Below are 142,063 nucleotides of genomic sequence, written 5' to 3'. Positions count from 1 at the left end.
CCTAGGCCACGTTGAAGCTCCTTGGGCCATATTAGAGGCCTTGTGCTTGCAGAGCAACACTGGGACTGGGAAGTAAAATATTTGTGTGAACTTATCCTGAGTCTACTATGGTTCAATTAAAAATAATTTAAAACTCCTAAGCCAATGGAAAGGTATAGAAGACTAAGCTGGGTGAAAGAAGTTCTAGACACAGATGTTTAAGCATGGTAGGCAGGGGTGTTAAGAGCTGTTCAAGGTGGCAAAGGGGTCAATGCTATAGATGGCATGAACCATATCTTAATGGAATTGTGCTTTGGTATGTTGCTATTGGCTTTTTTTAAGGCAAAGGGAGATGAAGAGAGGAGACAGAGGGGTAGGGAAGCTAACTACAGGGAATGACTGAGGAATATCTAAGAATAGTCTTACTTCCTTTAGTTTAGGTGAGGTTTCCATTTCTTTCACCCATCAATAACCCATTACTATTTGTCCAGCACAAGTAACATCCTATATTCTCACTCAGGCCCAGGAAAAAAAAAAAAAAACAGAAATAACCCTTGGGCCTCGGTGGGAGTTCTTTTTTGGAGGAGGGCGAGGTGAGGTAAAGTAATCCTTCCTTAGGAACTGAGCACAGGGGAGATCTGCCAGTAAGCCCAGATGGATGCACAGGAGTTCTTCAGGACAAAGCCCGGAGGTTGTCTTCTTTAGGTCAATTCTTTCTTAGCTTTCCATCCTCCAGGTTTTGTCCAAAGATCTCTGCTGCTAGCCCTTGCAGCAAGGTTTATTTTGAATGGGTTCCAGTGGTGAGGTCACCCTCATGGAAGGTTTCCATATATGACATGCCTCTGCTGCTGTGCCCAAGAGCATTCCTAAGGCCCTTTCACTGATGCCGTCCAAGAATAAGGTCTTGGCTTGATTCTCACATTGAAGGGGCAGTGGAGCTTTGGTTTCTGAAAATAGTAGGCATTGTCCTTTCTGTCCAATATAAAGATGATTCATGTTCTCTGTAGAATATTTGGAAAGCTCAAAAAAGTATAGAGGGAAAAAAAGAGAGCAATCATGCCATAATTCTATCACTTACAGAAAACTACTATTAATATTTTGGTGTATTTCTTTCCCATAGTTTTAATGAATGCATATATCTATACATATTTTAGGAAGGCAGTATCGCACCGTGGTTGAGTGTGGGTTGGGAAGTCTGACACCACTCATTTGCAGTTCTGTGGCCTTTGGCAACTCCAAAAAAGAACCCCCACAGTGGCCCACGGGTTATTTCTGTTCTTCTTCCTAGGCCTGAGTGAGAATATAGGATGTTACTTGTGTTGGACAAATAGTAATGGGTTATTACTGGGTGAAAGAAGTGAAAACATCACCTAGACTAAAGAAAGTAAGACTATTCTTAGATATTTCTCATTCATTCCCTGTAGTTAGCTTCTCTACCCCTCTGTCTCCTCTCTTCACCTCACTTTGCCTTGAAAAAAGCCACTGGCATCATACCAACACCAAATTCCATCAAGATACGGTCCATGCCATCTACAGCATTGTCTTACCTCCTTGAACAATAAAGTTTGCTAATTCTTAACTTATTCTTCCACCAGTATGCTATTATTTTAAGTTTATAATAAGAATTACCTGGTAATAAAATTTCCCCCAACACTCTTCATCTTTCAATTTTGAAAAATGGTTATTTCACTTATTCCAGATTAATTTTTTTTTTTTTAATTTTTAAAATCATTTATTTATTTTTTTATTTTGGTTGCCCTAGATCTTAGTTGCAGCAGCCAGGCTCCTTAGTTGCGGCTCACAGACTCCTTAGTTGTGGCTTGTTGGCTCCTTAGTTGTGGCATGCAAACTCTTAGTTGCAGCATGCACATAGGATCTAGTTCCCTGACCAGGGATCAATCCCACATCCCTTGCATTGGAAGGTGGATTCTTAACCACTGTGCCACCAGGGAAGTCCCAGTTCCAGTTTAATTTTAGAATATTTTCAAGTTAAAAAATAAAGTTTTTGTAGACTTGCATTTAAATCTATGGTTTAATTAAAGAATTAACATCTTTAAAGCATTAAATCTTCCCTTCATGGAATATAGAATATCTGTCTTTCCATTTATTTTCTTCATGTCCCTCTGTACAGCTTAGTTTTATGTAAGTCCTGAACATTTTCTGCTAATTTTGTTCCAAGGTATTTCATAGTTTTGGTTGCTAGGGTGAATGAGAATTTTTTTTTTCCCAATCACAACTGGCTATTGCCTGTACTAGAAAGCTACAAAGAAGTTTTATATATATATATATCTTTTAGTGGACAATTTTGCTGCTCTTATTAGGCTTAACCATTTTTAATGATTGATTATCCTTAGGTTTTTTTTTTTAGGTACTTAGGGCTCTCACTGCCGCGGCCTCTCCCGTTGCAGAGCACAGCCTCCGGACGTGCAGGCTCAGCGGCCATGGCTCACGGGTCCAGCCGCTCCGCGGCATGTGGGATCTTCCCGGACCGGGGCACGAACCCGTGTCACCCCTGCATCGGCAAGCGGACTCTCAACCACTGCGCCACCAGGGAAGCCCTATCCTTAGGTTTTTAGGTAGATACTTAGTTTGCAGCTAAAAACTGTGTCTCTTTTCCAGTAGTATACTCTTTATTCTGCTTCAGTACATTGGCTAGATTATCCTTTCAGAACACTGTTAGATAACAGTAGTTAGAAAGGGTTTGTCTTGTCCCTAACATTATTTCTTTATTAAGAATGATGCTGGGTGTTGTTTCAGAAGATATATTTTATCATGTTAACAAAGCTTCTTTCTTTCCTAATTTATTAGGGGAGTTTGAAAAATAAAGAATAAATGTTGATTCTCATGTCAAATACTTTATTATTATCTATGAAAGAGTCTTGGGTCTTTATTTTCTTTTGACCTTCTTCTGTGAGGTATTATATTAGTAGACTTCTTTTGTGGGGACAACGTTACCTTCTCAACAAACTCATCAAATACATCATGGGCTCTAGGGTTGGGCAGACCTGGGCTGCCATCCTAGCCCATCACTTACTAGCTGGGGGGTCACGTACAAGTTCTAAATGGGGATGCACAACAAATGCTGGCAGTTATGATACATTATTCCTTCACTAGATTGATGAATTTATTAATGCTTTTATTTAGGAAATTTGCATCTGTATTGTTGAGGTTGATGTGAAATATATGCGTACATGATTTATTAGGTTGTGTTCACAAAAATGAAATATGCTTTTATATTCCTATGCTCTGCAGCAGTTAAAAACAGCAAGAGATATTTATATACCCACGTTCACAGAAGCACTGTTCACATTAGCTAAGAAGTAGAGGCAACCCAAGTGTCAACTGACAGATGAGTGGATAAACAAAATGTGGTATATACATACAATGGAATATTATTCAGCCTTAAAAAGGAAGGAAAATTTGACACATGCTACAACATGGATGAGCCTTGAGGACATTATGCTGAGTAAAATAAGCCAGTCACAAGAAGACAAATACTGTATGATTCCACTTATATAAGGTATCTAAAGAAGGCAAATTCATTGAGACAGAAAACAGAAGGGTGGTTGCCAGGGGCTCGGGGGAGGGGAAAAAGGAAAGTTGTGGTTTAATGGGTACAGAGTTCCAGCTTTGCAAGATGAAAAAGTTCTGGAGATCTGTTTCTTAACAATTTCATTGATATGCAAATTCATTAGCTTAGTTATAATAGGACTTTCTTAAAATGTGCATTCGTTGTATCCCTTTGTTCACTTCTAATTTTGTATATATTTTTCTTTTTCCTCTTTGTCTACTTTATTTTTTCAAAGAATAACATTGTGAATTTATCTACCAAGATTCCTATTTATAAATTCAGCAATATCTGCTATAATACTCCTTTCCTTCCTCCTGCCTTTCTTAGCATATTTTGTTATTCTTTTTCCTAACTTGAGTCAAATGCTTATTTCATACCTTTTGATTCTTTCTTATTAAATATTAAAGCATTTAAGGTTCTAAATTTCCTTCTCTGTATAATTTGTAGAAAGTTCAGAAGTTTCAATTTGTGATACTGCATTATCACTCATCTCTAAATAAAGACAAATGGCTACATATGTAGTTTTTATTTTCTCATATGCTTTTCTTCTTTTACCTTCTAAGAGGTAACCTTCTATAATCATAAAAGGTTAAACAAATTAACTTTAATTTACTTAACTAAAATAAATTAAATTTGTTAATTTTTAAATTAAAATTTAAATCTTTAAAATTATTATTCAAACTGTGTGCATATTTATTGCTCTGTTCCTTAAAAAACCAAAGCTGTCCCACTTATTAGCTGGTGACTTTGGATAAGTCTGTGCATTTATTCCTATCTTATGGTCAGGCACTGTTCTGGGAGCTGAGAATACAAGAGTGAACAGGACAAAAGTTGCTGTTTTCACAGAGTATTCTCTCTCTCTCTCTCTCTCTCTCTCTCTCTCTCTCTCTATATATATATATATATATATACACATATATATATATATATATATGCTAGAAATAAACAGGATGATTTTAGCTAATGACAGTATGCAGACAGTAAAGAAGATGTGGTAGAGTGATGGGGTGGAGATGGTTTTTTTGGTTTTGGTTTTAGATAGTTTTTTTTTTTTTTAATTTGGCTGCATCAGGTCTTAGTTGTGGCATGTGGGATCTTCACTGAGGCATGTGGGATCTTCTGTTGTGGCGCGCAGGCTTCTCTCTAGTTGCGGTCCGTGGGCTCCAGACCGCGTGGGCTGAGTAGTTACGGTGCACGGGCTTAGCTGCCCTGCGGCATGTGGGATATTAGTTCCCTGACCAGGGATTGAACCCGCGTCTCCTGCATTGGAAGGTGGATTCTTAACCACTGGACTACCAGGGAAGTCCCGGGGTGGAGGTGTTTTAGATGGGGTTGTCAGGGAAGACCTCTGCTAACTGCTAGATCCCATGGACTCATCTTGGTCCTTAGCCCAGAAAACCTCTCCTGAGCCATTTGGTACCACTCACCTCCCCCTTTTTTAAACTTCTGCTTTCCTTGGTTTCTGTGACGAGATAGTAGTGACTTTGTCACCACTGTCTCTTGGTTTCCTCCTACGTCTCTGACCTCCGCCTTTCAGACTTTAGTCCAGGCACATCTTCCCCCGCCCACCCTGTTGGGCAGCACAGTCATCTGTCCTGGCAGCTGGAAGAAGAGCTCAAATGCTGGCTCCCTCTTCTGAGAGCTCTTGCTTGTATTCAGACCTTTGGCACAAGGTGACACTGGGGTGGCGGCACAGGTTCAGGATACAACGTCTGAGTCAAGGCAGTAAGATGGCTTCCCAAAGGCCGAGGTTAGGGCACAAGTCCACCTGGCTTTCTAACACGTGGCTCAACACCACGGACATTATTTCAAGGGAGGGCTCAGCAAAAGCAAGTAAGGAAGTCCTGTGCTGACTGAAAGGCACTCAACACTGCTAGAAAGCAAACATGGTCCTATCCTTACACGACATGAGGTTACATGACAGTTCAGTGACCTGACTCACATAAAACAATAAGAAAACACTGCAAAACAGCAAAAAAACACACATACCAAATTGTGGGAAACAGGCCACAAGTGCCACTGGAGCTCAAAGAAGGAAGCCCTGAGTGAATTTATCAGTTCAAGAAGACACTGACGGTAGAACTTGAACCAAGCCCTCAGGGAAGCAGGTTTAATCACCAAAGGACACAGAAGTCCATGGTTATTCAGTGCAACGGGGCTGGATTCTGGATCCAACAGGCACAGTGAATGATGCTGGGCTTATCCTGTAAGAGTAAGGCCCACTTCTAACCCCAAGTAGGCAAAGGTTAACAAAAAATTCAACCCTGGACTAAAGAATAAAGACTTCTGTGAAGAGGATCAAAGTTCTCTTCCTATTCTTTCACCTCAAGAAATAGTTGGAACAACAAAAGTGGGAGGTTCAAACAAGAGTGGGATGGAACCAAGGGTTAAAAGATACGGTGCAATCTCTTTTGGTCCTGGCTCTGCTCTGGGTCTTAGGGGAAATGAGTAGAAATTTGGAATGTTTCTTCTGATTCTTGAGGTTCTCAGTTTTCCAGTTCAGAACATCGGGGCAGACCAGAAAAGATATTTGGAGCTGAGGCTCTGTTAGTGATAAAGAATGTGAATCTATCCGAGGAGTCCTCTAGCTGGAAGTTGGAGGAGGTAGAGGTCTCGCAGGTGGAAGTAATGGCACCTCAACTCTAACACTTGCAGAGATACAAATAACAAGTAGCTTAAATCTTTATATTGAATAGCATCTTTACAACTCTCATAGTTGCACATGGAGTTCATTCTATCCTCATTCGAGGTAGGTATATTAGACTGATCCCACTTCACAGAATTTTAAAGAAGTTTGGGAAGTTCAGTGACTTCCTGGTGAATGAGCCTCGAAGCAAAGTCTTCAATGTTCAGTCTGGCACTTCCTCTCAAGAGGATAATGTTCCGGTGTTCCAAACAGGCCTTCTCAGCGCCTCAAGCAAAGCTCCTCACAAAAAGAAATGAGCCTTGCCTCTGAAGTTCCACTCTGGGCTCACACACTTGAAAGATCCTTGAACAAACTGGTCTCCAAACCCAGGTGGGGTTAATATACTGAGATATAGTGGGGAGGGGCTGGGAGGCACAATACAAACTGGACTGTTTTCTAGGGAACAACATCTGGTCTGATCCGAAAACTGTTCTCAAAATCCACTTGAAGCAGACCAAAGTCACAGGATTCACTGGGCCCTCATGTCATTGAGGCTTTGCTCCTAGCGGTCTCCAGTCCTGTCAACCCCCACATGAAAAGCTCCTTCCACTGGGATAACTGAAACCCAGAGGTGACCAAAGTCAAAGGGGATAGGCATTATGATTTTAAACTCTGGGGTGCCAAATGGAAGTGGAAACCCTTGCTTCTCAAACAACAAGTATCCACCATGACACTAGGGAATGATTCCCCCCACTAGTGAATGCTTCCCACCATGCCTTTTAAGGTGTCTGGCACCCAAGAGAGCATTATAAAGCTTAAGTGGTTTTTTTCTTCCTCTTTGGTGGTATTCAATTAGGAGTACGTGGAAGTAATCAGCTGAAAAAACCCAGGCCTGCCCTGACCCCCAGCAGAGTCTTCACCAGCGTCTCTGCACCTGGCCCATGGCATTTTGGAGGGTCTGTGCCTCTGAGGCCAGCTGGGATGCAATCAGATACTGCTTCTCTCTCCCCACTCAGTCCAGACCAGTAAGTATCACACTTGTGTGCTTGGGAGAGTGGAAAGGCTTTCAGGAGCCCAGAAGTCAGTCTCTTTACCGAGTAGTTGTTACCCTTTCAATACAAGCTTCTTTCCTCAGGTTTTGTGGTCTGACTTCCTTTTATTCACAATATTCCTTTCCTCCTTTCCCTACAGTTCTGGCTCCTTTTCTCTCACTGCCCTACCCAGTCTCCCTGCTTCCTTGTGAGCTGGCTTGATAGCATGTCTCTTCCACAGATGTAGGGTGAAGTGAGACACTAAAGCTGGCCTGTGCAAAGTACCACTTTCGTGGCTAGACTGTAGCAGGTCTGAAGAGGACAACTGCAGACTGATTTCCCGCACCCATCCATTTATTGAGATTTCTTCTGCACAGGTGTGGAGGCAAGAAAATGTGGCGATCTGGTAAACAGTAAATGATCAATGTGGTTGCAATCTATGATACAGTTCACTTTGGTTCAACAAACATTTGCTGAATGTCTATGATGTGCAGAGACTGATGAATCAGTTCAAAACTTCCCAGTTTAAATGACTAATACAGTGGTTTTCAACCCTGGCTGCACTTGAGAATCCTAGCAGCTTAAAAGACAAAAACAGAAACAAACGCGGCCTGGGGTCCCTCTCCAGAGATTTGGATTTCACTGGTTGGGGGGTGATGGAGTGTGAGTATCAGTATTTTTTAAAAAGCTCCCCAGGTGGGGGCTTCCCTGGTGGCGCAGTGGTTGAGAGTCCGCCTGCCGATGCAGGGGACACGGGTTCGTGCCCCGGTCCAGGAAGATCCCATATGCCGCGGAGTGGCTGGGCCCGTGAGCCATGGCCGCTGAGCCTGCGCGTCCAGAGCCTGCGCGTCCGGAGCCTGCGTTGCTCCGCAACGGGAGAGGCCACAACAGTGAGAGGCCTGCGTACCGCAAAAAAAAAAAAAAAAAAAAAAAAAAAAAAAAGCTCCCCAGGTGTTTGAATGTGTAGTCAGGGGTAAGAGCTTTATGTGGCCATATGTAGAAAGTCTGGAATAAGGGCTAAATTTAGATTTTAAGCAGTGGAAAGCTATTGTAGGTTTTTGAGCAAGTGAGGAAACAGGAGGATGGCTGTAATGTGGGAAACTTCTCCTGACTGTACTGGGCAGAAAAGACTGGAGTCAAGAAACACTAAAAACAAAGAGACCTGGTAAAGAGTCTACTGCAATAGTTCAAGTAAGGGGTAATAAGATCCTAAACTAAGCAGTAGCCTTGAGAATGGAAAGAAGGGGTAAATTTCCTGGAAAGTGCAGGGCCAGGCAATTGTAGGACTGTTAAGGGCAAAGGGAGCAGTCCAGGCTGCCTCTGGGGCTATGGCAGGAAAGGAGGACAGTGACCAGAGAGGTTCTCTTTCCCTTGCCCAGACCCACCTACCTCCACATTCCCACCTACTCTGAGACTGCAGAAGAAAGAACTTCTAGTATCTTTGGAGTTAAGAACTTATGAGAAGAACAAGAATATAGACACTTGGCTTTCAGGGGAAAAGTTCAAGGGCTGCTAACCTAAGCAATAAAGACTGAATATATTCGGGACACAAAATTTTAAGATGAAGCAAAACTTCATATATTTGCAAATTTTCTTTACCACAGAATTTTGATACAAAAAGAAATCATTCTCCTATCCAAGGCATTTACTCTCCTGCCCTGACCAGAGAGGACACAAACAATACCATTAATTTCTGGGCCACCTTATAACACTAGGCTCAGCTCATAGAAAAAATACAGAATCAACTGCAGCTTCAAACATCTTCCTAGATGCTGCCTAAGTCAGAAAGGAAGAGCCAACACAATAAAACTAGTAGGGTGGGGTGGCATGGGAATATAAGCATTTATTTGGAGTGTAACCTGGTACTCCAAACAAAGGCTCTATTATCCTCAGCTGAAAGCTTTTAGGGCGTAAGGAGGAAGTGAATGGGATGACCGACTTGAGATAGCACCAAAAGAACAGAGATGACTTCACAGTCCTGGAAGATGGCAAAAGGCAGAGAGAAAAGACTGAACAATTAAAAGTGAACTGGGACATACCTTCGATGCTGGTACATCTCAAATTCCATTTTCCCCTCACCCTTCCCCAAATAACCAGACCATTTAGTTAACCTCTCTAGACAATGCTTGATCCAACAGATCATTCTAGAGCACAAAAAAATATATAGTTGTTATTTTATTGTAGAAGAAAAAATATTCCTAAGTATTTGTTAAATAACAATAACTCCTGACAAAATCATTCTTCAGGGTTCTTGGGCCTCACCATCTGGTCAAACACAGCAAGCTCTCCCTCAGCTTTATGATAAGCTTCATTAATATTGCCATAAACCACAGAAAAACCCAAAGATTTTCTAAATGGCTTCCAAATTTCTGCATAGATGCCCTTAATTAGTCCAAAGGTAAACAATAAACAAGTTGGCAGAGAAATTAGAAGGAGCTCTGAGAGGGGGAAAAAATGTTAACAACTGGTGAGTCTAGAACAAAGGGTATATAGGTGTTCATTACAACATTTTTTCGACAATTTTTTAGTTACAGGCAGACTGAAAAGTTGCTTTAGCACGATCATGCTATTTTCCAGATGTGCCTAAAAAACATATTCAATTATTTCTTTTCAAACCAGAAACAGAAAATCAGTTCTCCCCAAGGTGATACGTTCTATTCTGTTTAAAAAAGCTTCCAGAGCTTTCTGGAAAGTTTAAATTAAGGGGCTACCAGTACACTGATATGGTTTTATAGTTCTTGGGAAGTGTCTGAGTCAAACTCTCATCGAAGGTCTGTGATGGTCACTGCTCTGTCCACAACAGTCACGTGGCTGCAGCTCTGCAACAGGGAAAAAGAAAGAAAGGGAAAGTCCTGGAAAATTCTGGAAAGTCATCTTTAAAACTCCTTACTTGTTGAAGTCATGGAAGATATCTTTTACTTAACTTCCTGTGTGTTTTCTTATCTTTGAAAAGCAAGTTTAAAAGCTATTTACAATAAGCAGTTCACTGCCTAACTTCTTATATCTTTTGTATATTGTCATGATATATAAATATGTATGTTTTAAAAAACCCCAAACAAACAAAACTCCTATTTACAATGCTTATTCTGGCTAGTGGTTCCCAGGCTGGCAGCCAGACTGCTACTTAAATGGCTGTTATGGTACGGGGTCTGGGAATTATTACTTCCACCAACCCAGAATCAATAGGCTGTAGCCTGAATCAATGTGGGCCCATATACCTTCATTTATTTTTCAAATGTATGTATATTCTAGAGTCATTCATTAAATATACATTTATTTTAAATAACTGCTGGATTCATTGCAGTTTTTTGGGTTATTATGTCAACCAGATAATAAAGTACACCTACTCTCACATGGGGAATACTCCCTCTTGGCATGCATAAGGGTTCATCCTAACTGAAAGCCTAGGCATTTCTGGGGGATCGTACAGCCTCTGTTTCAACATCCTGGTACCTAGACATTTATTACAGTCCAAGGCAGGCTAACCTATTTGTGAACAAGTCTGTCAGAAAGTTCTTTCTCATACTCAGCTGAAAACTGTCATCCCACAGGGTCTTAAAGTTTTAGTTCTGGGAGTCACACCCAATACCTTTTTATACAACAATTCTTCTAACGTTTACAGTCAGTTCTCAGATGCTCCCTGGGGTTCTCTCCTAAACATCCCCAGTTTCTTTTATGTGACAAGGGTCTGACTCCCTTTTCCATATTGGTCACTTTTCAGGGAACCCAAAAGAAATAATAACACTCCACGGCCCGCACGGAGTGAAGCAATACTATCACGTTAGATGTGAGGGGGAAAACTGAAACATACTTCTCAGCAACTGGAACTTTTTACTCACGGAATACCACCTGGGGAAAAAAACTTTCTAATAAGGTCACAAAAATCCCTGTTATCTAAAATCAAATGAAAAGCAAAATTCCACAATTAAAGATACTTAAGTGCCTTTTTCTTTTGAATTCAAATCTCTTATTGAAGTGCAGGCTTAGCAACTGATGATGATGAAGGAAAAAACCTGACATTTAATAAGCAAGCTACTGCACTTGGTACTTTCTGTGCGTCACTTCATTTAATCCTGTCAATAACCCTATTCAAGTATGTATTATTATTATTATCATCTTCATTTACAGATGAGAAAGCCGAGGCCCAGGAAGGTTAAGTAACTTGATCAAAGACACACAGTCCTTAAGTAGCAGAGCTAAGACTCAAACTCCTTCCTATCCCACACCGCTTCCCATGTATGTTTTTATTAGGAAGATTTGGAAAAATAAGTGACAAGGCTGATCTTCTATGTGTGTCACAAAGGACAATGTGCCTCAGCAGCTCTTACTGTCCTCCCTGGTTAAAGCACAGCTCCGATTTCTTCTACATAGATACATACACAGAAGAGAGGCGGATCCTTGCTGTGTGGATGAAATCCTTTCTGGCGACAGGAAGAAATCTCCTCTAGTCCGTGGTCAGTTAGTCTAAAGAATCCAGTTCTGAAATAAGAAAAAGCAGGTCTAGAATCAAGCAAAGGTGTCCCCTCAATCACACACACACACACACACACAGTGCAGTGAAGAGCTCACTTTGAGACAGCCTCAAAAGTATGCTGGCTCATAGGTCTCTTCTCTGGTGAATGAATCAGAGAATGACTCATCACCGCCACCACGCTACATTTACTGGGAGAATTCATAGTAAATAACAGGATTTAGAATGAAAAAGAAGTTAACTTTTGGAGATAATCTGTTGGATTTTGAAATTTTCTAATCTGATATCAATCTCTTGAAATTCCTACTGCTTCAAGTCAAACACTTCAAACTTTTTATGTCCTTTTCTTATAAAAGCATCTAGGTTGTTGCTTGGATACTTTTGTAAACAAGTTAGAGTAGGTTTATCAGGATATAGGACTTAAAAGGAAGCCTTTTTAAAAAGCCAATCCATACCACAATCTATATATTTTATAGAGGACAAGGTCTTAAGAATGGAGAACGTTTCCTCTGAGGTTATCTCCTTGCAAAACCCTGAACCACACTCTATGTACTTACTCCTGGAACTTGGGGGAACAAACAATGGCTATCGACTCTGGCAACATCATCTGGTAGGAGCAGTGAGTGTGTAGGTCTACACTGGAGAGGAAGGCGGTCTGCGTGGGATGAGTCTGAGAAGAGAAGAGAAGGCAGGGACCCCTTCAGCGAGAATACACAGTCAAGCCTGGCCCATGAAGGAAGGTAGAGCCAAGTAATTCTCAATAACTTGCCACGATCTCCTTACGTACAAAGCCATTAGCAGCCATGAGGAATATGCCTGAAGTTCATAATAAGTAATAAACCTCCTTCCCAGCACTGTAAATGAGTATAGTGTAACATGAGTATGTGAAGAGACTCAATTTCTAATTGACCATCAAGACTTATCTGGCTACTCACAGCTCTCTCAACACAATGGCATCTCCCATACTGGATCAGACAGTACCTGCTGCCCAATACAACAACCTAGTAGAAGTCAAGGACTTAACAAAGCACAGTTAGATGAATGATTCTTCTTCCTGATGGAGGGGTTAAAAGGTCAAGCATGAGCCTGGGGCTCTATAGGCAAAAGTAGCAAAAGCTGTCCTGTGGTTAAAGCGTATCTTTCAAGGTTATGAGAGGCAGAGGGTTACTGGGATTTCAGAAGGGTAGTTAAATCACACAAAGGACCCTGTCTTATTTGAGAAAAAGACCAAGATATTGAATTTTGAGGGTAATCAGTTAAAGCACCATCTAAATTACATTCAGTTTATCTCATCTGTTTTCAGTTACTTAATGGTTTTTTGGCCACGCCTCGTGGCTTGTGGCATCTTAGTTCCCCAACCAGGTATTGAACCTAGGCCACAGCAGTGAAAGCACTGAGTCCTAACCACTGGAATCCCACAGTTATTTAATGTTTCATTGATCACACTCTTTGTACACAAATGGACCATATAATGACTTACGTTCATCTCAGAGGGGGTGTGAGATAACAAGGATGGAAAAAGAAAGAGCCAATATGACTCAAAAAGACCACCAATCTTTACTGACAGAAAAGCACAGAAAATAAATATGTGCCCTTGACCAGTGTTTTCAACCCTGTTGTGCAAAAATGAAGCTTCTGAGGAACTTGTCAAAAGCACAGGCTCCTGCACCCCACCCTGGAAATATCCATCCTGAGAAGGAAATTTTTTTCTTTAAAGCTCACTAAATGATTCTTATTAAATGATTCTTATGTGCAGCCTCATCTGAGAAGCACAACTGCATAGAATGCTGTGACCTGCTCATTGTGGAAGAGGTCTGCAATACAGGAACATGTTAGCTGAGTGCTGACAGTAAATCTACACACAGGTCTGCATGGGGAAGGAAAGAACTTTCATGACCACAAGGGAGAAACAGTTTCTACCTAATAAGAATATGATCCTATAGACTGTTAGGGACAAACGGCCTGTGCCAACACCCTACACCCCATGGTTACAACCTGAAATTTTAACTGAGAACAAAAAAGACCTACACAAGCTGATGAAGGTCTCCTATCTAAAGTTGGGTTAGCTAGAAAGATGATATACAGATACATAGCAGGGGATCAATAAATAATTGTTAAACTAAACCCAAAAAATCTTGTTTGAGCCTCTGCTCCCCACTAACTACTGCACCTTCTCTCCTTCCCTTTACAGACAAGTTTCTTGAAAAAACAGTTATGCTCACTGTGTCCACCATGCTGGTGACAGAGGCAGGCATTTTTAGGAAGAGAAAACGATACACCAAAGGAGCAGAAATAAGTGAGGAGAGTGAATGCTCAGGGCAGCCTGGGTGCCTGAATGAGTAGGGCAGCCACAGGAGAGCAATGCCAGGTAAGACAAGGTGAAGGAGTGCCTTGAATACTGAGTTGGGGGTTACACAATAGTTGGTGATAAACATGACCATACAAAGTTTTTGACCAGGGAACCTGATTTATAGCTGGCAAGGTACAGAAGGAAGAACTGACCTTTTGCCTTCTCCTCTTGCCAATTTTAAGATCTGAGCAAACGTTATGGTCTGCTTTTGTTTGCTTTCAATCCCAAGTTAGGAAGGAATGCTACAGAAATATCATGGGGAAAAAAAGCTGGAATACTATCAATTTAGGCTCTAAATTTCTTCCTAGCTGGGCCCCCACTGATATTAAAAATCCTTTTACTCATTTGTGGCTAAGATCTACCTGAAGTCTAAACAGAAATTATTCCAAACTTTCCCCATCTTCTCCAGTTTTTAAACTTACCTGTCTCCTCCTGCTGGGCAGTGGATCTAGTTGTTGATAGCAAGATCACCTAAAATGAGTTCCCTCAACCCCTCCAATTATAACCTCAAAAATCTCTCGGTATCTTTCTTTCTTCCTTCAATTCTGTCTCAGAGGAGTGAGTGTTTTCTCCCCCATATGAAGATGACTCCCTTTTTGTACTTCTGATTTAATACTTTCCTATCTTCCATTACCTTGTCTCTCCTGACCTCTGACATCTGCTGCACAGGCTCCACTATACTCCACCAGCTCACTGGGTTTAAAAACATGTTCAGGGGCTTGACTGGTGGCGCAGTGGTTAAGAATCCGCCTGCTAATGCAGGCGACACGGGTTTGAGCCCTGGTCCAGGAAGATCCCACATGCCGCGGAGCAACTAAGCCCGCCTGTGTGCCACAACTACTGAGCCTGCGCACCTAGAGCCCGTGCTCTGCAACAAGAGAAGCCAGTGCAATAGGACCATGCACTGCAACGAAGAGTAGCCCCCGCTCGCTGCAACTAGAGAAAGCCTGCGCTCAGCAACGAAGACCCAACGCAGCCAAAAATAAATAAATAAATATTTAAAAAAAAATGTTCAGACAACTATACATAAGAATGCAGATGAACCTTAAAAACTGAGTGAAAGGGCTTCCCTGGTGGTGCAGTGGTTGAGAGTCCGCCTGCCGATGCAGGGGACACGGGTTCGTGCCCCGGTCTGGGAAGACCCCACATGCCGCGGAGCGGCTGGGCCCGTGAGCCATGGCCGCTGAGCCTGCGCGTCCAGAGCCTGTACTCCGCAACGGGAGAGGCCACAACAGTGAGAGGTTCGCGTACCGCAAAAAAAAAAAAAAAAAAAAAAAAAAAAAAAAAAAATATTGAGCAAAAGAAGCCAAGTACAAAAAAATACATATTATATAATTCTATTTACATAAAGTTCAAAACCAGGCAAAACTAAACTATTGAGTTTAGGGATACACACTTAGGTGGTAAAGCTATAAAGAAAAGCAAAGAATTTCCAGAAATGTCAAGTGAGGGACTATCTATACCAGAGAGGAAGGGTAACTGGGCAGGATATGGAGGTGGGAGTGTGCTTCTGGCAACACTCTATTTCTTGACCTAGGTAATGTGTGCGCACATGTTTGTTTAATGATTCATTAAAGTGCACATTTATTTTACGTACTTTCTTATACACATTTCAAATATAAAGGTTTAAAAACAAACCAAAATAAAAACAGAACACATTTTCACACTAAACCATAAATCAAGCAAACTCTCTCAACCTGGCTATTCCTTAAGCCACCATTCCATCTCTTTCCTTTCCTTTAGTCAGTACTAAGCTCTTCAAAAAATCAGTATATATTTCACTATCACCACAACCTCAATACCCATTACTTCTTAAACCTTTTTAATCTGCATAAAACCCACTAAATTGAGGTCATCAATGACCTCATCAAATCCAAAGGGCTCATACAAGTCTTCATCTCTCTGCAGCATGTGACATAGTTAACATCCTGAAGCTTCTTCTTAAGATGTTCCTCCTCCTTTGGCATCTGTGCCTTAACACCCCCCTCACCTTTCTCTGACATCTCCTCGCTTCATGACTGACTACTCCCTACGCTCCCCTAAGTGGCCTGTCCTTCAAGCTGCCAGTGAATCTCTTCCTGTTCTCCACCCTCCTCCAGTTCCAAGGCTTCTAAGGTCAGCTGTATGCAGAGGTCTCCCGGTTCTCTTTCCCACCTAGACCGTGTTCCCAAGTTCCAACTGCCTGATAATTACCTCCACCAATATAATGTCAAATCTTTACTACAGAAGACACCATTTGCCCCACTTCCAAGTAAGTTCTCCTGCTGGAGCCTCTGTTTCTGCTTATGAGATGATTAATCATTGCCACCCCCATGAGTCAGGCCTGAAATCTCTAAGTCATCACTTACTCATCATCCTCTCTTACTCATTCCCCACATCCTCTGAAATCCTACATTTATCTCTTCCTTCCCAAATGCACTGCCATCACCGTAGCTCTCATCATTATTAGATTTTTATCATCACATTAACCTCTTAAATGATCTCCCTGCTTCAACCTCCTCACTAAAAAGCAGAACTATCCTGCCTGTCCACCCAAAACCCTCCAGAACACTGCTCCTAAAGTATCATGTGAAAGCTTACCTACAACTGTTTCCTGATATGAACCATAAGCCCCAGAAAACTGGACCACTCAATGCTGCAGGATCACAGTCTGCCTATTCCAGTATTGTCCCCTCCATATGGAACTCTCCCTTGGCTCACCTTGTCAAAATTCTAGAAAATCACCCCAGGTGTGATCCTTCCCTCCTCTGAATTCCACAGGGCTGTTTGCACCTCTTGAGGCACCTGGCACATTCTGCCTCACATGAAGAGTTATGACTTGTCTATATGTCAGTCTCCTTTATGAGACTAAAATCATATCTTACTCAAACTTGTATCCCCTGGCGGATAAGGTACAAGTTTTCTACTCCTCGTACGATAATGGGGGACACACAATAAAAGGCAAATATTTATGAAACGACAGAGGCACACTGACTGCCTCACAGGTCAGTATTTCCCAAATTCTAATATACAAGTGTGTGCAATCTTCCCAAATCCAGAAATGAGCTGCCTTGTTTTTATGTAACCCTGTCTCACAATATGGAAAACAGCTTGGTCTATGAGAATGAGGGGTTGAAAAGGAATAGAAAGAAAAATTAAGAAGTAATCTTTAGGGATGGAATTATGTTTTACCTGAATATTACCAGAAGACTGTTAATACATGCAGATACTTGAAAATCTCCTATATTCGTGGCCCTTGTGATTTATGTAAAAGTATAGGCTGCTTTAAGAAAGACCAGATGGAGGCATCTGAATTAATTTCCTTGGCTCATTTAAAATATTTTGATTTATATACCTTTCAGGAACATCATTTGTACGAAGTAAGGCATAGTCTCTACCGTCAAGGTCCACATATACTCTAGGCTAGCATCCTATCACTGTTCATGCTCACAGGGGAATTGGGACTATAGGGAAACAAGTTCATTTCCATTAAAAAATTTTAAGTTAAAAAGCCCTAAGTAATGCCCGGAAATCAATACTGTGGTGCAAGCAGTTACGTATGCTAGGGAAGTCAAGTCTGCATCCAACAGAGGGAAATACAACCATCTAAATAGTCTGGATACAATTCACTCTGCTCCAAGAAAAAAATAAGCAGTGTGTTTATAATATCATGTGAGAAGAGGAGACGAACCCCTGGAGAGCTCGGAATTGCTTACGTGAATCCAGCCCAGGGTGATGAGACCCTGCTGATCCTGTATGAGGAAAAGCTCTTCTTCGTTCTCGGTGTTGCAATAATCAGACCCAGCACTTTGCTTGGGGATGAGGACATGGGTAATGGTAAATTCATTCCTCATCTGTCAAATGAGAAAACAGCTCATCACAATTCCCTGGCACTTAGGCAACCCCACTCTGTCACAGCAGTGGAAAGTTAAACATCTGTACAAGCGAAGGCCCTTCCCCCCAGCACGAGTCTCCTAAGTGAGGTGAGTTCCTTATGTCAGTCATGTTCACAACCCTGACTGCCCAAGTACATTGCCTGGGGCCCTCTGCAAAGCCACAGATGCCCACAGCCCTGTGGGAATTCCCTGCTGCAGCCGAACAGGTCTACTCGTGATTCTTAAGAAGCTCTGGGTACCATTTCTCTTCCTTTGTTCATGTCCAGAGTAGTTTCCTTTTACTATTTCTCTAAGCCCTTCCCATCCTTTAAAGCTCAGTTTAAGTCTATTCCACCTTATGTGTTTATTTATTCGGCAGTTAGTAATGGGTTCTTTAAGCACCTCCATTTAATGATCCTTCTTTCCTCATCATTCCTAGTGCTTTTATTGTACATACTAGTCAGCATACTATCTGTCTTTTGGTGTATATCTCCCATCTCTCCAAAGTGCCTGGGTACTTTTTGCGGACACATGCTCCGTGCCTTACATATTTCATATTCCCAGGTCCTGCCATAAAGTCAGTGTTCAAAAGCTAATATACAGGATCTTCCTACCAGGTTTAGAATTAGGTATTTCTTACCACTGGCATTAAAATAATCAGTTCAGTTCAAGGGACTCTCAAAATCAATCAAATACAGGGTCACTAAAATCAAGGTGACATTGCATTACGCTGCCCATGGCTCTTTGGCAGAAGGATTGGCACAAAGAGTAACTGACCCTGGATATCTTCTCTGAGAGTCACAGGAGGCCAAGAGGGAAGAAACAGTCTCAGCTCAGGAAAGCATTTGTCTTTTACCAGTTTTCCACAGAGAATTCCACATGTCTCTACTCCCCGGGCAGTGTTGGCACTGGCCAACTGGAGAAACCGTGGGCAGAGCTTCCCAGGCACCACCACGTGGCGCAGTCCATCGATTGTAGGAGCTGTAATGGAGAAGGAAGAAACGTCTGAGATCATGGGGCACAGCCTCCCCAAGCAGACCTCAGAGTTGGCAGCCCTAGGAGAGCAATGCTAAATCACTGGGGTCCCGCAACTGTAGGTAGCACATGGGGATCTCATCCTTATGGTGGAAGAAAAAGGGCTGTAAAGTCTCTTCTCCTACCTCTTGCTACAGCCATTGGGAGTATGTTATTTCAAGAAAAGAAAAGAGGTTTTAATCATTCAAGTTAACACAAAGGTAAACTGCTGCTTAAAAGAAGTTTCTGAGCTATTCAGGAATAATAGTGAGAGACAATCCTGCCTAGTACATGGGGAGAAACCCTGAAGGCCAGGCTTCAAGAGTCCAGCACCCCTTGCCCACTCTTACCTTGTCCTTTTTTTTTTTTTTTTTTTTTTTTTTTTTTTGCGGTATGCGGGCCTCTCACTGCTGTGGCCTCTCCCGTTGTGGAGCACAGGCTCCGGACGCACAGGCTCAGCGGCCATGGCTCACGGGCCCAGCCGCTCCGCGGCATGTGGGATCTTCCCGGACTGGGGCACGAACCCGTGTCCCCTGCATCGGTAGGCCGACTCTCAACCACTGCGCCACCAGGGAAGCCCTTACCTTGTCCTTTTAAGTGGATCTTCTGCGAAGCTGAACTCCTTACATGACTACTTGAAAGACAATTCCTAACAAAAAGATCTATTCTAATAATCAAGGCATACTCATCATTTTGCCGCTATTGTTATTTTCTCAGATAGCCGTACGTTGGTGAGAGGAGGAAAGACTCAACAGTTTTTTATCGCTAGACTGAATTATCACTGACTACATACAATACCTACCTTGACTAAACTCCTTACCAATTAGGAACATTTGCAGGGCAAGCACAATTCAGTAGCTCTTTTTTATTATTTAAAGGTCAGTGGTTGAATTGTAAAGTGGTACTATAAATCTCAAATTTCCTTTACAGAAGGTCAACAGTGGTCTCTAGTTCACTGAACATTTCAAATCTCTGTATAACCCTTAAAAGCTGAGGGTCTGACTTTCAAGGATGTTATTAGCTCTTCAGAAAATCGACCTGGCCCAGGTAAACTGTATGTCTTAAGCAAAGTCCACTTTATAATATAGCTGTGATAGAACACAGTATGGTAATACTAATCAAATGGATTTCTGTGACCAGAGCCTAATGAGTGGTATCATGGAGGTAGTTGTAGCTGAATCTCCTGGAATGACACCCTGTTTGGTTGCAGCTGAGATAGAAGAGTACGGAAGCAAATGAATTCACTACCTTCTGAGTTGCTCAATGCTCCAGGTTTCAAGGATCTATCCACTACAGGTGGCTTGGCAGGCCTTACAGTTGTATTACAGTCCGAAGGCTGTGTGTATATAACAGGTGCCGTGGGGAACACATCTAGGGAGGGCTTCTCTAAGTCAGGTACCAGTGGGCCGTCCAGGCCAGGGTCCACCTTCCCAAACTCCTGTACAATTTTCAGTCGTTCTTTTTCTAGTTCCTGGTTCCGGATCATCTCCTCAAAGGCATGGAACTGTTCCTGCTCCAACTGTTGCTGCTTCTGTTGTGCCACCCTCTGTCTTTCCTTTTCCAGCTCTTGCTGGATGGCTACATTTTGGGCCAATTCTTCCTCTTCCTTCTTCTACAAAGAATGAATACGAGTTAGGGTAACACTTTATACTTAAGTGACTTCACATCTTAGAAGGACAAGGCTTTTCAGCAGGGAGATTGCCCCAAATGTACTTCTGCTCTAGCGCGAGTTCCCAACACAGAATTCATGCTTCCCTTAGTACCTCTATACCCATGGAACAGCTGCCGCTCCTGTCTATCTAACTACCATACACCTATTCTTCAAAAACAGTTAAAGTCCTGATCCTGTTGGTACCCTTTCCCAATGACTTTAACTAATGCATTTTCTTCTTTACCAAAAATCTCAAGGCAACTTACTGTCTGCACCTCATAATCTGTATCATACAATTTTAGCCTCTGGTGTGCCATGTATACATTCTGTATCCCAAGTAAGGCTGTGAAGCAGAACCAAATCTAAACTTACAACTGCCATGTTGGGGGTCTCTATTGAATTCTGACCCTGAATGAAGCCTCTGAAATTTTTCTGGTGACTGGTCCAATATAGAGTGACATTTTAAACTACTAAGAAACATCAAGGAATAATCTCCTTCATGAAGGTTTTCACTCACTGGGTACCTTAGAAATACATAGCTGTTCACCTCTCTGCTGATTTTCAACATCAGAGTCCAGAACAGAATTCAGTAGAGTGTACAAAAGAATGTGGAAGTGCTTGCAGTGTGTGTTCTCACCTGACACAGACCAATGACACTGTCTCAGAGCTTCTCATGTGTTTTAACTGACTCTTCCTAACAAGAATCATTTGAAAATAGCTTGGAAAAAAACCCCAATTATTATAAACAGGTATACCTATGTTGGATATAATCAAATGTGTATCAAATATCCCAAATTCTCTGATCTAAAAACCTTATACTTTAGTTCGATTTTCATTGTTCTTAGGTTCTAGCTCTAGACATAGCAGACAAGCAATAGATATTCTGTCCCTCAAGTCATCCTCTTAGATAAACAGGCTAAATCTGTATTAGAATCCTCAGCCTAAACACCTTTTTTGAGTTTCTGGTCTTTGCCAATAAAGTAAAATATCACATTAAAATCACAAGATCTGCTGAAATATCTATTAGAATCCTAGGTCACAGCCTAAGAAACCAAAGTAATTTCCTTTTTTTTTTGCTATTACATACTCACTTTTTCTTCATTATAGTCTATATATTCTTTGGTATATCGTTTTAACAGTTCTGCTTTCAGCTCTTCTGCTTTGGGAAATGCAATCTCCTTTAATTTCTGAGACACAAAATCAAAAACTGGGAGTTAGAACAATTGCCAGCTAATTAAGTAGAGAAGTAAAAAGACCGAAGTCAAGTTGGCAATGGCAACAATGTTTCTCAAAACATTTAAATAATAATTTAAATTTAAATAATTTAACTTAAAATACACCCTACCGTACCAGACACTTTGTAACTGATCTAGTGGAATGGCCTCATCTCCTATTTGCAGGATATGCTGCTCAGATGCAGGTACTGCTACTTACATTTTGGAGTTAGTTTGTGCTTCTCTGAAGCTTTTAGATGGGCAACAGTTAAAGTGAATACCCACCTTTACTGTGTCTTTCTTTTCAGGAATGACAGCCGATTTGTAATCTCGATGCTTTGGTAGTTTCTCAATAAAGAGCCTAAGGGAACAGATCAGATTGACTGTGATGCAGAGAAGATGTCCAAATGTCCAAAAGACTCTGAAGCAATGCAACTCCCTTACCCTGCAGAGACTACCTGATGGGTTTCCAGGCATGCAGGGATAACAGGAACACCCTGACAGGCCATGCCCCCCACTCATCTCTAGCCCTGTAAGGAGCAGCAGAGTGTTTCCCTCTTCCCCCAAATCAGATGTGCAGCAGCACCAGACGCCTACAACAAAAATGATGGGGAGGAAAAAGCCTATCCTGCACCCCAAAATACACCTCCAAAGAGGTTCTCTTCTTGTTGTGACAGTAACAGGCTTCCAAAGGAAAAGGCCTCTCACAAATCATTCTTCAGAGATCAGTTTGGCAGCCAAGGACAGGAGGCTAAGAGAAAACCCACATTCTATTACTACTTCTAACTCTGTGTGACCTTTAATGCTGGCTTTTCTTCTTTGGGATTCATGTTCCGTCAGAGAAGAATATTCCTTGCACCAGATTAAGCACTGAGATGCTTAAGACAGTTCATGTGTTATATGTGTGTAATATGTGCACGTTACATGTGTAACGTGTATTATGATCACTGATGAAAAGTGCTTAGAGAAACATTAAGTGCTAGATTTCCTCTTTCAGTTCTTGTCCTTGGCTGTAAAGCTCAGTGGGAAAAATAAACTGAATCAATTCATAGACCTCTAACATTTATGATGTCTACTTGGGGACGGTGAAAATAAATAGAAGTTCAGTAACTTGTCATAGCCAAAACGGAGGGTTCAGAATTCAATGCCAGCAGGCCAGTTCCAGAGTCTACTCTTTCAACCACTATATAGTACTGCCTCCTCATGGCTCCTGGAATGTCCAGAACTGTTGGAGGGGTTCTGAACAAAGATGTCTTTCAACAGAATTAGGTTGTAATAAACACAAGCTGAGACCCAAAACAAATAAACTGAGGGTAGCTTGCCCACAGCCACAAAACACTGTTATGTAGTTGGGATTAACTGACTCTTTTTCACTTTCTGCCCATGGGTAGGAGGAAACAAAAGAGGAAGACTCAGTAAAGGGAAAAGAAGATCCTCACCAAAACACACCCTCTATAGATGAGCCATCCTCCTTCTGTTCTAATTAGGCACATGAAAATTTCATTTCAATCCAATTTCACAAGACCCCTCAGGCAGGGATGAATTCCAAAATCAAAACAATTCTAAAAATTGTCCTTTGGGTTCATGAAAAATGAATTAAAAGTTTCCTTGAAGTCTATACTTAAAACAAGCACAGATTCACTTTTCAACCATAAAGTCCTGAAGAGGATATTAGGATAAATAAGGCATAGATCTTGTGCTCAAGAGACCTATTATTCAGTAACTCGAAAGACCAAGGTACACGTTCACTACCTTCAGCAGGCTAAGTGTGCTTTGTATTGAAGCCTCAATCAGTCAAGAAAGTAACATGTCATATAAACACCACACTTTATTTTTATTTATGCTCTCAGCCTGAAGAACTGTGAAGTCCCTGAGGCCAGAAATTTCTGTTTCATGCTTCTTTGTATGTTCCTCTAAAGCCAGCACAGTGCCTTGTATAAAGAGGCACTGAAAAAATATCTGATGAATAAAATTGTCTTAAAACCTTTGGATGAGCTGAGTGAAAAAACAAAGTGCAAAAAAGTATATATAACATGCTACCTTACATGTAAGAAAGGGGAAAATTATATATAGGCACACCTCAGAGATATTGAGGGTTTGGTTCCAGACTACTGCAATAAAGCAAATGTTGCAATAAAATGAACCACATAAGTTTTCTCATTTCTCAGTACATAAAAAAGTTATGTTTACACTACAGTGTACTCTATTAAGTGTACAATAGCATTAGGTCTAAAAACATATACACTTTAATTTAAAATACTTTATTGCTAAAAAATGCTAAGAATCATCTGACAATGCAGGGTTGCCACAAACATTCAATTTGTAAAAAATACAGTATCTGTAAAGTGCAATAAAACAAGGTATGCCTGTGTGCATGTATATATATTCATTTATTTTGTTTATAAGTATATAAAGTAACACAGGAAGTATATACAGAAACTAGCAAAAATAGAGGACAGGGGAAATAGAGTAGATGAGACAAGAGTGGGAGTGAAAATTTTCACTATATACCTTTCATTTTATTATTTTGATTTTGAACCATGTAATGAAAACTAACTTATAAGATAAAACTCCCAGACCTGAACATGAATACCTTTCTCTTGTTTCAGTAACTGTAGTCAATTTTCTGAATAGGGACATATGGGCAGAAGCAACTCCTGAAAACAGAATGGGCAGCATAACCCACTGCCCACACTGGAGGCAACAGAGCTTGGTGGTTAGGAGGGCAGGCTCTGGAGCCACCCTGCTTCGGTTCAAATCCTGGCTTTAAGCACTTACTAGCTGTGTGATCTCCAGCACTATCCCTCAGTTTCTCTCTATATATAAATTATATATACAGAGACAAACTAGTACTACCTGATAGGGCTGCTATGACATTAAAATAGATTTTTAAAAATAAATAAAATGCTGAGCACAGTGCCTAGCACATAGCCAACATCTGCTATATGTTTATATGATTGTTTTTACTAATAAATAAAAACGTGAGCAAGAAGAAGAGATGAAGATATTAACACCAGGGTTAGAAATTTTCTAGGCAGAGAATAGCTGTGGCCCAGATGTATACTGTTCTCTGGGTTATATCTGGTTGCAGCCTACAGACAGGAAATGTACCCAAGCAAACAAAGATGCGTTGGCGAAACACAAGCAAAACAACCTAATGGAACAATAGAAAAAAAGAGGTACACAGAAAAGTAAATAAAAAGGCAAATAATTATATAAAATGATACTCAACTTTACTTACATATGAAAGAAATTCAAATTAAGATGAGATATCATTTTCATCTATCAGATTGGCAAAGGCTTAAAAGTTGATTACAATCAATGTAGGCAAGGGCATAGAGAAATGGGTATCCTTACACACTCTTAGCAGGACTGTAATTTGATAATACCTTTTTCCTTAGGAGAGGAAGGGGAGTGGGAGACAAGTATTCAAAGTTTAAAATGTGTATATCCTAGGGCTTCCCTGGTGGCGCAGTGGTTGAGAGTCCGCCTGCTGACGCGGGGGACGCGGGTTTGTGCCCCGGTCCAGGAGGATCCCACGTGCTGCGGAGCCTGCGCGTCTGGGGCCTGTGCTCCACAGCGGGAGGGGCCGCAGCAGTGAGAGGCCCGCGTACCGCAAAAAAAAAAAAAAAAAAAAAGTGTATATCCTTTAAACTCACAACTCCACATCTATGAATTTATCCTATAATAATACAAAAATATATGTATAAGACTGTTAAATACAGCATTGTTCATAAAAGTAGGGCAACCCGAAAACCTAAATGACCATCAGTAGGGGATTATTTAATAAATTATGGTGTACCCAAATGTGGAAAAACAACATAACCATTCACTCTTTCCTTCAACAAATATTTACTGAGAATCTACTGTGGGGTCAGGAATTATTATAAAGGCTGGCAACTTGGCAGTGAATGTCACAGTCACAAATTCCTCCCCACCAGAGAGTGTACATTACAGTGGGGGAACAGACAATAGACAAAATAAAAAGTATTATAGATAATCAGTGCTAGGAAAAAGTCACTAATAGGGAAGGGGAATAGAAGTGACAGGGAAGGGATTGAGCTTTTAGATAGGGCAGCTAAGGAAGGCATCACTGAGAAGGTAGCAGTTAAGTAAGGACTGGAAGAGTAAGCCATGACGATATCTGGGATAAGTCTGTTCCAGGCAGAAGAAACAGCCCTAAGGCAGAATGAGATGCTGGATCAATGTGTCCTGATGCGGAAAGATATGACTGTTAAGAAAGCAAACTGTAGAAAATAATATATTGTATGATCTCATTCAGGCTTTAAGAAAAAAGGATAAAGACACGAGCCCATGTGTTTGCATGGGCATACTTTCTTAACAAACACATAAACACACAAGAAACATAACAGTGATTACCTCTGGCGGATGGGAATTTTCTTTTCACTTTAATATTTCCCTTGCTGTATGGTTTGAAAAAAATTTGTTTGAATTAGGAACAAATATTACTTTTGTGTAAAAATAATTTTAAAAGTCAAGCAGAAATTCTATAACATGGATGTATTAAGGGCTCTAATTTCTTCCCATCTTAAAAGTTAGTCAGCAAAGTGAGCATGGGCACAAATGAAAACCCTCTTCAGCCCATAAGCCCCAGTCCTGGTGGTAAACATTTTCAACACAGGTGACAGGACATTTTCAGAAAGCAGGTCTGTGTTGTAGGGGGCTCACACAGCAGACAGGAATATCCTAAGTCCTGTGTAACTCTCTTCTATGCAGCCTAGTCGATGACCATAAAAAGCTGCGAAAGAATCCACCGCCTGGATTACTGTCTGTGCTCACCATGAAAATATGCACTGATTTAATATGTTGAAGATCCTTCTTCTATACTGGGGTCTGCAAAAGGCAAAGCATGCCTACAGTAGGGGAAACCTCTGAGGGGGGAAATGTGCTTGAGATAATTAAGATGCCTGAACTGCTCAAGGGAAAAGAACAAACATGCCTTTAAAATCCTGAGTTAAAGTATGCAAAAGGTCTAGAACAATGACTCAATAGTGGGGGAGAGGCAGAAGAGTGGTGAAGTAGAGGCCTACCCTCTTCCCTCCTCTCTCCTCAGTGTAATAACTGCCAAAGTGAGCCGTTGTTAACTGACAGGAATATACCAAGTAAACTGCGGTAGAAAAACTGACCAAGAATACTGAGCTAGAAGTTTTTTTGCAACTCCTAGGGCTTGTCAGTTCACAGAATCAGAGTTAGGGCCTTGAAGATATCTGCAGGAAAAATGAAGGTAGCTACATTTATTGATCCAGGTCTAGCCAATCCAACAAAGTCCCAAATTAAACCCCAAATCTAACAAGTTAAGTAATACATTCTACCCTCCTCTCACTCAACTCTCCTCTAGGCCTAGTTCATCATGTTGAATGGTCCTATAAGCAGAACACCACATACAGGAACAGACTCCCCGTATCGGTCTTGTTGTTAACACTGATATTCATATCACTCAAAGTAACACCAAATCACAGAAAAAAAACAACTTCTTAAGCATCCGTGTACCATTAATCCTACTCCCTCTTGCCTATATAAGAGTTTATTTCTACACTGAAACTCTCTTTTCTGTACCGTTAGCCTCTCCTTCTCCACAGTATCCTTTCCATCAGCAAAAAGTATGCTCTAGAATCTCCGATCTTAAAACACACACACACGCACACACACACATACACGCACACACGCACATTCATGTACTCCTTGTCCCCTTCAATTACTTCCTCAGTTTTCCACTTTACTTCCTGTCCAACTTCTCCAAAGAGCTGTCTATGCCAGGGCTTGGCAAACTACGGCTAGCGGGTCAAATCTAGCTCGCCATCTGTTTTTATAAATGAAGTTTCATTGGAACACAGCGTCACCCATTCATTTGTGTATTATCAATGGCTTGCTTTCACACTACAAAGCAGAGGTTGCAACAGCGATCAAATTGCCTGCAAAGCCAAAAATATTTACTGGTGTTGGGTGCAGCCACTTTGCCCTAGGAACTCTGGTCTGAAGTGCTGGGGTCAAGACCTCTGCATGGGACACCCTGTGAGCAAATGAAACTAGATTAAGCACGAAGGAAAAGAAAACGAAGTATCGCTGACTGAAAAGCTACTGACAGGGAGGACCTTCAAGATGGCAGATCACCTTCCTCCCGACAAGTACATCAAAAATACATCTACCTGTGGAACAACTCCTACAGAACACCTACTGAATGCTGGCAGAAGACCTCAGACTTCCCAAAAGGCAAAACTCCCCACGTACCTGGGTAGGGCAAAAGAAAAAAGAAAAAACAGAGACAAAAGAAGAGGGATGGGACCTACACCAGTGGGAGGGAGCCGTGAAGGAGGAAAGGTTTCCCCACACTAGGAAGCCCCTTCGCGGGCGGAGACTGCGGGTGGCGGAGGGGGTTAGCTTCGGAGCCGCGGAGGAGAGCGCAGCCACGGGGTGCGGAGGGCAAAGCGGAGAGATTCCCGCACAGAGGATCGGTGCCGACCAGCACTCACCAGCCCGAGAGGCTTGTCTGCTCAGGAAGCCGGGGTGGGCGGGGGCGGGGAGCTGAGGCTCGGGCTTCAGGCTTCAGGCTTCGGAGGTCGGATCCCAGGGAGAGGACTGGGGTTGGCGGCGTGAACACAGCCTGAAGGGGTTAGTGCGCCACAGCTAGCTGGGAGGGGGTCTGGGAAAGAGTCTGGAACTAAGAGGCAAGAGACCATTGTTTCGGGGTGTGCGAAGAGAGGGGATTCAGAGCACCGCCTAAACGAGCTCCAGAGATGGGCGCGAGCCGCCGCTATCAGCGCGGACCCCAGAGACGGGCATGAGACGCTAAGGCTGCTGCTGCAGCCACCAAGAAGCCTGTGTGCAAGCTCAGGTCACTATCCACACCTCCCCTCCCTGGAGCTTCTGCAGCCCGCCACTGCCAGGGTCCCGTGATCCAGTGACAACTTCCCCGGGAGAACGCACGCCAGCCTCTGCCACCATAGGCTCGCCCTGCATTCCGTACCCCTCCATCCCCCTAGCCTGAGTGAGCCAGAGCCCCCTAATCAACCGCTCCTTTAACCCCTTCCTGTCTGGGTGAAGAACAGACACCCTCTGGCGACCTACACGCACAGGCGGGGCCAAATCCAAAGCTGAACCCCGGGAGCTGTGTGAACAAAGAGAAAGGGAAATTTCTCCATGTAGCCTCAGGAGCAGCAGATTAAATCTCCACAATCAACTTGATGTACCCTGCATCTGTGGAATACCTGAATAGACAACAAATCATCCTAAAACTGACGTCGTGGACTTTGGGAGCAACTGTAGACTTTGGGGTTTGCTGTATGGAACAGACTAGTTTCTGATTTTTATGTTTATCTTAGTACAGTTTTTAACGCTTGTTATCATTGGTGAATTTGTTTATTGGTTTGGTTGCTCTCTTTTTTTATTACTTATTATAATTTTTTTACTTTAATAATATTTTTTTAAATTATTTTTTATTTTAATAACTTTTTAAAATTTAATTTAATTTTATTTTTCTCCCTTTTCTTCTGAGCCATGTGGCTGACAGGGTCTTGGTGCTCCAGCCGGGTGTCAGACCTGAGCCTCTGAGATGGGAGGGCTGAGTTCAGGACATTGGACTACCAGAGACCTCCCCACCCCATGTAATATCAATCAGCAAGAGTTCTCCCAGAGATCTCCATCTCAACGCTAAGACTCAGCTCCACTCAATGACCAGCAAGCTCCAGTTCTGGACACCCCATGCCAAACAACTAGCAAGACAGGAACACAACCCCACACATTAGCAGAGAGGCTGCCTAAAATCATAATAAGGCCACAGACACCCCAAAACACACCACCAGACGCAGTCCTGCCCACCAGAAAGACAAGATCCAGCCCTATCCACCAGAACACGGGCACCAGTCCCCACCACCAGGAAGCCTACACAACCCACTGAACTAACCTTACCCACTGGGGGCAGACACCAAGAACAGTGGGAACTACAAACCTGCAGCCTGCGAAAAGGAGACCCCAAACACAGTATGTTAGGCAAAATGAAAAGACAGAGAAACACACAGCAGATGAAGAAGCAAGGCAAAAAACCCACCAGACCAAACAAATGAAGAGGAAATAGGCAGTCTACCTGAAAAAGAATTCAAAGTAATGATAGTAAAGATGATCCAAAATCTTGGAAATAGAATGGAGAAAATACAAGAAATGTTTAACAAGGACCTAGAAGAACTAAAGGGCAAACAATGATGAACAACACAATAAATGAAATTTAAAATTCTCTAGAAGGAATCAATAGCAGAATAACTGAGACAGAAGAACAGATAAGTGACCTGGAAGATAAAATAGTGGAAATAACTACCACAGAGCAGAATAGAGAAAAAAGAATGAAAAGACATGAGGACAGTCTCAGAGACCTCTGGGACAACGTTAAACACACCAACATTTGAATTATAGGGGTCCCAGAAGAAGAAGAGAAAAAGAAAGGGACTGAGAAAATATTTGAAGAGATTATACTTGAAAACTTCCCTAATATGGGAAAGGAAATAGTCAATCAAGTCCAGGAAGCACAGAGAGTCCCATTCAGGATAAATCCAAGGAGAAACATGCCAAGACACATATTAATCAAACTATCAAAAATTAAATAACAAGAAAAAATATTAAAAGCAGCAAGGGAAAAGCAACAAATAACATACGAGGAAATCCCTATAAGGTTAACAGCTGATCTTTCAGCAGAATCTCTGCAAGCCAGAAGGGAGTGGCAGGACATATTTAAAGTGATGAAAGGGAAAAACTTACAACCAAGATTACTGCACCCAGCAAGGATCTCATTCAGATTCGAAGGAGAAATTAAAACCTTTACAGACAAGCAAAAGTTAAGAGAATTCAGCACTACCAAACCAGCTTTACAACAAATGCTAAAGGAACTTCTCTAGGCAGGAAACACAAGAGAAGGAAAAGACCTACGATAACAAACTCAAAACAATTAATAAAATGGTAACAGGAACATACATATCAATAACTACCTTAAATGTAAATGGACTAACTTCTCCAACCAAAGGCCAGGTAATGTTAACAAAGATCCTGGGAGTCTCTGCTTCTGACAGGATCACTGTATTCCCATGTAGGGAGCACCAGAAGCCTGGGAGCCACCAGGGCCTGCACTGCTCAGTGCACCTCTCAGGGCAGCAATGCCAGGCTCCCACCTCACTGCTCCATTCAGCTGCAAGTCTCCCCACTGGGTCCCATCATGCCTTTTTAAAAAGATTCTGTATAATGAGTGGAGAGCAGAGAGGTATATTTAGTGGCCTCACTCAGCACTCCAGAATCATCAATATGGAGCCTCTGGATCTCTCCCAGATGCCAGCTCCCCCCAACACCTGCACTCGTTCTTCTGTTGCAGTTAGAATTAGGGTCAGGATGGGGGGTGTTAGGAGGGAGAGCATTCTGACAGAGTGTGAGTAAGGTCCCATAGTGAGATGCAATATGTATAGGACTGAAGGAAGGCCCAAGTGGCTAGAGCACAGAAAGCAAAGAGGTGAGTGCACAAGCTGAGGCTAAAGAGCCTGGTAGGAGCTACTCTATAGAGGACCCTATGCACCAGAAAAAAAGGGGTTCACATTCTTAACCTAAAATCAGTAGGAAGACTTGCAAAGATTTTTCAGCTGAGTGTTGACATGATTGCATTTGAAAAAGACCTCTGGATACTTGGTGAAGATAAGATTGCAGGGTTTTTCAACCTCAGCACTATTGACACTTTGCGATGGGTAATTCTTTGTTGTGGGGGGCTGTCCTATACATTATAGGATGTTTAGCAGTATCCTTGGCATCTCCACGCTAGACGTATCCACACATGGAGTTCAGACAACCGAAGTCTCCAGACATTGCCAAATGTCCCCAAGGGGCAAAATCAACCCTCATTGAGAATCACTGAATTAAGGAAGAGCAAGAGAGAATGATGGAGACAACTGCTGGTTTCACCGTAGCCCAGGTAGCAATTATGGTAGCTTAGAATTGAGGAGGTGGAAAAGGAAGGAAGTGAACTGATTAGGGTTAGGATTAGGGATTAGGGAGATATTTAGGAAGTAAAGTCAATGATATAGGTTGCTTGGTTGAAATGGAAGGAGAAAGTGAGAAGAATTAAGGAGAATGAGTGATTCTGGCCTAAGCATACAGGGAGGTGCTTAGTACCATGAGCTAAGATTCCAGGTAGATCCTAGATTTTGAGCCAATGTAAAAGTGGAACAAGACTTTTGGAAGTAGTGGGATATGTGAGTATAATTGTATGTGTAGGAGGAACATAAATCATTAGAGACCAAAGGGCAAATTGTAGTATTCAATTACATTGGTAGACCCCAGTGAACCATGCCTCCTGGCATTCATGACCCTGAGTAGTCCCTCCTCTTGAATCTAGGCTGGCTCTGTGACCTTTAACTAATGGAATATGGCAAGAAAAACATTCTGAGACTTCTGAGCCCAGGTATTAAGAAGGCCTGGTAGCTCCCACATTTGTGCCCTAGGGTGCCCATTTAAGAAGTTAGTGGCCATTTAAGAGGTCTAAGTACACTGAGACCACCATGCTGTGAGAGGCCCAACCTTGCTATTTGGAGAGGCCATGTGGAAGATAAGTGAAGCCCCTTGCCAGTGGTCCCAGCTAAGCTTCCAGTTTACAGCACCAATTTGCCAACCATATTTATGAGGCCACCTTGGAAGTGCATCCTTCAGCTCCAGTCAAGCCATCTATGTGAGCCGATGTGCTGGCCCCATCAAGCCCTGACCAAATTTCAGAATTATGAGCAAATAAGTTGTTGTTTTAGGTCGGTAACTTTGAGATGCTTTGTTACACAGCAACAGATAACTGAAAGAGCCTCTCTAAGGTTCACTTTTGCCTACTGTAAATTAGAAATAATAATAATACCTACCTCAGATTTATTGTAAGGGTAAGTTAAATAATGCCTTGAACTAGAAGTACTCAAATATTGTTATCTTTATGCTTGCAGGCACCAAAAAAAGTGCTTAATAGTTGATAATTTTATTGCACAATATTGATTAATACTGCTAATATTAACAGAGCAATTGTCACCTTCTCTGGCTGCCCTATATTGAACAGAACCTCTCAGTCACTCTGCTCCCTTCTTTGCTTCATAGCACTTAATACCACTTGAAAAATGTATTTTTATTATCTGTCTTCAACACTAGAATAAAAGCTCCATGAGAGTTAAGACTTCATTTCGTTCATTGTAATATCCCAAGTGACCTGTCACATATATGGTCAATAAATATTTGTTGAATGAGTAAAAAAAAAAAAAAAATCTCCAACCAAAAGACATAGACTGGCTAAATGGACACAAAAGCAAGACCCGTATATATGCTGTCTACAAGAGACCCACTTCAGACCTAGGGACACATACAGACTGAAAGTGAGGAAAAAGATATTCCATGCAAATGGTAATCAAAAGAAAGCTGGAGTAGCAATTCTCATATCAGAAAAAATAGACTTTAAAATAAAGACTATTACAAGAGACAAAGAAGAACACTACATAATGATCAAGGGATCAATCCAAAGAGAAGATATAACAATTGTAAGTATTTATGAACCCAACATAGGAGCACCTCAGAACGTAAGGCAAAGGCTAACAGCCATAAAAGGGGAAAATCGACAGTAACACAATAATAGTAGGGGACTTTAACACCTCACTTTTACCAATAGACAGATCATCCAAAATGAAAATAAATAAGGAAACACAAGCTGTAAACGATATATCAAACAAGATGGACTTAATTGATATTTATAGGACATTCCATCCAAAAACAATAGAATACACTTTCTTCTCAAGTGCTAATGGAACATTCTCCAGGATACATCATATACTGGGTTACAAATCAAGCCTTGGTAAATTTAAGAAAATCGAAACCATATCAGGTATCTCTTCTGACCACAATGCTATGAGACTAGATATCAATTACAGGAAAACACTGTAAAAAATACAAACATATGGAGGGTAAACAATACACTACTAAAAACCAAGAGATCACTGAATAAATCAAAGAGGAAATCAAAAAATACCTAGAAACAAATGACAATGAAAACACAATGACCCAAAACCTGTGGTATGCAGCAAAAGCAGTTCTGAGAGGGAAGTTTATAGCAATACAATCCTACCTCAAGAAACAAGAAAAACCTCAAATAAACAACCGAACCTTACACCTAAAGCAATTAGAGAAAGAAGAAAAAAAGAAACCCGAAGTTAGCAGAAGGAAAGAAATCATAAAGATCAGATCAGAAATAAATAAAAAAGAAATGAAGGAAACAATAGCAAAGATCAATAAAACTAAAAGCTGGTTCTTTGAGAAGATAAACAAAATTGATAAACCATTAGCAAGACTCATCAAGAAAAAAAGGGAAAAAGACTCAAATCAATAGAATTAGAAATGAAAAAGGAGAAGTAACAACTGACACTGCAGAAATACAAAGGATCATGAGAGATTACCAGAAGCAACTATATACCAATAAAATATATACCAATAAAATGGACAACCTGGAAGAAATGGACAAATTCTAAGAAATGCACAACCTTCCGAGACTGAACCAGGAAGAAATAGAAAATATAAACAGACCAATCACACACACTGAAATGGAAACTGTGATTAAAAATCTTCCAACAATCAAAAGCCCAGGACCAGATGGTTTCACAGGTGAATTCTATCAAACATTTAGAGAAGAGCTAACACCTATCCTTCCCAAACTCTTCCAAAATATAAAACAGGGAGGAACACTCCCAAATTCATTCTACGAGGCCACCATTACCAAGATACCAAAACCAGACAAAGACGTCACAAAAAAAGAAAACTACAGGCCGATATCACTGATGAACATAAATGCAAAAATCCTCAACAGAATACTAGCAAACAGAATCCAACAGCACAGTAAAAGGATCATACACCATGATCAAGTGGGATTTACCCCAGGATGCAAGGATTCTTCAATATATGCGAATCAATCAATGTGATACACCACATTAACAAACCGAAGGAGAAAAACCATATGATCATCTCAATAGATGCAGAAAAAACTTCTGACAAAATTCAACACCCATTCATGATAAAAACTCTCCAGAAAGTAGGCATAGAGGGAACGTACCTCAACATAATAAAGGCCATATGTGACAAACCCACAGCCAACATCGTTCTCAATTGTGAAAAAACTGAAAGCATTTCCACTAAGATCAGGAACAAGACCAGGTTGCCCCCTCTCACCACTATTATTCAACATACTTTTGGAAGTTTTAGCGACAGCAATCAGAGAAGAAAAAGAAATAAAAGGAATCCAAATAGGAAAAGAAGAAGTAAAACTGTCACTGTTGGCAGATGACATACTATGCATAGACAATCCTAAAGACGCTACCAGAAAACTACTAGAGCTAATCAATGAATTTAGTAAAGTAGCAGGATACAGAATTAATGTACAGAAATCTCTTGCATTCCTATACACTAGTGATGAAACATATGAAAGAGAAATTAAGGAAACACTCCCATTTACCATTGCAACAAAAAGAATAAAATGTCTAGGAATAAACCTACGAAGGAGACAAAAGACCTGTATGCAGAAAACTATAAGACGCTGATGAAAGAAATTAAAGATGATACAAACAGATGGAGAGATATACCATGTTCTTGGATTGGAAGAATCAACATTGTGAAAATGACTATACTACCCAAAGCAATCTACAGATTCAAAGGAATCCCTATCAAACTACCACTGGCATTTTTCACAGAACTAGAACAAAAAATTTCACAATTTGTATGGAAACACAAAAGACCCCGAAGAGCCAAAGCAATCTTGAGAAAGAAAAACGGAGCTGGAGGAATCGGCTCCCTGACTTCAGACTATACTCCAAAGCTACAGTAATCAAGACAGTATGGTACCGGCACAAAAGCAGAAATATAGATCAATGGAACAGGATAGAAAGCCCAGAGATAAACCCATGCACATATGGTCACCTTATTTTTGATAAAGGAGGCAAGAATATACAATGGAGAAAAGACAGTGTCTTCAATAAGTGGTGCTGGGAAAACTGGACAGCTACATGTAAAAGAATGAAATTAGAACACTCCCTAACACCATACACAAAATGGATTAAAGAACTAAATGTAAGGCCAGACACTATCAAACTCTTAGAGGAAAACACATGCAGAACACTCTATGACCTAAATCACAGCAAGATCCTTTCTGACCCACCTCCTAGAGAAATGGAAATAGAAACAAAAATAAACAAATGGGACCTAATGAAGCTTAAAAGCTTTTGCACAGCAAAGGAAACCATAAACAAGACAAAAAGACAACCCTCAGAATGGGAGAAAATATTTGCAAACAAAACAACTGACAAAGGATTAATCTCAAACATATACAAGCAGCTCATGCAGCTCAATATCAAAAAAACAAACAACCCAATCCAAAAATGGGCAGAAGATCTAAATAGACATTTGTCCAAAGAAGATATACAGATTGCCAGCAAACACATTAAAGGATGCTCAACATCACTAATCATTAGACAACTGCAAATCAAAACTACAGTGAGGTATCACCTCACACCAGGCAGAATGGCCATCATCAAAAAATCTACAAACAATAAATGCCGGAGAGGGTGTGGAGAAAAGGGAACCCTTTTGCACTGTTGGTGGGAATGCAAATTGATACAGCCACTATGGAGAACAGTATGGAGGTTCCTTAAAAATCTACAAATAGAATTACCATATGACCCAGCGATCCCACTACTGGGCATATACCCTGAGAAAACCATAATTCAAAAAGAGTCATGTACCACAATGTTCACTGCAGCTCTATTTACAATAGCCAGGACAAGGAAGCAATCTAAGTGTCCATCATCGGATGAATGGATAAAGAAGATGTGGCACATATATACAATGGAATATTACTCAGCCATAAAAAGAAACGAAACTGAGTTATTTGTAGTGAGGTGGATGGACCGAGAGTCTGTCATACAGAGTGAAGTAAGTCAGAAAGAGAAAAACAAATACCGTATGCTAACACATATATATGGAATCTAAAAAAAAAAAAAAATGGTTCTGAAGAAATAGGGGCAGGACACAAATAAAAAAGCTTGAAGTATTTTTTTATTGATAAACATTTTTATTCTAATATTATAGTAATAATTCAAGTGCAGTTCTCTTTGAAAAGTCAACTCTGTTAAAACAAAACTTGTTAAATATCTTTCATCAAGCATAGGCATATTCTTTTCAATCCCTCACAGCAGTCAGACCTATGTAGCAGAGGTAAGATTTTTTTTTAAAGCCTACTACATTTTGTTATTGCTTAAAAAATCTGAATCAGTTGTCAAGGTCTCAGAAGCAGTGATTAATTGACTTTTGAAAGCTCTACCAGATACTCTGACATAAAATCATGAATCCAGACATCTGTGTCTGGCAGCGATGTGTCCACTAAATAGACCACTACTTTCTGGTCCCAAGGGTTAGTCTCTACGTAGACGTAAAGAATGGACTTGAGGACACGGGGAGGCGGAAGGGTAAGCTGGGACAAAGTGAGAGAGTGGCATGGACATATATACACTACCAAACGTAAAACAGATAGCTAGTGGGAAGCAGTTGGAGATCAGCTCGGTGTTTTGTGACCACCTAGAGGGGTGGGATAAGGAGAATGGGAGGGAGATGCAAGAGGGAGGGGATATGGGGATATATGTATATGTATAGCTGATTCACCTTGTTATACAGCAGAAACTAACACAATATTGTAAAGCAATTATACTCCAATAAAGATGATAAAAAAATTACTATCTGGCCCTTTTACAGAAAAAGTTCTCTGATCTCTGGACTATACTCACAGTCTCTACTCTCTTACTGTCCATTCACCTTTCAACCCACTCCAGTCTTTAATCCTTCCAGTGAAATTGCTTACCAAGATTACTGATCACATCATGACATCAAACCCAAATCTTGCCCATCTGACACAGCTGGCCACTGTCCTGCAAATACTGACCTCTTCTGGCTCCCATGACAAAGTGATGGATTTCCTAGATTTCCTCCTACCTCTCAAACCTTCCTTCGAGGAAAGGTTTCTTGATACTTTAATACGCCATGGATCCTTCTGGCATCTAATGAAGCCTACGGACCCTTCTCAGAATAATTTTTTAAAGATATAATATAAATTATGAAACATTACAAAAAGCCCAATTCTACTGTAATGCAGTTTTCAAAATATTAAAAAGTTGTGATATGTGCTTACTTATTAATGCATTGTTAATACATTAAAAAACAGGATGTAGTTGTGGGTTTAATAACTCTGTACTGTAATTCTGAAGTAGTGATAAGTATAAATGTTATTTTGAGATACCAGCAACAATCATAATTTAATATGAAAATATCTTGATTTCTACTGGTGACAAAACTACAAATATTAATAATACTGTGGTTTGACGCCTATATTCAAAATTAAAGGAAATGCTAAATTTCAGTTAGAGGTTAGTAAAAACAAGAAAAGTTTCTCCCGACCAAGTTCATGGACCCTGAATTTTATCAATGAATCCCTGTGGACCCCAGATTAAGAACCACTGCACTACAAGGTCTCAGCAGTTTTCATGGCTTCAGAACCAACTATATGTTGAGTACTCCTGGGCTTGTATCTCCAACCCAGACCTCTCCTCTGAGTTCAGACTGCTACATCCAACCTCCTACTGGACATCTCTACTTGGATATCTCACAGATAACTTAAACTTTACACCTTAACATGTCAAAAAACCAGGCCTGAACTCTTGAATCTTCCCATTACCCAACCCCTTTTCAACACCACTCTCCCCGTCTCAATAAATGGACCAGCAAATCCTAAGTTACTCAAGGCAGAAACTGAGGTCAATCTTGATACCATCTTCTTTCCCAAATTATCAGTAAGTTCCATGGACTCTATCTCCAGAATACCAAATCCATCTGCTCCTTTCCAGTCCACCATGTTCCTTCAACCTACCAGCCTCTCTCTTGACACTCCCTCCACCAGTTACCACATAGCAGCCAAAATTTAATTTTTAAAATATAAGTAAGATTAGGTCACAACCTCACTTAAAACTTTTCAATGGCTTTCTATTGCTCTCAAGATAAAATGTAAACTCCTCACTGGCCTCTAAGATCCTGAGTGATTTGGCCCCGCCTGCCTCTCCAACTTCATCTGCGGTCATTCTCCCTCTTCACTTGCTACACTCCAAACACAATGATCTTTCAATCCTCAGAACACACTAAGGTCTTTCCTACCTGAGAGCTTCTGAATACACAGCTGTATCTGTTTTAAATGCTCTGTTTTATGCTTTTGGAATGACCAACTCTATGGCATCCTTCAAGTCTCAGTTTAAATCTTACCTGCTCAGATAGATGTTACTCTATTTAATTAAATAACCTTGGTTATTCCCTGTCCCAGCACTCTCTGTTGCTTCCACAGCATTTTCCGCATTTTGTGAACTGTATATTTATTTGCTTACCTGTATACTGTCTTCTCCCATAAGTAGAATAAGGGCAGGGGCCAGTTTACTTACTACGTATTCAGGACCTACTGCAGTGTCAAGTAGACAGTAGGTATATGTAATATATATTTCTTGAATGAATATGGTCCTCACCCTCAAAGCACTTTCTATGTGGGACAACAAGACCCAGAGGGCCCTTCAGAAAATACCTGGTAGAGTGATTCCATGATTCTACTGAACTTTCTCAACTACGATTTCCCGAAAGAATTGTGTCCCTCATTCTGAGAGAACTACCTACAAGAATACTGGAAATATACAAGAATACTAATTCTACCAGCAGCAGAGTATATGAAGAGTGGGACAATAGCAAGAAACTTCTCAGGAAAATAAATTTTGTGCCCATTGTGCCTAGGAATGAAAAACCATAAAAGCAAAGAGAGGCAGAAATATAATTATAATTCTACGAAACTTTATCAACATTGAGGCCACATAACAGGACATTATGGTATGGATGGATGCAAGATCTCTGAGGAAACAGACACTATCTCTAAACTTAACAAGAAAACAATAGCAGTCCCTTTTCTCCATTCTAAAATTACAATATGAATTCTAGGCAATCCACTCTTACACCTACTCTTCTTTAGAGTACTGGTTCTCAACTGGGTCAGTTTTGCCTCTTAAAAAGCATTAGTTTATGTCTGGAGACATTTTGGGTTGTCACAACTAGGGGGTAAAGGGTTCTACTGGCAATCTGGCGAGCAGAGAGACCAAAGATGCTGCTAAACACACTACAATGCACAGAACACTCCCCACAACAAAGAATTATTCAACCCCGAATGTCATTAACACCAAAGTTGACAGACTCTTTAGAGTAGCATGTGATCAAAAACTTAATATCATATAATTGACAGGCATACATCATCTCTGGAAGAACATATAAGAAACCAATAAGGGGCTTCCCTGGTGGCACAGTGGTTGAGAGTCCGCCTGCCGATGCAGAGAACACGGGTTCGTGCTCCCGTCCAGGAAGATCCCACATGCCGCTGAGCGGCTGGGCCTGTGAGCCATGGCCGCTGAGCCTGCGCGTCCAGAGCCTGTGCTCCGCAACTGGAGAGGCCACAACAGTGAGAGGCCCGCGTGCCACAAAAGAAAAAAAAAAGAAACTAATAAGAGTGATTGTCTCTGGGGAGGGGAGCTAAAGGTTTGGGGGAAAAGAGGAGTGGTAGGGAGATTTAGTTTTTAAATATACACCCTTTTGTGCCTTCTGAATTCTGTACTACACATACATGTTACCTATTCAAAAACAATAAAAAATAACCAAAAATTAGTGTGGCTCAAGACTATGATCTCAAAAGACTACCTTCAATTTATTAAACATTACCAAAAAGAAAACAAAAAGAACAGGACCTATGTTGTAGAATGAATCCTGAACTAAGAGTTAAGAAAATCCAGGTTTTGTCACTCCAAACTGTGGAACAAAGCCTACCACTAAACCTGGAGGGTGTTTCCTCATACGCAGAATTGGAGGATGATGTGCCTCACTCAATGTACACAGAACTGTGAAGATCAAGTGAAATAATGCAGGTGAAATACTTTACAAACTATTTAAGAGCCATACAAATACACTGTAATTATTATTATTTTAAGATCCTGGTATCGTGAAAGAACAAAACTAGAAATTATAAATGAGACCCTTTAACATTATTCCCTTCCTAAATTAGACATCTTTTCCAATATCACTGGGGCTTTAGCAATTGTTCCTGTTAACTGAACTGAAATCTTCAATTTCTGCTGCAAGAGGCTAAGCAACTCAAGGGAAAGGTCTTATGATGAGCTATACAAACTGTAGGTGATCACTATTTATCTGATGATTTTTATGCTTATGATAAAGGTTAAGAAAAAAACTTTTTCCTGAGTCATTCAATTTGCTACAAAATAAGCAGAGGTGAGGAATTTTGGCTCTGTTAAACCTCAACAATAATTCTCTGACTGGCTGTCTTAATAGAGAGAGGACAGCGAAAAACATTCATCAATACAAAACATGTATAGTTTAAACACCAACTCTCTTGTCTAACAGCTGGGCCATGTGGGCACAAGCCAAAGAGCTAGGTCTCTTACTCATGAAATTACTGACTCATGAAAACAACACTTTCAGCACTCATGTCTTTGAATGTCAAGGACAGCCAATATGTAGGAGCTGCTAGCAAAAATGATTAATGATAATGATGCTGTAAAGTTCTCTAGTTTTAGCAATTCTGAGCTGAAATAAATGAGCACAAGGACAGAATGAGTGAGGCATCAGTCACCGGAAAAGAAAAAGGAAACTGGAGGCGTCTTACGTGATATACTTGTTATAGAGGATGAATGCATGTTCAATGTTGCCTTCCTCAGAGTAAATAGATGCCATTCGGATAATCTCCATTCCAGAGCGGAAGTACCGACGGGGTGGAATGTCTTCGTTTATCTCCACTGCGCTACCCATCTGCGAGAGAGCCCTCACCCGGTCTTCGGGTGGGAGGCTCACATCTCCACGGTCAGACATCAGGACCAAGAAGTTCTGAAACAGAAAAAAAAAAAAAAAGATGGCATCAACGCCAAGGCCCCCATCAGCCGAGCACAGCCTAGTACACTGTGTTTTTCCCACAAACCTCTACCTTACAAAGAAATTAAAAGAAACATACCACATGCTGTAGCTCATATCAAATAAGGTCTCTTTCCCATAAGAAGCCTGAGACCCTCAAGGAAGCCCACATCACAAGGATGAAAGGATTGGCAGACTCAAAAACCCATAATCCCTGCACCATAATTAGGTGGCACAAAGAGTATAACTATAATGAGCCACTAGCGTTTCAATTCTCTCTTAATGCTAATCATTCCATGTCATTAGGTAGCCCTGCCCTTGGCATCATAAAAAGAGGGACAGTATCTTATATTTTTTCCATTATCTCTCCTCCCAGCTACCCACTTCCATCCACCCCAGTACCTGGCAGAGTATACTCAGTGAACTTTCATGATGATAACTGACTTCAAGCTGATCATTTAACCTGAGGGTAACTGACCTGAGCACACGGTTAGTTAGAGGAAATGGTGTGGGAATGAATGTTCATAATCCCAACTCTGCTCATGAAACCACTATTCCAGTCAACCTACAACATCATTCACCATTTCAGGGCAAGGAATTTAGACCTAGAAAACAATTTATTCAAATCTATCTTCAAAGACTAAGTACTCTCTGAATAACAAAAGGACACAAAGGTAACTTGAAATGCAAAAAACAAACCAACAAAAAACCCTGGAAGTTTTCCCTCCTTGGGTCTCAGATTGCAGTCATTCTATAATCTTTCTTGATATTGTTGCTGTTAGAATCAGACTCCAACTTCCAATCAGATACCACTCTACGATCATTTCCAAAAAGATTCTGGTAATTGGATACATACTGAATTACAGCACATCCTAACCAGCATGCTGTAGGATATACAAGCTATAGCAGATTTTGGAATTCAAGGCTCTGTCAACTGGCCTCATTTTGTCCTTTTAATCTTAAACCTTACTCATTCCCAACAGAGATCTTTTGCTTCAGTCGGGATTCTTATCTGCCCAGAAATCCTAACATTTCAGTTTCATTTGTCTATCCACTGCTTTTGTTTTCTATTCCAACCTGTCCCTCAGAGATGGTCTTCTCCGGGCCAATTCTATCTCCAAGTCACACTTCCTCCACCAACCTTCTTCTCAAACACCCTAATAGTACAAAAGTTGTGGGGACTACCAGGGATGTAGAGGCATTCCATCTCCTGTGGGAGCTTTTTTAGGGGCTCAGAAAGCTACTAGCAAATCTAAAACCTCCCCAAGTTGTCTAATTACTAAACTCAGGGCCAAGCCCATCAAAGCTAACTGAAGCAGAGCAAGCTTGTTGCTCTTCAGTCCCTCTTGGTAGAGTATCTTTTGGTAGAGAATGGAACCCCCTCCCGAGGCCAGGAAGTGGTGCCCAGAGCTACAAGGCTGAGCAACACTCCAGGGAGGAGATGCAGTATCCGTAAATAAGGGGGAAAGTGGCGTAAAGAACCGAGGGGGAAAGATGAGGAGGAGGCGAAAGGAAGTAGCAGGAACGAGCGAAGGGGGCATATACAGTGGAGAGGGACCTCCTGACAACTGCGTGACGCCCCCTTCTCGAAGGCACTCAAGCCCAAGTTGTCAACACCCGGCGAAATCAGCAAAGGTTTTCGGGTCTTTCGCGTGCGGTAGGAGGGGACGCGCTGGGCCCGGCTGGGGACCAGAGCCGTCAGGGGCCTCGCGCGCGGCAGGCCGGGCAGGGGTCGCGCGGAGGAGAAGGCTGCAGGCCCCACACTCACGGTGGCCGCTCCCCGCCAGAGTCCGACCACGCTCAGCAGCCCGGCCCCACCATACTCCCGGAACCCTTCCCCACCTGTCCCCGCGGACGACACTCGGCGCTTCCGGAAACGTCACATCCGGCGCCCACCCCGCCCCCTCCCTCTGGTCTATCGGTTAATTCTCAAGAACTTAGGGCAAGGGGCGGCGACTGGTGGGCGGGGCTAGAGCTGCCACCTGCGGAAAAACGCACCAATGAGGAGAGAGCGGGTCGGCGGCCACTTTGGTAAAACAAAACCAACGGGGAAGAAAGGGGAAACAAATAGTTAAAGGACCCAATGACCAAGCTAACTTTTATTTTTAGGTTAGCGCGGACACAGTAAACGTCTGCGCTAACCTAAAATGTCTGCACTAACCACCGATGCATTCCACCATGTGAAACGCTACACAAGTTGTAATACAACATCCCTTAGAAAAGCTTAGAAAGTATGGAATCAGATAAAATCTATTACATAAATCATACATTTATTGGAATTAGACTGGCAACTTTCATGCTTACCCCATGCCTTCATGTCCTTCACATTTGTGAGGTATGTTAAATGATTATGTCAGTCCTAAAAAGCTACCTTGTCCCAGTTCTCTGGAGAAAACTGTATGAGGTTTATCAGAATTGATTGGGTGTTGAACACTATCCCACCAGTCTATCAATGCCCTATATATACTACTAAGTCGTTGGAAAACCAGGAGATGAGCTGTGTTTTTACTTTTATTTTTATTGCTAAATACATATCCTCCGGTCTTCTCTATGTGGAAATTTACTTTCTCTAAATTTCCATTCCCTTATTTTTTTTAGAAATTACTCAAGTCTCAGCTCTTGATTTCACCTTAATTTTGTTCATTGCCACATTCAGAAACTCAATGTCCAGTTCTGTTTTAAATCTTTGTGGCCAGAGAGGTAGGTCACATTAGACTCATTGGCTGTTAGGGTCCATCCTTGTTAGTGGCAAGGTTTCCAGAGGAAGAGTATTTGGGGAGCAAGCATTCTAGTGGTTTCCACTAGTAGGATCTAAAAGTAAATTTCATTTTGTAGACTTTAGCACACCACTTTAGCCCCTCACGTTCTTTTTTGAATACTGGTTAAATCATTAATTTTTTTTTAGCATATGTTACAACAAAATTTTACCCGTAAATTTTTTTTTTTTTTTTTGCGGTACGCGGGCCTCTCACTGTTGTGGCCCCTCCCGCTGCGGAGCACAGGCTCCGGACGCGCAGGCTCAGCGGCCATGGCTCACGGGCCCAGCCGCTCCGCGGCATGTGGGATCTTCCCGGACCGGGGCACGAACCCGTGTCCCCTGCATCGGCAGGCGGACTCTCAACCACTGCGCCACCAGGGAAGCCCTACCCGTAAATTTGAAAAGCATATCTTCTACAACTATTTCCTTTTCAAACTGAAAGCCTTTCAAAGCTTCATTAAGAAAAGACTTCATCAGCTTGTTACTAGAAATTTCTCTCTATGTTTTCATGGATTAACTGATTCTGTTCATGGGGTTACCATCACATAAGAAGCAGGTGCACATTTGTTTTAGTTTAGCAATATTAGTTCTTGGTCTTCATAATATTCATTAAATGTTTTAATATTTAAAGCTGTTTCAATTTCTAGTCTGAATTTTGTTAAATATTACCTTTGAATTTGTCCCTGCTCCAATGTATAGTATTCAGCTTTATAAATTTTAAAAAATATTAGTAGACTAAAGAACAAAGTTTAATATTTAAGATTGTTTAGAAATATATCAATATACATTTGTTCTTGACCACAATATAATATCAATGAATTTGCTTGCTTTTGACCACTGCAAAATTGTCAAGTACTTTTCTATTTATCTACACATACTATTTCATAAATGGGTGTGCTTAACAAGTACTAAATGCTTTAAAACTGAAATAGAAACCTGTTTGCTTTGGAGTCTGATTGTATTACCCAGTAATTGAATTGCTTTGTCCTACTGCTGTCCAGAAGAATACCCACAATTTCTTTAAACTCTAAAAACAGTTGCTATAATAAAAAAGATCTTCTGCCTCATTGTCTTACTAACTTAAAATTTTGAATCTTATGAAAGAACTACTATTTTGATTTTGAGTAGGATTTTCCTGCCAGATAGCCCCTCTATCACACCCACATAAATCCAACATTCAAAGAGGGACTGCTGATCTGAAAACCTGGCTAAACTTACCAGGGTTTCTAAATCAGGGAATAGAAAGCTCCTTCTGAAAATTTCAGTTTGTTTATGGTACTTTCTACACAAAATTGTTGGCCTGAGGTATTAGACAACTGTTTTTTGCCTAGCAAAGGGCATAACACTAACTTTTTAATGTCACAATGCCAATAAAATTGTATTGAAAATGAGTGTTTAATCTCTAAGGGTCACTGTGAAAAGCCATGGGGACAAAAATATATGTATGACACATGTGTATATTATGAATGCATGGAAATTATGTTCCTTTTCAGTTGGAGTTGGAATTACCTCATGAAGAAGTTGTTCCTTGAGAAGGCTACAGTAAAACTAGTAACATAGAGGTGAATCTGAGGTTTGGGGCTCCACCTGTAGTTTGTTTTGAAGAATAGTATCTCCTGTCACCAAGAAAAATGTCTAGTTGGGAAAATGAGGTTTTGTTTTGTTTTTTAAAGATATATCATGCAAGCACAATGTTTATTTATTTATTTATTTATTGGCTGCCCTGGTTCTTCGTTGTGGCGCGCAGGCTTCTCTAGTTGTGATGCATCGGCTCCAGAGCATGTGGGCTCAGTAGTTGAGGCACGGGTTTAGTTGCCCCGCAGCATGTGGGATCTTAGTTCCCCGACCAGGGTTCGAACCTGTGTCCCCTGCATCGGAAGGCAGATTCTTTTTTGTTTTTATTTGGAAGGCGGATTCTTAACCAGTGGACCACCAGGGAAGTCCCAGGAAAATGAGTTTTTAATGTATGCTTGTAAAGGTTTTAAATGTGTGTGTATTATTACAATTAATGCTTAAATTTGTGCATAAGCAGTCAATTTTATTTTAGACGTATTTTCTTCCTTTGTTACCTGCTAGCTAGCTATGAGTTATACGATTTATTCCTAATAGCTGAGAGCCTTTTGTTTTAGGTAAGAGTGCCATTCTCAAGGTTGAAAATTTCAACAAGAGTTAAATGAGAAAACAAACTTTAGGACTATTTGAGTTGTACAGTTTGGGTTGAGGGATTTTATCATTTTATATTTGGTTTACATATTTATTTACAAAAATATTGCCATATGACCAACCACTATAAGTTTGATTGCAAGATAAAGAATTGCATACTGCTGTATTTATACTCCTTGAAAAACATTCATTTATTCAGTCAACAACTATTTATTGAGTACCTACTTTGTGCCAGACACTGTTCAAGGCATTGGGCATATATTAGCCAACAAAGCAGACAAAAAGAAACACAACCCTGCCCTCAAGGATCTTATATTCTAGTGATGGGTGAGGGAATGATGGATTACAAGCAATTATGTGATAAATAAGTAATTACATAGTATATTAGAAGATTCTAAATACCATGGGAGAAGTGGGCTCTGTAAAGGGAATCAGATTGAAGGAAAGGAGAAGTGCAGGGGGACAGTTGTAATTTCAGATAGTGCAGTCAGATAAACCCTCATTGGAAAGATTTGAGTAAAGACTTGGAGGTAACAGCAGGCAGGGAACAGCAAGTACCAAGGCCCTGAGCCAGGAGCTCTCTGATGTACTTAAGGACCAGCAAGGGCTGAGCGTGATGGGAGTGGAATGAGTGACAGGGAACATAGCAATGGATCATGTACATCAGGGCTCAGCAAACTACTTGTCTTTGCAAATGAAGTTTTATTGGAACACAGCCATGCCCATTCATTTACATATTTTCTATGGCTGCTTTCATGCTACCACTGCAGAGTTGAATAGCTGAGACAAAAACAATCTGGCTCACAGAGACTAACATTTTTACTGTCTGGCTGTTTATTTGTTGACCCCCGATGTATGTAGGGCCACATAGGCCATTGCAGGGACCTTGGCTTTGACACTGAGAAAAATGAGAAGCCGTGGGAGGGTTCAAGCAGAAGAAGGACAGGATCTGACTAATGTTTTGAAAGGATCATTACAGTGGCTGTGTTGACAAATTTTAGGCAGGCAAGGGTGGGAATAGGAAAGCCAGTCAGGACTGTGGTTCACAAGGTACACTGGGGCGCCCCCCAGGACACCACATAAATTCACCAGCCTATAGCAGGGTATTTAAAATTTTTGAAGGATTCACAGCAATATTTGACATCTGTTAGATACCATGTGAGCTTCTAGCTGGTAGGTAGTTCACAGTTTCAACATTAGGTTGTGCTATACTACTTTCAATGCTGTCATATGATTGTGAACCTGGGATTTTTGGCAGTAGTTGTAACAAAAGTCAAGTACTAATTGAAGATCAGTGTGGAGCAGGAAATGAGTCTGGCAGCATCCAATTTAAGTCTAAGGTTTGAGATGTTGTACAGTGCCCAACAGTCCCCCACATTCCATTAGCAAATAATTGTGGTTATTTCAGAGTGAAATAAAAATATTTTCCTTTTAATTGACATGTATTATTTTTCAAACGTCTACCTAGTTGTTGGAGCATTGTATTATTGTGCAAATGGAGCATTTTTCCTGTGGCTGCTCTAACAAATCACCACAGCTGGTGGCTTTAAAAAGCAGAAATTTATTTTTTCACAGTTCTGGAGGCCGGAAGTCTGAAATCAATACCACTGGGACAAAACTAAGGTGTCAGTAGGATTTACACTCCCTTCAGAGTCTCTTGAGGGAGTTTTCATTCCTTGCTTCTGCCAGCCTCTGGTGGTTGCTGGCATTGCTTGGCTGGTGGCTGCAACACTCCAGTCTTTGCTTCCATGGTCACTTTGCCTTTCCCTCTTCTGTCTCTATCAAATCTCTTTCTGCCTCCGTTTTGTAAGACGCATAAGATTACATTTAGGGCTCACCCTGATAATCCAGGATAACCTCCCCATCTCAAGATCCTTAATTTGATCACATATGCAAAGATCCTTCTTCTAAATAAGGTAGTAATATTTATAGGTTTGAGGAATTAGGATCTGATCTCTTTGTGTGGTCGTTATCCAGCCTACTGCAAACATAAATGCTTATTAATTATTGGCACCCAACTAGTTAATAAATGGTACTGTTAAGTATTGCTTTGAGCCTAGAGGTAAGACACCAAAAGCTCTGTAAATCTAGAAAGTTTGGGAAGCTTCTGAGTTAGGAGGCTCTCCTAGTAATCTGGGCAGGAAATGATGGGGGCTTGGACTAACGTGGAAATGGAGGAAAGTGGTTAGAAGTGCACAAGTTCTAGATACAATTCAAAGGTAAGGCAGACAGAGTTTGCTGATGCATGGTTGGCAGGGAAGAAGAGGAGTCAAGTGATTTTGAAGGTTTCTGGCCTGAGCAACCGAAAAAATGATATTACCATGAACTGAGATGAAGAAAACTGGGCATGGACCAGGTCTTTTGCTGGGGAGGAGGGCAGATTGGAAATTCCACTTTGTACATGCTTAGGAAAGTCAATAAAAGAGAAGGAAAAGAGGGAAGGAAAAGATACACATTCCTGACCAGGACCTGCCTTCAGACTCTCCCACTGCCCACAGGCTTACTTCACCTCTCATGGTGGCCAAATGTCCCCCAACCCATGAGCCCTTTAGGTTGTTGTGTTTTAACTTCCTACTCAAAACATGGACTGAGCAAATACACACATGAGACATCAGACAGAGGAGACTTAGAAAGCCTCTTCTGACCCAGAGTCCTAACGAGGGAAGTGTAAATGGGGCTCTGCTTCGGGAAACTGAAAATTACAGGACCCCACATTTCAAGTAATTATGGCAAATGATGGAGCAGAATTTCAGAAAGATGGAGGCAGTTGCACAGCTTTTGAATCTCACCAAACCCTCTCATGGAACTAGATCAACCAAAACCAAGTGCCCATGGGTAACACTTATCGAGAAACTAGAAACCCCAAAACAAGAGGGTGTGTCAGACCACCACCAACAGAGACCTGCCTGGTCCCAGCATCTGTACCAAAGGAAGTGTCAGACAGGAGCAAGCATCTGATGGACATGAAGACAGGAGTCCTTCAAAATGCCAGCAGGTATTCATTGGAAAGCACTGTGGGCCAATATGAGAACAGCAGCTGACTGGGAGAGATTTTACCAAACTCTAACGTGAGTAAGGACAAGGGGCCCAGAATAGTCTAAAGGGATGGAGCAGTCTAGCCCTTCTACATCTTCAAACTGAGCAGCCAGAGCTCCTTTCCAGGATGTGACCCACACAAAAGAGAAACTTCTGGGAGGAAAAACAGGCAAAAAGGGAAATGTCTTGGTAAAATTCAGGGAGGGCAGCAGAGCCAGGAAACCTCCGAAAGTAAGCCACTGTGTTTTTGAATACTACATTAAAAAAAACAGACAAACAGAAATTCTGTGAAGTTAGAAAAGCGATTCTCAATCACACCTCCTTTTTATTTTTTTAATATATATATTTTTTAATTAATTTATTTATTTGGTTGTGCTGGGTCTTAGTTGCAGCAGGCAGGCTCCTTAGTTGCAGCTCCTGAGTTGTAGCATGCGAACTCTTAGTTGCGGCATTCATGTGAGATCTAGGCCCCTGACCAGGGATCGAACCCGGGACCCCCTGCATTGGGAGCTTGGAGTCTTATCCACTGCACCACTAAGGTACTCCCTTTTTCTTTTTTCTTCCTTCCTTCCTTCCTTCCTTCCTTTCTTTAAAGCTCCAAGTCATTTAAAATACATGACTTCTTACTAAAAATCTCCAGTTCATATAACCAAGGGGTTTATAGCTTCTCCTTTAAGTTACATTCCTGGGACTTCCCTGGTGGTCCAGAGGTTAAGATTTGGTGCTTCCAATGCAGCAGACATGGGTTGAATCCCTAGTTGGGGAGCTGAGATCCCACATGCTGCGCAGCCAAAGAAATTTTTTTTTAAAAGTTATATTCCTGTATTATTGAATTTAGTGGTTTAGATGATTTCAATTTATTTACCAGGAACAAACAAAACATAATGTAAAAACAGTTTTCAGGAAATTATTTCCATCATTCTTTTCTTCCCTTTCTCCTGCAGACTGGTGTTTTATCCTTACAAGTTCTCCGTCATTCCATAAGAGAGCTGCTCTTCTTCTGGTTTCATAAGAGATGGTCAACCATGTTAAAATACCCAGTTTACCTAAATTTCTAGAGTACACTTCAGGGAGCGAATGATGGGGTGGGATGTTGGGGCAGAGTGAGAGATACAGATTCTGGCGAGACTGAGAGTCATTCACAAAAATTACTGGGCTGTGGTGAAGGGAGAACAAAAATAAATCAGTTTCCTGCTGGTGGACAGGAAGCCAAAATGAAGAAGAATGGTGCGTAGCCGGGCAGTGTAATTAGGCCCATAAGTGCTGTGTCTTCTGATAGTAATTATGAACAGAAACCAACTAATAATTACGAATAACATGTAGGTGACCAATCCTTGAGAGCTGAGGCAGAGAGAAGGAAAGATGGCATTATACCTTGTCTCTGGTTCATTGAGTTTCCCAGGCTGGTTTGTGACCAATCCTGGGTGAAATCATAACTAAATCATTTTTGCTAAGGTGATCAGCTTTTGTGGGGTCCTTTCTCTGCACTCTGTCCAATGATAAAGCCCACTGGTTTATGCCTCCTGGAAAAGAGTTACTTCAAAACAGTATAAGTGAAGCATTGATGAAACAGCTATGAGGAACACGTTTCCACATGGCCTCGCACCTCCTTTTCAAAGTGTTTTAAAACTTTTTTCATCCAAAAATCAATAAAAGAAAAGGATTGGGATCAAATCCCGTACAGAGGTAGTGTAAGAAAAAAGAGAATAAGGAGCAGAATAGCATCTCTTCAGACAATAAAATCAAGTTGGAAAAGACAGGTCCACAAAACAGATCAAAACTGTAACCTATTATTTCAAAGTGGGCTAAAAGATGTTAGGAAAAACAGTGGAAAAGATGAAAGAACATGGATCGAGGAGGGAATGGGAAGTTATTGTTTAACGGCTCTAGAGTCTCTGTTTGGGATGGTGAAAAAGTTCTGGAAATGGTAAATGCTGATAAATGCCACCTATGGGTGTTTGGTTTTAGTTGATCTTCTTCCATGAAAGGGTTTGGAGAGATTCAGAAACTATGCTGCTGCCTCCATCTTTCTGAGGTCCTGCTCAATCTTTAGACATAATTATTTTGAATTTGGATAGTGGTGATGGTCACACAGCATTGTGAGTGTATTTAATGTCACTGAATTGTATACTTGAAAATGGTTGAAATACTAAATTTTCTTTTATGTATATTTTACCATAATAAAAAAAACCATGAAAGAACAGCATAAATCAGAATTAGGTAAGATGATAGAACTCAGGACAGAATTCAAAATAAAAGAAAAAAATTTCAGAAATGAAGACTAAATTTAAAATAATACAAGAGTGGGGACTTCCTGGTTGTCCAGTGGTTAAGAATCCACCTTCCAATGCAGGGGATGCAGGGTCAATCCCTGGTTGGAGAACTGAGATCCCACATGTTGCAGGGCAACTAAGCCCGCATGCCACAACCACTGAGCCCACGTGCTCTGGAGCCCACGCGCCACAACTAGAGAGCCCCCGAGCCACAAGGAAGAGCCCACGTGCTGCAATATCCGACACCACCAAAAATTAATTAATTAATTAATTAAATAATACGAGTGAATGAACATAATGGATAATGCCTTAAGAGAAAAAACGAAGAAAAGGAAAAAATTTTTTTAATCAAAAAGAAGATAAAAAGAATTTTAGAGAAATGGCAAACATAAAAGATAGGCAAAAAAGAGTCAGGACAGCTCTGAAAAGAGTAATATAAATACGTATAAGAATCTATTGTGGGGCTTCCCTGGTGGTGCAGTGGTTGAGAGTCCGCCTGCCAATGCAGGAGACACTGGTTCGTGCCCCGGTCCGGGAGGATCCCACGTGCCGTGGAGCGGCTGGGCCCATGAGCCATGGCCGCTGGCCCGCGTACCACAAAAAAAAAAAAAAAAAAAAAAGAATCTATTGTACCATAAAAGTGACATTTCAAATCAGTGGGACAGATTAGTCAATAAATTGTGATACATACATGTTGACGTATAAATAGTTCTCTGGAAGGATCCACAGCACGGCAAAAGCAGATGTCTCTGAGGAGGGAAATGTGTGGCTGGGGCATGTGGGGAAAAGGGTGACTTTTCAATGAATACCCTTGTGTACCTTTTCTAATGTTCTGTCATGTGAATTTATTACCTCTGAAGTTCTCCTGAGTTCAAACCCCAGTTCCCCCAGTTGCTAGCTCTTAATCTTGGGCAAACTCTTCACACTCTCCAAGCCTCTTTATCTGTGAAATAAGGTCAGTAACTTAGCCTGGTGCTGCCTGGCAGAGAATAAACTGTCAATAAGTGGAGATTATTAGTGTAAAAAAACCAAATGCCCATCAATGGATGAATGGATTTTTAAATGTGGTGTATATGTGAAATATTATACATTCATAAAAAGGAATGAAGTACTGACACATGCTACGACATGGACAAACTTGAAAATATTATGCTAAGTGAAAGAAGCCACACACAGTGGTCCCATTTGTATTATGTCAGGAAATGTCCAGAAAAGGCAAAACCATAGCGACAGAAAGGAAATTAATGGTTGCAGGGACTGAAGGAGGAGGGGATGAAGAGGGCCTGCTGATGGTTACAGGGGCTTCTTTGTGGGGTGATGAAAACGTGATGGGTTAGATGATGGTGATGGTTGCATAGGCTTATGAATGTACGAAATGATGCTGAATTTGCAGTTTCAGAAGGTGAATGTTATGGCATGTGAATGACATCTCAAAAAATTAATGTTGAAAATGAAAATTGCCAGTATTCCCATGGTCACTATCCACTATCCACTGTCTACATCTCTCCCTTCTCCCCACTGCATTCCTTTGGACGCCCACCACTGCCGCTCTCTCCCATCCTCACTCCCTCGACCTGCCCCACGAGTCCTCCCAGGGAGCCCGTGAACCGCTGGGCGCCTGCGTCCTGTGGCTGTTGGAGTGGTTGCCCAGTGTGCGTGCCCCCACCGCTCTCACCCGTGAGAGTGGATGCTTCCGTCGGATTTTATCGTGCGTTTCAGTTGATGATGTTTACAGAAGGCAGCACGTGCCCTGGTCAACGGAAGAAGCCCCGCAAGGTAATATTTAGGCCCGTCCAGAAGTTTGATCTCGTCGACCAGTAACCTCAGGATGCTGTGCTCTGAAAGCCAGGTTGGCCGCCTGTGGGCACTTGCAGATACTGAGGACTTCGGAGGCATTTGGGCCTGCAATTGAGGCCTTGTACCTCCACATGCGACGTGACCTCAGCCCTTTGCTGCACCTCTCTAAGTGAAGTGGCACAGGAATACTGGCCTTGCCTGTCGTTGCCAGGATTAACTGAAGAGTGCATTAGCTGCGCTGGAGCTTAGGTGTTGAGTACATGGTGATTTACATACCACGCCCTATTCGTGGGCCTCCTGATGCAGCAGTTCCCTTGGCTCTGCCCCTGTCGTCAGCTGCCCCTAGGATAACTCTGAGCCCTAGCCACCTCTCTGGTAGACTTTCCTATCTCCTCATTATAATCACACCTGAATAAGGCAACTCAAACCTTTCAGAGATGTGTCCTGAACCTCCTGTTTTCTTAAATACCTATCTGGTGGTTGTGAGACTTAAGGCCAACCTCTCCAAGAGAGTTTTTCTATTTCTCCTAGTAAACCTAGACTCACCTTCTGTCATCTTCAACTCTACTCAAATTTTGTTCTTTCAACCCTGACCTCTGACCCTGCTTTTTACTTCTTCCATTTCATCCTCACTCCTGCTTCCTTTCATAAATCCATAAATCTCTTCTGGCCTTCCTAGCCCTGGGCCAAGTTCCTTCCTCTTTCCTCAGTTTTTACCCCTTTCCTCCCCTTTCCTTCATTCTCCCATCCAACTTTCAGTCCTTCCTTTCTCATGCAGACTTTGATTCCAACCCCATCAAAAACAAACAAACAAACCAAAAAGCTAAAACACGCCACAGTTAGCAGCACCTCAAGATTCAAAAGCTTTATTACTCATCTATTAATTCTATTACATGTATTTATTCAGTTTTATTGTTTTAAAATATATTGAAATAAATAGAGAAATTTATACCTATCTTATCTGTATATGGAAGAGCAGCTGGTCCCCGAGGCAGCACCAACACTGCTAGCAGCTCTTACTTTACATACCCGTAGTAGTCAGCAATTTCCATTTCTTTTTCCCTCTCAATGAAAAATTGCAGTTTCCCCAAAGAGGTGTATTTGGCAGCATTGTAACGTTCTTGTTGAGCCCGTCTCTTCATGGCCTCCCGCGCTGGCCTCTGCTCGTGTTCGATGGGCTTTGACATTACTGGCTTGGGAACATTGGGTTCCCTCCATGGAACTGGTTGCTTGCTGAAGTCTTGGAGTAGAAATGGGGTTTGGAGCTTGGGTGGGGACTGGCGCTTAGTCACAGCAGGGGGAACAGGCTCCCGCTGGAGAGAAGTGCAAGATGAAGTTTTGTAGGGTGCAGGCCTAGCAGCAGCAGACTGAGGGACACTAGGCTGGGTATGGTCGGTCCAACGCGGTTGGGTTGGTTAGTCATAGTTGGCTGAGATGGTTTGGCAGGACCCGGCAAAGAGGCAGGAGCTGGCTGGGATGAACTCACTACAGCAGGTTGAGCTGAGTTAGTAGAAGCAAGCTGGGCACGGTCAGCCACAGCAGGCCAATGAGAGGACAGAGACTGTGGCCTCCCAGGAGCAGGTCGAGCTTGAGGCTTGTCCCAAGCAGAAAACGGCAGAGGTATCAACTTGACCTTCCCAGGAGGCGGCACCTCATACTGGGATGGAGATGGACACTCTTTTTCAGCTCTGCTGTCTGGTTTCTGGGCTTCGACTTGAGTTTTCTCAGGACTCTTACCCTCACATGGGGTATGCCACCATGGCTGGATAGCTGGGGGTGCCTGGGGGTGTTTAGGGTTGCTTGAATCTCCCAAGACCCGACAGGAAGAGAGCCCAGTTTTCTTATCATTCTCCTCCCCCAGTGCATGAAAAACCTTCACAGACTCCAGCATGCGCATGCCTAGGGAGGTTCGAGGCTTTTTAAAGCTCTCTTGGATAAGCCCAGTTTGCTGCTTCTTTCGCTTCGTCTGGGGAATTGTTGGCCTCTCTTCTGCCTTGACTTTGTTCCCTGACTGCTTATTCTCTTCAGCCTTCTTCCTTCCTCTGGTCCTTGTGGTCCTTTCCTGCCCATGGCTCTTCGTTTTGCTGATCTTTCTGGATGCAGCTTTCTGAGGTTTGCCTTTGGAATGCTTGGCCGTGTTCACAGGAGCCCTGTCACTGACTGCAGCATGGCATAGAAGCACTTCTCCCCGTAACAGGCACTCTGGATTGTTTGGCTGGATTTTGGCCTTGGGAGCACCACTGATAGGCTCAGAGGCTTTATGTTTGTTCTTCCCGGGTTGAGCAGAGGGAACCTTTATGACACTTGGCTTTTCCTGCACCTGATTCACCTCAATGGCTCTGGTGTCTTTGGCTTTGATCACGTTGGGACCTTTGGATTGATCAAGATCTTTCAAAGAATAAAAGAGCTGGGGAAGGCGAATATCCTCCGCCAGTGTAGTAACGTCTGCAAAACCACTGCTAGATTCCATCCCATTTTCAAATGTCCCTACGTCCTCAAGACTCAGGCTGTTCTTTCCCTGATCAGCATTTTCAGAACCGGGCTGCTCCTCTTGGCTGAGGGGATACACCAGTGCAGGCCAGGAGCTGGTGAATATCAGGGATTTCTAAAGGGAGTAGTGGAGGCTCTTGGTTTTCTCTTGGGATCTGGTAGGCATCCAGAGGCTTTGAAAACTTGGTTTTAATATCCTCCAAGTGCTCACTCTCTATTTGTCCCTGGCTTGGAGCTGGAGGCAGGGCCAGGAGACTACTGGCACTCTGGACTGGAGCTGTCCCTGAAATGTCCCCAAGTTCAGGTGGTGGGTTACTCTCAAGTATCTGAATATTTCTGCTCCTGCAGGACTTGGGGAGTTCTTGAGTTTGTGTCACACGAGATGTCTGGCTTGGAGGATGCAATCCCAGGGAATTTTTCATCACCAGGGAAGTCTCCATCCCTACAAAGGAATCAAGGTAGAAGTCAGTCCCTGGTAAGTGAGATGATCCCCCTAAACACCAACACAGCAATCATGTACCTTTCAAGGTACATGATTGCTGTGTTGGTGTTTAGGGGCAAGATGGGCAAGGCATTTCTAGTAACTCTTCTTAAGGATCATGGACAGTGCCCTATGCTAAGAGATAAGGGGTGACTGTTGTAATTCTTACTGGTGATCATTTCATGTCACTGATTCTTGGCTTTCTTTGTATTTCATAAGATTGTTATAAATCAATTAAAAATGAGTCTTATTTTTAAAAAATGAAATGTTTTACAAAGCTTAGCATTCTCATATAGAGTCCTTTCAATGCTCCCCACTTTCCTGAGAGGCTAAGAACACTTCACACCATGAACTAGGAGAGGGAGTAGACCCTTCCTGATGAAATATATAAACAAAGACAGAGTCTTAGCCTGCTTGCTCTGGACAGGATCCCGGACCACAAGGTCTTAAATCCTGGTATAAATTAAGGAAGTGAGGACAGTTAAACTGTCACTATCATAACAAGAGTTCTGAAACATCTTCCAAAGAGACTCTAGCAGTAGATCAGGGAAGAGAGTGAGACAGTGTGGTAGTACAGGGGGAATGATTGGCTACAGCAATGAAAAATGTGGTACCTATTAGTATGCTCTCAGGGTTCTTGTACATGTAGCATAGGTGACCTTTACAGTGTCCCTCCCACCTTCCCCCATGCATTACATGTTCTTTTCTTTTGGTTTGTTTAATTTATTTTTATCTACTTATTGTTTGAATTTATTTATTTTATGTATTTATTTTTTTGGCTGCACTGGGTCTTCATTGCCGTGCACGGGCTTTCTCTAGTTGTGGCTAGCGGGGGCTACTCTTGGTTGCGGTGTGTGGGTTTCTCATTGTGGTGGCTTCTCTTGCTGTGGAGCACGGGCTCTAGGCATGTGGGCTTCAGTAGTTGTGGCTCATGGGCTCTAGAATACAGGCTCAGTAGTTGTGGCACATGGGCTTAGTTGCTCCACGGCCTGTGGGATCTTCCCAGACCAGGGCTCAAACCCGTGTCCCCTGCATTGGCCGGTGGATTCTTAACCACTGCACCACCAGGGAAGCCCTAGGTGTTCTTATATGAGTCTAAAACCAGAGAGCCCTGAGCGAAGGTAGTGGTCATTAAAGGCTCAGGATCTAAATTCTACCTGTCTGTACACCACTTCACAGCCGTAGATTTGACCCCATTTTTGAATGCTGACCTCATTGTTCAACTTTCTTGCTGTTTGTACTCACCTTGAAAACTTGTTTCTGTGATGGCTTGAGCAGACACAGGGTAGTAGATTCCAGAGGTGGAAGCTGGTGGTTGGATATTTGTGGGCTGAATCTCCTTTAGTACCGTTACCATTTCTGGTTGCACAGAGGCCCTACTTCCTGTGTATGACACAGAGCCATAGGATTGCAGGCAGGAGCCAAGTTCTCCATACAATAAAGACCCCAATGTGCCTTGGTTATAGTAGCATACCTGGCTTCCTTCCTGGTAGGGAAGTGACAGGCTGTGTCCTGATCTGGAATTTGAGATGGTGTTCCCTGAGCAAGCCTGGCAGAAAGTGATGGATATAGAGGGACCATGTTATTGGTGTCTGCAGTTTTATCATACTGGGCTGCCAAAAACATGGAGGAAGCAGCTGTGTGCTGGTCAGTGACTGCCAGAGTCAAGTCTATGAGTGAAGGAGAATTCTTTTCAGTGCTTCCTGTGATGTCCCAGTCAAGAACACCCGGATAGGAAGCAGCTGAAGTGGAGGTCTGGCTCTGGTCAGTAACTCCAGATAACACAGTTGTGCTAGACTGTTGGTGAACGTAGGCGCTACCCATGAGTGTCTGGACAGAGGTACCAGTAGCTGATGCCGAACTGACGGCAGGAGCAGAGACTCTGGAGAAGTTGCAGACACTTCCTGTTAGGGAAGGTGCATTGCCCACCCCAGGAAGAGAGTGCTGCAGAGAATTCAGAGTTCCAAGCAGAGATGGATTTTGGAAATTTTCTGTAAGAACAGGAGGGTAATGAAAAAATCAGGGAGATTGATACATTCTCACTGTGTTTGAGGAACAGCATTATCTTAAGGTTCTTGCTATCCGGACACCTGTAATGTCAGTACTTACTGAGAAACCAAAAATCAGACCGTTATGATGGTTGCAAGGACTGAGCAGTTTTACACTCTTCTGTATTAGCTGCCTGTGCTCCCATCTTGGACACAGATGGGCAGAAGACCCAAGTGGTATGATTCAGACATTGCTCTCTAGGCTGGAAGCAACCTTCTCCCTGCCCTATCTTTCCCTTCAGCCTGCACTAGTATGGACTTCTATGCTGTTTCCTAGACTGGAAGCATTTTAGAACTAGGAGGTCTTAGAGAACTTCTATTTTCACAGTCTCATTTCATGAGGAAGGAAACCGAGGCTCAGAGAGGCCGGGTTGACTTGTTCAAGTTCTCTCATTATGTTAGTATCCTTACCAGGTTTCAGAACCTAAGTATCCGGACTTGCTTGCCAGGACACTACTCTGAGCATGATACTGCCAGAAAGCGGGAGAAATAGAATTTATAGGCATTTTTTTTTGTCCGTTAGAAAACAGTACGGCTATTAGCATTGTAATCTTCAGTGTCTTACTTTGCTTGTGCAGTTCCCATGCTATTACCTAGAGTTCACATATAGCTCAGTCCAACTGGTAAATTTAAAGAGTTATTTTCACACTTCTCAAGCCTGGTTTCTCATCCCACCTCAAAATGATTACCCGAAAGTGAATTTCTTAAGTTCTTTTGGAAAGAAAAACGTTATCTGATTACTCATCTGTAAAGTGGTTATAACAGCACCACCAATAATAATAGCAGTAATAATTAATACATGAATAAGCTGATATATAGCGTATGATTTATATGGAGGAAGATACAATAAGTTCTAGAAAGACAAAGAAAAATCATGAAAAACATATTACATAACGTAAAAGAAGTACATAGTTATGAAAACTGGGGTATGTGGCAAGTGTCAAAGCAAAATGAGTTTACTAACAAATGACATTCTGTACCATACATGCAATATTATGAAAGTGAATTTTGCCCACTGTATTTTAGTGAATACTATTAACCAAAAAACATGATAGAAGGTGATTTTGAATGAATTCCTAGCCAGTACATACATACAGGGAAGATATATCAGTAAAAATGCATAACAAGCAACAAAATTCAATCAGTGTGAATGTATACGTAGCCACAACATATGCAGACAAGTATTTCAATGAAAACTGGTACAAAGCAGACAGCAAAATAATAAGTGTAAAAGAATGTCATTATTGTGCCCATTCATATTTTTACCCAGGAAGTAACAGGTATTCAGCCTGGTAGAAATATATATTTCAAAGAATAGAAATATATAATAAGCAGAAAGGAAGCTTAAAAAGTATCAAGGGCTTCCCTGGTGGCGCAGTGGTTGAGAGTCCGCCTGCCGATGCAGGGGACGCGGGTTCGTGCCCCGGTCTGGGAAGATCCCACATGCCGCGGAGCGGCTGGGCCCGTGAGCCATGGCCGCTGAGCCTGCGCGTCCGGAGCCTGTGCTCCGCAATGGGAGAGGCCACAGCAGTGAGAAGCCCGCGTACTGCAAAAAAAAAAAAAAAAAAAAAAAAAAAGTATCAAGAAGGTTTTTGTATTTATTCTAGAACTTAGATTATAATCATCTTCAACATCCAAGAAGATGACATCCCAAAACCTAAAAAAGCCATCATCACTAGAATCCAATTAAAAAAGATTTTCAAATGTAAGAACATCAAAAGGACTCCACAATATTGTTCTAGATAAATGTGGAATTTTTTTTTTTTCTTGCCGCGCCACATGGCCCTGGCAGTGAAAGCACCAAGTCTGAACCACTGGACCACCAGCGAATTCCCTCAATGTGGAATTAGAGATGTGGGGCTTGAATTTTTCTTGTTCTTCTTAGGTAGCTAAGATCTAAAAACGAACGATGGCTGTTGATCAATGTGCTCTCTGTGTTAGGAAGGAAAGAACTGTAAAGATGAAAAGCAACCTTGCCTTAGAACCTACATATCACACAAAGGAAATAGTCCTTCTGATTCAATTTAGAAGATATCATTTAAAATTTTTAATTGGTAAAATGTCTACATAGTTTAAAAATTAGAAAGAATCAAACATTGAAAAGCAGACCCCTAGATAACCACTTTGGTTTCTTGTATATAGGAAGCATCATTTCCAGGACATATTTCTAAAATGTTTATATTCAAAACTGGCAAGTGCCAACTCTATTCAGAGAGGCAATAAAAGAAAAACACTGAGTATGACATTTCTGGTAAGCTGCCTTTCCTGGTGATACCCTGTTCTGTCCTTACTTTCCTCTTAGTCTGTTAAAATAAGGATTTGCTACAATCAACTTTGTTTTGCCCTGCTCTGAGCAGAATTCACTCTATGCTCTTTCTGCTTTAATTTAAAATCTTTGGTTCCCATCAACATTCCATTGCAAACTACGTTTTTCTTGAGAGCTCCTCTATGCTTTCCCTCTTCATTCTTATTTTTTTTCCTATCTCTTTTTTCCTGTTGGCCTGTGCTGATGAAAACAATCCTAAACTTCCTTACGTTTGACTCTGCCTCCCTATAGCCCAGTACTCTCCATCCTCTCTCCCTATTTTCTCTTTTCAACTAGTCGAAATATTAGTGGAGGGAGACCATTAGAGATGAAACATCTTGCTATATATCGCTAGTTTTCTATGTCACCTGTCTCTTCTATGTTTCTGTTGAAACACTCTTGAGAAGGCTCTGATTTCATTTTCTACATGGGTACCCTTTAAGGCTCAATATTGGAAAAAAAGGGATCAGAGTGATCAACCAATGTAGTGTCCTAACCTAACAGATAAGGAAAAAATCAGGCTTTGCGAGACAGTCAATGATTTGTCCAAAGTCACACAGATAGTAAATGCCAAAGTCAAAACTGAAATTAGGTCTCCAGACTTCTAGTTCAATACTTTCCCTCATTATTCCATGCTATTTTGAATCTACTAGTAAATTTAGGGGCAAAATAAATCTAACGAAAAACTTTAAAAAGTTTCTTTTCTTACCTGACATGGTCCTAGAAGAAAAGGAAACATCAACTGCAGATACAAGGGATGAGGAGACAACACCAGAGGATGTCTGAGTGGCTGCAGCTGAACGGCGCATGTGTCCAGTACAAAGGTCACTGGTTACTGGTCACTGGTCACTGGTCACCGGTCACTTGTGATGATCCAAATTTATTTACAGACAAGTCCACGGAAACCCTTAGACTCTACCAAGTGGTAGTAGGCTTGGTAGGAGAATGATGTCACAAGGCAGGCAGTTTCAAGGTATGAGATAGCCAATAGGGAAGTCCGATCCCCAACAGGAAGGTGGGGATGGGTGGAGAGAGTGTAGCAGAGCTAAAACAACACCTAAATTTCTGAGCTCTGGGGAGGAAATCCTAGAAGACAGATTTACCTCCCCCAGGCTCTTACATTAGGGAAATCGTTGCAACACTTCTTACAGACGTTCATTAATATAATTTACTAACAGTTACCTATATCCTGCAGAGTATTATATTTTATGTATCATATACTTAGAGCTATATACATCTATATCTTATTTAATTAATATCCTTAGGAAGGCAAGAGCCATCTAGTTGAACTATTACCGTTGTTCTGAAATCATATCTAATTAGTGAACTTATAGCAGCTTTTAAGGAGAAAAAGTAGGGATTAAGAAGTTCTTCTTGTAACTTGGTTAAAGAGTAGGGTGAAGTTTGTTGCGTGTACCTTGTGGAGAATGTTGTGGTCCAAGGCTCTTCTCTTTTAGTTTCATCTCCTTGACTCCTACCTTCCTTGAGCTGGGCTAGGCTGGGCCAGGTTGGACTTGTGACTTACATTTCTCTTCTGCTTTCTTTTTTTTTTTTTCCATTATGGGCATTGTTTCTAGGACAAGCCTTGATCTTGCATTCTTACCCTCATGGATATTACTTTCTGTCAACCTCCAGCAGCAGGAGTCTTCTTTTCAGTGCTTGATGCTTCTCAAAATAGACTCTGCCCATTGGGAGCAAATACCAAAGAGCTAGAGACAGCTGTTTGCAAAGCTTTCCTCTTCCAGCCTTTGGTTGCAATTCTTTTGCCCATAATTTGCTGCCCCTAGTTCCTTGGGCCACACAGGTATCCTGCCATCCAACTACTTTATATGTGAGAGACATTCTGAATACGGTCCCTTTTTCTTTGCACAGAAGTATATACAGTGTGGCAGTTACTGTAATCTCCTCCCCCTTGCAAACAGCCACTCTAGAATCTTGGACCTCTAGGATTCTCTGTCTTGCATGCTTGGGTGCAAGGCCAAGCAAAATGAAGAGGAGAATAATTAGAGAAGGAAGAGGACATTCGTGGAGAACTGGGAGCAGATAAGGTGAAAGGGCACAGGAGAAAAGAGATTCATGTAGATTTTTTGGTTTCTGTGGGAAACAAGTTGCCACACTTTGGCCTCATTTTGTATTACCAGAACAGACAGTCACAGATAGCTCGATAGTGCAGCAACAGCCATGAATTCTGTACACTAAAGGGAACAGTCTTACATATATTTCTCATTTTGTTTTCTCTCATAGTACCTTATTAATAGCATTCACTGGTATGTTTGTAGAACACAGATTTTTTTATAATGCTCTGGTTTTGTTCTCATGGTTATTTCCTTGTCATATTTTTAAGCACTCCAACATTGTAAGACATACTGCATGTTTTTCTCTTGACGATTGTTTATCTTGAAGCATCATGAACGAACTTGACCTGTTGGATTTTGTGGAGAAACTTTAAAAAGCGTCTGTGAAAAAGGCATTACGGTGAGTCGCATTATTCACCCAAGCGTAAGGAGCAGATATCTGCCATCAGCCCAACTTGGCCTGGGTTGGTGCTTTTCTCCCCAACCACTCTTGTGACTGTGATAATGTGAGTCAGGGCTGAGTTGCTAATGATTTATATGTGAGGTAAGCTGGTTTGAGGGAGGAAATCTATGGATCTAGTCATTTTCCTTGGTGGTAAGCTTTCAGGGAGGGGTGCAAAGATTGATCTTTCCGGGGACTTTTCTGGTACTAGGAAGATATCCCATAGATGGGACCTCCAAAGACACACATGTAATTTTTAGGCCTGTTTTTCCTATTATGAGATATGAGTTTTTTCATTGATGGGGTTGATGCTTATCTGAGAAGAAATGGTGAAAGGTGTTGTAGTATAGAGATGTGGCTTAAGCTTTTAAGTGTTTTTCAAGGTTTTTCCCCTAAGCTTCCTACTTCAGATGGCCTACTCACATGATACTAGTATGTGATGTGAGGCTACCAACTTACTAAATACCTGCAAGCCAGATCAGTGTCTCTTTTCTCTATATTTCCATGGAAATCAAGGGACCCATAGCTACTGCAGGTTAGGGTGGGTGGTGTGAGATTGGGGGAAGTGTGGTAAGATACATTTTGGTATCAGTAAAATGTTTACATATTAAAATATTCAGTTCCAACATTCAATTCTATTTAGGCAAACCCTTAGTTAGGCTTTTCCTGGTTCTGAACCTATGTAACTTATTTTCTCTCCCTAGTTCCAGCCGTTTAACTTTAGCATGCAGGTTGAACATCATCTTAACCTCCAAAGAATCTTACATGTAGGAGGAAGAAACTAAAGAGCTCTATTTCAACACTTAGCAACATGAGGCCCTACTCTGACCTAAACCTTTATTCTTACAGTTATTGTCTTGTCCCGTATACCCACTTCCTGCATTTTGAACCCATCAGGTTAACTGAGACGTGTCTTGGTGTAACATCCCCAGTTCATCTATCCCTGAAGCTCTCCTTAATTCTTCCCATTGTCACATTGTGGTTTAATTAAATACTGGAATCCCTCAAACCCTTGCATGGTACCTGAGGCCCTATGGGATACTGGTAGATTTTGTTAGTGTCAAATATTTAGCTCCCTGATTCCCCAAATATCCCTTGCTCCTATATTTTCCATCCCAGCATACTACATACTCACTAAGGCATTGTTTTATTTCATGTTCGACCCACTCCCATCCAGAGGCCTACTCTTTGCTAGTTTTATACTTTCTGGAAACCCTGTTATGGCCAGGTCTGGATTTTTTTGTGTTCCCACGTAAAGCCTGTATCTTTTAGCAAGCTGGAACTATAGGACCAACATAGATTTTCTAGTTTCTGATAGATTTATGTCACAATTTGTACATTGTCATGTCTATAGATATTTGTATCATTTGTACTTTTTGGCCATTACATGCCTATTGGATATTTTTCATAAATTGCAAAAGAATATTTTATGATTTAGCACCAAATTGAATGTGCCTAATTGTAAGTTTGTAAACTATGTTGTGCTAACTTGTATCTTTTTTTATCCAAATAGTAATTTACTACTCTTGTCCCATTTGTAATTGTGTGGAAATTTTCAAAATTGTAAATAAATGCTTGTGGATTGAAACCTGGTTAGACTATAACTGTCCCAGATATGTTAAAGCTAGTGGTCTTTTTACTCATTCATTCATTCATTCATTCAATAATTCTGAACTTCCTGACTCAGTTAACCCAGCTCAAATTGTTGTGAAGATTACTAACAGTGTATGTAAATTACTTTCAGAAATTAGAAAATAAAACTAACAAAAAACACTTGTTATTATAAATAACAATGGAATTTAGTATGCTATTATACCCTCAGACCTATTGTAGAACATGCTGTTCTTTGCCGTTCCACTTGTGGCAGGATTCATAGGTTTTCTAACAGGTACAGATCCCTATGCCTGATAATGTGAGGAAATGTTATTCCTGAGCTCCACTCTTATCTCTCTCAGGCATTTTTTGGTATTGTCTAAAATGTAAATCCATACTGTCAACCTCCAGCATGATACCAGGCACATAATAGAAACCCAATAAATGTTTCACTGTGAGTGGAGTATAAGTTGATAGAATTTTTTTTTGTCACCAGTGAGTAACATTTTATTGTAATTATTTCTGAAGTGGGAAGAGAATTTTAAACATTGGAAAACCCTTTCGTAACTGTTATCCCAGTTGGTCCACCCTGATAGAATATTTTTGCAAGGTTGATTAGGCAGATTAGATTTATTGAAAATTTTTCAATTTTTTAAGTTTGCATCTCTTTCATTCCAGAAATTCTATGTCTAGAAATTTATATATAGCTATATACATGTATAAAGATGTTCACATTGCAGCCTACCTGTAACAGAGGACAAAAACAAAAAACAAAACCCCAGACTGAAAACAACTAAAAGTCCATCAATATTGGACTGGTCATATAAATTATGTAATGTTATGCAGCTATTAAAGAGAATAGAATGGATGTATGCCAAAACTGACCAGGAAAATCACTATCCAAGACAGATTGTAGACTATGTGTAGTATGCTGCTCTTATATAAAATAGAGGATATCCGTTACGTACAAATACAGACAAGATACAAAAAGTGTGAATGTAAGCACTTAAATATCTGAAACAACCACACAAGAAACTGGGAGAGTTGGACAGCTTTCCATGTCCCCAATTAGTGGAATTCGGAAGGGTTCACACAAGAACTAATGGACCTCTGCTACCACCCTCCGGCTAATGAGGGAATTGCAGCCATCAGAGTCCTCTTTACTAATCAAGCGCCTCAGTCGGCCGGCGTGATGACGTCATCTCGACGAGCGGTGGCGCATGCGCAGTAGAAAGAGGTCCGCGAGCTGCGTGAGCTAACGCCTCGGTGACTGTGGTTCGTGGACTTGTGCTGGCACTGGGGCGGCCGGGTTGGCGACTTTGGCACTCTTGGCGTTGGGTGGGCGGCATATTGGGGGTCACATGAGCCAGTGGCATCATGCCCGCGGGCGCTGGGGTCAGAGTCGCGGATATTCTGGACGTTCGTCGGCCAAGAAGAAGGGCGGAAACCACATCCCGGAAAGGTAATACGCCTTGGCCGCTGGGCGTTGCCGGTGGAGCTCAGAGCCCCTGGGCCTGGCCTTCGTTTCTTGTGCTGTCGCCTGTCACAGTGGCCCCCGCGCGCTGGCCCGTCCGCGCTGTGCTAGGGGGTACTGGTCGTCTCGCGGCTTAGTTCACAGTAGCTGAAAGGGACAGTGTGTGATGTTCTGATTTCTCCCCATCGTTTTAAAAGGGAGGCTCTGGTCATTGCTCCTCGGGTAAAATGCCGAGGGACTGCTTTTCAAGATGGGACTGTCAGTGTTGGGGACACTCCTTAATTACCAAAATGGAATCCCCTTCAATTCCTCAAGCGGTGTTGTTTTGGCACAGAGAAAATGTGGGTAATCGGAACTGGACCTAAGTTTGAGTGAAAAAACGCACCGGTACCGCCGAATTTTCCGTTGAAACAGTTGATTTGTTTTGTCTCTTGGAATTATAAAGGGCGTACTGTTGCTTCCTAACCGGTGTTACTTGAGTGATCTACCTCTGTACGTTCAAATGATTAATTTTGAGACTTTGCTCATTTGTGCAGTAAACTCTTTAATTCCCTAAGACCTTCCTTTCCTCCATCTCATACCCCATTAAGCCCGCTTCAGTTTATCTCCTGCATTTCTTCTGAATCTGTCAACTCTTCCTCAGCATCCTAATACTGAACTTGCCTGTCTGTTGCAGTGAGGTCCTAACTAGTGTCCATATATCTTGTTTCCTTCCAATCCATTCTTCATACAAGAAACCTTAAAAGCAAGTTGGAACATTGCTCATAAACATCGCTCAAAAACATTGTTTTGAGAATAGAAAACAAACCGTTGGCCTTTAAGACTCTGCGTGGTCTAGAATCCTCTCTGCTTCTCTGGCCCCATCTTGTGCTACTTTTGCCCTCACTTTCAATGCTTCAGATACACTGAATTAACCTTAGTTCTAACTCATCTTACAAAAGTCAGTTCAGATATTATTTTTCACTGTGATTCCTAGCATTAAGGAATTTTATTATCAGGTTTTGTATGAGGACTAAAAATAAACTGTGAAGTGAAAAAATTGAGTTTAAACTGTTTCAGTCAACACTCATGTATTAATGATACCTTAGTATCCAACATCGGGCTAGGTTTTATTAGTGATACAGAAGTTCTGGTCATCTCTGGTTTTAGATATCCCTTATTTATTGAGACCTTTGCATTGTTTTGTTACCTTTTATCTGTTTTCAAGATGGGGAAACAGGAACAAGGGAAGTATAGGTTATTACTAGGTGGGGTTAAATAAGTGGAGCAGCAAAATGCAAAGCAGAAAGAAGAGGGACCTACCCTAGAGGGATATGATTTCCATTTTCAAGGCGCATTCATCCTATGCAGGGAGACAGCCTAACATAAAATTTGCCTAACAAAAAATATATTAACAGGTGGAAAGACTATCTCCCAGTTGGACAGCGGATGCCTGGGACTCGTTTCATTGCTTTCAAAGTTCCTTTAAAAAAGGTAAGCAAAAGTTAATACCGTATTCTTCCAGAAATCTGAATTCACCATATAGATCCCTAGCTCTCAACCCCGTCGTACTCCATTTTCCCTATTTTTTAGCAAATACTTTTTAATACCTCCTTTACCATCCAGAATGGAATTCGTAGATAAATACAACCTACTTTTGTACTTAATTAAAAAAAACAGTGTAATGCCCTAACTATAAATAAAGAATAAAGTAATTTCTAAGAAAGTAATAGGTATCTCAGTATGTAAATGTTTGGGGATGACTATACTAGAAATAAAGAAATAGTTACTTGTACCATGAATGCAATAAACTATGGACTTTGATTGATAACGATGTGTCAGTGTTGCTTCATGAATTCTAACGAATGAAGCACACTGGTATGGCATGTTGATAATGGGGAAGGCTGTGTGGGGTGAAGGAGAGAGGGTATAAGTGGGAACTGTGTACATTTTGCTCAGCTTTGCTGTGAATCTCAAACTGCTCTAAAACTAGTCTACTAATTAAGAAAAAAAGTGTGTGTTGCTGACACTTGAATAACCAAAGAGATCAATGGCACAGGGTACATGTATAAGCCAAATACATGAAAGAATATTTAGCAGTGAAAGCCATCCTTCCTATATGTAGATATTCCAGAAGTATTTATTTCTGTGTCTGTTTTCAGGCACTCTGCTTGGAGCTGGCAATACAGTGGTAGGCAACATTGATGTGGTCCCTGCCTTCTGGGAGTTTAGAGTCAGGTTAGGAGACCAACATGAAATAAACAAACATAGAAATAACTATATAGAAGTGAGCTTATTTTCTTCCATCTAATCTCTCTGGAAGAAAGGATTGTAATATCGCTTGTAAATTGCAGAGGAGGAAACTTTACTTTGAATCTCATATGTTAGCGTCACAGGGTTTGAATAAATGGATAGTATAGTAGAGGATTTTAAACATATGTTCTTCCTTATTTTATTCTTTCTGACAGAGTTTTGAAAAGAATCTTGCTCCAGAAGAATGTTTTTCCCCCTTGGATCTTTTTAACAAAATCCAAGAACAGAATGAAGAACTTGGGCTGATAATTGACTTAACATATACTCGCCGCTATTATAAGCCAGAGGTAAATGGAAGCCGTAATTGAAAATGACCTTCTTTCTGATACTGTAATAATTCATAGTAGTTCAGTAGTTATCATCTTATGCTAAGGTGAATCCTGGCCTTCTCTCGTGGGTTCAAAAAGGGAAGCTAATGGTTTCCTTAAATACACATTTGTAATTGCTGTTTCAAAATGAGATTAAAGATATGAATTGAACTATAGTATTTGGCAGTAGGCTCTAGATATGCTTAAGAAATTCTATAAGCTTCCATGTTCTATATTTTGAAAATGAAGTAAACTTTTAGTAAGAATAGTAGTAGCCTAAAAGGAAAGAAAGGTATGTCCATTATGTCTTTAGCACTTATTTTAAGCAGTTGCCTGAGCGTGTTTAAGCATCACTGTAAAAGACAATTGTTCTCTAAGTTTTATGCTTCCTTTTCCTAATGCCTTCTGATATAGTACAGAAACCCATGTATTCTCTTGGCCCATGTAGGACATTCCAGTGCAAAAGAATTCTCCTTCTTCTGACCTGTTCCATGGCCTTGGGAGACAGTAACACCTAATGTCTTTTAATATTTGTAGAGCAGTTTGCCATTTAGAAAGTTCTTTCATATCCATTGACTTAGTTAATCTCCACAGCAATCCTTTGCTCTTGAAGTGGAAGTAGTACTGATATCTCCTACTGAGTGCTTACCCTGCACTAAGCTCAGAGGATAGACAACTACAATTACTAATTTTACAGACGATGAAACTGACTCTCAGAAAAGGAAGAATTGAAATTTCAGCTCTGTTATTCCTTTTTTTTTTATTGTGGTAAAATATAGAGAAATCATATTTATTTTAACCATTTATAAATATGCAGTTCAGTGGCATTAAGTACAGTCACAGTGTTGTGTAACCATCACCGCTGTCTATAACCAAAACTTTTTCATCATCCTCAACAAAAACTCTGTAACCATCAAACAGTAACAACCCCATTTTCCCTCCCACCAACCCTTGGTAACCTCTATTCTATTTTCTGTCTCTGTGAATTGGCCTATTCTAGGTACCTCGTGTAAGTGGAATCTGCAGTATTTGTCCTTCTGTGTCTGGCTTATTGCCCTAAACATCGTGTTTTCAAGGTTCATCCATGTTATAGCACGTAACGAAATGCCATTTCTTTTTTGGCTTAGAAAATCCCATTGTGTGTGTATAGACCATAGTTTGTTATTCAACGGTTGATTGACACTTGGTTGTTTTCCACCTTGTAGGTATTGTGAATCACGCTGCTGTGATCATTGTTGTACAGATATTTGTTCAAATCCCTGCTTTCAGTTCTGTTAGATGTGCAGCGTAGGTAGTAGCAGAGTTGTTGGATCGTACGGTAGCTCTGTGCTTAACCTTTGAGAAAGTGCCAAACTGTTTTCTACAGTGTCATCTTGTTTTTAAACAATGATCACAGATTTTAAGCATGTACAAAAGTATAAAAATACTGTGAGTGTTCCTTGTATACCCATGAACTCATCCAGCTTTCTTATTTACCGACTGATGGCTGTCATGTTTTATCTATACCCCCACCTGTTTCACCCCATTCCATATTATCTTGAAGCAGCTCCGAGACAACATGTAATTACACCTATACAGTTGTGGTATGTATATTTAAAATATAGGGCTTCTATTCCTTAATATGTTTTTTTTTTGTTGTTGTTGTTTTTTTGCGGTACATGGGCCTCTCACAGCTGCGGCCCCTCCCGCCGTGGAGCACAGGCTCCGGACGCACAGGCCCAGCGGCCTCGGCCCAGGGGCCCAGCCGCTCCGAGGCATGCGGGATCCTCCCGGGCTGGGGCACGAACTTGCGTTCCCTGCATCGGCAGGCAGACTCCCGACCACTGCACCACCAGTGAAGCCCCTTAATATCATTTTTTAATATTTAATACCCAGTGAGTGCTCAAATTTGCAGTTGTCTCCTAAATGTCATAAAAAATTGTTTTTAAGAATTTTGAATTAGATGCAAATAAGGTCCACACTTTGCCGTGGATTGTTAGGTCTCTGAAGTCTTGTTTAATCTATAGGTTCTCCCTCCATGTCTCTCTCACTTTTCTTTTCCTCCTTGAATTTTATTTTTAAAGAAACCAGGTCATTTGTCCCATCTAGATTTTGATGATTACATTCCATGTGTTGTTAACATATTCTTCAGTCCTTTAATTTCCTGTAATTTAGTAGTTGATCAGAATGAAGCTTAAATGTTTTGTTTTGGCAAGACAGTTTCATAGGTGATGATGTGTTCTTCCATGGAGACATATAATTGTCTCTTTCTGTGATATTAGCAATCACTGATGATTCATATCTACATCCATTAATTCAGTTGAGGCTTCAAAAAATGGTGAATTCTGTTGTTCTTTCTTTCACTTATTAGCTGGGTATATTTGTACGAGGAGAAGATTCCCCTCATCAACTGTTTGGTTGCTCAGTTGTAGAGGCATGATTCTCTTCTTTTATTTAACAGTTTTCAAAATAATGAGTTGATTCACAAATATCCTCCAGTGTTGACCAGTTTTGTAAAATTTTATTTCTTCCTATCACCGTGGACTCCGTTACAGTTATTATTCTAACTGAGGCCCTATCTTTGGCCAGTTGGAGCTTCTCGGTGACTCCTGAGTCCTTTTGACATGACATCAGTTGTTTCTAGACTTTTTCAGTGGTCAGAGCTAGGAAAAATATGTATGTTTGTTTTTAATATTTTTAAAATATGTCATAGGTTCCTACTGCTACTTTCCATGTAAATTCAGAACTAGAGAATTTTCACTTATCCTTTTCTGTCTTCTATTGATAGTCTACTTTCTCCCACCTCAAGAATACCAGGTCTCAACAATGCCTGAAATTGCCTCTGTTTCCTAATTGGAATCCAAGTTCTTCTGACTCTATTCTACGACTCTCCTTAAATCACAGCCGCTTTATGGCCCTTGAAATGTAAGATAGAACGTAAATGTAGGTAGAACTGTTTATATCATTTTGAGTTACATGTGCATTCACTCACATCGATTTGCTTTTCCTTTTGCATGCCTGGTAACTGTCCGTTCTGCAGTTTTAATGAAAATCAAGTGATAATTACTGGTTAAAGCAGCTTTGGAAAAAATGGCTCTCATCAGAATGACTGACATACAAAGTTTAATGTACTCTCCTGGTTTACATTCTGCCTTCTCTAATTAATTTTTTATTCTTTCCCTACAAAGGAAATAATACATATTTTCATGGTTTTGCCTTATAGGACTTACCAGAAACTATTCCTCATTTAAAAATTTGTACAATTGGACATCAGGTGCCAGATGATGACACTATTTTTAAATTCCAGTGTGCTGTTAAAGGGTTTTTGAAGGAAAATAAAGACAATGGTGAGTTTTTTTCTTTTTTCCTTTACCTGTAATTTGGTATGCATTGTGAGTGGGGTTGGGGATTTTTAACATTTTTAATAGTTCTGACATTAGGCCTGTTGTGTTTGGTAACATTAAGGTGGAAATGTCAGATGGTGCTAATAGAGTACGGTGTTTTTCCTGTTTATGGTCACAAACAATTTAGTTTAGTTTGGAAAGTGATTTTTGTGAGAAATATCAACTGAACTAGCTTACTTATCTCTTTTTTAAAAATTTGAATGGAAAATACATAAAAACATAAAAATGTTCTTTTGTCCTATTTATTGGTTGAGAGGTGGAAGAAAAGGTTTAGACTCTCAGGTTCTTAGCGTACATAAAAGAGAAAACAAAAAGCAAAGGTTCGGAGTGAGACATCCCTAGAAGCAAAACAAAACAGAGTGGACCAGAAGAGTGGCTTCCTCATCACATATGTGTTTAAGATATTTTTGCTGCTTTTACACTTTGGGTGCAAGTGAGGAAGAACACTACCACCTCTTACTCTTATCTTCAGGCAGGAAGAACTTAAAAGGCTGGTGTTTTCTTGTTTCCACTTTAAGATCTACTCTGTTGATAGTAGGTCTTAATAGCGTGTGAATTTTAAGGATCCACTTGCCTTTTTCTAGCATCTAACTATCAGAAGGAACATGGTGTTTGCCATGTTTTAAGGCTGAGGAATCTTTTGTCTTTGGAACGCCACTGACGCCCATGTGAAAGTGTTCATTTTGTCCTCTTTCTAAATTGAGCCTGAGGAGTGTGCACTTTATTAAATAAATGTAACAGACAGTAAATATTCCGTGTATATATAAAATGATGCACGTATATACATAAAACAGGGAGTAGGGGAGAGGGAATAGAGATGGAGGTGGGAAGATAGGGGATGGGAGGCGAGAGAGAGAGAGAGGGAGAGACTGGAATTTCAAGATAAATTTTCATTCTGTAACCTGGTTGCTTAATGCAGGTACTAGCTCTTAAATATCTTAAGCCCTATTCACAGATCTTCCGTGTACTTTAGCTTTAAAACTTGAGAGGCTTGGCCTGTCCTGTGATAACCAGGGTGTCTAGAAGGAGGCAGATTATCTGATTTGTTTAAACTGTAGTCACAGAAATGTTACCTCTTAAGATGTTAGGGCGCAGCTGCCGGCCTACTCACTTCCTCCAGGATCCTTTGTGTGTGTTCTGTCTGTTCCGCGTGGGCTAGAAGATCCTTACAAGTGCATGAGAACACGTTTGTAAACCTTGATTGTTCACATGTTATACCAAGTGTAGTCCATTGCATATGCTGACTCCTCTGTGGGTCTTCTGCATGCAGTGGGCTAACTTCACCATGCTGTCTGCCATTGCAGTCTCAGGACCTTAGTTATGATCCATTGGTGACTTCCTCTGCTGTAAGGCCCTCCCACAGATGCCAGGCTCACTGATAATGAGGAGGAGGCTATACTATGCACTCCCTAGAATTGGTAGAGACTCAGAAAATAAATTGTTTCAGTAAACACCGAGAGCCTTATAGGTTTGTTGTTAGGGCACGGGGATACAGAGGTGAGTAGAAGTCTTTGTTCAGTAGCAACTTACAGTTATCTAGGAAGAGAAACATGTAGTGACTGTAAGTGGGTTAATTATGATAAAAGAATCAAGTGCAGCAGGAATATAGAGGAGAAATTGAGGAAGGCCTGACTGAGGAGACAGCGTTTGAGCTGGGCTTGGGGGAAGAGGATTTTGAGTGCTTGGGGAAGAAGATTTTGCCAGAATGAGGAAAGGATAGCCCAGGTATTGGGAACAGGTACAAGAGGCACAGGGCTTGAACTTGTGCTCTGGAGGGCCAGCCACTGGTGTGACTAGAGGGTAGTGTGAAAGGGCAAAGAAGTCATACATTCATTTTCAGCAAATACTTGTATAACACCTTCTAAGTTGAAGGAACTGTTCTAGGAAGTAGGAAGAGAACAAAGTTCTTGCCCTTACGTACTTTCCATTGTAGTGGGGGAGAGAGATGAATAAATAAGTCAATATGTGGAGTGTCAAGCGGTGGTAAATGCTTTGGAGAATAACAAAAGAAGATGAAGAGGTGAGGGAATGTGGTAGGTGATCAGGGAAGTCCCCTCTATTAAGATGTCGATGGAACAGAGCCTTGAAGTGAGAAACAAGCCATTGGATATCTGGGAGAGTGGAGATGGGGTGGGAGGGTGTGTTCTGGGAGAGTGGAGATGGGGTGGGAGGGTGTGTTCTGAAGCAGAAGGAATAGTAGGTGCAAAGTCCCTGAGGCACGACTGTGCTTGGCATGTTTGAGGAATAGTAAGGAAGCCAGTGTGGCTGGACAGGGGAAAGTGAGTGCGGGCAGGGCAGTAGAGAATGAGATCAGGGGAGGCTGTCAGGGCAAAGGAGGGAGGTGGATGATGTAGGTCCTTGTAAGTCATAGTTTGAACTTATAATTCAGTTGGAGAGACAGACTGATAATTGTTTATAAAGAGTTCTCAATGCTGTGCTAACAACCTGGGCTGTATTCTGTGCTAAGTGAAGATGTTCAAGCAACAGAGCAATCCAGCCAAGTTTATATTTTAGAAAGATAACATCTTCCATGTGGAGGATCAGTTGAAATAAAAGAGATTGGTAGAATTGTAGGGCGGTAGTAATCCAGGCAGGAGATGACAAATGCCAGACACCACCTAGTCACAGACATACCTTTTGCAGAGATCAGCTCCGTGTTGTTGTTTTTTATTTACTTTCTCTTATAATTTTTTTTAAGTGCTGGACCACGAAACACTGTGGCATAGTTGGAAAAATCTGAGACTCGATTCTAGTCTTTTTTCTGTTTGCCTGCTGTGCAGCTTGGGCTTACGTCTCAAGCCTTACTTTTTCATTGTGAAATAAGAACGGTGCTACTTAACCAAGGTCTCCACAGGCACATAGACCCGTGGTGTGTGAGGAGCAGTGAATGAGAGAAGGAATGAAAGTGCTTTGGGACCCCAAGAGCCCTTCAGAAACCGTTTGTACTTTTTAATATTGAGCATTAAAAGTGAAGGCATTCCATTTGTTTCACTCAAAAACAAATTCTCTTCTTCTGATAGCCTGTTTTTTTTTTCCACCCCCTTTTTCTATAGTCAAATCAGTTCCTGATGGGCATTCTCCAGTCCACACTATTGCATCTGATTGGAGGCTATGCAAAATTTCCCAGAGACAATGAATTTTGACTTTATAGTAGTTAATTCTTCATAGTACATTCCTTCAAAAACACTCCTTTCTTCAGAGTTTTTCCTTTTCAGGATAGTGGTAGTGTTGTGGTAACTAATAAATGCTACTCTTCAGAAAATTGTATAACTTTTTTGTAGTGTATCTACTTCTCTTACTTAATTCCATATTCCCTGTTTTATAGACAGACTTATTGGTGTCCACTGTACCCATGGTTTAAACAGGACTGGCTACCTCATCTGCAGGTGAGTTGCCAACCCCAAGAGGCAGACCATGTTTAAATTGTTCTGTTTGCAATAGTAATGTAAGCTAATGTAAGCTGAATGCAAAAAATGCAGTCAGAAGGGTTTCCCTGGTGGTGCAGTGGTTGAGAGTCCACCTGCTGATGCAGGGGATACAGGTTCGTGCCCCCGTCTGGGAAGATCCCACATGCCGCGGAGCGGCTGGGCCCGTGAGCCATGACCGCTGAGCCTGCGCGTCTGGAGGCTGTGCTCTGCAACGGGAGAGGCCACAACAATGAGAGGCCCGTGTACCGCAAAAAAAAAAAAAAAAAAAAAAATGCAGTCAGAGAAATGTATGAAGTTTAAGGCAATTTTGCCCCCTACTCAGAGGTTACCACTAGTAATAATTTAGCACATATTTTTTCAGACGTAAAAAATGCCGATATAAGCATATACAATGGTCCCTTGGTATCTGCAGGGGATTGGTTTTAGGGCTCCCCATAGATACCAAAATCCTCAGATGCTCAAGTCCTGTATGTAAAATGGTGTAGTATAGTCGGCCTCCCATATCTGCAGGATATGGAACGGTTGGATATACAGAACTGACAGTACATGTGATTTAATGGTATAGTATTTAGACATTCTGGTTTATAATTTAATATATGGTGGACATCTTCCTATGAAAATATTTGGAGACCTCATTCTTATTTATTTATTTATTTATTTATTAATGTCTTTCCTCAAATTTGCTTTATGTAGTTGGATATAAATTAATGAACAAAAACTTAAGCAAGATACATGTAACAATTTGATAGAACCTGATACTCTAATTCTTTCAGTTTTTCTCAAACCCATCATGGGGCTTGTAAAAAAATTAACCAACATGGATACTACTACAGTTGAATGTCAAATCTTTAAGTGCTTATGACATACTAAATTCTTCTATAATGCACTTATGAAGAACCCTTCAAGAGACTTGTGTTTTGTATGTAGAAAAGTGTTAAGAGTCAAATATTCAACTCAGTATAAAATAATAAGAAACGCTTCTGATTTGTTAGGTTGAGATTGCTTCTCCTTTTACTAATGAATGATTTTTTTAGCTATAATATCACTGAGCTGAACAAATATGTCACCTTCGAGTACATAAGGAAAAATAAACACATGCTAAATGGGTAAAACATTACAACTACATCTTTAGTAGCCCATCTGTACTTCTAACACTTCAGAAGCTTAGAGATTCAGAGTGTTCTTACATTAATTGCAAGGAAAGTATAAAGGAGAAATTCCTTCTTTTTTGAGATCACAACTGTGAAGTCGTGATTATACAAATTCTGCATTTGTGTGCAAAACATGAAACACATTTGTCTTAATTCTCCCTGCTTACAATTGTCAGTCAACTAGCAGGACTTTCCTTCCAAGAAACAGACAGATGTGTTTTATATAACTTCAGTAACCTCAGCACTACAATAAGAAGACATGCAGTATCCTTTTGCTGTGGTTGAAGAGAACAGGGAAGGAGGTCACAGGAAAGAATACATCAAAATTGTTACAACTGAGAAACTTTTGTCAGTTTAACCATGGTGCCACTTTCATTTTTACATAAGCATGTTGGCATAACTCAAGCTCAATAAATCAGAATTCTTAATATTTAAAATTTACCTTAACTTTTAATTATCACCATGTTAACAACCAAAATAATCAGATGAAACACATAAGAAAGGGTAATGTTAAACCCCACTTTACTAGAGTTAGTTTCTGGACACATTAACTCATTTTTTTATAGAAGAGGGACAATAATCTCAGTTTGCTTACAAGCTAGGAGATCACTTTGAACTCTGCATTTCTTTTTTTTTTTTTTTTTTTTTTTTTTTTTTTTTTTGCGATACGCGGGCTTCTCACTGCTGTGGCCTCTCCCATTGTGGAGCACAGGCTCCGGACGCGCAGGCTCAGCGGCCATGGCTCACGGGCCCAGCCGCTGCCATGGCATGTGGGATCTTCCTGGACCAGGGCACGAACCCATGTCCCCTGCATCGGCAGGCGGACTCTCAACCACTGCGCCACCAGGGAAGCCCTGAACTCTGCATTTCTTAACTGCAAACAAATATAGCACTTGTAACAGGTTATAAATAAACTGGTTTTGAAGCACAGAGCCAGCCCCAACAGTAATAGTACACTATTTAAAAAGACCTAAGGCAATGAATTCCATTTCCAATGGAAAAAATGAATCATATGGTCTTGGACAAACAATTCTGATGGTTTACTCAACAGTCACTTAGTAGTTCTTCCTTGCTCATAGAACTTTATGATTTTTTTGAGGAGTGAAGCATTCAGCTTTAGTGGGTAAATCCTTGTTAGCCTAAGACAGTCATTATTATATCCCTCTTTGCCATGAATTGTCTTATGAATGGTCATATCAATCTGTTTTGGCAAATGAGTAATTAGGGGAAGGCTGTTACTGTGCTTATGAGAATGATATTTTTCTCTGAAGAAAGATAAATATGCATTAGGAAAATGACCATTTGGACTCTTTTTCTGCTTCCTCCTTGTTTTGTGAGAATATGATACTTGGTTTTACAGCAGCCATCTCGTGACTATGAGATGATTATATGCCAATAACGACAAATGGTAGATTAGAAAGAACCAGCAAAGACAGAAAACAGCAACATCAATAGTAACAACAATCACAGCAAAAGAACAATGGGACCTTAACTTGTGGAGTTCCTATAAAATAAAAAATAAATGCTCTATGTTTATTCTAAAAACAAAAGAACTGTGCAAACAAGCTTAAAACTACTTTTTTTGTGCCAGTGTTATAAAATGTAGCTTTTAATAAAACCTTGACCCAAATGCCAGCAACTTCAGTAAAGAATTTGGGTAGGGGGAAGAAGAAAGTTATCTCACTTAGGAAAAACAACCACTATCTGTATCCTAGTCTTCGACACAATTTAAACATATATAGCTGCTGTAACACTTTATACAATTCCTACGTACTAGAGCAATAAGAAGATCTAAATACAATTATATTTTTAAACACTGGGTGAAGGCTTTACATAAAAATAGCATCCTACTTTTCCCCATAAATTTCTAAAATATCACGTACTTTTCCCCGACATCTGCAGCCGTTTAGGAATTTTTAGGAAACTTTCATGCATTATCTTAATTCCTAATCCCTGGATCTTTGGGCTCAATGAGAAAAGATCAAAACCACCAAAAATGATGGTTCACTTGAAGTCAGGTGAGAGACACTGGCTCAGTTAGTCTCGTAGGACAAAAGCAGTGCTGCATCAACTGTCTCCATGCAGGAGGGGCACGTGAAGGATCTCATCAGCCAGTCATCTGTACAGCCCAGGTGATCTGCATACACAGCAGAAATCAAATTGGGTTGTCATAAACAAAGTCCATCACACAGATCACACACTCCCGGATCTTTTTTTCTAATATTATTTTATTTAATTTATTTATTTGGTTGCACCGGGTCTTAGTTGCAGGCAGTGGGCTCCTTAGTTGTGGCATGCAAACTCTTAGTTGCGGCATGCGTGTGGGATCTAGTTCCATGACCAGGGAACGAACCCGGGCCCCCTGCATTGGGAGTGCGGAGTCTTTAGCCAGTGCACCACCAGGGAACTAGAGAGAGGCTTTTTTTCTGATCCATTTCTTCCAGGGTCATAAACTCCTTTAGGCTGATGCTGTATGAGGCCTATTCTTTCCTATTTTGTTCCTCTCAGCTGAGTTGCTAGGCGAGTCTGGCTAGGTATTGGATGATAGACCAAAACTGGAACTTGATCCAGATACGGCAGCAGCGGCTCCTGATCCAGCTCCGTCCCCTTGCCAAAGCTAGCCCAGTCGGACTGAGACTTGTGAGGCAGGGAGATGTCATCCGAAGTGGGGGACTTAAGGCATTTCCCCATCTTCCAGGGCTTGAGTATGTGATCTGTGTGCTGTTTTGACAGTCTTCCAAGCTCATTCTTTTTTAAAATAATTAATTTATTTATTTACTTATTATTTTTATTTTTGACTTTAAAAAATTTATTTTTTATACAGCAGGTTCTTATTAGTTATCTATTTTCTACATATTAGTGTATATATGTCAATCCCAATCTCCCAGTTCATCTCACCACCACCGACCCCCGCCCTGCCCCGCTTTCCCACCTTGGTGTCCATACGTTTGTTCTCTACATCTGTGTCTCTATTTCTGCCTTGCAAACCGGTTCATCTGTACCATTTTTCTAGATTCCACATATAGGCATTAATATACAATATTTGTTTTTCTCTTTCTGACTTAGTTCACTCTGTATGACAGTCTCTAGGTCCGTCCACATCTCTACAAATGACCCAATTTCGTTCTTTTTTATCTCTGAGTAATATTCCATTGTATATACGTACCACGTCTTCTTTGTCCTTTCATCTGTCGATGGGCATTTAGGTGGCTTCCATGACCTAGCTATTGTGAATAGTGCTGCATTGAACATTGGGGTGCATACGTCTTTTTGAATTATGGTTTTCTCTGGGTATATGCCCAGCAGTGGGATTGCTGAGTCATATGGTAATTCTATTTTTACTTTTTAAGGAACCTCCATACTGTTCTCCATAGTGGCTGTATCAGTTTACATTCCCACCAGCAGTGCAAGAGTGTTCCCTTTCCTCACACCCTCTCCCGCATCTGTTGTTTGTAGATTTTCTGATGATGCCCATTCTAACCGGTGTGAGGTGATACCTCATTGTAGTTTTGATTTGCATTTCTTTAATAATTAGTGATGTTGAGCAGCTTTTCATGTGCCCTGTGGCCATCTGTATGTCTTCTTTGGAGAAATGTCTATTTAGGTCTTCTGCCCATTTTTTGATTGGGTTGTTTGTTTTTTTAATAATGAGTTACATGACCTATTTATATATTTTGGAGATTAATCCTTTGTCTGTTGATTCGTTTGCAAATATTCTCTCCCATTCTGAGGGTTGTCTTTTCATCTTGTTTATACTTTGCTGTGCAAAAGCTTTTAAGTTTCATTAGGTCCCATTTGTTTATTTTTTTTAAGGCTGCATTGTTCCTTTGCTCACTGATGAACATATAAAAGTCCGAAGTTTTTGATATTATAAAACATCAAAGTAATGGATATTGCTGTGTGAACACCTTTGAATATATATGCTTTGTCTCAGTTAACTTCACTCAGAATGGGACTTCTGCATCAAAGAGTTGGTGCCCTTATGCTTTTTGTGGATGTTGCTACACTATACGAATTTATGGTTGTTCACTCAGGAGGTACTTATTGAGCATGTGTTATGTCTAAGCACTGTGCCGGGGGCTAGCAAAAAGACTTGTGACATTTTGTGAGTGAAGAGACTTGACCTGCCCTTTGTGAATTCTAACAGTCCAGAGAGGGAATAGATATTCAAGAATCATACACTGCATGTAGAATTACATCTCTGACAAGTGCCAAGGAGAGGAACATGGTTCCATGAGAGCACATTTTAGGGAGGATTTGATCTCATCATGGAGATTAGAGAAGGTTTATTTAGGGATGTTTCAGCTGATATCTGAAGGATGAGTAGGTATTAAGCAGATAGGGACATTGGAGAGAGATTTCTGAGCATAAGGAATATCAAAAGACCCTATAAGAGGAAAGCATATGGTGTGTTGGAGGAACTGGCCAGGAAGGTGGGGCTGTCGGGGGAGCATGTGATTATAATGGAGCTACAAGTGTGGGCAGGAGCTCGATCGTGCAGGCTTATGTTTAAGGTTTCAGACTTTAATAGAAAACCATTGAACTTTTTCTGTTGAAGGTGAGTGTGTGGAACATATCCAATTGCATTTTCAACCTATCATTTTGCTACCGAGTGGAGAATACACTGCAGGGAGAAAGAGTGGAAGCGAGGAAACAAGTTAGGAGACTTTTATAGAAATTGGGCATAATGGTGGCTTGGACCAGGGTATGGTGGTCATTTTGGTGGAAAGATGTGGACAGATTCCAGAGGTATGTAGACAGTATCATTGTTAGCACTGGTGGTGGGCTGAGGATGAGGGTGAGGGAGAAATAGCTGTCAGTGAGGGTGATTCCTAAGTCTCTGGCTCCTATGGTTGGTTAGATAGGGTTTTTTAGATATGATGTTAATATTTATCCTAATTTGTCTTTTGTTATTTGTTGGTTCTTGAGGAATACTCTGTCATATTAAGTCTCCTGTTTTGAGTGTACAAAGCATTTTGATCAAAACTGAGTGTTGTATGTTATCAGATAACTTTTTAACATCTTCCAGTTTGGTCATGTATTTTATTCTCTTTCATTTATTAATTAAATTATTGTATTAATGTAAATAATTATATTAATAGATTTTCTAAAGTTGTGTTATCCTTGCATCCTTGGAATAAAGCCTTTTTGTAATCATGGTATATATCATTCTTTAATAATTATTGATTAGATGTGCTGATACTTTCTTAGGATTTTTATATCTATATTTGTAAAGCGAAATTGGACCTTTTTTGCAAAAACTTGATTTTCTTTTCTTTTTATTTACAAATGACTCGAATTTTGTTGTTTTGTAGATATTTGATTGATGTAGAAGGCATGTGGCCAGATGATGCAATTGAATGTAAGTATAAGGGTTGTCACTACTTTTCCCTTTTTATAAAATTTGAAGGTAGAAGTGTAGGGGAATTTCTCAAGTTTTGGAAAAAGAGAAAAGTTTGTAATTCATTTGTTCAGACATAAGATAACCTTTTACCAAAAGTTTTGAAAGGGATGTATCTGGAAATAGCGAGATATAACAGCCTGAATAATTAGTCAGTGGATTTCAGCATTTTTTTTTCATTTTTAAATTTATTTAATTAATTAATTTATTTTTGGCTGCATTGGGTCTTCATTGCTGTGCGGGCTTTCTCTAGTTGCAGCGAGCAGGGGCTACTCTTTGTTGCGGTACGCGGGCCTCTCATTGCGGTGGCTTCTCGTTGAGGAGTATGGGCTCTAGGCACACAGGCTTCAGTAGTTGTGGTGCATGGGCTTAGTTGCTCCGTGGCATGTGGGATCGTCCCGGACCAGGGCTCGAACCCCTGTCCCCTGCATTGGCAGGTTGATTCTTAACCACTGTGCCACCAGGGAAGTCCCTGGATTTCATCTTTAATCTGCTTTCTCTGGGAAAGATTTGCTTTTTGTACAGTTATCTCTAACAGTTCATCCGTTCCTCAGTATTCAATAGGAGCCGTGGACATTGCTTAGAAAGACAAAACTACATTGAAGACCTTCGGAATGGTCCCATCAGAAAGTAAGTTGCATTTTATACGTGATATTTGTGGTTAGGAAGATCTAATTTTATATAATTTAAGCTGCACACATCCCTTCTTCTTATAGCTTGTTTACTTGCTCGAGGAAACCTAAACAAATAGGAATGGGGGGAGGATGGAATTGTTACTTTCACGGGCCAAAATATAGTCACTAAATTGGCTACTGAATTTGCAGACCAGTAATATTTTGTGGGAACATTCTGTTTGAGGAATCGGGATTCCAGTGTATCCAGAACAAGTGGTTTTGAAGACTCAGCGCGTATGATGGAACCAGTTCACACAGCTAATAAGTCTGTTAACCAAGGACTGAAGTATAACCTACGTCAGACCCCAGGTTACCCAACATCTCGGCATTTCCATACCCAGACCCAAGATTTGCAGCAATCAGAAAGGTATCTCTGCTTTCCCTTTTTCTAGAATTGAAATAGAAATTAATATTATAATATTATAAATTAATATTATAAATATTATAAATTAATATTATAAATTAATAATAGAAATTAATATTATAAATAAAATTATAAATAGAAATTAATATTATAAATTACAAATAGAGAATTGGTGTTTTCTTGCTGATCAGTGTCAACCAGGAGGTATTGTTTGTTCCATATTTTGCATTTAGGGCTGGAAAATCAAGTACAGGAGGGGGAATAGGTGATTTTTCAGAGGCAGTTGGGAAGAGGACTTAGAAATTTTCATTGATTCTTAAACTTAGTTTAAGCCAATAATTTGATGTGAGTGTCAGAAAGGATCTTACATTCTTAGGCTGCAGTAATAGTGGTATAGTTTTCAGAAGAAAGAAGGTTGCTTTATTTAAAGAGTAAATACAAATTATAGGGAAAATGGTAAAATTCCAGTAGAGAAACTTGCAAAGGGGTTGAACATATAAATCACAAACATGCTTTTACATGGGAAACAGGAAAAACCTCAGTACAATTAAACAATACTTTTTGCTATTTGGCTATTAATTTAGCAAGTTTTTGACAAGGTAGTCCAGTGTATTGATTGTCAGGCTGGACTTGGGTTTGCATCCTGGCTCTGCTGTTCACCCTGTATGTGATCATTTTTTTTTTTTTTTTACATCTTTATTGGAGTATAATTGCTTTACAATGGTGTGTTAGTTTCTGCTTTATAACAAAGTGAATCAGTTATACATATACATATGTTCCCATATCTCTTCCCTCTTGCGTCTCCCTCCCTTCCACCCTCCCTATCCCACCCCTCCAGGCGGTCACAAAGCACCGAGCTGATCTCCCTGTGCTATGCGGCTGCTTCCCACTAGCTATCTACCTTACGTTTGGTGGTGTATATATGTCCATGCCTCTCTTTCCATTTGTCACAGCTTACCCTTCCCCCTTCCCATATCCTCAAGTCCATTCTCTAGTAGGTCTGTGTCTTTATTCCTGTCTTACCCCTAGGTTGTTCATGACATTTCTTTTTCTTAAATTCCATATATATCTCTTAGCATACGGTATTTGTCTTTCTCTTTCTGACTTACTTCACTCTGTATGACAGACTCTAGGTCTATCCACCTCATTACAAACAGCTCAATTTCATTTCTTTTTATGGCTGAGTAATATTCCATTGTATATATGTGCCACATCTTCTTTATCCATTCATCTGATGATAGATACTTAGGTTGTTTCCATCTCCGGGCTATTGTAAATAGAGCTGCAATGAACATTTTGGTACACGACTCTTTCTGAATTATGGTTTTCTCAGGGTGTATGCCCAGTAGTGGGATTGCTGGGTCATATGGTAATTCTCTTTGTAGTTTTTTAAGGAACCTCCATACTGTTTTCCATAGTGGCTGTACCAATTCACACTCCCACCAGCAGTGCAAGAGTGTTCCCTTTTCTCCACACCCTCTCCAGCATTTATTGTTTCTAGATTTTTTGATGATGGCCATTCTGACCAGTGTGAGATGATATCTCATTGTAGTTTTGATTTGCATTTCTCTAATGATTAGTGATGTTGAGCATTCTTTCATGTGCTTGTTGGCAGTCTGTATATCTTCTTTGGAGAAATGTCTATTTAGGTCTTCTGCCCAATTTTGGATTGGGTTGTTTGTTTTTTTCTTATTGAGCTGCATGAGCTGCTTATAAATTTTGGAGATTAATCCTTTGTCAGTTGCTTCATTTGCAAATATTTTCTCCCATTCTGAGGGTTGTCTTTTGGTCTTGTTTATGGTTTCCTTTGCTGGGCAAAAGCTTTGAAGTTACATTAGGTCCCATTTTTAAATTTTTGTTTTTATTTCCATTTCTCTAGGAGGTGGGTCAGAAAGGATCTTGCTGTGATTTAGGTCATAGAGTGTTCTGCCTATGTTTTCCTCTAAGAGTTTGATAGTTTCTGGCCTTATATTTAGGTCTTTAATCCATTTTGAGCTTATTTTTGTGTATGGTGTTAGGGATTTGATCTAATCTCATACTTTTACTTGTACCTGTCCAGTTTTCCCAGCACCACTTATTGAAACGGCTGTCCTTTGTCCACTGTACATTCCTGCCTCCTTTATCAAAGATAAGGTGACCATATGTGTGTGGGTTTATCTCTGGGCTTTCTATCCTGTTCCATTGATCTATCTTTCTGTTTTTGTGCCAGTACCATACTGTCTTGATTACTATAACTCTGTAGTATAGTCTGAAGTCAGGGAGCCTGATTCCTCCAGCTCCGTTTTTCATTCTCAAGATTGCTTTGGCTATTCGGGGTCTTTTGTGTTTCCATACAAATTGTGAAATTTTTTGTTCTAGTTCTGTGAAAAATGCCATTGGTAGTTTGATAGGGATTGCATTAAATCTGTAGATTGCTTTGGCTAGTAGAGTTATTTTCACAATGTTGATTCTTCCAATCCAAGAACATGGTATATGTCTCCATCTATTTGTATCATCTTTAATTTCTTTCATCAGTGTCTTATAATTTTCTGCATACAGGTCTTTTGTCTCCTTAGGTAGGTTTATTCCTAGATATTTTATTCTTTTTGTTGCAGTGGTAAATGGGAGTGTTTTCTTGATTTCACTTTCAGATTTTTCATCATTACTGTGTAAGAATGCCAGAGATTTCTGTGCATTAATTTTGTATCCTGCTACTTCACCAAATTCATTGATTAGCTCTAGTAGTTTTCTGGTAGCATCTTTAGGATTCTCTATGTATAGTATCATGTCTCCTGCAAACAGTGACAGCTTTACTTCTTTTCCGAGTTGGATTCCTTTTATTTCCTTTTCTTCTCTGACTGCTGTGGCTGAAACTTCCAAAACTATGTTGAATAAGAGTGGTGAGAGTGGGCAACCTTGTCTTGTTCCTGATCTTAGTGGAAATGCTTTCAGTTTTTCACCATTGAGGACGATGTTGGCTGTGGGCTTGTCATATATGGCCTTTATTATGTTGAGGAAAGTTCCCTCTATGCCTACTTTCTGCAGGGTTTTTATCATAAATGGGTGTTGAATTTTGTAAAAAGCTTTCTCTGCATCTATTGAGATGATCATATGGTTTTTCTCCTTCAATTTGTTAATATAGTTTATCACATTGATAGATTTGCGTATATTGAAGAATCCATGCGTTCCTGGAATAAACCCCACTTGATCATGGTGTATGATCCTTTTAATGTGCTGTTGGATTCTGTTTGCTAGTATTTTGTTGACGATTTTTGCATCTATGTCCATCAGTGATATTGGCCTGTAGTTTTCTTTCTTTGTGACATCCTTGTCTGGTTTTGGTATCAAGGTTATGGTGGCCTCGTAGAAGGAATCTGGGAGTGTTCCTCCCTCTGCTATATTTTGGAAGAGTTTGAGAAGGATAGGTGTTAGCTCTTCTCTAAATGTTTGATAGAATTCGCCTGTGAATCCATCTGGTCCTGGGCTTTTGTTTGTTGGAAGATTTTTAATCACAGTTTTAATTTCAGTGCTTGTGATTGGTCTGTTCATATTTTCTATTTCTTCCTGATTAGTCTTGTCAGGTTGTGCATTTCTAAGAATTTGTCCATTTCTTCCAGGTTGTCCATTTTATTGGCATAGAGTTGCTTGTAGTAATCTCTCATGATCTTTTGTATTTCTGCAGTGTCAGTTGTTACTTCTCCTTTTTCATTTCTAATTCTGTTGATTTGAGTCTTCTCCCTTTTTTTCTTGATGAGTCTGGCTAATGGTTTATCAATTTGGTTTATCTTCTCAAAGAACCAGCTTTTAGTTTTATTGATTTTTGCAGTCATTTCCTTCATTTCTTTTTCATTTATTTCTGATCTGATCTTTGTGATTTCTTTCCTTCTGCTAACTTTGGGGTTCTCCTTGTTCTTCTTTCTCTAATTGCTTTAGGTGCAAGGTTAGGTTGTTTATTCGAGATGTTTCCTGTTTCTTCAGGTAGGATTGTATTGCTATAAACTTCTCTCTTAGAACTGCTCTTGCTGCATCCCATAGATTTTGGGTCATTGTTTCTCCATTGTCATTTGTTTCTAGGTATTTTTTAATTTCCTCTTTGATTTCTTCAGTGATCACCTCGTTATTAAGTAGTGTATTGTTTAGCCTCCATGTGTTTGTAGTTTTTACAGATCTCTTCCTGTAATTGATATCTAGTCTCATAGCGTTGTGGTCAAAAAAATACTTGATACAATTTCAATTTTCTTAAATTTACCAAGGCTTGATTTGTGACCCAAGATATGATCTATCCTGTAGAATGTTCCATGAGCACTTGAGAAAAATGTGTATTCTGTTGTTTTTGGATGGAATGTCCTATAAATATCAATTAAGTCCATCTTTTCTAATGTATCATTTAAAGCTTGTGTTTCCTTATTTATTTTCATTTTGGATGATCTGTCCATTGTTGAAAGTGGGGTATTAAAGTCTCCTACTATGAATGTGTTACTGTCGATTTCCCCTTTTATGGCTGTTAGTGTTTGCCTTATGTACTGAGGTGCTCCTATGTTGGGTGCATAAATATTTATAATTGTTATATGTTCTTCTTGGATCGATCTCTTGATCATTATGTAGTGTTCTTCTTTATCTCTTGTAATAGTCTTTATTTTAAAGTCTATTTTGTCTGATATGAGAATTGCTACTCCAGCTTTCTTTTGGTTTCCATGTGCATGAAATATCTTTTTCCATCCCCTTACTTTCAGTCTGTATGTGTCTCTAGGTCTGAAGTGCATCTCTTGTACCCAGCAAATATATGGGTCTTATTTTTGTATCCATTCAGGCAATCTGTGTCTTTCGGTGGGAGCATTTAGTCCATTTACATTTAAGGTAATTATCGATATGTATGTTCCTATTCCCATTTTCTTAATTGTTTTGGGTTTGTTATTATAGGTCTTTTCCTTCTCTTGTGTTTCTTGCCTAGAGAAGTTCGTTTAGTAGTTGTTGTAAAGCTGGTTTGGTGGTGCTGAACTCTCTCAGCTTTTGCTTGTCTGTAAAGGTTTTAATTTCTCCATCCAATCTGAATGAGATCCTTGCTGGGTAGAGTAACCTTGGTTACAGGTTTTTCTCCTTCATCACTTTAAATATGTCCTGCCAGTCCCTTCTGGCTTGCAGAGTTTCTGCTGAAAGATCAGCTGTTAACCTTATGGGGATTCCCTTGTGTGTTATTTGTTGTTTTTCCCTTGCTGCTTTTAATATGTTTTCTTTGATTTAATTTTTGACGGTTTGATTAATATGTGTCTTGGCGTATTTCTCCTTGGATTTATCCTGTATGGGACTCTCTGTGCTTCCTGGACTTGATTAACTATTTCCTTTCCCATATTAGGGAAGTTTTCAACTATAATCTCTTCAAATATTTTCTCAGTCCCTTTCTTTTTCTCTTCTTCTTCTGGAACCCCTATAATTCGAATGTTGGTGCATTTAATGTTGTCCCAGAGGTCTCTGAGACTGTCCTCAGTTCTTTTCATTCTTTTTTCTTTATTCTGCTCTGCAGTAGTTATTTCCACTATTTTATTTTCCAGGTCACTTATCCGTTCTTCTGCTTCAGTTATTCTGCTATTGATCCCATGTAGAGTATTTTTAATTACATTTATTTTGTTGCTCATCATTGTTTGTTTCCTCTTTAGTTCTTCTAGGTCCTTGTTAAATGTTTCTTGCATTTTGTCTATTCTATTTCCAAGATTTTGGATCATCTTTACTATCATTATTCTGAATTCTTTTTCAGGTAGACTGCCTATTTCCTCTTCATTTGTTAGGTCTGGTGCGTTTTTATCTTGCTCCTTCATCTGCTGTGTGTTTTTCTGTCTTCTCATTTTGCTTATCTCACTGTGTTTGGAGTCTCCTTTTTGCAGGCTTCAGGTTTGTAGTTCCCATTGTTTTTGGTGTCTGTTCCCAGTGGCTAAGGTTGGTTCAGTGGGTTTTGTAGGCTTCCTGATGGAGGGGACTAGTGCCTGTGTTCTGGTGGATGAGGCTGGATCTTGTCTTTCTGGTGGGCAGGTCCACGTCTGGTGGTGTGTTTTGGGGTGTCTGTGGACTTACTATGATTTTAGGCAGCCTCTCTGCTAATGGGTGGGGTTGTGTTCCTGTCTTGCTAGTTGTTTGACATAGGATGTCCAGCACTGTAGCTTGCTGGTCGTTGAGTGAAGCTGGGTGCTGGTGTTGAGATGGAGATCTTTGGGAGATTTTCGCTGTTTGATATTATGTGGAGCTGGGAGGTCCCTTGTGGACCAGTGTCCTGAAGTTGGCTCTCCCACCTCAGAGGCACAGCACTGACTCCTCGCTGCAGCACCAAGAGCCTTTCATCCACACAGCTCAGAATAAAAGGGAGCAAAAGGGCTTCCCTGGTGGCACAGTGGTTGAGAGTCCGCCTGCCGATGCAGGGGACACGGGTTCGTGCCCCGGTCCGGGAGGATCCCACATGCCGCGGAGCGGCTGTGCCCGTGAGCCATGGCCGCTGACCCTGCGCGTCCGGAGCCTGTGCTCCTCAACGGGAGAGGCCACAACAGTGAGAGGCCCGCATACCACAAAAAAAAAAAAAGGGAGAAAAAGTAGAAAGGAAGAATTAGTACAAGTAGAAAGAAAGAAAGGAGGGAGGGAGGGAGGAAGGAAGGAGGGAAGGAAGGAAGAAAAGAAAGAAAGAAGATAAAGTACAATAAAATAAAATAAGATAAAATACAATAAAGTTATTAAAATAAAAAAAATTAAGAGAAAAAAAAGAAAAAATAACGGACGGATAGAACCCTAGGACAAATGGTGGAAGCAAAGCTATACAGACAAAATCTCTCACAGAAGCATACTCCTACACACTCACAAAAAGAGGAAAAGGGGAAAAAGTCATAAATCTTGCTCTCAAAGTCCACCTCCTCAATTTGGGATGATTCGTTGTCTATTCATGTATTCCACAGATGCAGGGTACATCATGTTGATTGTGGAGCTTTAATTCGCTGCTTCTGAGGCTGCTGGGAGAGATTTCCCTTTCTCTTCTTTGTTCTCACAGCTCCCAGGGGCTCAGCTTTGGATTTGGCCCCGCCTCTGCGTGTAGGTCGCTGTAGGGCGTCTGTTCTTCGCTCAGACAGGATGTGGTTAAAGGAGCCACTGAATCGGGGGCTCTGGCTCACTCAGGCTGGGGGGGAGGGAGGGGTAAGGAGTGTGGGGCGAGCCTGCGGCGGCAGAGGCCAGTGTAACGTTGCACCAGCCTGAGGCGCGCCGTGGTTCTCCCGGGGGAGTTGTCCCTGGATCCCGGGACCCTGGCAGTGGCAGGCCGCACAGGCTCCCCGAAGTGGGGTGTGGATAGTGACCTGTGCTTGCACACAGGCTTCTTGGTGGCGGCAGCAGCAGCCTTAGCATCTCATGCCAGTCTCTGGGGCCCGCGCTTTTAGCCTCGGCTCGCGCCCGTCTCGGGTCCGCGCTTTTAGCCGCGGCTCGCGCCCATCTCTGGAGCTCCTTTAAGCAGCGCTCTTAATCCCCTCTCCTTGTGCACCAGGAAACAAAGAGGGAAGAAAAAGTCTCTTGCCTCTTCGGCAGGTCCAAACTTTTCCCCGGACTCCCTCCCGGCTAGCCATGGTGCACTAACCCCCTGCTGGCTGTGTTCACGCCGCCAACCCCAGTCCTCTCCCCTCGCTCTGACCGAAGCCTGAGCCTCAACTCTCAGCCCCGCCTGCCCTGGCGGGTGAGCATACAAGCCTCTTGGGCTGTGAGTGCTGGTCGGCCCTGATCCTCTGTGCAGGAATCTCTCCACTTTGCCCTCCGCACCCCGGTGGCTGCGCTGTGCTCTGCGGCTCCGAAGTTTCCCCCTCCGCCACCCGCAGTCTCCACCCACGAAGGGGCTTCCTCGTGTGTGGAAACCTTTCCTCTTTCACAGCTCCCTCCCACTGGTGCAGGTCCCATCCCTATCCTTTTGTCTCTGTTTATTCTTTTCTCTTTTGCCCTACCCAGGTATGTGGGGGGTTTCTTGCCTTTTGGGAGGTCTGAGGTCTTTTGCCAGTGTTCAGTAGGTGTTCTCTAGGAGTTGTTCCACGTGTAGATGTATTTCTGGTGTATCTGTGGAGAGGAAGGTGATCTCCGCATCTTACTCTTCCGCCATCTTCCCGGAAGCCCCCCTGTATGTGCCCTTGAGTAAGATCTCTAAATTCCTATTTTATTATCAGTTAGATGGAAATTTTAACAATATTATAAATAAAATTTTAATAACATATACCTTGGGATTGTCGTAGATTATTACATGAGTTAATAAAGTACTTTAGCGCATTGTAAACTTTCAGTTTTCAAAAAGATGTTTTGGCATTTTTAGCAGATGTAAACATTTCAAAAAGGTTGCTTGTTTTGCCAGGGGCACTGAAAAATGGTATAGCCCTTTTGAAACATAACTGTAATAGCCATAAAAATGTTCATACCTGGTAAATCCACCATGAGGTTACAGAAATACTTAAAAATATGGAAAAATCTACGTGCATTTAATCATTCAGCACATTTCTCAAACTCCCTACTATGTATCAGACTCTGGACTAGATGCTTAGGATACAGTTGTATATGTGCTGGGATGTTAATCCCAGTATTATTTATAGTAGTGGAAAAATTGGTAGCAGCTTGCATTTCTAATGATGAAGAATAGCTAAGTAAATTATTATATCCATACTATGATATTTTATAAAGCCATTGAAAGTGATAGCTTCCTTATGATAAGTGAAAATAATAGCTTATGATTCAGCAGTCAAAAAGAGATGGTAGGGGGAAAAAAGACCAAAAGTAAATATTAACCAGTTTACTTAGATTAAGTGGGATTGAGGGGTTTTGGGAGGTGTTTGCTTTTCTCAGATTTCCAAATTTTCTTTTGTATGATTATATTAGATTTACTGATGTTGCTTTTGAAACAATTTAATTTTCCAAATTTGCTGCATGTGCCAAGGTTAGAATTTCTATATTTTATCATTAATTTATATATGTATTTACTTATAAAGTGAAAGTAGGTTCCTGGTTTCAAAAATAAATAGCTTATTCTGTTTCATGTCAACCCTGCCACACTTGGAGAGAATGTATCTGATTAGAATAGTATGGGCATTTATAGGGAAAGATGGAAAGGCTTCTGGGAACCTACAGTGTGCCAAGGCATTGTGGTGGGTAATTGAAGTATATCATCTTAATTTACCTTCAAAACAATCCATGAAGATGGAAGGTATTATTAGCTCTATTTTATAAAGAACTACGAAATCCAAAGATTCAGCAATTTTATCTGCTAAAATCACACAGGTAGAAAACAGTAGAACCAGAGTATCTATGTATAATTTTATAAAGCTTATTATATATATTTATTAAAACTAATAATGGTGTATTACTTTTATTTTGTTTAAGAAAATTTTCACAGAATCAGAACATTTACCAGAGAGGCCATATTCCTCCTCCTGGTCCCCACGGAGAGGACTGTTTACACAGGAGGTACTCTTGGAATGTAAAGCCAAACGGCAGTCAAGCAGCACAGAACAGAAGGTGGTATCCTGGCAGTTACTACAGACTACCCTATCCGACCTATTATAGATGGACCAAGTGACACAAGCCTACCCTGGAAATCTACCTGGAGACAGAACAGGACTGAAGACAGCCAGAGTGACTTTTTGTAAGATCAGGTCAAATGAGGTTTATAATCTATTTTAGTGCTCCCTTATGTGTTCAAGCTGAAGGAAAAATTATATTGATACTTAGCTCCGCTGATAAATTTGCAGTATTTACAAGAGTGAAGGAAATAATCTGTCATTCCAGTCTTAAATTTTTTTAAAGGAGGATGATATTTTAGAACTGATAAAAGTAATAAAGAACATCCCTTGTAAATTATTTTTTAAAATTCTATCTTCCTTTTCTGGTGTATTTCCTTCTGACTAGACTTGTAATGTTAGTGTGTGTGTGTGTGTGTGTGTATGTGTGTGTGTATGTATGTGTGTGTATATATGTGTGTGTGTGCAGAAAATTTATAGTGTTTTTGTCATGTTCTGTTATTACCCAATCATCAGGGTATCTCCCCCCACCACCACCCCGGCCCCAAACTGTTCAAGATTTCTATTAAAATCTACCTAGGAGATAATCTCTTTAGAACCTAATCACTATTTGTAATTAGTTGTAGTATTTTTGTGATTAGACATTTCTTTCTTTTGGCATCCATTGTTGGATTTGACCAATTTCCTTTCACTGAATTGTCAGATACGCCATCTAACACTGGATAAACTTTTAGGGATTGATTGTCAATTGAGCAGGAGAGACCAACTGATAAGCGTAAATGCTGGGTAATTTACCTGACATGGTAATTGTTATCAACTGGGTGGAGCTACTCAGAAAACTTGAAAACTTTTATAGACTATAAAGGTTGCTTGATGAACAGAATAGGGTGCGACATTTAAAGCCTGGAACATCTGGGGAGACTTGCATGGCTCCTTGTGTTGTTGCTTCTTTGTTGAACGTAACCTGCGGCAGTCTTTCTCCACTTGCCTCTCACAGTGGAATGGTGCCTTGACCTTGACTTTTTCTAAGTTGCCCCTTCTGCTAGTTTACCTCTGGAACACACAGCTGGATCATGTGGGAGGTGTTAATTATTTTTAGTTGCAGAGGAAACCAGAAACCTTTGTTTGCTCAAGAAAGGGTCTAACTGTCATGACATCATAAGCCTTGGTAAATATTTGATGAATACTTGGGCAAATTGGCTTCATTGTTTAAGTCTCTAATTTTGAAGCGTTGTATCCTGGAAAGTCTGATACTGCATATGATGGTTGTTTTCTCTGTTCTGTGTTATAAATGAACATCATGTGGAAGCTGACCCTAAGGAAGTTCTCTAACTCAGCTACTCCCTGGTCTGTGTCTGATGAGCTCAGTCAGGTTGCTACCTTTCATCTAGGTGGTGGCTCAGAAAGTTTTTTTCTGCCAGCCACATTTAACAGAGATACAAGAGTTCTTGCCAGAAGGCTGCTCTGTGGAATTGTTCCTTCGCATACATCGTGAACTCTCCCTTGGAAAGATACTGGCGCAGCAAGACAACTGGTGAGGCAAAAAAAGAACCACCAGGGACAGGCATGGGAGTACAGCTAATCTAATAGTTTTAAGGAGTTCCTTGGCAAGCAGTTTCTGAGGAGGACATTGCCAGCAGAAGTGTCATCTTAAGCACTGCCACCTTTGAAAAACTTCTTTGATCGTGTTGTCCTCTCTGTCCCCATCCCATTTCATTTATCAACACAGCTTATTGAAAACCAGTCTCCTTTTGCTATCTCGTGTCTCATTTATTCTTCAACACACTGTGTTTCCGGCTTCTCACATCACACCACTGAAAGTCCTCTGGGTAAAGGGACGAGCAACCTTTTTTAAAGGTCTTTAGTGGTCTGTTTAAGCTCTTAAATTTTTTATTTTTATTAAAAAAACACAGGTAAGTATTGGGTTGGCCCAAAAGTTCGTTTGAGTTTTTCTGCAGGATGTTACGGAAAACCCAAATGAACTTTTTGGCCAACCCAATAGTTTAAAATTCAAATAGTTCTACCGAGATTTCTATGAAAAAGAGTAGTCTTCCCATCAGCACCCCTGCCCTAACCCCTGATTGTCACTCCCCAAGGGCAATCACTTTAAGTATTTTTGCATTATTTTCTACCCAAAGGCAACCACTTAAAGTATTTTAGCATTATTTTCTAATATTTGCCTCCATATTTAAATACTAGGCGTATATTACCACGTCTTGATTTTTCAGTTTCTGATACTGTCTATTGACTTCCTACTGTGGAAGATGAGAATTTAGCTCTTTCACATCATCTGTCCACATACACACTTCTGTTCCCCTCATCTTTTCAGGATAGTTATTTCCCAACTTTTGGTTAAATCAATATTCTAAGTTTATGTTATTTGCTAGGTAAGTATCATTCACCTCTGAACCATTGTGTATGAGTATGTCTCCATTCTTACACCATTTTGTCCCCTTCATTTTTGTTTGTGTCTTTTCCTATGAACCTATCATTAATTCATCCTCCAGATCTCTAACACCACTGTAACATTTCTCAGTGTGGATAGGGTAAACACATCAGATTCTTTTTTGTTTGAAATCTTTCCTGGATTGATTGGACTTGTTCTTGACCTGTTCTAGGTTGGGCACTGTTTTTAGTTTGCCAGGGCTGCCATAAAAAAGTACCACAGACTGGGTGGCTTAAACAACAGATGTTTATTTTCTCACTTCTGGAGGCCAGAAGTCCAAGGTCAAGCTGTTGGCAGGGCTGGTTTCTTCTGAGGCCTCTCTCCTTGACTTGTAAATGGCCATCTTCTCCCTTGGTCTTCACATGGTCTTCCCTCTGTGTCTACGTCCAGATTTCCTTTTCTTATAAGGATACCAGTCATATTGGATTAGTGCCCACCCTAATGACCTCATTTAAACTTACCTCTTTAAAGACGCCATCTCCAAGTACAGTCACATTCTGAAGTCCAGGTGGTTAGGACAACTTCAACATATGACTTTTGCGGGAGCACAGCTCAACACATGACAGGCACGTTGGTTGTTCTCTACACCTGGGGCATAGCTCTTGCCCTGAGATTTCTCTTTGCCTTCACCCCGGTCCTTTCTTATACCCCTCTTCTGTTTCCTGGATCCACAGCTGCTGCGTTCGTGGTTTACTTCCCTGTTGGGTGGAGCATATCCTTCCGTGGTTTCCCAAGGATTAATGGGATGTAAATTTTTTGAGGCTTTTGCATATCTGAAATGGGTTTATTTTATTCTTCCACTGCACTGATCGTTTGATAGACTGTACAATTGTAGGTAAGCACTTTAAAATGCATTTATTCATTGTTTTCCGTAGTTCATTGTTGCTGTTTGAAGGCTTGTGCTATTTTGATTCCAGAACTTTTATTTGTGACCTGTAATTTTTCTTTCTGCAAGCTTTAGGATCTTTGTTTCAGGTGTCCTGAAAGTTCATGATATGACTTAGTGTGGGTATTTTTAAAATTCATAATGCTAGATACTAAGTGAGGTCTTCCAGTCTGGCAGGCTATGTGCATCAGTTCTGGGAAATTTTCTTTTCACTTTATCTTCTCTATCTTCTTTTCGGGAAACTTCTATTAGTTGACTATTGGATTTTCTGAAATGTACCTCTAAGTTAATTATATATTCTTTTTTCCATTTTTAATCTTTCCTTTCTTCTTTTTTTTTTTTTTTTTTTTTTGCGGTACGCGGGCCTCTCACCGCTGTGGCCTCTCCCGCCGCGGAGCACAGACTCCAGACGCGCAGGCCCAGCGGCCATGGCCCACGGGCCCAGCCGCTCCGCGGCACGTGGGATCCTCCCGGACCGGGGCACGAACCCGCGTCCCCTGCATCGGCAGGCGGACTCTCAACCACTGCGCCACCAGGGAAGCCCTCTTCTTTTTTTTAAATCACAAGAATTTTATCAGCTTTATTTCCACCCTTCTGTTGATTGTTTAGGTTTTCTGCTACATATTATATATATATTTTTTCTACTATATGTTTTTTTTTTAATAAATTTATTTATTTATTTTTGGCTGCACTGGGTCTTTGTTGCTGCACGCGGGCTTTCTCTAGTTGCGGGGAGCGGGGGCTCCTCTGTGTTGCGGCGCGCGGGCTTCTCATTGTGGTGGCTTCTCTTGTTGCCAAGCACAGGCTCTAGGGCGCGCGGGCTTCAGTAGTTGCGGCACGTGGGCTCAGTAGTAGTTGTGGCTCGCAGGCTCAGTAGTTGTGGCTCGTGGGCTCTAGAGTGCAGGCTCAGTAGTTGTGGTGCACGGGCTTAGTTGCTCCGCGGCATGTGGGATCTTCCCGGACCAGAGCTCGAACCTGTGTCTCCTGCATTGGCAGGCGGATTCTTAACCACGGCGCCACCAGGGAAGCCCCCTGCTATATGTTTTTAATCTCCAAGAGCTAGCTCTTCTTTTCTGAATGTTTTTTTTCCCAGGCACTTCATACTTTTATTTTTTTAAATGAATGCATTATCTTTTCTCTCTCTAAAGTTATCAATTTTTAAGTTTCTTCTGTTCCCTGTGTCAGCTGTTTTTGTTTTTTGTTTTTTCCTGTTTGTTGATGCCTTTCTCTCCTGTTAGATGTGATCTTGAAATATCTGGTGATCTTTGCCTGTCATTTAGTACTTAAGATTGAGGCACTCAGAGCTGATGGAAGTGTATGGTAGACTTGTAATAAGGTGGTCAGTCACCTTGACTTTTGTTTAGCTTCCCCTTGCTGCACACAATTAGGTTTTATTTTTCTCCATTCTGAGAGTTAATATCTTTGAAATTTTTATTGCTCTCTCTCTCTCTCTCTGTCTGCCATTCATCATCCCTCCCATCCTCTTTTGAGTTCTTAATCTTTAGGAGTCTTATCTTCTTGGTAGGGTTTAAGTAAAGAGTAGAGATATAGGCATGAGTTCAATCTAGCCAGTGTAATGAGACTTTGCCACTTAAATTGGTTTTGGGTTTAACCTTAGTCTGGTAAGCTTGATTTTTATGCCTCATGTCCCAGGAGTGTAGGCCATTCAGTGCCCTAAGTCATGATTTGGACCCACAAAATCAACTACAAACACTCCTGCTATGGAGGTAGGCCCTATCTAGATCCTGTCTGAGCCACCTTTCTAATGTAATTCTATACCTACTTTTTTTTTTTTTTTTTTTTTTTTTTAAAGCGGTACGCGGGCCTCTCACTGTTGTGGCCTTTCCCGTTGCGGAGCACAGGCTCCGGACGCGCAGGCTCAGCGGCCATGGCTCACGGGCCCAGACGCTCCGTGACATGTGGGATCTTCCCGGACCGGGGCACGAACCCGTGTCCCCTGCATCGGCAGGCAGACACTCAACCACTGTGCCACCAGGGAAGCCCTCTAATGTAATTCTAACAACTGCCCCAGAATTATGTCCTAAAACAAGCTCATTAATGTTATTCCCCTCCTGGAAACCTTTAATGGCTTACGGCCTTCAGAATCCATTTCCAACTCCTTGTCAGAGCCCTGTGTGATCTGCCTCCCAGCTGACTTTTCAAAGCCTCTGCTGTGTTCCACTCCATTCTTCAGTGTGCCAGCCGTTTCTTGACCACAACATTATACATGTTTATGCCACGGTATCTTTGTCTTTCAGGTTGTTCCCTTGGCTATAATGGCTCTCCTACAGCCTCTGTGAACAAATCATTCTTGAAGCCCCCTCTCCTCAGTAAAGCCTTCTCTCCCAACCCTACCCCCCTACTGAATTATGCTCCTTTTTCTACAAGGTACCTTGTATCACTATTTATTTCATTTATATCTCCTGTTATGTGAAACACAGGTTCTAAGAATGGTCTCAGATCCCCTCAACCTCCTCCTCCTCCCTGAAGATGCCATCTGCCACCTGGACCACACTCCCTGGTCTTGCCTTTGCCAGCAAACCTAATTAACACTCTCTAAGCTGACTAGAGCCCAAGTTAAACTCTGGGCCTCCATACCAAGCCCTCTCCATTCTCGGCCATCCCCCCATGTTAGAGTTGGAGGAAATGCTACATATCAGGCCACAACTCTGGCTTTCTGAACTGCCAGAGAAGGGTGAGATGATGAATAGAAGTGTAGAGGAGTTGGCTCCCATGGAAGGAGCCTTGATTAATGAAATGTGTAAGACAGGAGGAAGCCTGGCAGGCAAATTCCCGCTTCTTTCTCCCTTCTGTGGATTACTCTCAGGAATGGTTTTTCCTTTCAAGCCTCCCAAAGAAAGTCCAGCCTGCTGAGTGAACACATATACCAAACAACCTGTGTGGCTTTTTGTCTCATTGTGAAGCCTGTTCCTCACCCTCACGACTCTGTTCTTACATACCCCAAATAAAATACCAGCATTTTAATCCTTGCCTCAGGCTCTGCTTTCTAGAGGACCTCAGCAAGACAAATTTACATTTAAAATTCATTTAAAATTCATAAATGTAGGGACTTCCCTGGTGGCACAGTAGTTAAGAATCCACCTGCCAATGCAGGGGACACAGGTTCGAGCCCTGGTTCAGGAAGATCCCACGTGTCATGGAGCAACTAAGCCCGTGCGCCACAACTACTGAACCTGCACTCTAGAGCCTGTGAGCCACAACAACTGAAGCCCGTGCACCTAAAGCCCGTGCTTTACAACAAGAGAATCCACTGCAGTGAGAAACACGCACACTGCAACAAAAAGTAGCACCTGCAAGCCACAACTAGAGAAAGCCTGTGCACAGCAATAAAGACCCAATGCAGCCAAAAGTAAATAAATAAAATTTAAAAATAATAAAATTCATAAATTTATTATTTGTTAATAAATCTGGCAGTCATAGCTATTAATTTTTCAACCACACATATGAGACCAAGAAGTACCAGAGCTCTTCCACTGACTTGACATTGAGATCCTACAAATATTTATACCTTTTAGGAATACAGAGACGTCAAGTAACAGTTTATCAAGAAATACAGGTTTCATTTGGGGGGTTATTTTCACATGACACAGGAATGGTTCCAGTTGCTCACATTCTTACCAGCACTTATATTGTCAGTTTTTTCATTTCTTTGAGCTGTTCTAATACAGATGTAGTGTTGTGATTTTTAAAACAGCTTTAGAGATATAATTGACATATACACTGTACAACTGTTAAAGTGAACAGGTTGATAAATTTGACATGTATACATCCATGAGACCATTACCACAATTAAGATAGAACACATCTATTGATATTACCCCAAAGATTCCTAGTGCCCCTTTGTAATTCTTTTCCACCCCAGGCCCCCTACCCAAGCCACTGGTGATTTGCTTTGTCACTATAAATTAGTTTTATATAAATGGAGTCATACAGTATACACTATTTTTATGTCTGGCTTTTTTCTTTCAGCATGACTATTTTGAGATTTATCCATGTTATTTTATGTAGCGATAGTGGATTTCCTTTTTACTGCCAAGTTGTATTCCATTGTATGGATAGACAGTTTGTCCATTCACTTGATGAACATTTGGGTCGTTTCCGGCTTTTGGTGGTCACAGACAAGTCACTGAACTGAGACAACTTTTTTTTTCTATGTCTATTTTTTAATTGACTTTACTGGGGCATAATTTTATAAAATGTACTCTTTAAAAGTACATAATTTGATGAATTTTGACAAATTCATACTCCCTTTTAACTAACACCACATCAAGATATAGAACATTGGGGCTTCCCTGGTGGCGCAGTGGTTGGGAGTCCGCCTGCCAATGCAGGGGACATGGGTTTGTGCCCTGGTCCAGAAAGATCCCACATGCCGTGGAGCGGCTGGGCCTGTGAGCCATGGCCACTGAGCCTGCGCGTCGGGAGCCTGTGCTCCGCAACAGGAGAGGCCACAACAGTGAGAGGCCCACATACTGCAAAAAAAAAAAAAAAGATATAGAACATTGGCTTCACGTGAATGCAAAGGTTCCCTTGGGGGTTCTTTTCAGTCAGTGTCTCCCACTTGCCCATTCCTAGCAACCACTAATTTGCTTTCAGTCACTCTAGAATAAATTTGCAATTCCTATAGTTATAGAAGTGGAATCATACAGTAACATAATTTTAGTTTCTTGCTTTTTTGCTGAGCATGTTTTTAGATTCATCCACGTTGCAAGTATTGTTGCAAGTATGTTCATTCCTTTTATTACTGAATAGTATTTCATGACATTAATTTACCACAATTTGTTTATCCATTGATGTGTTGTTGGGCACTGGGTTGTTTCCAGTTTGGGGCTATCACGAGTCAAGTTACTATGAACATTCACGTTCAAGCCTTTGTGTGGACACATTTTCACTTCTGGGTAAATACCAAGGAGTGAAACTGCTGGGTATGGTAAGAACACATTTAATTTTTTAAGAAATTGCCAAACTCTTCTCCGAAGTGGTTATACTATTTTATACTCGGACTAGCAACATGTGAGGGTTCTAGTTCTGCATGTCTGACAACACTTGGTATTTAAACATTTTAAGGTCTTTTAAATTTTAGTCATCTTACGGGTATATAGTAGTATCTCATTATGTTTTTAATTTGTATTTCCCTGATGAATAATGATGTTGAGCATTTTTTCAAGTTTTTATTGGCTTTTCATATATCTTTTGTGAAGTGTGTTCCAAAATGTCTCCTATTCTTAATTAGGTTGTCTCATAATTTTTGAGTTGGAGTTCTTCACATAATCTGGATACCAGTCTTCTGTCAGAACAATTTTTTTTTTCATATATATTCCCACTGTGCTCAAGCCACAAGGTTCTTTGCTCTTTCTTAAATAGGCTAAGGCCGTATCTGTCTCAGCCTTTGAACACTCTTTGTTGCCTGGAATGCTGCTCTTCAAATACACACAGAACTTGCTTCCAGACCTCCTCCAGTCACTGTTCAAATGGCCCTTTTTGGTGAGATCTTTCTTAACCATCCTATTTAAAATAGTAATACCCACGGCCTGACATTACCTCATTTCCTCTGGTTTTTTCTCCATAGCATATATCCACCCTATTTTTTATTTACCTGTCTTTTTGTTTAAAGAAAAGTATTGACCAACATGAGCCCCAAGCATAAAAAACATGGTAAATTCTCTGCAGCCTGTTCAGCGGATTACCTCCTCTTTTAGAGGCTGATACATTTAAGGACGACAAGTCAAATCTGTGAGCCTGCTGGATGAGGAGGTTGACTCCATTAACGTACTGTCACCTCTCTCTGAAGTACCTCAGGTAGGTCGCCGACTGCGTTCGGCTCCAGGAGATCCTTCCCCAGTGAGCGTACCCAGAACAAGAAGCAAACTGAATCCCGCCTGCCTCGAAAAAGAACTGTTGAATCTCGAGCAGCGGAGACGTGCGTAGAGCTCATTGGAGCCAATACTTTTCTTTGCACAGGAAGAAACTGAGGACGTCTCGTCCAAGGTCAAGGTGCTTAAGGACCGGGCGGAGCCCCACACAGATCCCCCCCCGCCCGCCCCCAGCTTCCAGCCCTGCCGGAGGAGTCTCGCCTCCTCCCTCGCCGGAAGTGGTGGACGGAGCCCCGGCTCTCCTTCGCGTCCGCTGATGCGATTCAGGCCGGGGAAGAAGGGTGTGCCGGGAGGGCGGAGAAGGGGCGCAGCTGAGGGCGATCTTCCGGAAGTTCAGGGCTTTGTTTCCGTGGGGAAGATCTTACGAGACGAACAGGGACGCGACGGTGAGTCCTCGGCGAGCAAGAGCTGGCCGGGCGGGAACGGAAGACGCAGTCCCGGCACCCATTTTCTAGACAACGGGTGTGATCCTCGGCTTCCTCGTTTATCGAGCGCCTCCCGAGGCCCGGCCCTAGGATGCAGCCCGGCAATGATCTGCTTAGTCTCTCCCTGATGTATCAGCTGACGATACATCATCCTGATAAGGCCGCGGCTCATCAAAGTTTTGACCGAGGAGCTCGCAGAATAGGGAGCTAGTCCTGGGTTCTGGGCGCGCTGGTAAATGGGCTCTTACCGGCGAGTTGAAGGGAGGGAGGATTGCATCAGGGGAACCGCCTGTCCTAGAGGGCGCGTGGGGGCGGGATCTTGGTGAATTGAAGCTGAGAAGTCAAGTGCGGCGGTGGCGGAATGAGCGCGATCAGGGGAGGGGTGCGCTAGGAAGCCGAAGAGGGAGGAAGGGTTCAGATCATAGAGTTTGGAACGCCCGTGGGTGGAGGTTGGATGATAGGAGGGCAGGAATGGTGAAGCGACCACTTCTAGGAGGTCACAGATGTAGATGAGATGTAGATGGTGGCCTACGGTGGTGGCAGTGGGTATAGGAGAGAATTGGAGCTGTCGAGATGATAATTAAAAATTGACAAGACTTTTGTACTAGATATGGGATTTGAGTGAGAGGTTAGTATCCAACGATGATTCGAAGTTTCTGACCTGAGTGAATTATATAAAACAAAACAAACCAATTTGACGTTTGCTAGGGGGCCTTTTTCCCCTAGTGTAAAAAAAAAAACCACAAAAATTTTTTTCCTCCCTGGTTATATGTACTCATTATATTTTGTGTGCACACTGCAGAAAGTTCAGAACATACACACAAAAATATTTTTTATAGAAAACAGTAAAAATTACCTGCAATTCTGCTATCCAAGATGGCCGTACTTTGGTGTGCTTCCTTTATGTTTTTGCTTTCTGAGTGCATCCTTTTGTATAATTGGGTATACATTCTGTCTGTATCTATTTTTTTTCCATTGGACGTTATCATGATAATAAAGGTTGAATTGCTGTGTGCTAGGACATTATTCACAAATTTTATTCTTTCCTGATTGTAACAGGAAAGATCAGATGTAATTCCAGCAAGTCAAGGATAACTTTTTGTTGTATTTTTCTTTCAATATTTTTTCTTTTTGTGTACCTTTTAAAAAACCCCACAATTTATGTCACATTTTGTGTTTTGTTTTCCAATCAGATGTGAAGTACTTAATGTTATTTATTGCTATATTTACACATCCTTAACTACTCTTCAAGACTAGTTTTTAGTGGTTGTTTTGTAAAAACCAATCCCCTGTTACTAGTTAGGTAGGTTTTCAACTTTTTACTCTTAGGATGATGAGAAGGACATCTTATTACATAAATCTTCAGATTGCCAATTTATTCCTTAAGAAAAATGTTAGCAATGGAACCTAGGTAAAAGGATAAAATGAACCTATAAAATTGCCTCACCCAAATATCTCATTGGGACTTTAATTGAAATTGTTTTAAAGATCAGATTTTTGCAGTGCTTAGTTTTTCCATTTCAAGGATAGATTATGTCTTTCCAGTTATTTGTATTTTATGTCCTTGTTAAATTTACATCTATAAAGGGTCAGTATTATTATTTAAGAGTTGTACCCTTGTGGCTAAATTCCCATGTGTGAAATGAGTATCTTTGAGTTGTGTCATACTTTCTTCTATAAGATTATTTTCTTTATATTTGTGTCTAGGTTCTGCTAAAATATAAACAAATGGTGAGATCAGAAAGCTAAAAAGACCAAGTTAGAGCCTGCCTTATCTGCACAGCCAGGGGGGCCAGGTGTCAACCTTGATCCTTTCCCAGGAATGGTAAAGGAAGCTAGAAACAGCTCAGCAGGGTTAGGAAGACAGTGTCTCATGAGAATGCCAAATGTTTTGGGGTGGATTTTTCTAGTTTAACAGTTCTACATCTCATTATTCAAGTTACTTTAATATATTTAATTGTTAGTAAGGATATTTGTTTGTTAGTGACTTACCGTTGTTAACTTTTGGTCTTTTGGTCTTGTGCAACAGAATCTTGCTTATCGATGAAATGCAGTTAACACATCAGCTGGACCTATTTCCCGAATACAGGGTGACCCTTCTGTTATTTAAAGATGTAGAAAATGCTGGAGACTTGAGGAAAAAGGCCATGGAAGGTGCCATTGATGGCTCATTAATAAATCCTACAGTGGTAAGTACTCGTGGGAATGAGTGAACTATATGGGGAGTTTAAGAATATGATGATTTTTCATGACGTTATAGGTTAGCCTAAAACTGTTATCTTCAGGTAAAAAGTTCTTGTCCAAGCTGTAGAGTGGAATCAGATTTGGCCAGCCTTGAATTTAACGGTGAATAGAAGCCGAAGTGCCAGGGCCTGCCCTTGGAGATGTGAAAGGTGGTCTAGCTCTGATGTGATGGCAGATGCCCGGATCTCCATCTTCTCTTCTGAACTAGAAAATCTCTGTAAAGGAGACATTGCATAGTGGTAGAATCAGCAGGACTTAAATCCCAGATATGCCATTTATTATGATTTTGAGCAAGTGATAGCCAACCTTTATATAGTGCTAATTTGGTTCCTGGCATTGTTCTAAGTTCTTTACATATACCGCTAACTCACTTAATCTTCATAACAACCCTGTGAAGTAAGTATGGTGATTATCTGCTTCTACAGATAAAACACTAAGGAATTTGCCCAGGTTCCCTCGGTGGTAAGTGACAGAACTGGAATTCCAACTCATCCTTTGCCTTGGTTTCCTCATCTATTACATGTGAATAATGATACAGATATCATAGGGTCGTTTTGAGAAGTATAGAAAATGAAGGTAAAATGTTGAGAATATGGCCTTTCCCATAATAATAGCCCTCAATAAGTGTTGTTTTAAAACTTTTTACTATTTACCTAAGTTGCTTGCAGCTGTAAAACTCTGTGATTTTCTAAACACCGTAGGCCCTTGAGATTTTGAAAATTTTGAAAATGTAGTCCGTAGGAATTGTGATGAAGTAAAACAGCCTGACACTGGAGTTACCATGATATAGGGCATACGTCTTCAGAGTACTCCAGATTCTCTGTATGTAATTCTTTTTGTTCTCTTTGGTAGATTGTCGATCCATTTCAGATACTTGTGGCAGCAAACAAAGCAGTTCACCTCTACAAACTGGGGAAAATGAAGACAAGAACTCTATCTACTGAAATTATTTTCAATCTTTCCCCAAATAACAATGTAATTAATATGGAATTTACTTACTTTATATCTTTTGACCTTGTCATGGTAGCCTTTGTACTTATTGTTGGGTTGGAGCCTGTTGTTACTAACAAACAAAAATAATAGTGAAGAAAGAATGCTGGACAGAGAGTTGAGGTTTAGTATTGCCTCTTACTAGACAAATAAGCTTTGGAGTCACTTCACATATGAGTAAACTAAAGTTTAGCTAAATTAAGTGAGGATAGTTTTATTTGTCCTTCCTGACCATATAGAGTCAGGAAGATCACTCTAAGTGATATTTAAATCTAATGATAAAAATTAGGCATGGATATTTGTGTGTTATCATATGTATCTTTCGTTCTCCCCATAAACTCTTTGAGGATAGAACCCATGTCTTTTCCATACACCAGAAGTCTGCCTGGGACCTAGAACAGCCCTTTAACACATGCTCACACACCCAGTGCATAGGAAGAGTTTGTGGTTTGAGATACTGATAGAAATCAAAGTTGTTGAGTTTAAAATATTCTACCAGGGGCACATTTGAAAAAAAAATGTAATTTTGCTGACAAAGTTTTAGTATTACTACTACTATTAACAACACAATCAAGTGCTGACATCAAGAGAAAAGTTAGGAAACCCATGGCATAGTTTAAAATACAGATGTTTGAAAAGTTTATAAAATGTGTGGTGATAGAATTCCCCAGTACCTGGGGGAAAATTACTGGGTTACTGTTGTTTCTTTGAGATCACTGAAATAACTCAGGAGACTACAATTCATAAACATCTGTTGAGCTTGTGTCTGTTCCAGCTGTAGGGGCAGAAGAAACAAATATGTTTCTGAGGAAGGCAGATGAACAAGACAAAGTCCAAATGCCCTAAGATAATTGATATAATGGGAATAATAATGCAAATCTGTGGGAACAAAGAAGCAATTCATTCTGTAAGGAGGAAAGTGCAAGGGGAGTGACATTTGAACTGGACCTTGAAAGATGAGGGCACTCCAGGCAGAGGGCAAAGTGTGAGCCCAGGCAAAAAAGTATGAAATGACGAGAGCCCCAAACAGTCCCGACTGGCTAGAGGGCAGGAGTGCATGGCTAGAGAGTCACTTAGGTCCAGGGGGAGTGGGTGTTTGTGCGTCATGCCAAGTCCAGGCTTGACTCTATGGGAATGAAGTGCAGCTTTGAGCAGGGAGTACTCAAGAGGCAGAGCTGGTAGATATTAGGAAGGGATTGTTGAAAAACTGTAGACAGAGAAAACCATTAGGATATGAAAAATAAGAATCTGACCAGGAAAGAGCACAAATGGGGAGAGATTTCAGATGTTGAAACTACTGGTTTTATTGTCTTTTTTTTCCCCCTTAGATTTCAGAGGCCTTGAAAAAATTTGGTATCTCGGCAAATGACACTTCAGTTCTGATTGCTTATGTTGAAGAGGGAGAAAAACAAATAAATCAAGAATACCTAATATCTCAGGTAGAAGGTCATCAAGTTTCTCTCAAAAATCTCCCTGAAATAACAAATATTACGGAAGTCAAAAAGGTTTGTAAGCCTGTATTTTTAGAAAGAGCATGATAGATGTGGAATAATACTGTTTGCTTACTGAACACCAATGCTTCTATATATATTTTTAACTTTTAAGAAAGGTTAATATAATTAAAAGTTACTTTAAAAATAATTATAGATGCAAAGAATTGGAAATGCAGGTTTATGTAACATAATTAAAAACTTAGTTGATGCATTCTTTTTTTATATATATAATTTTATTTATTTATTTGTGGCTACGTTGGGTCTTCATTGCTGCGCACGGGCTTTCTCTAGTTGCGGCAAGCGGGGGCTACTCTTCGTTGCAGTGCGCAGGCTTCTCATTGTGGTGGCTTCTCTTGTTGCCAAGCACGGGCTCTAGGCACGCGGGCTTCAGTAGTTGTGGCACACGGGCTCAGTAGTTGTGGCTCGTGGGCTCTAGAGCACAGGCTTTAGTAGTTGTGGCTCACGGGCTTATTTGCTTAGCAGCATGTGGGATCTTCCTGGGCCAGGGCTCGAACCCGTGTCTCCTGCATTGGCAGGCGGATTCTTAACCACTGTGCCACCAGGGAAGCCCAATGCATTCTTTTTAAAAGAATAGATAATTTTAAATATCTATACCTTACACAGTACATTTAAATATCTATATCTTACACAATGTAGTATGAAGTTAATGTCTAGATGTATGCTTTTAAAACTGGTACAAATGTATTTCTATGTTTAGAGAGTTATCACCATAACTGCAATTGAAACTTTTGATGTAAGTGGTGAATTGTCATCTATTTTCCATACTTTAATCACATTGTGATTTTACACCATTATCCCAATAATTGCGTAATAAATTAATTCACATATACATGCTCGTGTAATGAAAATTAGTAGTACATGAATATGTCAGCATGTCATAATCTGTCTTTTATTTTTACAGATATATAAACTATCTTCACAAGAAGAAAGCATTGGGACATTATTGGATGGTATCATTTGTAGGATGTCAACAAAAGATGTTTTGTGAAATGACAGAAATATTAAACCTTTTCAGCATTCATTATTTTTTCCGGATTATAAAATCTATTATGTTTGTTGTAGAAAAATTTAAAGCACGGAATGGTAACAAAGGAAAAAAAATAAAACCATTCCTGATCCTATCTCTTAATATTTTAAAAGATAACCATGGTTACTGTTATTTGTTACTGCCTTCTAGTCTTCTGTTTCTGTTCAAATATATTTTATTTTTATGTAAGTGGAAGAGTTGCTAACATTTATTGGGTGTCTACAGTGTACTGAGTTCTTGTTTTCATGACTTTATATCCCTCAGCTCATATTCCTGCACTTCCTTCTGGCTACTCCAGCATTGCTGTTCCAAGCCTCCTGGTTCCAAGTTTTTACATGCAAGAATTCATTTAATTATCACAGCATCATATGAGGTAGATACTGTTAATACTCTCATTTTACACAAAGGCAACTAAAAGGTTGTAGAAGTAATAACTTGCCCGGGGTTTAAAGCTAAAAGTCATGTTTTATAAATGCTTTGGTTTTTTTTTTTTTTTTTTCTATTTTGTCTTAAAATATGATTGTGTCAGTCAAGATAGAGTAGGCTAGGGGTCAGCAAACTTTTCTGTTAAGGACAAGGTAGTACGTATTTTTGGTTCTACAGGCCATATGGTGTCTGTTGCACCTACTCAGCTCTTGCTGTTGTAGTGATGAAGCATCCACAGACAGTATATAAATGATACACGCAGCTGTATCCCAGTAAAACTTTACTTAAAAAATAAGTGATGGGCAAGATTTGACCAGAGGGCAGTAGTTTCTGGACTCCTAGGTTAGATTAGGCTGTAATTTAGGGTCCCTAAAGCTCACTGGTTTCATACGACAAAAGATTGTCTTGCTCACTCCACATAGCCACTGTGAGTCAGTAGGAAGACTCATTGCAGTGACTCAGGAATCCAGTCAGCCAAAGGCTTTATGTCAGCGTGTGCTCTGTGGGTCACTGCACACCTGGAAGTTATGCTGTGAGTTACATTGTGGCTCTTAAAGCTCCCATGTGGAAGTGACAGATATCGCTTATCTCATGTTTCACTGTCCAGTCACATGGCCATGCCAACATCAAAAGGGGTTGGGGGAGTGAGATCCTGCACCATGATAGAGAATGGAGAGGTAGAAGTCCTTAGGGGACAAACATATATTTCCATTGTGGTCATAAATAATAAGGTACCAAAGCACATCGTTAGCGTTTCTTGCATGTTCTGTGCTAAGCTCTTTATCTGCACTGCCTCATATAGTCCTCTCTACAACCCTAAGAGATTTTACCACCTTCAAGGAAGCAAATTTAGTGTCTGAACTCTATTTCAAAAGGTTTCAAACCTACAAAACAACTGAAAATAATACAATGACCATCCATGTGACTTTCATGTGATTTCACTATTTGTTAACATTTTGCTACGTTTGTTTGCTTTTCTGAAATATTTGAAAGTCAATTGCAGACCTCATGGCACTTGACCCTACATTGTGTTTAGTTGTTATGTCTCTTAGTCTCCTTTAATCTAAAGCAATCTTTTTTTAAAGATTTTTTTTGATGTGGACCATTTTTTATAAATATTTATTCATAAGTATTTTTATTTTTTTAAATATTCATTTAATTTGGTTGTGCCGGGTCTTAGTTGCAGCTGGTGGGCTCCTTAGTTGTGGCACGCAGGCTCCTTAGTTGCAGCATGCCTGTGGGATCTAGTTCCCTGACCAGGGATCAAACCTGGGCCCCCTGCATTGGGAGCACAGAGTCTTAACCACTGTGCCACCAGGGAAGTCCTGATGTGGACCATTTTTAAGGTCTTTATTGAATTTGTTACAGTATTGCTTGTGTTTTATGTTTTGGTTTTTTGGCCACAAGGCATGTGGGATCTTAGCTCCCCGACCAGGGATCAGATCTGCACCCCTTGCATTGGAAGGAAAAGTCTTAACCACTGGACCACCAGGGAAGTCCCATAGAACAATCTTTCTTTCTTTCTTTCTTTTTTTTTTTTTAAGTGATGTTGACATTCTTTGACGAGTACCCTAGATGTGTTTCAGGAAGTTTTCACTTCCTCTCCCATCTTAGCTGCACTGAATGTTTACCCATCTCCAACTAGCCGCACTCTCCACATTAGGTCCCCACACACGTGTTCCCTTTTTCCAACGTACGCTCCGCCATGCCCAGTCCTATCACATCTGCGTCCCCCTTCACCTAATCAGTGTCTGCCCATTCTTCAGATTGCAGTCTAATCTATTACAATCCCTCAGGGAGGTCCCACTCCTGAGACAGGGCAAGGGCCCCATGGACCCTTCCATCACCTGTCATACACTCATTATACTATTTTGCAATCACTGATTTAATTTCTGTGCTCTCATAGGCCATGGTTCCGTTGAGAGTTAGCATTGCATCTGCCATACTTACATGGGTTTATATCCTCAAGACCTAGCACCTAGTCACTTAACCCAGAATAATAAATACATAATGAGGATTTGACTATAAACGAATTCCTAAACTTGGATTGAAGGCTGCTTAAGGGTATCTGCCATGGTCCTCTGCAGGACACAAGCTGAATAATCAAAAAGAACTGAATAAAAGGTGTATTTTTTCCAAACTGTGGGCACAGCCCAAGGAAAGCAGCAAGGGTGGAACAGCATCCTAAGACATGTACCTAAGGAAGCACTTACCACCCCAAGACACAAAGGGGAACAGAAGGGAGCCTCGGTCAGGATCTACTCAGAGATAGGGCTGCACAGAGAAGGATACCTGAGCAGAAGAAAAGCTGATATGAACCTGCAGTTCAGCAGGGAGTCAGGGAATGAACACCTGAACTTCTCCCTCCTCTCCACCCCCATCTCCTGTTGGTGTCTTCCATTGCCTGAAAAAATCCAAAGCCACAGGACAAGGAAGTACAGTGATGTGGTCCATCTAAACCAGGTTTCCAGGGTGCAGAGCAGGGTGGAGAAGAAGGGAGGGTAGATTTGGAGTGGTACCAGCACCAGCAGAGGTTTTCCTAGCTCTACATTTCTTTGCATCCCCCTCAGTGCCCGGCACAGAAACAGTGGGCCATAAACACCCATGAAAATGGATCCACTAAATTGAATTGAATGAAACAGAATAGAATTGAATTGCTTTGAACTGAATGGAGCGAACCAGACTGCTAAGTAGTTTCCAAGTCAAGAGTTGTCTTATCTTTATGGTATAATCATGGATCTCGCACCCCTGAATTCCAGTACAGTCTCTCTAAGCCTCCTGGTTTAGCAGAGTTTGGAATGCACAACATCCCGTGTTCCGAGCAATTCCAGTGAATCCTGCAATTCACTGTTACGTGACATTGTATGTAACTTCATATGTTATCTTTAATTCCTGGGTCTCCCTCCCCACTAAGTTTATAAGGCATAGTAAATTGGGCAAAGAAATATTGTTTGTCTTTAGGGTTTCAAACCCTAAGAGGTAGTAGACTATTAGAGGTTTATACACATGCATTAAAAAATGAAAAAAAGGAAAGTGCTACTTTTACATGGGATTTCCAACATTTTGCAGCAGCATTTGTACAAGCCTCCAGGTGCTGGTATTGGCTTGTAGAGAGCAGCACCTTGTGAACACGAAGCTGGTAATTTACCTGGTGCAGCGTCTGGGAGCACAGAGCCATTTGAACAGCAGCTGATGCTGGGGCATGTGGTGTGCCCAAGGCATTACTGGCATCCCTTTAGGAGAGCAGTTAGAGTCCTGGAGGGACTCAGTCAGGCTGACTCTAAAATAACCTGTTGAAAATCAGTTATTTTAGTGGAAACAATTAACAAACTCTTAAAGTAACAATCAGATGATTAGATAGTCCCCTGTTTACCCAATCATGTTATTGATATTTTACCATAGGCCCAGTCTCTAAAAAAGACAATTTAAACCCAGTAATTAAACTTGAACACAATGTGGGACTTCCCTGGTGGCACAGTGGTTAAGAATCTGCCAGCCAATGCAGGGGACACAGGTTCGATCCCTTGTCCGGGAAGATCCCACATGCCGTGGAGCAACTCAGCCCGCAAGCCACAACTACTGAGCCTGCATGTCACAACTACTGAAGCCCACACTCCTAGAGCCCATGCTCCACAACAAGAGAAGCCACTGCAACAAGAAGCCCACGCACCCCAATGAAGAGTAGCCCCCGCTCACCACAACTAGAGAAAGCCTGCGCACAGCGATGAAGACGCAACGCAGCCATAAATTAAAAAATAAATAAATTAAAAATAAAAAAAGAAAACTTGAACACAATGCAAGTCCAAAGTGTCTAGTTGGACTAGAAGGTCTTTTATGACTCCAGTAGGGGAACAGAACCCAACCTAGCTGCTATAGGAAAATTACTCTTTGTCAGATTTTTGGTATAATAATGAAAATCATAATAATTTCACCCACAGTTAAAACAGTCTGTGTAATTAAATCATGGTATAATGAGATTATATGACTATCCAGAGGCTGAAAAATCACTGATCTTGATGTCAAGATCTGACAGAACACAAACCAGAAACCCACAAAAACCTCACAAAAGTAGTGTTTATAGAGTCAACTATAAAATAGCACAGTGATGTGATCAGTTGTGTAATATGGAAACAAAAAAAAGTTACATCATTCATTAAAACCTACCTAGTCTGTTCATTCCAAAAGAGAAGTAATTTTAAATTAGGTTAAAATAGCATAAAGGGAGGTGGAGATTTGAAAATGATAAGGACACACTTTAAGCCAAAAGATTTTACGTCACTTTGCTGTGCAGCAGTGATCGGCACAACGTTGTAAATCAACTCTACCTCAATAAAAAAAGATTTTTTAAATAGCTATCCACTAATGAAAAATCTGAAAAACAAATTAAGGAAACACTTCCATTTACCACTGCAACAAAATGAATAAAATACCTAGCTATAAACCTACCTAGGGAGACAAAAGACCTGTATGCAGAAAACTATAAGATACTGATGAAAGAAATTAAAGATAACACCAACAGATGGAGAGATATACTATGTTCTTGGATTGGAAGAATCAATATTGTGAAAATGACTATACTACCCAAAGCAATATACAGATTCAATGCAATCCCTATCAAATTACCAGTGGCATTTTTTATGGAACTAGAACAAAAAAATCTTAAAATTTGTATGGAGACACAAAAGACCCCGAATAGCTAAAGCAGTCTTGGGGGAAAAAATGGAGCGGGAGGAATCAGACTACCTGACTTCAAACTATACTACAAAGCTACAGTAATCAGACAATTTGGTACTGCCACAAAAACAGAAACACAGATCAATGGAACAAGATAGAAAGCCCACAGATAAACCCACGCACCTATGGTCAGCTAATCTATGACAAAGGAGGAAAGGATATACAATGGAGCAAAGACAGTCTCTTTAATAAGTGGTGCTGGGAAAACTGGACAGCTACATGTAAAAGAACGAAATTAGGACACTTCCTAACACCATACACAAAAATAAACTCAAAATGGATTCCAGACCTAAATTTAAGACTGGACACTATAAAACTCTTAGAGGAAAACATAGGAAGAACACTCTTTGACATAAATCACAGCAAGATCTTTTTTGATCCACCTCCCAGAGTAATGGAAATAAAAACAAAAATAAACAAATGGGACCTAATGAAACGTAAAAGCTTTTGCACAGCAAAGGAAACCATAAACAAGACGAAAAGACAACCCTCAGAATGGGAGAAAATATTTGCAAATGAATCATCAGACAAAGGATTAATCTCCAAAATATATAACAGCTTATGCAGCTCAGTATTAAAAAAACAAACGACCCAATCCAAAAATGGGCAGAAGACCTAAATAGACATTTCTCCAAAGAAGACATACAGATGGGCAAGAAGCACATGAACAGCTGCTCAACATCACTAACTGTTAGAAAAATGCAAAACTACAATGAGGTATCACCTCACACCAGTTAGAATGGGCATCATCAGAAAATCTACAAACAACAAATGCTGGAGAGGGTGTGGAGAAAAGGGAACCCTCTTGCACTGTTGGTGGGAATGTAGATTGATACAGCCACTATGGAGAACAGTATGGAGATTCCTTAAAAAACTAAAAATAGAATTATCATATGATCCAGCAATCCCACTACTGGGCACATACCCAGAGAAAACCATAATTCAAAAAGACATGTGCACCCCAATGTTCATTGCAGCACTATTTACAATAGCCAGGTCATGGAATCAACCTAAATGCCCATCGACAGACGAATGGATAAAGAAGATGTGGTACATATATACAATGGAATATTACTCAACCATAAAAAGGAACGAAATTGGGTCATTTGTTGAGAGGTGGATGGATCTAGAGACTGTCATACAGAGTGAAGTAAGTCAGAAAGAGAAAAACAAATATCGTATACTAACACATGTATGTGGAACCTAGAAAAATGGTACAGATGAACCGGTTTGCAGGGCGGAATTTGAGACACAGATGTAGAAAACAAATGTATGGACATCAAAGGGGGAAAGCCGCAGGGGGGGGATGGTGGTGGGATGAATTGGGTGATTGGGATTGACATGTATACACAGATGTGTATAAAACTGATGACTAATAAAGACCTGCTATATAAAAAAACAAATAAAAGGAAAAAAAAGCTATCGAAAATCACTGACCACCCTGAAACATTTTGAAACCGACAGAACAAGGGCACGATGGGAGAAGCAATTATTAAGGTGCTGAAAAGTCCAGAGACAGGGATTGGACCCCAGAGAACAAAGAACAAGATGGATGAACCCACTTCAGAGACAATCGTATCATTCATTGCTCACGTCAAGGATCTGAAAACCCAGGGGGCGTCTCTGATAGAGCCATCTTGGGAAGGTCAGTGTGACACCAAGTGTGTGACACCCTCCTGCTCTTCCCCTTCTGTTCGTCCTGGACCCAACAACTTGAGAAGAAAGAAGAGAACCTGATAGGCAGCAGAGTCGAGGGTGGAGTGTCTCTACCCGTCATATGACCGTGGACCACAGAGCAAGTCTGAGCTTGATGGAGGGGAAAGGGAAACAACTCTGATTAGGATATAAGATTGAAGTCTTGACTTGGACCAGACTATATTTTTCAATACCTGAAATCAGACTGTTTCTTTCTCTTAAAGTGACTTGGCAGCTATGGGATTTTTTCCAAGCTGTTATCAAGGGACAGGGAAGAAAGACACATCAAAGAAGGCAGCAGTAGGCAGAAAAGAATGTTATTTCCTCTTTGTATTCAATTAATTCAATCAAGAAAACAGTTACTTGTGGAACTGTTTACAAACCCCAACCACACTAATATTAATGCCTCCCACCGACACACAAAGTATTTTAAGAGGCATAGAGCCCACACGGAAAAGTCTGTCTGATTAGTCAGTCTGAGTCACTTACACATTCTCAAATTGAAGGAGACCAAACCCCAGAATTGAGGGTCCTGATGGTCCTACCATAATTATGTAAAAGTGGTAAAGAACATTTCCCCTAAGGAAGGGATGCTGGAAAAGAGAAACAAACAAAAAACAAACAGTGAATGGATCACAGCCGCTGACCTACATGTTTTGGTTTTGTCTCAGTTGTCAGTAATCATCTCCTTCTGTCTTTTTCATTAATCTACTTTTTAAACTTCTCCCTTGAATATTAGGATTGATTAAAGGAATCAAAGAGCAGGACATCTGTGAGGCAGAGGGAGTGTGGGGTAGACTTCAAGTCAGCGGGTTCTTCCTGGAAGCTGTATGAACTTGGGACAAATGACCTCATAACTTTTAAGCCTTAACACTCCTTTAAAAACTTACAAAATTGACCTAACAAAGGAAAAAAAAAAAACACAGTCAACGGTCACATGAGTGACTTCAGAAGCAACTTAATTAGGTATTGGTTTTCCTTAGAGAAATAAATATATAATCTATATTATGGTGCATCCAGTGGGTTTTAAAGATAAGATCAAGAAACGTGAAAGTCACCTTTTATGTTAAACAATAAAGAGATTTATATAATAGACTGACCAGGTAATAAATAAAGGTCTAAATAGAAGGGAAAGAAAGAGGATAGAAGAGAAATAGAAACGGAGAACAAAAATTTCAAGGAAAAGGCAGAGGCAGAGACAAAACACAAACAAATTACAAAGAAAGAAATAACAGGCAGGGTGAGCGAAAGAAGCTGGGGGGGTGGGGAGCAGGAAATACAAGGTAATGTCTGTATGATAGGAGCGCCATCTTGTGGCGTAAAAGGATAGTGCAGCTGATGGCTTCTGACGCCTTCTTCCTCTCTCTCAACTGTACAGTAACTGCAAACAGTAACTTCACTTTCTTGGTACATTTGCAACGAACCAAGTGAAATTAAATAGCGGGAAAAGCCCAATGTATGGACTGAAGTTTCCCAATTCTTCCGAGGGGAAACAATGGCTCATAGAACATTCCAAACATTACAAAGATCAGATACACCTGAAAACGTTCAGAACAAATCTAAAAATAATGACATTTGTAAGTAAAGTTTTCTTAATATTAAGTTTCCTGTGACTTCTGTTTCATTTACCTCAATTAATTCATTTATTCATTCAACAAAGAATATTTATTGAACGTATATGATGTGCCCCAAATAGCACTCTGTGGGTGGGAGATACAGCAGCTCCTGACCAATGAAGCTTCTGTTTCAGTGGAAGATAAACAATCCAGAAATAAACAAGTAAATATAAAGCGCCAATTGGGATTGGGTGCTACAGTGCTAACCAAAGCAGGATGTGGCAGATAGGAAGCATGGGGGTGAGAGAGGGCATTACTGTGTTATCTGGGACGGATAGAATGAAAATGAGCAGAGACATGAAGTGAGGGAGTGAGTCATGTGGCTTTAGGGGGAAAACAGACCCAAAGGGGACTAAGAGACAGAGGTGCTCAGGCTCTGGAGTCAGACACACTTGAGCTAGAACCCCAACTTATCATTTACCAACTCTGTTACTTGATCTCTCCAAGCTTGCATTTCCTCAACTACAAAATGAGAATTAAAATGCTTTCTTTGTCATACTCTCGGAAGATCAAATGGGGATAAAATGTTGCAAAGGTTATATGCTATAAAATGCTTTGCACAGTGCCAGGCACGTGGCTTGTATACAAAAGTGGGGGGGGAGGGATAAATTAGGAGTTTGGGATTAGCATGTACACATTACTATATATAAAATAGATAACCAACGAGGACCTACTGTGTAACACAGGGAACTCTACTCAATATTTTGTAATAACCTATAAGGGAAAAGAATCTTAAAAAGTATATATATATATATATATATATATATATATATATATATGAATCACTTTGTTGCATACCTGAAGTTGACACATTGTAAATCAACTATCTTTCAATTTAAAAAAACCCAATAAACATTAGCTATTACCTATGTCAGTTTTGTTTTTTTTTTTGCAGTGTGTGGGCCTCTCACTGTTGTGGCCTCTCCCGTTGCGGAGCACAGGCTCTGGACGCGCAGGCTCAGCCACCATGGCTCACGCGCCCAGCCGCTCTGCGGCATGTGGGATCTTCCAGGACCGGGGCACGACCCCATGTCCCCTGCTTCGGCAGGCGGACTCTCAACCACTGCACCACCAGGGAAGCCCCCTATGTCAGTTTTGATCCATGTGACATTATAGACACAGATTTGAAAACACCTTGATTCTTACGTTTTTATGGGATTGTTCAACAATAATAGCTACTATCGAGTGCTTACTCTATTCACCTTATGTTAAATCGTCACAATATGTCAAAAAGGGGTAATATTATTTCCATTTTACAGATGAGGAAACTGAGGCCCAAAGAAGTTAAGTAGTTCGTCCATGTTCATTCATGCAGTCTGTGTGAGCCAGAATTCAGACCCAGGCAGTCTGACTGCAGAATCTGTGTTCTTCGTCACAACGGGAAACTAGCCCTCAATTAGCTGTGCACAGAAGGCAAGTGTTGGAAGCCAGAATCCGAACCCAGACTTCTCATTTCTTCCCTTCCATGTACTTCTCATTCAGAATTACTTGATTTAATCTCTGTGATTCAAATTTGATCATTACACCCAAACTGCACCAATATGATGCCAAAACAATTGATCAGTGAAAAATAAGATTTCAAATCACCTACCCAGTTGTTTTTCATATTAGGGGAAACAGCAACCCATTAGGGAGTTGTGAAACTAATTTGGTCAATGGTAATCAGCTTCTTTTAAAAAAATGAAATAGGGCTTCCCTGGTGGCGCAGTGGTTGAGAGTCCGCCTGCCGATGCAGGGAACACGGGTTCGTGCCCCCGGTCCGAGAAGATCCCACATGCCGCGGAGCGGCTGGGCCCGTGAGCCATGGCTGCTGAGCCTGCGCGTCTGGAGCCTGTGCTCCACATCGGGAGAGGCCACAACAGTGAGAGACCCGCGTGCCGCAAAAATAAATAAATAAATAATAAATAAATAAATGAAATAGATAAAATGTAAAACACCATATAGGTACACATAGTAAGGATATTTTCAAGTAAACCTTTGTTTCACGCGCGCACGTGCGCGCACGCGTCTATTTAAGTCCTCAGCACTCTCTGTATTGTGATGTAAAATGCATTTCTTACTGTGCGCCTCAATCTAAATATCTCAAAAGACACCGATTTAGGCGATACTCTTTAATCTTCTCAAAAAGATGATTAGTTGCTCAATTATACTTTTTGATTTCCAATCTAGCCTGTTGAAATCAGGTATGTACATCATAAGATGAATTACCAGAATGGAATTTTCATGCCTTGTTCAGATATGTTGCTGTCATGGACAAACCAAGTCTTTACCTATATGTTATCAGCAAATCTGGAACAAGAGTACAATTTTTACTCTTTAGTGTTTATTATTCTTCCCAAAGATTTGTTGGATTTTTTTTTTCTTTCATTGAGGAGACAAGTCATTTTAGCCTCCAACACATACTGCCTCATTTTGCTAATCATAAAATTTATGTCACACACTGAAAAAGAATAAACAAATTACAAGCCTTAAAGAGACAGGTTGGATTTTCAAACGGTAGGTGAGCTTATAGACCATATATTCAGCCATCCTCAGGCATTTTTCAAAGTTGGAAATGTCAGGCATTTATATGGTTTATTTGTAAAGCACTAACAATAATTGGAACATTATGGTCTTATTATTTGCCAAATAAATTTATTTAAGCAATTCAAGTGGTTGAAGGTTAAGGGCGTAGAAAAATGTCGTGTGACACCAAATAAAATTTTATTACTGTTTTTGCACTTACATAACTTAGAAACACCTACTTAAAATAAATAAATAAATAAATAAATAGCTTCCTCCCTTATGACAAAAGTCTAATCTTAGCTCACACTTTTAGAGACATGACATAGGGCAAAGGATGTTTTGATAGCTTTAGAATTTTCTGTACAAAATATGATTTGGAGCCAAAACTATCAATACTCAAAACTAATCAGTAATCAAAATATCAATCAGTTATCGTAGTATGGACTTTGAGGCAAAAAACAAACAAAAAACAGGAAACCTTCACTGTGTCTGATATTTTAGTTCCATGGTTGGCCTTCCTTGGTGTCCTTCAGTCAGTATCAGAGAAATTTCTGAAATTGAAGAACAGAGATGATCAGAGCTCCTTCTCTACTCACCTTCCATATCACCACGATCTCTATCTAATACTACCACTTCCACCATTACCAGACCTACAAAGTCTAGAGCCCTCTATGGGGAAAGCAATGAGCTCCTAAGTCTTGTCATCAGCCCACCAGCCTTCACGTAATAATCATTTGCTTCCCTATCTCTCTGCATCTCCACAATTCTATTCACCAACCACAGAACAATTGATTTCCAAGAAAAGACTTAACACTTCTATGGCCCTGATTTTCCTGATCATTTCTGGTTTCGAATACTTTATCCTCCAATTCTCAGAAACAGGGTTAAAATTGTGCCACACCTCCATGGTTGCAGCCTCTGTGACAGGTATCACTTATCGCTCTTTCCTGCTGAGCCCAGACACAGCTTCAGAATCCTCCTCAACCCTGCAACTGGGGCAACCACTAGCAGCTAAACAGAGTTGACATGAGATTGAATGTATTTGACCTTCGTGTTACACACCATCATAATGTCTAAAACAACACTTTGACGTTCAAACACTATATCTCAGACCGTCCCTGGCATTTGAGAGGGGAACAAAAACCAATATCAGACAACATGTTTGATGTTAAGGTTTGGAGGAAAGGGTTGCAGAATTTTGCATAATAAGGAAACGAATAGCTTCCAGGGAAAAAAAATGTCCATGATTAATATGACCAAATAATGGGAAATCTAGTTCATCCCCATGTCTAGCATTTTGCCCCATTGATCAACCCAAAATCAAACCTTTTGTCAAATAAAGAGCTGTTAGTTTTTAGATTGAAACAAAATTGACACTACAGCTATGACAATGTATTCCCTTTCTCGAGGACATCTGCAGTAGAAGTCACATCTCAAAGGGGAACCAAAGGATTTCACTTTAAAAGGATTTGACTTTAAAGAATTTCAGCCAGGAGAAAACTGGAAATCTTTGGTTATGGCAAGATAATATATGTAATATGTTAATTTATGTCTTATACTAGTCTAAACTAAGGTACTTATCCCACTCTGGACTCAAAAAGGAGCCAAGCTTTCACTTTTTTCCCCATGGAAAGTGGGCAAGATCCCCACAAAAGACATAGAGTATCATCTGAAGAAAATATCTGATCTACCCAGACATCAGCATTAAGCTGAGAGGAAATAGTATTTGAGTTTCTTTTAGAAGGGATAGGTATAATTGAAAGAACATATGTTAGAGGCTCGCTTCAGCAGCACATATACTGAAATTGGAACAGTACAGAGAAGATTAGCATGGCCCCTGAGCAAAGATGACACGCACGTTCATGAAGTGTTCCATATTTTTAGAATCTGAAAAATAATAGATATATATACATATGTATAACTGAATCACTTTGCTGTACACCTTAAGCTAACACAACATTGTAAATGAACTAGACTTCAATAAAAGAAAAAAATTGGGTAAATTGGGTGGGGGGAGCAATTGGATCCCCTTCCCCCAATTAATGACATTAAATGCAGGAAACTGACAGGCTTCTTTAGTAAAATAAACATAACTAAGATAAATAACAGCTATGCAACATAACACACTGTGTTTGTAGTCAATGCATTTAATCGGAGTTTTTGGAGTCTTCATACTAAAGTGGAATAAAAATTGTTTTGAGGATTAGAGATGGTATACACAAAGTCCTTAGCACGTAGTAGGTGCCCATGTAGTGCAGTCAGGGCAGCTTCAGGGGCTGATGTCTTCATGGTCATGACATCCTTTGTTTACTGATATAGCAGGTGACATTATTTGTCCAAAATAGAGAGAGGAAAAATATATTGGTGACATGTGGGACTGTTGAGGTTGTTTCCTCAGGAATTGGTGGGTATTGATCCTACTCTAGCACCTGCCATGAAGGAAACTTACTGTCTTCAGCTGATATGAGCCCCTAGGGGATATGTTAGCATCCCATTGACACAGGGTTATTCTTCCCAAAGATAATGGGCTCAAAATGCAGAGCTAGAAAATCAAAGCCCAATGTTGATCTACCTGGCACCAATCAGTAGGTACAAATGGTGTTTAGGGAGTTTGCAGCTTTCCTATCACCCTTTAAATGACATCATATAATCAGTAAGTCTGAGTCTACCCGTATTCCAGGACACAGAAAATCACCCCAGGTCTTTACTTCATCCTGCACTACTATATATCACCATTAGATGGCAGCAGTTGGCAAATAACTGCGTAGTCCAGGCTGGGACTGATTTTTTTTTTTTTTTAAAGCAGAGCCGGGTCCACACTTGGGAAAGTAAAGCGTGGAAGGTGAGTCACACGAAATAGTCTTTCAATAGGCTTCAATTTTCATTTTTCTCCATTGTTCCCCATCTGATAGCCCATTTGGAAAAAAAATGCCCCTGGGTATTCAGTATGTGAGGATTCCAAAGAACAATAGAACAATATCCCCTGAAGAACAGAATGCTGTCAAAGTGTTCTTCCATTGCTGTATCACAGGCCTTTGACTATTCAAGTGATACTGGAGATATAAAGAAAGTACTGTAGCAAATATGGCCTTGCAGTAGATCATGCATCTGCTTTAAGATTAGGTAAGTAATGATTTTAGGTAACTCAAGGATACATTTGGTGAAATGTTACCTAAGTAACATTTTAACATGTATAGACTTAACAAAACTTAAGTTTGCTCCCTTTGAGTGGAACCAAGGACGATGTTACAAGAGGAGAAGGGAGACATTTTCAAAAGTAAAGCTGGAACGAAATAAAATAAGGCCCGCTTGAAGAAGAAAAACAGCCAGTGTAAAAAGAGAAAAAGTGATTTATCCAAAAGATCAAAATCGATAACTGCTGTTTCACTGATTTGGGCTGAGTTCTCTTAGCCAGCGTTCTGCTCTAATTCACCAATCACAATCGTCCCTCTGAGAGAGAAAGGAGTATGCAAATAAAGCCTATGTAGAAGCAAGGACACAACCCCTGGCTCCTATTCTCTCTGAATGAAGAGATCCACAAGTTGTCTCTGGCCTTGGGAAAGCTCTCCAGTCATCGGATGTGCTAAACACTTGAATTCCATCAACTCACCTGATACTCCCGAGGACAGCATGTTAGAAGCAGGGGTTATGGGTTGGATCCCTGGTCCGCGGAGCTAAGATCCCACACGGCTCCCAGCCAAAAAACCGAAACATAAAACAGAAGCAATATTGCAACAAATTCAAGAAAGACTGTAAAAAACAAGGAGAAAGAAATGCAGGGTCCAAGACCAAAACTCTTTCCTCCTCCAGGGCAAGACGTGGCAAAGTGAGAGGAGATAACACCAGCTGCTGAGGGCTCTGAATTCAGCGCAGGCACCTGCCCCTCTCCTCCGATAGGTGGTTCTCCATCCGGTTCCGCTGACGGAAAGAAACAGAAGAGTGGGAGGTGGAGAAACGTGGGTCCTACCCACTGCCAAACTGAGACCACAGCCTGCAACGGTTCCCTACCACCACCCACGATAATTGGGCAGCTCACGTCTGTGTTTACTGTAGAGACAGCCATCTCTGTGCTACAACCTTGTCTGTTGTAGTAATAAAACTGCTTCCTATTTGTTTTGTTTTGAGCATCACATGGCCACTTCCATCGTAAAGTTTCTCATAGGTCTTCGCTTAATGGTTTTGGCAGACATTGATGACTGGGATGGAGTCATCAGAATGGAGGGTTTTTTTAAAAAATGTCCAGCTTTATAGAGATTTAATTGACATATAACATTCTGTAAGTTTAAGGTGGCTGCCTGTTGAATTGATACATTTGTATGTTGCAGAACGATCTCCCCCAAGAATGGAGATTTTTTTTAAACCTATCATTCCTCCTGCATTTATTAGCTAGAATTATCCAATAAAGAATGTTCTCTCAACAATTGTTGAATTACCTGAAACAAAAGAGGCGGGGCAGGTGCTTCTTTCTTACCGTCTATTTGTCTATTTTCAGAATAGTGAGCTGGTGCCCACACAACCTCCAAACTAACTTGTTGATTTTACATACTTGATGTGTTTCAAAGTGTTGTAATCATTATTTGTTTTTACATTCTTCCCAAATTTGGCCAGTGGGAAATCCTTCAAGTTGGCTCATATAATCTTGCTCTGGGGCATAATAATATACCCCTAATTCATCTCAAACACTTTCTTCCCCAGAAGTAAAATTAGGCATTTTTCCAAGGAGCCCTGTTCCCTTTAAGATGGAAGTGGTACTTAGGTTTTACATTCTGGGTACCCAGAGTGATCATTTAAACTGAGATGGTCATGCTTCTAGCCCTTTTCAGTGGACAGGACTAGGAAATTTGTAGTTTTTAGAAAGAGAAAAATAAATCATAAATACTGATATTTCTAATTCAAATCAAAGATTACAGAACTTTTACTTCAATTCTTTTATTTTGTCTTTTTTTTACTCTGAAAACCTTATCTCCTAAGTGTATTAACTTAATTTCTTCGTTGCTTTTATCTTGCTCTCTATATAATGGTATTTAAAATAATAATGTGAATATTACCGCTAACAACTAGCTGAAAGAATTCAATCTAAAAGATCTTTTTTAAAATTTATTTTATTGAAGTATAGTTGCTTTACAATGTTGTGTTAATTTCTATTGTACAGCAAAGTGATCAGTTATATATACATATACATTCTTCCATATTCTTTTCCATTATGGTTATCACAAGATATTGAATATAGTTCCCTGTGCTATACAGTAGGAACTTGTTGTTTATCCATTCTCTATATAATAGTTTTCATCTACTAACCCCAAACTCCCAATCCATCCCTCCCTCACCTTCCCTCCCCCTTGGCAACCACAAGTCTGTTCTCTATGTCTGTGAGTCTGTATCTGTTTCGTAGAAAAGTTCATTTATGTAAGAGATCTTTATACTTTTTTTTGTCCTTAGGATATATCTCCCTAGGAATGTAAAATCGAAATATGTCTTTTAAAATCAGTTGAAATAATTCTTGAGATGGTTATGCCACAGAATTGATAAAAAGTTAAGTTCACTTTTTTCCAGTTTATTTTAAAGTTTTAGGGCTTGTTGTGTTTTGGTTGCTTTTCTCTTTGATTTAACTTTGTTTTTAATTATGTAAAATATTTACATGATTCCAAAGTCAAAAAAACAAAATAAATTTCATAGAGAAGTCTATGTCCCCTCCATATCCTCTAATTCCTTCCATCCCATTTTTAATTAATTTTTGGTTTATCCAGCTACTGAAATTATAAATAAGTATGTATTTACTATGTCTCCTCCTTTCTTATCTAAACTATAGCATTGTGCAAACACCGTGATGCATTTTGTTTTTGTTACTTAACAATATGTCTCAGCCGTCACTCTATATTACAATGCAGAGGTCTTCCTGATTCCTTTTCACAGCTACATAATATGGCATTGTGTGGATGCTCCAAAGTTTATTTAACTAGCCTCCCTTCGATAGACATTTGGGTTGTTTCTAGCTTTTTGCTAATTGGTTCTCTACATTTGTCTTATTTTGCCCTCCCAAGAGTCCAGTTGGTTTGGCTTAGTCTTATTTTATAGAAAAAGAAACTACTGCATAAGTAGTTAAGGACTTGACCAAAAGTCACAGAGTTAACTGGGGAGGAGGGAACCAAGGATTCTCCCACTTCCATAATTTCTGTTCTTTGCACAAATCTATATAATTCATACTTCGGTGTAAATAGCTGGTAACATCTTTGTTTTAGAGTGAGAAGGAAGGGGAGGAAGTGAGAAGCACACGCTTTAGGGTAAATTGTGGAGGAAAATTTAGCCTTAAGTTCAAGGCTGGAATTTCAGGTCTCAGCCAGACTGTGGGAGGAGTATCTGAGGGAACAGCTGGCCTCTCTGGCATTGTCCCCAGTCAAAGGAATGCCACACATCCACAAGCAGGTGGGTCTATTTTGGGCAGAAGGACCTTCTCAGTGCCTTTTAAAATCACATCTTGTCCCCTTCTATCGCAGGGCACTTTGCTCTCCTGGTAAATCCACTCAAGACTCCCTTTAAAATATATAAAACAGTCCCTTCTCGACTCTTCCCTCATCTGTGACTACCTCCTTTGTCTTCTTTTGTACCCTACAGACCAGGGGGAAAATGTTACATATACTAACCCACACAGAGCAAGCCCAGTTCTGAAAAGTAAACATCATTTTACAGTCTTCTTATGGGAGAAATTAAGCTGATATCTACAGGAAGACTTAAAGACTTGGAACAGAATTTTTCATTAATTTTCCCTTTTTCCATCACTCTATTTTTTAAGGGGCAGTGTCAATTCTGAAGGAACATAAGCCCATATCATAATGTTATTTTAAAATGAGCATCTCAAGGTAGTGCCTCATCTAAGAATATGTTTAGCCCAATCTCCTCCCACCTTCTCCTCTGCGAAATAATCGTAATTAGAATAAAGCACGGAGACCACTGTAAGACAGGAGGATCAGCAGCTTTTCAACTTCAAGACACAAATCATATTCACTGCACAGTCCTTCCCAAGGCGAAACAGCAGCCACTACATCTTATAGAGATTTTCCAAAAGGGTTTAAACAAAGGAGATTTCATCTCTGCCTGAGTAGTCGGAATACGCCATTCCCTCAGTAGTCTTGTTAATAAAGGTCATATTGTGCCATTGCTACGCTTCTGAAACCAAACAGCACAAGTAAATTAGGCACATTATCATTGTACTGCAGACGAGGCAGCGGGAGGGGATCTGATCTGACCACGTGAGGATCTGACCTCATCATGGATCTGACCAGCTTTCAAAGCTAGTCTGGCTCAGGACTCTCCCCAGCTCAGCTGGGTGGACCCACTCAAGTAAAGCCAGTACCCCGTAACTCTGACCTCTGTCTTGTCAACTTTGACATGTGAGTCAATGCCTGAAAGTTCACTCACTCAGCATACATGAAGTTACTTTCTGCCATGTGTCAGAGATGAGGAAGGAAGTTGTGAGCAAGACACACACACTCCCTGTCATCTGAGAGAAATGGGGAGAAATAGGGATATAGAAAGACAAATCTATACAAGTTAAGTGTTACAGCAGGACCTTGGGTACATTTTTAAGCTCTTTGTGCCTGTTTGTAAAGGAGGATGACAAAAGTAGCTAAATCACAAGGTTGTTATGAAGAGTAAAACACCTAGTATCAGACACAGGGTAGGTGCTCCACAAATGTTAGATAGAGTTAGTTATTAAGTGAATTTAAAGTTAATGTAAATCTAGGTCTTCTCCCTATCCTTTCTGAAGTATATCTTTCTCTTCCAGAGTTTCATTTAATGAACCCAACAAGCCTGTAACATAGATGCTACCCACATTTGGAGAAGTTGAGGCCACAGAGATGAATGGGCTTCTCCAAGTCTTACACCTCACATAAAGTAGTGGTGGAACCCAGATCAACTCATATCAATTCAGCCCCCAAAATTCCTTATGCTTTTAATCCATACTTTATGCTACATTCCCTGTGAGAATCAAAACTATGAATAAATACCCAGAAGAGAGAGAGATTAATTCTATCAGGAGGCATCTAGAGAGGCTTCTTGAAGAAAGTGGAGCATGCACTGCCCTGCTAATCCACCCATGGCTCCTTACTGCTTTACAATAAAGTACAAACCCTTTACCAAAGCCAGAAATCCTCTTTTCCTTTCCTTTTCCTTGAGTCTCCAACAAGTCCTATAAGTTATAGCCACGAATTTTATCCCGATACATCATTTTTATCTATCTATCTACTGCTACCGCCTTAACCCAAAGTACCACCATCTCGTGTTCAGTTTGGTTTCCCTACTGATCTCCCTGCACCCCTTCCTGCCAACCTAAAATCCATTCTCTGCACAACAGCAAGGGTAAGCTTAAAATGCAAATCCTGCTGTGGCACTCCCCCACTTTAAAGTCCTCCAGTAAATATCATTTGTAATTAGAATTAAATCTAAATTCCTTTCCGTGACTCTACCTATACATGATCTGGTGTCTGCTTATTTTTCCCACTTCATCTAGTCAATGTCTTCTCTCCACTCATTATCCTACAGCCATAAATGCCTCCTTTATTTTATCCAACAGAAAACATTTTTGATCTCATCTCATGGTTTTGCACTTGCTGTTTTCTCTGCCCAGGATGCCATGGTCTTTTCTTCCAGACTTGTTCCTCCTTATTGTTCAGATCTCAAATATCACCTCCTTAAAGAGATCTTCCCAAGACACTTCATTTAAAATAGGACCCCATTCCTCCTGCCCCTCCCACCCACCCCATTTTTTTTTTCTATTACTGCACACTGTTTAATTCCTTTAAGGTGCTAATCACACTCTATAATTTTTAATGACATATTTATTTGTTGACTGGATCCCCACTGAAATGTAAAACTCCAGGAAGATGGGGATTTTGCCATATTGCTACATATGATATCCTGGGCTTATAGTAGACATTCACGACATAGTTATTAAAAGGATGCAAGGAAGGGAGGAAAGGAAGTTTCAACAGCATTTTTTCAGAAGCATAAGACTTGAGCAGGTAAATGTATAAGGAAAATAGGGAGGCAATTCATAGCAGAAGGAACAGCTTGAACACAAATCTTGTCAGATGAGTTCAAGATTTGTTTAAAGAAAGACACGTGTACTAATGTGCCCAGAAAGTAGCTGTATAAGGAAACTAGGATCTTCAATCAGTTTACAAATGCTTGTCAAATGCCTGTGATGTCACAGATACTGTGCTGGATGTTCCCGTTACATACTGCTGCATAGCAGACTATCCTAAAACTTAGTGGCTTAAAACAATCACAATCATTTATCTTCCTCACAAAGCTGCAATTTGAGCAGAGCTCAGCAGGGGCAGCTCATCTCTGATCCACGTGGCATTGGCTTGGTAGATTCAACTAGGGGCTGGAAGATTGACTTCCAGGATGGTTCACTCACATGGCTAGTTAGCACTGGCTGTCGCCTGGGAGCTTGGCTCCCACTGTGAGCTGGGGCCCACGCTTCCTCTCCCTGTGGGCATTTCTACAGATTGTTTGAGTTTCCCCACAGCACAGTGGTTGGATTCCAACAGCAAGTGTCTAAAGGAGAGAAGCAAATGTGCATGGCATTTCTATGACCTACCTTTGGAAATAACATATCATCCCTTCAGCTCTACTGTTTGAGACAGTCACAAAGTTCCATCCAGTTTCAAAGGGAGGAGACAGGGAATCCACCTCTGGATGGGGAAGTGACAAGGTTCTAGAAGAATACTTGAAATAGGAGATATTGTTGCAGCCATCTTTGTGAAATCAATACAATCTACTACTCAGGGATACAGCAGTGAGCTCGGAATTACAGTACCTGCCCTCAGGAAGCTCAGACTATCATGAGGAAGACAAACCTTGTAAAGTGTAAGTTCAGTGATGGAGGGAAAATAAAGTGTTAAGCTGAGACCAAATGACCTGTTGCTACGCTCAAAATTTAACAGCTTAAAATAATAATCAGTTGCTTTCTCACAGTTCCAGTGGGTTAGGAATTCAGGAGTGACCTAGGTGGTTCTGGTTCAGAATCTCTCATGAGGCTGCAGTCGCCACATCAGACTGGACTGCAGTCGTTTAAACACTTCCACTTCCAAGATAGTTGCTGGCAGGAGGCCTCAGATTTTTGCTACATGGACCCCGCCACAGTGCTCCTTGAGTGTTCTCACAAAATGATAGCTGGCTTCCCCTAGAGTGGGTCATCCAAGAGAGAGGGCAAGGAAGAAACTGCAACTCCTTTTATGACCTAGTCATGGAAGCCACACACCATCACTTCTGTTATATTCTATTCATTGAGCCCATACTCAAAGCCAGAGAATTAAGCTCCACCTCTTAAAGAGAGAAGAATTTGTGAACATGTTGAAAGCCATCACAGACCTTATCTATTATGTAATGGAAAGAAATTTAGGAAGAAGTAATAATTGGGTCAGACATACTTTAGATAGATCACCCTGCTGGTGATACGCTGGATAGATTTGAGAAAGGTAAGACTGAAGGTCTGCAGACAAATTAGAAGAATCCTGAAATATCCCAAAGAGAGATCAAACAAGTCTAAGTGACTTGTAGCAATAGAGGATGAGATGGGTTTAAATAATGTTAAGGAGGCAAAATTGTGTTATGAAAGAAATAAAAGCATTCAAAAATTAAATGTCATATTTCAGACTTGAGTGTCTGATTGGAGTAATGGTTACCAATCAAGATGGAAAATCCATGAGACAAAGCAGATTGAGGAGAAAGAGAAAATTCAGCATTAGATATTTTGAGTTTGAGCTTCCAGTTTTAGTGAATGAATAGTGGTAGGTTTTTGGTTTTGTTTTTGTTTTCTTGCCACTGCAGCATTTATTTTTGTCTTATTTTGTTAACAGCCTCATTTTTACAAGGTGATCCTATCCTCACCCACTCTGCTTGGACAGGGCCGTACCCAGTGATGTGCTGGTAAATGATCTCTCCAAAATAAGTAAACAAATAAAGCCCTAGTTTGTAGTGTGAATACTCCCACCTTTTCAAATTTAATGCTCCCAACAGTTTAACAACCAACTCAGAAAATTACTGGAATGTTATAATCAATTGGCCCTGGTACAATGGGACTATATCTCTGGTTTAGCAATGAATCACATGACCCAGATCTAAGCCAGTCAGCACACTGAATTTCTTCTTAACATGGTGACTGGTTCAGAGGTGGACATTTTAGCCAATCAGAGCCAATGAGATGCAAAGAGATTCTTGTTATGCATCTGGGAAAATACTTTTATTTTTCCTTGATACTTGTAATTAAGAGATAATGCAACAGCACTATTACACCATGTGAAGTTGCAGAATGGAGCCAGCCCGCCCTGTGCAAAACAGAACTGAGAGGTGGAAAGAAGGTAAATCTAGATGACATTATTTAAGCCATAAATCTAGCTGTAGCTAAAACTAACTCTATTCATAGACTTTCCAATTAAGTGAGCCAATAAGTTCTATTTTCCTTTTTCTTCTTTCTTTCTTTTTTTTCTTGTGTAAGTAAATTTTGTTTTTCCTTTCCTTTACATTCAGAGTTTCTCGGCTGATATTATGTGTGACATCCAGATCCTTGGTTATATAAACCTGAAGCTCAGCAGACAAGTTCAGGATTGACAGAATTTAGTGAAAATTTAATCCATGAGAAGAAAAAAATTCACCAAGGGAGAGAACCATCTTGTTAATCACAATTTTCTTAAAATTCTGTAGAATGAGAGATATGGGAGCAACGTTAGAGATCATCCAGTCAAACTCCTTCACTTAACAATTATGAAAACTGTGTCTCTAAAAGGTTCAATACTTTGTCCAAGACTACTTGGCTCTTTAGTCTTTAGAGCCAAGACGAAGACCCTGATTTCCTGACTCCTGTGTATCCCTTTTCCCAATCATGGCAATACTGAGTTATAGGATCTAATTTAGCTGAGCAAGTACATACCGTATTTATATTATGAATAAGTAAATGTATCATATACTACTTTTCAGTTTAATGGATAGCACTTTACTATTTCAGAGCACCTTGTATAATTTAACCTTCTTGCCAACACTGTAAAGTAGGTGGGACAAGTATTTTAGAGATAAGAAAATCTAGGCTTGGACTATTTGAATGACTTTTCAAAGGTCAAATAGCCAGGGAATAATAAAGCCAGTAATAGAATCCAGGACACTTGATTCCCTCCTCCAATGCTCTTTCTTCTGCCTCTCTTTCAACTTAATGATGTTTCATTGCAAGTGCTTAAGGTGTAATTTAGATAGCACAACTTCCCTGGATTTGAGATGGCTTCTCATAATTGTCAGAAATATATATTCTAAGATGTTCTCTCTCTGCACTATTTCTGTAATTTTCCAGGCTGCTAAGACTCAATCTGCTTAGTAATCAAGGTGTCAGCACAGATGGTTTCACAAGAAATGTATTTGTTTCCAGGGCTACTGTAACAACTACCACTAACTTGTTGCCTTGCAAAAATGGAAATTTATTCTGTCACAATGCTGGAGGCCAGAAGTCCACAACAAGGGGTCATACTCCCTCCAAAGGCTCTAAGGGAGGATCCATTCCATGTCTCTTCCAGCTTCCAGTGATTGCTGGCATTCTCAGCTTGTGGCCACATATCACACAAATCTCTTCCTCCATCTTTACATAGACTTCTCATTGTGCCTGCCCTCTGCATATCTCCTATAAGGATACTCAGCATTGGATGTAGGGCCCACCCAGATAATCCAGAATGATCTTCTCATCTCAGTATCTTTTTTTTTTTTTTTTTTTTTTAGCGTTATGTGGGCCTCTCACTGTTGTGGCCTCTCCTGTTGCGGAGCACACGCGCAGGCTCAGCGGCCATGGCTCACGGGCCCAGCCGCTCCGCAGCATGTGGGATTTTCCCAGACCGGGGCACGAACCTGTGTCCCCTGATCGGCAGGCGGACTCTCAACCACTGCACCACCAGGGAAGCCCTCATCTCAGTATCTTTTACCTTAATTACATCTACAAAGACCCTTTTGCCAAATAAGGTAATCTGCCCAGGTTCTGGGGATTAAGACATGGATATATCTTTTGGGGGGCCACCATTGAGCACACTATGAGAGGCAAAGGAGAAAGATTATTTATTTATTTATGTGTTGACAGGAGAAGAGTTATTTACCCGAAGGTCAGGAGGCTTACAAGTGGAGTGAATCAAAGATCTGCTGCACCACCAGTGATGACAAAGCACTCTTTTCCAAAGGTGACCTTCAACTCATTTACAAATTTTGAAAAGATCTAAGTGGTCCATAACACATTCTCTGAAAAGATGCCTTGCCATCAGCTTTGTCAGCTAACTGTGGGTCATGGGCTAGAGGGTGAAAATGTATCCAACAAGTAGTGACTGGCTTACATGCTTAGGCATGTGCCCTGTTTATACAATACCCTCTGCCAGAGTTAGCTTCATGCCAAGAGGCAAACTTGAAAAGCCACTATTGAAACAAAAGCTCCTGTTTTTGTCTGACCAGAATATCAGATTCTTTGCATCATTCACTCTCTTGGAGAATCAACCACTAGACCATCTGTGCTTCTCCCATTGTCCTTTAAATAAAGATTAACATGTGTTTGTTTCCAACTCCAGGGCTATGTCTGTGATGTGTTATAATCTATAGACCTCACATATAAGGCACAGTCTTTCAGAGGCTAGTGGCAGCTCTACTGTATGCTTATTCTTCCAAGGGAAAGACACCTTCTTGTTTACAGTCTCCGAAAGAGAAAAAGAAAGGAAATACGCTTACTGAGCATGCTGGGCATGTTCCATTTGCCCCCAGATCCACTCTCCATCTCTCTCTACTCTGCTCCCCAGATCACTGCCTGTGACCTTAATGGACTCTCTTACCAAATGGCTTCAAGTTGGGTTTGGCCACTAGAGAATTCTGAAGGAATTGGAGGGAGAGAAAGCAAGAGGGAGGGAGGGAAGCTACTCTGTTCATTTCCCAGGCCCCCAGTTGTTGCCAAGGGCTGGCAATATCTCTCACGGAGGTCTCAGCACCTCTCTGGGAGCTCCCTCGGCACAACCTTCTCTGTCTCCAAGTCCCAGGAAACACTGCTTTTACCCAGACTTTCAGGCCTGGAGATGGTATCCCTAGAGTAATGCACTATCTTATTTTTTTATTGAAGTAGAGTTGATTTATAATGTTGTGTTTATTTCAGGTGTACAGCAAAGTGATTCAGTTACACATATACATATATATATTCTTTTTCAAATTATTTTCCATTATAGGTTATTACAAGATATTGAACATAGTTCCCCGTGCTCTACAGTAGGTCCTTGTGGTTTGTCTATTTTATATACAGTAGTGTGTATCTGTTCATCCCAAACTCCTAATTTATCCTGCCCATCCCACCCCATCCCACCTCCTGCTTTTCCCCTTTGGTAACAATAAGTTTGTTTTCTGTCTGTGTGTCTGTTTCGGTTTTGTAAATAAGCTGATTTGTATCATTTTTTAGATTCCACATATAAGTGATATCATATGATATTTGTTTTTCTTAGTACAATAATCTCTATGTCCATCCATGTTGCTGAAAATGGCATTATTACATTCTTTTTAAGGCTGAGTAATAGTCCATTGCGTGTATGTGTGTGTATGTGTGTGTGTGTGTATATATATATGTGTATACACACACGCACTATATCTTTACCCATTCATCTGTAGTATATATATATATACATATATATATATATATATATATACATATATATACTACATCTTTATCCATTCATCTGTTGATGGAAACCTGAGTTGCTTCCATGTCTTGGCTATTGAAAATGGAGTATTGCATTATCTTTTGTGGTTTTCCTACATTTTACATATACATTTTTAAAATAGTCCTACTACCACACTTTCCTCAAATTTTCCTACTTTGAATGGACCACCTGTTTCCTAAAGGGGCTCAGGCTGATGAAGCCCAATCCTTTCAAGGTTTTCTTCTAGATGTCCCTTTATTTCAGTGATTACAACAGTCCTACAGAGTAGGTACTCTTAACCCCATGTTACGATGAGGAAATTGAAGCTTACTGAGGCGACATAACTTGTCCTAGGAGACAAGCTAGCAAGTGAGGAGTTAGGATTCAAACCCAGATTTGTCTAACTTCAAAGACCTTGGATTTTTAGCTATTTCTCCTCAACACTGAAGAAATGTCCTTTTTATTGAGTTATAATTGACATATGATATTAGTTCCAGGTGTACAACATAGTGATTTCATATTTTTACACATTGCAAAATGATCCCCATGGTAAATCTAGTTACCATCTGTCACCATATAAGGATATTACGATATTATTGAGTATATGCTCTATGCTGTACAATATGTCTCGTTACTTATTTATTTTATAGCTGGAAGAAATGTCTTAAAGGATGCCTGGAGAAACAAAGCATTTTAAGGCACAAAAAATGCCAGAATGGCTTAAATGCTTTATCAAAGTTAAACTTTATAAAGTCATTCTGAGGACCCATCTCTCCTTAGTATTGCATAAGGAAAAAAAAAAAGACAGCCCTACCCAGCAGCCACAATAATTGGAATGTAATTGACATCTTTACTGTATTCTCCTAAAAAGAGGCCAGGAGTAAATTACATTTTCAATGCAGAGCCAGACTTCTTAAAATCCTCTTTCTTTCCTTCATCATTCTTTCTATGTATTCCATATATGGCAGCTACTCACAAAATCTTTTCCAACCCACCCCAAGCTTTCAAGATTTCTCTCAACAGGCTCCCTGTCTCCATCTTTTCTGGATTCCTTTATCCTTTCTGGATATTTTCCCTCCTACCAGTAACTCTGCCTTTCCAATGAAAATCCCTGTTGTCTCTTCCAGGCTTTTCCAGATTTCCCTTTGGCACCATGTCCAATTAACACAGCTAAAGAGCTGGATTGATTTATCAATCAGAGCAGCACAAGCATCTTCTGGCGAGAGTGGGAGTTACGTTAAGATTTCAAATAATTTTTTCTCTATATAATATAGATGTACTCAGTTTTCAAGGAGAAAAGATTTTGGTAGCACATATGAAATCTATACTAAGGATGAAGGATAAACTATAAGTACTGGAGCATGGGAAGGGTAATGAGAGGGGTAAAGGGAATATTCAGTTCACATCTTATTCATTCCCTCAACTTCCCAGTGGGCTGCCAATGTAGTACAAATATTTGTTTCAGTTCAATTGTGTGAAACGCCAAACATATTTTATTTGAGAAACAGCATTATGGCTACATATTTTATCTATCATAAATTGTGTTTGCACTTAAAATTACAATTATTAATAATGATATTTATTTCCCTATCAATCGATTTACCATTAGTTCTTCTGTGTCCCAATTTCTAACCAGGTAACTGCACAGTCATCCCAGCAATACCCCCAAAGCAACTTCTACCTCCTGGAGAGTTATTATAAAATCCACTACCTTTCACATCTTTCCTTAAACACCTTAACTGATGGAAATTCAGGAAAAGATAGAATGGGTCTACAGTCAAGACAAGCTATTTGCAGTAGGTGCTTTTAAAAAAATAATTTCTGTGTTGAAAGTAGTTCATCTGGAAGTATTCTCTTTGGCTAGGCAAAAAAAAAGTTGATTAGCTCTGGAACTTAAAAGACAGACAGACCCTCACAGGAAGATTAGACAATAACCTAATTCATCCTGAATCCACAGTTCATAAGATGACAAGGATCTTCACTTTTCTGTCCTCAAGAAAGGCATCAACCAAACTGAAAAGGAGACAGTTTGTTCTTTTTCTAGAGCCCGGTAGGGTAGGGAGTAGAGGAGGTGAGAAAGCTATCATTTGCTGAGCCCTGCTGTGTGTGAGACACCATTGCATAAGTTAATAACTTACCCTAGGGCACAAAATAAGAAAAGAAAGCAAATACAGAGGCCAAGAGTTGAGGAGTATTTGTATGTTCATTATCTGGTCTCTCCACCTCCACTGTTCTAGAAGTTGTAACATCTAGGGGAGCAAGCAGCTTGTCAGTCTGTTGCTGAATCCCCAGAGCCTCACATAGCACTTGGCACATTAAAAGGAGCTCAATGAACATATGCTAAGTAAATGAGCAAATGAATGAGTTCTTTCTTACTTCATAGCCCAGGGTTATCCTACTCCACCTTACTTGGGGCTAGAAAAACGAAACTCAAACGGCACTTGCTCTGAGATTTTAAGATGTCTCCTCTGTGGTGTATTGATATCAGGATAGAGTTTCTTCCTTTACAAACCAAACCTCCCCGTCCAGATAAATTATCATGGAAAATGGCACAGTACCATCAAATTGGAAATGAAAACCACAATTCCTGTTTGCAAACAAACACAATACCCTTAATGGTCATGGGAACACCTAACTTGGACTCCCACAGTTAACTTGAGAGCAAATTGGAAATTTCAGCAGAAAAATTACATTATAATGAAAATTCCCATGAACTAATGTTGCTTTAGGTTTGCTTTGGCTGTATTTGCAGCCAAAACCCAGTCAATCAACCAATTGTTCACCCTACACTATACCAAAAGAGTGGTTTGTCTGATTTTTTTTTGGTCATTGAATTGATGAATAGCTTTGGCATCAGGTAGCCAGCTTTTATCTTGGGAAATAATAATTTTCTACGGGGAGAGCTATTCAACTGTGTGGTAGTACTTTATCACCAGCTGCGCATAAGTGGTGCTGTTTGCAATTTGATAAATGGGCACAGAGGCTCAGAGGTCCCCAAACACAAGTCTGATATGTAAACATAATCAAATCGTACTATTAACCAGGGGATCGAGTTGTGGTTGCTCATCCGTCTCTGTCTTTTTCAACTTCTCGGTAAAACATCCTCATACCTCATTCTGCACATGCGAAGGGAGGGATAGTTTTCAGTCTTAGATGGCACTAGAATGAGAGTTAAGTATTTTCCACCTGTTCGAAACTGAATTTGTGATTGGAGAAAACCACATCAAAACAATTTCATAAGAAACTGGAGCACTTCCAAAGGCTTTTAAGCTCATTTCAAAATACTGAGCAGTACCCAAGGAATGCAGAATAGCTTATTCTTTCAACTTTTCTCTACAAAGACTTTGGAATCATAGAATTTCAGGTTAAGAGGAACTAGAAATGCCAAACACACACACACAAATAATACACACACACACACACACACACACACACACCCCTCCTTTCTAAACAACTAAGAACTAAAGTTAATTATTTAATTTAAGCCTTGCCAACAATTATGTCTTTTCTTCATTTTAAAGATTATGAAACTGAAGCAGAAAAATGAAGCAACTTACTACGTGTCCTATACTTGGTAAGTGTCAAAACTGGAACTCAATTCCATCCCTAAGTCCCAACTAATACACTGCACCACTTTGTTTCTATGATACTGCTGCCAACCTACGCTTGACTTCCTTTTTTGGCCATGAACTCAGTCTATCCAATCCTCAGACATCTCTGTTTGAGTTGTCTGCTCTGTGTTAAAAGTTGCCTTTCTATAACTCCTACCTACTGAACCTAGATGTGGCCTAGGGCCATACTGAATAAGTGTAATCTCTCTTCCAAGTGACAGGGTTTTGAATATTTGAAGCTGACAATCGTGTCACATGGAGCTCTCTTTCTTGTGGGTTAATATTCCCAGATCCTTCAGCCATCCTTCATATAACATGGTTCACTCTTAATTGCTTTCTACTTTATACATGTTCCTCTTCAACTGTCATCTGGCCTCACCAAGAAGACCAGAAATCTCACCATCCTCAATCTATTAATGCAGCAAAAATCGAATTAAGATTTCTCCATTCTGCACCAATCCTATGTTTTGAAACCTCCACTTTATGAGCACCCAACCTTGCCTCAGAGTCTCGCAACCCTCACACAGAGTGTGAAATCTCTAACAATGCTCGTCTGAAAACACTAAGCAAAACCTCTATGAAATTAATCAGAGATCCCAATGGGACTCTGTATTATGCATCCTAATCCACTTGAATGTCCTGTCTCTCTCCTCAAAGCCTCATGGCCCAAGGATACCCTATCTCTAAGGAGTTCATAAATTCTTAAGTGCCTGCCACAAACCCAGTCACTCTTCTAGGAAAGTGGTCCCAGGTGGCCTTCCTTGCCAGAGTTGTCATTAATGTTAATAAGGTATAGTCACCTGTCACCCTTGCCATTGCTGACAAGGCTGTCCCATGGGGCTGTACAAGGTCTGGTTACCTTTGGAGCAACTATCATGAACTACAGGGAAAATGATGAGATTCTTATCAAATGGTGCCCCAAAAAACTCATTATATACTCTCCTTAGAAAATATGTCAGAAAGGTAGTCTCCAAGCTGAAATGTGTGAGAAATATGTTTGTTTTAATTTCTTGACTTTATTTCTATTGCAGTTTCCCAGATTACTAGAGGTTTAATCTTAAGAAATTGAGGAGTCCCTCTCCTTTGAAAGGGGTTACCTCTAATTTGAGGGGATTTTATGGAGTGCTACTGCATCCTGCATGGTTGGGATGAGGGCATCTGATTTGGTTTATTTAACCTCACAGGCATCAACTGAGCTGTCTCCCTTTTTAGGTCCCCTTTCCTGTCTTCAATCATTGATTCAATCATGTTTGGAATAGAATGGTCTCCATTCTTTATTTTTTAATTTATTTTGGCTGCACCGGGTCTTAGTTGTGGCACGTGGGATCTCCGTTGCGGCATGCGTGATCTTTTAGTTGCGGATTGTAGACTCTTAGTTGCGGCATGCAGACTTCTTAGTTGCAGCATGCATGTGGGATCCAGTTCCCCAGCCAGGGATAGAACCCGGGCCCCCTGCATTGAGAACACAGAGTCTTACCCACTGGACCAAACAGGGAAGTCCCTATGGTCTCCATTCTTGACTCTAGGCTTTCTCCTGGCTAACTTCCTAAACACTTAGGGTCATTCTTCGTACTTATGCCAGATAGAACTACAGGAAGCTCAGTAGGGCTGTTTATGACTCCTTCCTCCTTTGCATTTTCCCAAATCTCTGGGATAGTCTGTTCATACACATCCTTTCAGATTCCCTCTGAATGCTTAGAAATACAAATGCTTTTGAAATACAAATATCAAGGAAAAACTCTTTCTCTCGCCTTCTGATGTGCCATGATATTCCTGAGACAATGAGCTCAGAACCTCTTTCCTGTTACATAATAGCAGAACGAAATTCTAGGAATAAAAACGTTTAAAATGACATTCCAAAAAGCATTAGTCTTTTGCAAGTAGAAGATGAGGGCACACAAAAAGATGGAAAAATCACTCAAACTCAGCAGCTGCCCCAAATTAGAATACAGGAAGTTCTCTGGTTACCATTAGTATCCTTATTTCATAGGTGACCAAACTAAGATTACGAGAGGTTAAGAAACATGTGCTAAGTCACCTACCTAGTAAACAGTAGAACCAGGATTTGAGCCCAAAAATCTGACCCCAGAGTAATGCTCTTAACTACTTCTGTGACAAGGAAAAGAGGCAGGAAGGAAAACCATAATGAAGGGCAATAGTGAGCTAATGTTATGAAGAAACAGAAAATGTATAGTGCCACAGAAGTGTGTAATGAGGGTCAAAGGAAGAATGGGGGGATCTGACCTAATCTGAAGCTTAAGAATAGATCTCTCTGAAGAAGTGACCTTTGGGCTGAGATCTGAAAGGTTGCCTAGGAGCTAACTGGTCACCAGGAAAAAGAATAGCACGTGCAAAGGCCCTGAGGCAGGATGACCACAGCTTTGTGTAGACCTGAAAGGAGGCCAGGAAGCCTGGAGCAGAGGGAGTGTCAGGGAGACGGGCGAGCGATGAGGTTAGAAAAGGAAACAGAAGTCACTTCTGGCTGGGCCCTTTAAACTATGTTCATGAATTTTACTAGAAATGGCCATCCCATCAGAAGAACCTCAAGTCCTGCGTTTATATTATCTCTTCAAGCATTCATCATGAATGAACTAACAAGACTTCGAACTCACAAGGTGTAAATTCTGATTGGTTCAACTTGGCTGACGTAGTCCCCACTTATCCAATCAGCAGGAGGGGCAGGATCACATGGTCTTCAGAGCCAATCATCATGAGGAAGAATGGGCGTTCTAATACAAACAAATATATGTATCTGGGCACAGGTTGCTGCATTGACCAGCATCTCTGAAATTACAAGATCCCCAGACATACTCAGGTTTACCCTGGGCAGTGGGTTTTATTGTAAAGATAAAACGGGACATTAAGTAAAAGCTGATGTTCATTCAGAAAACATTAGCTCTAGCAATGCACTGCACACAGCAAAAGCACTAGCCGTTCCATCACGTGATCAGCCTCTCAGCAGCAGGCCTCCAGTCTGAATGCGCTGCCATTAAGGTTTCTTGGCATTAAGTCTCAGGGTCTGCTTCTTCTCCTCCTGTTATTATGACATAACTCTCTCTATCTTCGGGTCCAGTTCCACAAAAGCGAGGGTCTGACTGAGCCGAGCAGTCACCTTCTAGTATTAGGCTTCCATGTGGAAGAGCATGCTTCCCACGGGTCATTTCTGGGCAAAAGCTGAAGAGACCTGCCATCACCCCAATGACATTTCCTCCCCGGAGAGCAGAAGGCGGCACGGTGGTGCTGTGGGTGGAGCATGAAAGTTTACACAGTGTTGTTTTTACGTTAATGTGCAACCAACATTTTTTTTTTTTTTTTTTTTTTTTGTGCTATGCGGGCCTCTCACTGCTGTGGCCTCTCCCGTTGCGGAGCACAGGCTCCGGACGCGCAGGCTCAGCAGCCATGGGTCACGGGCCAGCCACTCCGCGGCATGTGGGATCCTCCCGGACCGGGGCACGAACCCGCGTCCCCTGCATCGGCAGGTGGACTCTCAACCACTGCGCCACCAGGGAAGCCCAACATTTTTAAATAGAAAGCTTTCATGTAAAATTCCAGATTTCCAGCTGCCCTTGAAAACTTGGAATATCAGACAACACTAGCCACAGTCAACAGATACTGAGTAGTGAGTGACCCGTGACCCCTTTAGAGGCCCATAAGCTCTCAGTTCAACATAGTTCCAATATCCCTACTGTCAACCAGCTTCACTGATTTACTTACATGCCTGACCCTTGTAGGCATCTGAGTTGGCAAGCACTAAAGTATGTAATTATGTGCACTTTTCTCAAAAGGGAGTTCATGGTGAGGCAGGCACTTAAGGAGTCACTGACTACAGGACTGTCACAATATCAAGTTCAGAAACTCTACCCTAGTATAATTTCACTGCTACTGGCAACCCCCGAAACAATTTTGAGATAGTCTCTGAACACAGTTAACTGGGGTCCCTGCCAACTGCTGCCTATAAGGCAAGTGAACCTTCGCTCTACTATGATAGCCTAACCAGACTCGACCTGATGATTTTGAGAAAGGTTAAGGATAGAGGAATGGCTCCTAGACATTGGACCAATTCCATTCCACATCTTAGGTCATCCCGCTCTGCCCTAATAATACCTGTTACAAAACACAATAATAGGATCTC

The 142,063-nt window shown here is 40.7% G+C and overlaps 4 protein-coding genes, 1 non-coding gene and 1 pseudogene across 11 annotated transcripts; 3 read left to right on the top strand and 3 right to left on the bottom strand.

The window, feature by feature from the left end:
- Positions 1 to 9,366: 9,366 nt before the first annotated feature.
- Positions 9,367 to 43,679, bottom strand: STAMBP (STAM binding protein). Of its 3 annotated transcripts, none has more exons than XM_032653041.1 (10): positions 43,635 to 43,679; positions 41,551 to 41,768; positions 22,047 to 22,122; positions 21,639 to 21,734; positions 20,145 to 20,508; positions 18,739 to 18,863; positions 17,724 to 17,861; positions 12,236 to 12,348; positions 11,587 to 11,686; positions 9,367 to 10,026 (listed from the first exon to the last, which is right to left on the bottom strand). In XM_032653041.1, the coding sequence occupies exons 2-10, from the start codon at positions 41,751 to 41,753 to the stop codon at positions 9,970 to 9,972; spliced, it is 1,272 nt and encodes a 423-aa protein (XP_032508932.1). In that variant the 5' UTR covers positions 41,754 to 41,768; positions 43,635 to 43,679; the 3' UTR covers positions 9,367 to 9,969. The 3 variants fall into 3 exon arrangements, with proteins under 3 accessions (XP_032508932.1, XP_032508931.1, XP_032508934.1); XM_032653040.1 differs by having other exon boundaries at positions 9,368 to 10,026; positions 43,561 to 43,653; XM_032653043.1 differs by lacking the exon at positions 17,724 to 17,861 and having other exon boundaries at positions 9,368 to 10,026; positions 43,561 to 43,653.
- An 11,156-nt stretch (positions 43,680 to 54,835) lies between these two features.
- Positions 54,836 to 61,952, bottom strand: C13H2orf78 (chromosome 13 C2orf78 homolog). The gene is given in 6 exon segments (XM_032652256.1): positions 54,836 to 55,233; positions 55,236 to 56,391; positions 56,393 to 56,751; positions 58,036 to 58,305; positions 58,308 to 58,781; positions 61,853 to 61,952. Coding segments are annotated over 6 exon segments (2,757 nt in total).
- Positions 61,953 to 66,479: 4,527 nt separating this feature from the next.
- On the top strand, positions 66,480 to 93,574 carry DUSP11 (dual specificity phosphatase 11). Of its 2 annotated transcripts, none has more exons than XM_032653496.1 (9): positions 66,480 to 66,715; positions 68,125 to 68,200; positions 69,175 to 69,306; positions 72,530 to 72,653; positions 76,036 to 76,096; positions 82,605 to 82,651; positions 83,245 to 83,320; positions 83,549 to 83,731; positions 93,083 to 93,574. In XM_032653496.1, the coding sequence occupies exons 1-9, from the start codon at positions 66,615 to 66,617 to the stop codon at positions 93,276 to 93,278; spliced, it is 996 nt and encodes a 331-aa protein (XP_032509387.1). In that variant the 5' UTR covers positions 66,480 to 66,614; the 3' UTR covers positions 93,279 to 93,574. The 2 variants fall into 2 exon arrangements, with proteins under 2 accessions (XP_032509387.1, XP_032509386.1); XM_032653495.1 differs by having other exon boundaries at positions 66,487 to 66,715; positions 83,543 to 83,731.
- LOC116764681 lies at positions 79,323 to 79,986 on the bottom strand (annotated as a pseudogene).
- A 9,111-nt stretch (positions 93,575 to 102,685) lies between the features above and the next one.
- On the top strand, positions 102,686 to 108,834 carry TPRKB (TP53RK binding protein). 4 transcript variants are annotated; one of them, XM_032653645.1, is made up of 5 exons: positions 102,686 to 102,831; positions 104,900 to 105,059; positions 105,967 to 106,089; positions 107,433 to 107,609; positions 108,520 to 108,834. In XM_032653645.1, the coding sequence occupies exons 2-5, from the start codon at positions 104,919 to 104,921 to the stop codon at positions 108,604 to 108,606; spliced, it is 528 nt and encodes a 175-aa protein (XP_032509536.1). In that variant the 5' UTR covers positions 102,686 to 102,831; positions 104,900 to 104,918; the 3' UTR covers positions 108,607 to 108,834. The 4 variants fall into 4 exon arrangements, with proteins under 4 accessions (XP_032509536.1, XP_032509538.1, XP_032509535.1 ...); XM_032653644.1 differs by lacking the exon at positions 102,686 to 102,831 and adding an exon at positions 102,846 to 103,102; XM_032653646.1 differs by lacking the exon at positions 102,686 to 102,831 and adding an exon at positions 102,846 to 103,498.
- A 12,566-nt stretch (positions 108,835 to 121,400) lies between these two features.
- Positions 121,401 to 121,503, top strand: LOC116764845. Its single transcript, XR_004353054.1, has one exon. It is a non-coding gene; the product is annotated as a U6 spliceosomal RNA (small nuclear RNA).
- The last annotated feature ends 20,560 nt before the right edge of the window (positions 121,504 to 142,063 follow it).

This window comes from Phocoena sinus, chromosome 13 (genome assembly GCF_008692025.1).
Source record: "Phocoena sinus isolate mPhoSin1 chromosome 13, mPhoSin1.pri, whole genome shotgun sequence".
NCBI classification, from domain to species: Eukaryota; Metazoa; Chordata; class Mammalia; order Artiodactyla; family Phocoenidae; genus Phocoena; species Phocoena sinus.
This window is presented reverse-complemented; position numbering and strand designations above follow the sequence as displayed.

What these genes read in the sequence shown, in the direction of transcription:
- TPRKB (XM_032653645.1), top strand. Translation starts at nt 104,919, where the DNA reads ATGCAGTTAACACATCAGCTGGACCTATTTCCCGAATACAGGGTGACC. An exon ending in CATTAATAAATCCTACAGTG is followed by an intron (nt 105,060 to 105,966) that starts GTAAGTACTCGT and finishes TCTCTTTGGTAG; the next exon opens with ATTGTCGATCCATTTCAGAT. An exon ending in ATCTTTCCCCAAATAACAAT is followed by an intron (nt 106,090 to 107,432) that starts GTAATTAATATG and finishes TTTCCCCCTTAG; the next exon opens with ATTTCAGAGGCCTTGAAAAA.
- STAMBP (XM_032653041.1), bottom strand. Translation starts at nt 41,753, where the DNA reads ATGTCTGACCGTGGAGATGTGAGCCTCCCACCCGAAGACCGGGTGAGG. An exon ending in TCACCCTGGGCTGGATTCAC is followed by an intron (nt 12,349 to 17,723) that starts GTAAGCAATTCC and finishes TTCTCTTCTCAG; the next exon opens with ACTCATCCCACGCAGACCGC. An exon ending in AGGATCCGCCTCTCTTCTGT is followed by an intron (nt 10,027 to 11,586) that starts GTATGTATCTAT and finishes TCCCTGTTGCAG; the next exon opens with AGCTGCAGCCACGTGACTGT.
- DUSP11 (XM_032653495.1), top strand. Translation starts at nt 66,615, where the DNA reads ATGAGCCAGTGGCATCATGCCCGCGGGCGCTGGGGTCAGAGTCGCGGA. An exon ending in CGGAATGGTCCCATCAGAAA is followed by an intron (nt 83,321 to 83,542) that starts GTAAGTTGCATT and finishes GGGAACATTCTG; the next exon opens with TTTGAGGAATCGGGATTCCA. An exon ending in GATTTGCAGCAATCAGAAAG is followed by an intron (nt 83,732 to 93,082) that starts GTATCTCTGCTT and finishes ATTTTGTTTAAG; the next exon opens with AAAATTTTCACAGAATCAGA.